General features: G+C 39.2%; 8 protein-coding genes and 2 long non-coding RNA genes across 30 annotated transcripts; 8 read left to right on the top strand and 2 right to left on the bottom strand.

The window, feature by feature from the left end:
• The first annotated feature begins 36,523 nt into the window (after positions 1–36,523).
• Positions 36,524–44,087, top strand: ro60 (Ro60, Y RNA binding protein). Of its 3 annotated transcripts, none has more exons than XM_085141146.1 (9): positions 36,524–36,653; positions 37,583–38,171; positions 38,410–38,630; positions 40,682–40,828; positions 40,921–41,058; positions 41,161–41,301; positions 41,572–41,688; positions 41,887–42,084; positions 42,342–44,087. In XM_085141146.1, the coding sequence occupies exons 1-9, from the start codon at positions 36,651–36,653 to the stop codon at positions 42,492–42,494; spliced, it is 1,707 nt and encodes a 568-aa protein (XP_084997272.1). In that variant the 5' UTR covers positions 36,524–36,650; the 3' UTR covers positions 42,495–44,087. The 3 variants fall into 3 exon arrangements, with proteins under 3 accessions (XP_084997272.1, XP_084997274.1, XP_084997273.1); XM_085141148.1 differs by having other exon boundaries at positions 36,525–36,653; positions 41,938–42,084; positions 42,342–44,086; XM_085141147.1 differs by lacking the exon at positions 36,524–36,653 and adding an exon at positions 36,855–37,220.
• A 203-nt stretch (positions 44,088–44,290) lies between these two features.
• LOC146498097 (parafibromin-like) lies at positions 44,291–52,388 on the top strand. Of its 2 annotated transcripts, XM_085141152.1 has the most exons (8): positions 49,730–49,876; positions 50,099–50,151; positions 50,276–50,406; positions 50,934–51,039; positions 51,214–51,283; positions 51,402–51,464; positions 51,688–51,740; positions 51,976–52,388. In XM_085141152.1, the coding sequence occupies exons 1-8, from the start codon at positions 49,846–49,848 to the stop codon at positions 52,042–52,044; spliced, it is 576 nt and encodes a 191-aa protein (XP_084997278.1). In that variant the 5' UTR covers positions 49,730–49,845; the 3' UTR covers positions 52,045–52,388. The 2 variants fall into 2 exon arrangements, with proteins under 2 accessions (XP_084997279.1, XP_084997278.1); XM_085141153.1 differs by lacking the exons at positions 49,730–49,876; positions 50,099–50,151; positions 50,276–50,406; positions 50,934–51,039 and adding exons at positions 44,291–44,646; positions 45,188–45,260; positions 49,420–49,452.
• LOC146498098 (uncharacterized) lies at positions 45,879–49,220 on the top strand. Its single transcript, XR_014870822.1, has 2 exons — positions 45,879–46,633; positions 46,833–49,220. It is a non-coding gene; the product is annotated as an uncharacterized LOC146498098 (long non-coding RNA).
• A 1,089-nt stretch (positions 52,389–53,477) lies between the features above and the next one.
• On the top strand, positions 53,478–71,070 carry cdc73 (cell division cycle 73, Paf1/RNA polymerase II complex component, homolog (S. cerevisiae)). Its single transcript, XM_085141150.1, has 17 exons — positions 53,478–53,668; positions 54,339–54,444; positions 54,619–54,688; positions 54,820–54,882; positions 55,142–55,194; positions 55,667–55,755; positions 55,849–56,062; positions 57,608–57,706; positions 58,138–58,216; positions 58,952–59,016; positions 65,357–65,414; positions 67,199–67,234; positions 67,332–67,419; positions 67,775–67,936; positions 68,668–68,768; positions 69,926–70,067; positions 70,211–71,070. Exons 1-17 carry the CDS (start codon positions 53,538–53,540, stop codon positions 70,245–70,247), a joined length of 1,593 nt encoding a protein of 530 aa, XP_084997276.1. The 5' UTR covers positions 53,478–53,537; the 3' UTR covers positions 70,248–71,070.
• LOC146498096 (beta-1,3-galactosyltransferase 2-like) lies at positions 55,915–64,631 on the bottom strand. The gene is made up of 2 exons (XM_085141151.1): positions 61,818–64,631; positions 55,915–61,077 (listed from the first exon to the last, which is right to left on the bottom strand). The coding sequence occupies exon 2, from the start codon at positions 60,973–60,975 to the stop codon at positions 59,701–59,703; it is 1,275 nt and encodes a 424-aa protein (XP_084997277.1). The 5' UTR covers positions 60,976–61,077; positions 61,818–64,631; the 3' UTR covers positions 55,915–59,700.
• A 7,246-nt stretch (positions 71,071–78,316) lies between the features above and the next one.
• Positions 78,317–96,909, top strand: LOC146498094 (complement factor H-related protein 1-like). Of its 15 annotated transcripts, none has more exons than XM_085139196.1 (16): positions 78,318–78,576; positions 78,694–78,770; positions 78,872–79,060; positions 79,575–79,748; positions 79,838–80,017; positions 80,746–80,808; positions 80,890–80,931; positions 81,333–81,386; positions 81,504–81,530; positions 81,854–81,916; positions 82,034–82,060; positions 82,165–82,221; positions 82,479–82,640; positions 95,314–95,475; positions 96,544–96,572; positions 96,680–96,909. In XM_085139196.1, the coding sequence occupies exons 2-16, from the start codon at positions 78,713–78,715 to the stop codon at positions 96,710–96,712; spliced, it is 1,320 nt and encodes a 439-aa protein (XP_084995322.1). In that variant the 5' UTR covers positions 78,318–78,576; positions 78,694–78,712; the 3' UTR covers positions 96,713–96,909. The 15 variants fall into 15 exon arrangements, with proteins under 15 accessions (XP_084995323.1, XP_084995322.1, XP_084995321.1 ...); XM_085139195.1 differs by lacking the exon at positions 95,314–95,475 and adding an exon at positions 86,680–86,841 and having other exon boundaries at positions 78,321–78,576; XM_085139192.1 differs by lacking the exons at positions 95,314–95,475; positions 96,544–96,572 and adding exons at positions 86,680–86,841; positions 87,450–87,478 and having other exon boundaries at positions 78,321–78,576.
• A 6,430-nt stretch (positions 96,910–103,339) lies between these two features.
• On the top strand, positions 103,340–109,592 carry LOC146498093 (complement factor H-like). The gene is made up of 8 exons (XM_085139218.1): positions 103,340–103,469; positions 103,551–103,742; positions 105,261–105,449; positions 107,132–107,188; positions 107,448–107,609; positions 107,703–107,864; positions 108,635–108,660; positions 108,779–109,592. Exons 1-8 carry the CDS (start codon positions 103,415–103,417, stop codon positions 108,809–108,811), a joined length of 876 nt encoding a protein of 291 aa, XP_084995344.1. The 5' UTR covers positions 103,340–103,414; the 3' UTR covers positions 108,812–109,592.
• A 3,383-nt stretch (positions 109,593–112,975) lies between these two features.
• LOC146498092 (uncharacterized) lies at positions 112,976–120,294 on the bottom strand. The gene is made up of 3 exons (XR_014870471.1): positions 119,690–120,294; positions 115,416–115,545; positions 112,976–114,128 (listed from the first exon to the last, which is right to left on the bottom strand). It is a non-coding gene; the product is annotated as an uncharacterized LOC146498092 (long non-coding RNA).
• A 6,021-nt stretch (positions 120,295–126,315) lies between these two features.
• Positions 126,316–130,771, top strand: LOC146498091 (complement factor H-related protein 1-like). Of its 3 annotated transcripts, XM_085139211.1 has the most exons (11): positions 126,316–126,333; positions 126,455–126,587; positions 126,681–126,857; positions 127,795–127,974; positions 128,055–128,231; positions 128,670–128,774; positions 128,936–128,977; positions 129,099–129,257; positions 129,340–129,510; positions 130,338–130,363; positions 130,556–130,771. In XM_085139211.1, exons 2-11 carry the CDS (start codon positions 126,533–126,535, stop codon positions 130,574–130,576), a joined length of 1,113 nt encoding a protein of 370 aa, XP_084995337.1. In that variant the 5' UTR covers positions 126,316–126,333; positions 126,455–126,532; the 3' UTR covers positions 130,577–130,771. The 3 variants fall into 3 exon arrangements, with proteins under 3 accessions (XP_084995337.1, XP_084995339.1, XP_084995338.1); XM_085139213.1 differs by lacking the exon at positions 128,670–128,774; XM_085139212.1 differs by lacking the exon at positions 126,316–126,333 and having other exon boundaries at positions 126,437–126,587.
• Positions 130,772–136,567: 5,796 nt separating this feature from the next.
• Positions 136,568–141,888, top strand: LOC146498090 (complement factor H-related protein 1-like). Of its 2 annotated transcripts, XM_085139214.1 has the most exons (9): positions 136,568–136,678; positions 136,774–136,953; positions 137,388–137,567; positions 137,647–137,823; positions 140,050–140,091; positions 140,213–140,374; positions 140,457–140,627; positions 141,455–141,480; positions 141,673–141,888. In XM_085139214.1, exons 1-9 carry the CDS (start codon positions 136,624–136,626, stop codon positions 141,691–141,693), a joined length of 1,014 nt encoding a protein of 337 aa, XP_084995340.1. In that variant the 5' UTR covers positions 136,568–136,623; the 3' UTR covers positions 141,694–141,888. The 2 variants fall into 2 exon arrangements, with proteins under 2 accessions (XP_084995340.1, XP_084995341.1); XM_085139215.1 differs by lacking the exons at positions 140,050–140,091; positions 140,213–140,374.
• The last annotated feature ends 995 nt before the right edge of the window (positions 141,889–142,883 follow it).

Raw genomic sequence — 142,883 nt, 5'->3', positions numbered from 1 at the left:
CACTTTATTGCGTGCTCATTGACTTTCTCCTATCAGAGCTGTTTAACAAGCCCACTTTATACATGCTTATTAATCAATCACGCTTATCAGTGGCTCATGGTTGCTTAAAGCCTATGTCTGAACTTGACCACAGAGGCAGAGCATCATTCAATCTTGGCAGCAGCTCCAGGATGACAAACTCCACTTTCTCTGCATCAAGACAGCTCATAACTTTTTAACAGTCTCTCCTGATGGTCTCATATCATCTGCTCTAATCAATAACCATACACTATCATTACAATGTAGACTACAGCTCAAAAGTCTGAGGTGAATTAGAAATGTCTTGTTTTCAGAATAGACTCAAATTAGGTTTCAGATTGAATCACAGCAATTTATCAAAATAATCATATAAATGCTTAATATTAACACTGATCACAAATCATGAATGATTTTTAATAGAATATCTACAGAGGTGTTCAGAGACCCATTTTCAGCAATAATCCCTCCTGTGTTCAATGGTACATTGTCTTATCTAATGCAAGTTTAACACATTAAAGCCTAGCTTATCACTCAAAACAGCTTTTTAAAGATTTTTGCACAAACTGAAACTATTGTGGTGATTATCGCTGCACCATCGAGAGCATCCTGACCAACTGTATAACAGTCTGGTACGGGAACTGCTCTGCCTCGGACCGGAAGGCGTTGCAGAGGGTCGTAAAAACTGCCCAGCGCATCGCCGGAGCACCACTTCCTGCCATAAAAGACATCTACAGGAAGCGGTGTCTGAAAAGGGCTGGGAAAATCATCAAAGAACCCAGTCACCCATCACATAGACTCTTCACACTCCTTCCCTCTAGGAGGCGTTACAGGAGCCTCCGGACTAAGACCACCAGGTACCGGAACAGCTTCTTCCCCACAGCTGTCAGACTCCTGAACTCTGCCTCCTGACATCTGACCCACATTAAACTCATGGACTGGACATACACACACCCACAACCACCTACACACACACACAATGGACAACTGTACCCTCAAACACACAATAATAACATGGACTGAACCACCACTCACAATCACCAGCACTTTATATACCTCTGTAGAAATTATCCACATGTCTCACTTATCTTAACTGCATAACTGTATAGTTCTGTGTAAATAATCATTCTGTACATACGATAATTTTTAATCCTACAACTGTTTATAACTTGCATAGTTCACATTTCTGTATAACTGTATATCTCAGATTTCTGTATAGTTTTATATATTTTATATTTATATCCTGTTCATAGCCTGTACTCACTACAGCCTGTACATACTTATAGTTATAGAATATTCATAACATACTTCAAACCGTGTACATTATAACATACCATAATAGACCCATTTCTGTAACATACTTACATATCTATATTATTGCTAATATACATTGTAATATATCTATATCACTAAAGCACTTCTGGATGGATGCAAACTGCATTTCGTTGCCCTGTACCTGTGCATGTGCAATGACAATAAAGTTGAATTCTATTCTATTCTATTCTAAAGAAACAATAAATGTGTCTGGATCATCCCAGTGTTTGTTTTGAACCTCATGAAACCAAGTTTCCATTTTCCTCTAAAGGGGCTGCAACACCCAGCTGCACAAAACCTTCACTTTTTTTAACAGTTTCACTCTTTGATTATTTTTCATTTCTTACAATCAGAATTCTCCAATAGATTTGTAGAAGAAAATTATTTTCTTTCATGCATCACCAACTGAACCTGTTATGTAAACGTCTCAAGCTCCAGCCTAACCTCATTGAATTTTGCTTAGCAAAGTACTTTTCAACTCTAATAATTAGTAAGATTATATTTCTTATCATCTGTTGGTCGTCTGACCTGATAAACTTCAATGAACATTATGACACAGGAGTGATTGTCTCTAAAAATGGGCTCCTGCACGCTTGCAGACATTTTTCCATCACAATTTATGGATGATGAAGGATTTGATTAAAGCTGTGAAACATTACTGATAAACTTCATGTGATGTTACATTAAAGCCAATTTTCTATTAAAATCAGGGACTTTTCTAACTGACCTCTGACCTTTGAGCAGTAGTGTGTACTGTATGCTTGTATGTAACTGTATCTGACCTGGAATTTATCACCAGTTTCAAATAAGAATCTTCTTTAAAGTCTGTCTTTCAATACAAAATAAGTTAAACTTTATCAAGGCTGATGGTAAACTGTCCCTAACAAGTCCACTTTGTTGCGTGCTCATTGACTTTCTCCTATCAGAGCTGTTTAACAAGTCCACTTTATACATGCTTATTAATCTATCACGCTTATCAGTGGCTCATGGTTGCTTAAAGCCTATGTCTGAACTTGACCACAGAGGCAGAGCATCATTCAATCTTGGCAGCAGCTCCAGGATGACAAACTCCACTTTCTCTGCATCAAGACAGCTCATAACCTTTTAACAGTCTCTCCTGATGGTCTCATATCATCTGCTCTAATCAATAACCATACACTATCATTACAATGTAGACTACAGCTCAAAAGTCTGAGGTGAATTAGAAATGTCTTGTTTTCAGAATAGACTCAAATTAGGTTTCAGATTGAATCACAGCAATTTATCAAAATAATCATATAAATGCTTAATATTAACACTGATCACAAATCATGAATGATTTTTAATAGAATATCTACAGAGGTGTTCAGAGACCCATTTTCAGCAATAATCCCTCCTGTGTTCAATGGTACATTGTCTTATCTAATGCAAGCTTAACACATTAAAGCCTAGCTTATCACTCAAAACAGCTTTTTAAAGATTTTTGCACAAACTGAAACTATTGTGGTGATTATCGCTGCACCATCGAGAGCATCCTGACCAACTGTATAACAGTCTGGTACGGGAACTGCTCTGCCTCGGACCGGAAGGCGTTGCAGAGGGTCGTAAAAACTGCCCAGCGCATCGCCGGAGCACCACTTCCTGCCATAAAAGACATCTACAGGAAGCGGTGTCTGAAAAGGGCTGGGAAAATCATCAAAGACCCCAGTCACCCATCACATAGACTCTTCACCCTCCTTCCCTCTAGGAGGCGTTACAGGAGCCTCCGGACTAAGACCACCAGGTACCGGAACAGCTTCTTCCCCACAGCTGTCAGACTCCTGAACTCTGCCTCCTGACATCTGACCCACATTAAACTCATGGACTGGACATACACACACCCACAACCACCTACACACACACACAATGGACAACCGTACCCTCAAACACACAATAATAACATGGACTGAACCACCACTCACAATCACCAGCACTTTATATACCTCTGTAGAAATTATCCACATGTCTCACTTATCTTAACTGCATAACTGTATAGTTCTGTGTAAATAATCATTCTGTACATACGATAATTTTTAATCCTACAACTGTTTATAACTTGCATAGTTCACATTTCTGTATAACTGTATATCTCAGATTTCTGTATAGTTTTATATATTTTATATTTATATCCTGTTCATAGCCTGTACATAGCTTGTACTCACTACAGCCTGTACATACTTATAGTTATAGAATATTCATAACATACTTCAAACCGTGTACATTATAACATACCATAATAGACCCATTTCTGTAACATACTTACATATCTATATTATTGCTAATATACATTGTAATATATCTATATCACTAAAGCACTTCTGGATGGATGCAAACTGCATTTCGTTGCCCTGTACCTGTGCATGTGCAATGACAATAAAGTTGAATTCTATTCTATTCTATTCTAAAGAAACAATAAATGTGTCTGGATCATCCCAGTGTTTGTTTTGAACCTCATGAAACCAAGTTTCCATTTTCCTCTAAAGGGGCTGCAACACCCAGCTGCACAAAACCTTCACTTTTTTTAACAGTTTCACTCTTTGATTATTTTTCATTTCTTACAATCAGAATTCTCCAATAGATTTGTAGAAGAAAATTATTTTCTTTCATGCATCACCAACTGAACCTGTTATGTTAACGTCTCAAGCTCCAGCCTAACCTCATTGAATTTTGCTTAGCAAAGTACTTTTCAACTCTAATAATTAGTAAGATTATATTTCTTATCATCTGTTGGTCGTCTAACCTGATAAACTTCAATGAACATTATAACACAGGAGTGATTGTCTCTAAAAATGGGCTCCTGCACGCTTGCAGACATTTTTCCATCACAACTTATGGATGATAAAGGTTTTGATTAAAGCTGTGAAACATTACTGATAAACTTCATGTGATGTTACATTAAAGCCAATTTTCTATTAAAATCAGGGACTTTTCTAACTGACCTCTGACCTTTGAGCAGTAGTGTGTACTGTATGCTTGTATGTAACTGTATCTGACCTGGAATTTATCACCAGTTTCAAATAAGAATCTTCTTTAAAGTCTGTCTTTCAATACAAAATAAGTTAAACTTTATCAAGGCTGATGGTAAACTGTCCCTAACAAGTCCACTTTATTGCGTGCTCATTGACTTTCTCCTATCAGAGCTGTTTAACAAGTCCACTTTATACATGCTTATTAATCTATCACGCTTATCAGTGGCTCATGGTTGCTTAAAGCCTATGTCTGAACTTGACCACAGAGGCAGAGCATCATTCAATCTTGGCAGCAGCTCCAGGATGACAAACTCCACTTTCTCTGAATCGAGACAGCTCATAACTTTTTAACAGTCTCTCCTGATGGTCTCATATCATCTGCTCTAATCAATAACCATACACTATCATTACAATGTAGACTACAGCTCAAAAGTCTGAGGTGAATTAGAAATGTCTTGTTTTCAGAATAGACTCAAATTAGGTTTCAGATTGAATCACAGCAATTTATCAAAATAATCATATAAATGCTTAATATTAACACTGATCACAAATCATGAATGATTTTTAATAGAATATCTACAGAGGTGTTCAGAGACCCATTTTCAGCAATAATCCCTCCTGTGTTCAGTGGTACATTGTCTTATCTAATGCAAGTTTAACACATTAAAGCCTAACTTATCACTCAAAACAGCTTTTTAAAGATTTTTGCACAAACTGAAACTATTGTGGTGATTAAAGAAACAATAAATGTGTCTGGATCATCCCAGTGTTTGTTTTTAACCTCATGAAACCAAGTTTCCATTTTCCTCTAAAGGGGCTGCAACACCCAGCTGCACAAAACCTTCACGTTTTTTAACAGTTTCACTCTTTGAATATTTTTCATTTCTTACAATCAGAATTCTCCAATAGATTTGTAGAAGAAAATTATTTTCTTTCAGGCATCACCAACTGAACCTGTTATGTAAACGTCTCAAGCTCCAGCCTAACCTCATTGAATTTTGCTTAACAAAGTACTTTTCAACTCTAATAATTAGTAAGATTATATTTCTTATCATCTGTTGGTTGTCTGACCTGATAAACTTCAATGAACATTATGACACAGGAGTGATTGTCTCTAAAAATGGGCTCCTGCACGCTTGCAGACATTTTTCCATCACAACTTATGGATGATGAAGGATTTGATTAAAGCTGTGAAACATTACTGATAAACTTCATGTGATGTTACATTAAAGCCAATTTTCTATTAAAATCAGGGACTTTTCTAACTGACCTCTGACCTTTGAGCAGTAGTGTGTACTGTATGCTTGTATGTAACTGTATCTGACCTGGTTTTTATCACCAGTTTCAAATAAGAATCTTCTTTAAAGTCTGTCTTTCAATACAAATGAAGTTAAACTTTATCAAGGCTGATGGTAAACTGTCCCTAACAAGTCCACTTTATTGCGTGCTCATTGACTTTCTCCTGTCAGAGCTGTTTAACAAGCCCACTTTATACATGCTTATTAATCCATCACGCTTATCAGTGGCTCATGGTTGCTTAAAGCCTATGTCTGAACTTGACCACAGAGGCAGAGCATCATTCAATCTTGGCAGCAGCTCCAGGATGACAAACTCCACTTTCTCTGCATCAAGACAGCTCATAACTTTTTAACAGTCTCTCCTGATGGTCTCATATCATCTGCTCTAATCAATAACCATACACTATCATTACAATGTAGACTACAGCTCAAAAGTCTGAGGTAAATTAGAAATGTCTTGTTTTCAGAATAGACTCAAATTTGGTTTCAGATTGAATCACAGCAATTTATCAAAATAATCATATAAATGCTTAATATTAACACTGATCACAAATCATGAATGATTTTTAATAGAATATCTACAGAGGTGTTCAGAGACCCATTTTCAGCAATAATCCCTCCTGTGTTCAGTGGTACATTGTCTTATCTAATGCAAGCTTAACACATTAAAGCCTAGCTTATCACTCAAAACAGCTTTTTAAAGATTTTTGCACAAACTGAAACTATTGTGGTGATTATCGCTGCACCATCGAGAGCATCCTGACCAACTGTATAACAGTCTGGTACGGGAACTGCTCTGCCTCGGACCGGAAGGCGTTGCAGAGGGTCGTAAAAACTGCCCAGCGCATCGCCGGAGCACCACTTCCTGCCATAAAAGACATCTACAGGAAGCGGTGTCTGAAAAGGGCTGGGAAAATCATCAAAGACCCCAGTCACCCATCACATAGACTCTTCACCCTCCTTCCCTCTAGGAGGCGTTACAGGAGCCTCCGGACTAAGACCACCAGGTACCGGAACAGCTTCTTCCCCACAGCTGTCAGACTCCTGAACTCTGCCTCCTGACATCTGACCCACATTAAACTCATGGACTGGACATACACACACCCATAACCACCTACACACACACACAATGGACAACCGTACCCTCAAACACACAATAATAACATGGACTGAACCACCACTCACAATCACCAGCACTTTATATACCTCTGTAGAAATTATCCACATGTCTCACTTATCTTAACTGCATAACTGTATAGTTCTGTGTAAATAATCATTCTGTACATACGATAATTTTTAATCCTACAACTGTTTATAACTTGCATAGTTCACATTTCTGTATAACTGTATATCTCAGATTTCTGTATAGTTTTATATATTTTATATTTATATCCTGTTCATAGCCTGTACATAGCTTGTACTCACTACAGCCTGTACATACTTATAGTTATAGAATATTCATAACATACTTCAAACCGTGTACATTATAACATACCATAATATACCCATTTCTGTAACATACTTACATATCTATATTATTGCTAATATACATTGTAATATATCTATATCACTAAAGCACTTCTGGATGGATGCAAACTGCATTTCGTTGCCCTGTACCTGTGCATGTGCAATGACAATAAAGTTGAATTCTATTCTATTCTATTCTAAAGAAACAATAAATGTGTCTGGATCATCCCAGTGTTTGTTTTGAACCTCATGAAACCAAGTTTCCATTTTCCTCTAAAGGGGCTGCAACACCCAGCTGCACAAAACCTTCACTTTTTTTAACAGTTTCACTCTTTGATTATTTTTCATTTCTTACAATCAGAATTCTCCAATAGATTTGTAGAAGAAAATTATTTTCTTTCATGCATCACCAACTGAACCTGTTATGTTAACGTCTCAAGCTCCAGCCTAACCTCATTGAATTTTGCTTAGCAAAGTACTTTTCAACTCTAATAATTAGTAAGATTATATTTCTTATCATCTGTTGGTCGTCTAACCTGATAAACTTCAATGAACATTATAACACAGGAGTGATTGTCTCTAAAAATGGGCTCCTGCACGCTTGCAGACATTTTTCCATCACAACTTATGGATGATAAAGGTTTTGATTAAAGCTGTGAAACATTACTGATAAACTTCATGTGATGTTACATTAAAGCCAATTTTCTATTAAAATCAGGGACTTTTCTAACTGACCTCTGACCTTTGAGCAGTAGTGTGTACTGTATGCTTGTATGTAACTGTATCTGACCTGGAATTTATCACCAGTTTCAAATAAGAATCTTCTTTAAAGTCTGTCTTTCAATACAAAATAAGTTAAACTTTATCAAGGCTGATGGTAAACTGTCCCTAACAAGTCCACTTTATTGCGTGCTCATTGACTTTCTCCTATCAGAGCTGTTTAACAAGTCCACTTTATACATGCTTATTAATCTATCACGCTTATCAGTGGCTCATGGTTGCTTAAAGCCTATGTCTGAACTTGACCACAGAGGCAGAGCATCATTCAATCTTGGCAGCAGCTCCAGGATGACAAACTCCACTTTCTCTGAATCGAGACAGCTCATAACTTTTTAACAGTCTCTCCTGATGGTCTCATATCATCTGCTCTAATCAATAACCATACACTATCATTACAATGTAGACTACAGCTCAAAAGTCTGAGGTGAATTAGAAATGTCTTGTTTTCAGAATAGACTCAAATTAGGTTTCAGATTGAATCACAGCAATTTATCAAAATAATCATATAAATGCTTAATATTAACACTGATCACAAATCATGAATGATTTTTAATAGAATATCTACAGAGGTGTTCAGAGACCCATTTTCAGCAATAATCCCTCCTGTGTTCAGTGGTACATTGTCTTATCTAATGCAAGTTTAACACATTAAAGCCTAACTTATCACTCAAAACAGCTTTTTAAAGATTTTTGCACAAACTGAAACTATTGTGGTGATTAAAGAAACAATAAATGTGTCTGGATCATCCCAGTGTTTGTTTTTAACCTCATGAAACCAAGTTTCCATTTTCCTCTAAAGGGGCTGCAACACCCAGCTGCACAAAACCTTCACGTTTTTTAACAGTTTCACTCTTTGAATATTTTTCATTTCTTACAATCAGAATTCTCCAATAGATTTGTAGAAGAAAATTATTTTCTTTCAGGCATCACCAACTGAACCTGTTATGTAAACGTCTCAAGCTCCAGCCTAACCTCATTGAATTTTGCTTAGCAAAGTACTTTTCAACTCTAATAATTAGTAAGATTATATTTCTTATCATCTGTTGGTTGTCTGACCTGATAAACTTCAATGAACATTATGACACAGGAGTGATTGTCTCTAAAAATGGGCTCCTGCACGCTTGCAGACATTTTTCCATCACAACTTATGGATGATGAAGGATTTGATTAAAGCTGTGAAACATTACTGATAAACTTCATGTGATGTTACATTAAAGCCAATTTTCTATTAAAATCAGGGACTTTTCTAACTGACCTCTGACCTTTGAGCAGTAGTGTGTACTGTATGCTTGTATGTAACTGTATCTGACCTGGTTTTTATCACCAGTTTCAAATAAGAATCTTCTTTAAAGTCTGTCTTTCAATACAAATGAAGTTAAACTTTATCAAGGCTGATGGTAAACTGTCCCTAACAAGTCCACTTTATTGCGTGCTCATTGACTTTCTCCTGTCAGAGCTGTTTAACAAGCCCACTTTATACATGCTTATTAATCCATCACGCTTATCAGTGGCTCATGGTTGCTTAAAGCCTATGTCTGAACTTGACCACAGAGGCAGAGCATCATTCAATCTTGGCAGCAGCTCCAGGATGACAAACTCCACTTTCTCTGCATCAAGACAGCTCATAACTTTTTAACAGTCTCTCCTGATGGTCTCATATCATCTGCTCTAATCAATAACCATACACTATCATTACAATGTAGACTACAGCTCAAAAGTCTGAGGTAAATTAGAAATGTCTTGTTTTCAGAATAGACTCAAATTTGGTTTCAGATTGAATCACAGCAATTTATCAAAATAATCATATAAATGCTTAATATTAACACTGATCACAAATCATGAATGATTTTTAATAGAATATCTACAGAGGTGTTCAGAGACCCATTTTCAGCAATAATCCCTCCTGTGTTCAGTGGTACATTGTCTTATCTAATGCAAGCTTAACACATTAAAGCCTAGCTTATCACTCAAAACAGCTTTTTAAAGATTTTTGCACAAACTGAAACTATTGTGGTGATTATCGCTGCACCATCGAGAGCATCCTGACCAACTGTATAACAGTCTGGTACGGGAACTGCTCTGCCTCGGACCGGAAGGCGTTGCAGAGGGTCGTAAAAACTGCCCAGCGCATCGCCGGAGCACCACTTCCTGCCATAAAAGACATCTACAGGAAGCGGTGTCTGAAAAGGGCTGGGAAAATCATCAAAGACCCCAGTCACCCATCACATAGACTCTTCACCCTCCTTCCCTCTAGGAGGCGTTACAGGAGCCTCCGGACTAAGACCACCAGGTACCGGAACAGCTTCTTCCCCACAGCTGTCAGACTCCTGAACTCTGCCTCCTGACATCTGACCCACATTAAACTCATGGACTGGACATACACACACCCATAACCACCTACACACACACACAATGGACAACCGTACCCTCAAACACACAATAATAACATGGACTGAACCACCACTCACAATCACCAGCACTTTATATACCTCTGTAGAAATTATCCACATGTCTCACTTATCTTAACTGCATAACTGTATAGTTCTGTGTAAATAATCATTCTGTACATACGATAATTTTTAATCCTACAACTGTTTATAACTTGCATAGTTCACATTTCTGTATAACTGTATATCTCAGATTTCTGTATAGTTTTATATATTTTATATTTATATCCTGTTCATAGCCTGTACATAGCTTGTACTCACTACAGCCTGTACATACTTATAGTTATAGAATATTCATAACATACTTCAAACCGTGTACATTATAACATACCATAATATACCCATTTCTGTAACATACTTACATATCTATATTATTGCTAATATACATTGTAATATATCTATATCACTAAAGCACTTCTGAATGGATGCAAACTGCATTTCGTTGCCCTGTACCTGTGCATGTGCAATGACAATAAAGTTGAATTCTATTCTATTCTATTCTAAAGAAACAATAAATGTGTCTGGATCATCCCAGTGTTTGTTTTGAACCTCATGAAACCAAGTTTCCATTTTCCTCTAAAGGGGCTGCAACACCCAGCTGCACAAAACCTTCACTTTTTTTAACAGTTTCACTCTTTGAATATTTTTCATTTCTTACAATCAGAATTCTCCAATAGATTTGTAGAAGAAAATTATTTTCTTTCAGGCATCACCAACTGAACCTGTTATGTTAACGTCTCAATCTCCAGCCTAACCTCATTGAATTTTGCTTAACAAAGTACTTTTCAACTCTAATAATTAGTAAGATTATATTTCTTATCATCTGTTGGTCGTCTGACCTGATAAACTTCAATGAACATTATGACACAGGAGTGATTGTCTCTAAAAATGGGCTCCTGCACGCTTGCAGACATTTTTCCATCACAACTTATGGATGATGAAGGATTTGATTAAAGCTGTGAAACATTACTGATAACCTTCATGTGATGTTACATTAAAGCCAATTTTCTATTAAAATCAGGGACTTTTCTAACTGACCTCTGACCTTTGAGCAGTAGTGTGTACTGTATGCTTGTATGTAACTGTATCTGACCTGGTTTTTATCACCAGTTTCAAATAAGAATCTTCTTTAAAATCTGTCTTTCAATACAAAATAAGTTAAACTTTATCAAGGCTGATGGTAAACTGTCCCTAACAAGTCCACTTTATTGCGTGCTCATTGACTTTCTCCTATCAGAGCTGTTTAACAAGTCCACTTTATACATGCTTATTAATCTATCACGCTTATCAGTGGCTCATGGTTGCTTAAAGCCTATGTCTGAACTTGACCACAGAGGCAGAGCATCATTCAATCTTGGCAGCAGCTCCAGGATGACAAACTCCACTTTCTCTGCATCAAGACAGCTCATAACTTTTTAACAGTCTCTCCTGATGGTCTCATATCATCTGCTCTAATCAATAACCATACACTATCATTACAATGTAGACTACAGCTCAAAAGTCTGAGGTGAATTAGAAATGTCTTTTTTTCAGAATAGACTCAAATTAGGTTTCAGATTGAATCACATCAATTTATCAAAATAATCATATAAATGCTTAATATTAACACTGATCACAAATCATGAATGATTTTTAATAGAATATCTACAGAGGTGTTCAGAGACCAATTTTCAGCAATAATCCCTCCTGTGTTCAGTGGTACATTGTCTTATCTAATGCAAGCTTAACACATTAAAGCCTAACTTATCACTCAAATCAGCTTTTTAAAGATTTTTGCACAAACTGAAACTATTGTGGTGATTAAAGAAACAATAAATGTGTCTGGATCATCCCAGTGTTTGTTTTTAACCTCATGAAACCAAGTTTCCATTTTCCTCTAAAGGGGCTGCAACACCCAGCTGCACAAAACCTTCACTTTTTTTAACAGTTTCACTCTTTGAATATTTTTCATTTCTAACAATCAGAATTCTCCAATAGATTTGTAGAAGAAAATTATTTTCTTTCATGCATCACCAACTGAACCTTTTATGTTAACGTCTCAATCTCCAGCCTAACCTCATTGAATTTTGCTTAGCAAAGTACTTTTCAACTCTAATAATTAGTAAGATTATATTTCTTATCATCTGTTGGTCGTCTGACCTGATAAACTTCAAGGAACATTATAACACAGGAGTGATTGTCTCTAAAAATGGGCTCCTGCACGCTTGCAGACATTTTTCCATCACAACTTATGGATGATGAAGGATTTGATTAAAGCTGTGAAACATTACTGATAACCTTCATGTGATGTTACATTAAAGCCAATTTTCTATTAAAATCAGGGACTTTTCTAACTGACCTCTGACCTTTGAGCAGTAGTGTGTACTGTATGCTTGTATGTAACTGTATCTGACCTGGAATTTATCACCAGTTTCAAATAAGAATCTTCTTTAAAGTCTGTCTTTCAATACAAAATAAGTTAAACTTTATCAAGGCTGATGGTAAACTGTCCCTAACAAGTCCACTTTATTGCGTGCTCATTGACTTTCTCCTATCAGAGCTGTTTAACAAGCCCACTTTATACATGCTTATTAATCTATCACGCTTATCAGTGGCTCATGGTTGCTTAAAGCCTATGTCTGAACTTGACCACAGAGGCAGAGCATCATTCAATCTTGGCAGCAGCTCCAGGATGACAAACTCCACTTTCTCTGCATCAAGACAGCTCATAACTTTTTAACAGTCTCTCCTGATGGTCTCATATCATCTGCTCTAATCAATAACCATACACTATCATTACAATGTAGACTACAGCTCAAAAGTCTGAGGTGAATTAGAAATGTCTTGTTTTCTGAATAGACTCAAATTTGGTTTCAGATTGAATCACAGCAATTTATCAAAATAATCATATAAATGCTTAATATTAACACTGATCACAAATCATGAATGATTTTTAATAGAATATCTACAGAGGTGTTCAGAGACCCATTTTCAGCAATAATTCCTCCTGTGTTCAGTGGTACATTGTCTTATCTAATGCAAGCTTAACACATTAAAGCCTAACTTATCACTCAAAACAGCTTTTTAAAGATTTTTGCACAAACTGAAACTATTGTGGTGATTAAAGAAACAATAAATGTGTCTGGATCATCCCAGTGTTTGTTTTTAACCTCATGAAACCAAGTTTCCATTTTCCTCTAAAGGGGCTGCAACACCCAGCTGCACAAAACCTTCACTTTTTTTAACAGTTTCACTCTTTGAATATTTTTCATTTCTTACAATCAGAATTCTCCAATAGATTTGTAGAAGAAAATTATTTTCTTTCAGGCATCACCAACTGAACCTTTTATGTTAACGTCTCAATCTCCAGCCTAACCTCATTGAATTTTGCTTAGCAAAGTACTTTTCAACTCTAATAATTAGTAAGATTATATTTCTTATCATCTGTTGGTCGTCTGACCTGATAAACTTCAATGAACATTATGACACAGGAGTGATTGTCTCTAAAAATGGGCTCCTGCACGCTTGCAGACATTTTTCCATCACAACTTATGGATGATGAAGGATTTGATTAAAGCTGTGAAACATTACTGATAACCTTCATGTGATGTTACATTAAAGCCAATTTTCTATTAAAATCAGGGACTTTTCTAACTGACCTCTGACCTTTGAGCAGTAGTGTGTACTGTATGCTTGTATGTAACTGTATCTGACCTGGATTTTATCACCAGTTTCAAATAAGAATCTTCTTTAAAGTCTGTCTTTCAATACAAATGAAGTTAAACTTTATCAAGGCTGATGGTAAACTGTCCCTAACAAGTCCACTTTATTGCGTGCTCATTGACTTTCTCCTATCAGAGCTGTTTAACAAGCCCACTTTATACATGCTTATTAATCTATCACGCTTATCAGTGGCTCATGGTTGCTTAAAGCCTATGTCTGAACTTGACCACAGAGGCAGAGCATCATTCAATCTTGGCAGCAGCTCCAGGATGACAAACTCCACTTTCTCTGCATCAAGACAGCTCATAACTTTTTAACAGTGTCTCTCTGTCCTCATACTTCTATACATTCTTCTGTAATAGATAATTATATGCTATCATTGTAATCAATCTACACTACAGCTCAAAAGTTTGAAGTCAATTTTCACCTGGTTTATAATCATGTGATTGGTCCACACATCAGTGTCTAAAAGAACGCTCATTTTTTTCTGTGTCTATCATCAAAATTTGAGTTGATTGCAATCTCTCCCTAACAAGTTCACTTTATTGCGTGCTCATCAATCTCCTCTACAGCTCAGCTAACTGAAGTCAGTTAGAAACGTCTTTTTATCTAAAAAAAAAAAAACAAGATTCTTTTTTATATTTTGTAAATTGGTTTTGAATGCAAATAAGCATATGCAGCTGCACTAACCAACTTCATTTTTTCAAGTAATATAAAAATCATTTTTATATATTACCTTTTTAAACATTCAATTTTTTCTTTCTAATGTCATTAAATCAAGTTTGCACATTTGTATAACAACATTTGGACCTCCAGATCTTTTTATCTCCTGTAATTTAATTGCAGTTAACCAGAGCTTAGCTACTCTGATCTACAGTGATTTTGGGGGTTTGGATTTGTTTTTCACAGGTGCAGAGCCCTTTTCTACAAAATTCCGAATAAACTGCATTTTTTAAAAGTACCATTAACCATGTAGACTGACAAGTAACTAATCATGTAACACAGTGATCAGTTGAGAAGAAAGAAAGTAACCCATTTCAATATTTCTAGTTCAGATCAAAATTATTGATCTGATTAAGGAAACAGTCAATTTGGCCACATTATTGTCCTAATCCTTCAGTTTTCCCTTTCCAATGTGACTAAATAAAATTCAACTGTTTTTTTAAATAAAAGCAGATGCACATCCATATATTTCTTACAGTAAGAATCCTCCAACAACCTTTCAAAAGAAACATTTTTTGTCTTTCCTCAATTTTGAGAGTAACTGAAGCCACAAACCTGAAGCTCGAGACCCCAAACTAACCAAATTTAATGTTTCCTTAATCAGCACAGTAATTTTTAAGTCTTTATGTGTTATGTTTACTCACAGTTTTGATGCTTGCTTCTTCGACTTGATCCATGATTAGCTCTTCACCATCGCTCTGCTGTTTTCTCTCTCCTCATGCTTCTCCTTCATGCGTCCTGTCCTCAAATATAATCCAACCTGCCTCCTTGTTTCCTCCTTGACTTGTATTAGCAAAATTTCCAGTTAAATTAAGAGAAATCCAGAAAAGTTTTCCTGCTTCAAAAGCTCTTCCAGTTGCCTGTCTTCTTGTCCTCCTTTAAATGTGCATTTTTCTACATTTGTATTTATTTGACTTCATATTGCCATGACAACATAGTACAGAGCATCATGGTAGATTAAGGCAGGGGGTTCTGTCCTCTGCAGAAATGCTGGTGTTCCATAGTGATGTAAAAGTATGTTAATAATCTTTAAACAGACACTCACTGATCCTGTAAGAGCAGGAATTTAACTGCAAACCCTCACAGTCCCCATCAGCATAGCTGGACTGGCCATCGGGCATACCGGGCATTTGGCCGGTGGCCCGATGGTAATTTTTTGTTTTAAATGGGCCGATGTTTTGTTGTTGTTGTTGTCTTTTTTTCGTAACCGTGTAAACAGTGAAAGGTGGGGATTGGACAGATGCTGGCAGACGTGTAAAAATAACTCAATTGTTTGGTAGTGGCTATGGTGGCGCTTTCACAGATTCAGTAAAATTAGCAAGTGGTGGAGACCAGCAGGTGGATGGGGGAAAGGGGAGGCGGAGAGACCCAAGGCAGCCGCTGGTCCGACTGTCAGGTGAAATGAGCTTCAGGTAAGAAGTTATGACCTGCAGTCTATATAAACCAAGTTTTGGTGTAGTTTATTTTCGTTGTGCTAACTTTTTACAGTCAGTTACAATAACTCGTACTGTATACTAGCTAGCATGACGGAGTTTCTATACAGTTGGGTGGGTATGAGGCGCCGTTTGTAAAGTGAAACATGCTGAAATTAACGGCAACATTTTTCCACATTTAGCTCAAAACAAGTCCTTTTTTACAACATTTAGTAAAATATTTGTAACTTTTCATATTTAAAACAGAATTTTAAATATTCAATCTAAATGTTAAATCTAAATATTATATCCATCCATTCGCTTCTGCTTATCCTTTTCAGGGTCGCGGGGGGCACTGGAGCCTATCCCAGCTGTCATAGGGCGAGAGGCGGGGTACACCCTGGACAGGTCGCCGGTCTGTCACAGGGCCAACACACAGGGACAGACAACCATTTGCACTCACATTCACTCGCACATTCACACCTAGTGGCAATTTGGATTATCCAATTAACCTATCCCCACAAACTGCATGTCTTTGGACGGTGGGAGGAAGCCGGAGTACCCGGAGGGAACCCACGCAAACTCCACACAGAAAGACCCCGGCCTGATGTTGGAATTGAACTCAGGACCTTCTTGCTGTGCGGCAACAGTGCTAACCACCGTGCCACCGTGCTACCCTCTAAATATTATATTTAAATCTAAATCTAAATGTTAAATGTAAATGTTAAATGTTAAATCTATATATTATATTTAAATCTAAATCTAAATGTTGAATCTAAATGCTAAATGTTAAATCTAAATGTTTAGGCTAACATGCAAATTTATTGCACGGATCAGCGGAAATACCAAAATAAAAGCTTTCCGAAAACCACTGGTGCAAAAGTGTGCCGGTAGTGGTTGTAATGATAACAGCAAAAAAAAAGCTTATTTGCCTAGTATCATGTTTTATGTTGTTAATACTCCTAGACTGTAGGGGGAGCTAGAGAGCCAGAGGAAGTTACCTCGGAGTAGACTGTGATGGCGAAGCTTTACCTTCTCTTCAAGTAAATGGACTGATTCTTATATAGCGCTTTTCTACTCTCCCGGAGTACTCAAAGCGCTCTATACAACTTGCCTCATTCACCCAATCACACCCATTCTCACAAGCACTTTATCTATACTTAGTACTTTCTAATGACATTCATACACATTCATACTCCGATGTATGCATCGGAGAGCAAGTTGGGGTTAGTATCTTGCCCAAGGATACTTGACATGCAGACTGGAGGAGCCAGGGATCAAACCACCGACCTTCCGATCAGTAGGTGACCTGCTCTACCTCCTGAGCTACAGCCACCCAGTAATGGTGTCATTCTTAAGAACCCACAACAACATAAAGAAACAAGACATGGTGTCAGAAAATGGACTTGAAGAAAGGTAACGGACTAAAATATAGCAGTACCGACGGATCAGCTTAGCAGTGAACGTAGTGTAGCTAACTCGCCGAGGGAGAGAAAAGAGACCTAACGACGTAAGCATGGACGGCTTACACCCACCACCGATTCTTCAGTTGACTGGAAATGTGGCTGAAAATTGGAGAAGATTTAAGCAACGTTTCACGTTGTACCTATCAGCAATTGGACTTGACGAGGCAAGTGATAAAAAGCAAGCGTCAGTGTTTTTGCATATAGTGGGTGATGAGGCACTGGAAGTCTATAATAACTTCACGTTTACTGATGGTGACGGAATGAAGCTGAATAAAATAATGGAGAAGTTTGAGGCTTACTGCATACCTAAGAGAAATGTGACATTTGAGAGGCACAGATTCTTCACATGTGTACAGAAGACAGGGGAGACAATAGATCAGTATGTCACAGAGCTGCAGAACAGGAGTAAAACATGTGAATTTGGAGGACTGACAGACTCTTTGATAAAAGACAGACTTGTGTGCGGCATTCCAGACAACACCAGTCATTCATCCATGTCGCAAAGTACCATTTGCTCTACAAAAGCCACTGAAAGCCGAGTTGGACAGGATGGAAAACCTGGAAGTGATTGAAAAGAGATGAACCAACGGAGTGGGTGAGTTCTCTTGTTATTGTGGAGAAAAAGACTGGAAAGCTCAGAGTTTGCATGGATCCTAGAGATCTGAATAGAGCAATAAAGAGAGAACATTTCAAACTACCTACAAGAGAAGAGATAATGTCACAGTTTGCAAAAGCGAAGTACTTTAGCAAGCTAGACGCTTCATCAGGATTTTGGCAACTGAAGCTGGACGAAGCAAGTTCAAAACTGTGCACGTTCAACAGCCCATTTGGCAGGTACAGATTCCGGCGACTGCCGTTTGGCATTGCTTCAGCACCTGAGGTGTATCACAAGACCATACACATGATCTATGAACACCTGGAAGGAGTCGACACATCAATGGATGACATCATTGTGTGGGGTAGCACAAAAGCTGAACATGACATGAGACTGAGAAATGTTCTTGAAGCAACCAGAAAAGCCAATCTGAAGCTGAACAAAGAGAAATGTCAGCTTGGGGCGCAGGAACTGACATTCGTTGGAGATATCCTGAGCAGTGAAGGCATCAGACCAGATCCTCAAAAGGTGTCTGCAATTGAAAACATGCCGAGGCCGCAATGCAAGAAAGATATGCAGAGATTTAATGGCATGATAAACTACATGGGAAAATTCATACCCAATCTCTCTGAAAAAATGGCGCCACTGAGACAGCTAACTGAAAAGAGAATTGAATGGGAGTGGAATCATGAACATGAGAAAGCATGGCGTGACTTGAAAGATCTGCTTACAAAGGAACCAGTTCTGAAGTTTTATGATCCAATGAGACCTATTAAGATCTCATCAGATGCATCACAGAGTGGACTTGGAGCTGTTCTTCTGCAGAAGTATGATGAGTGGCAGCCTGTTGCATATGCATCGCGATCCATGACAGACGCAGAGACAAGATATGCACATATTGAAAAAGAACTGCTCAGCATAACATACTCCTGTGAGAGATTTCACCAGTTTGTGTCCAGGCAGGCCATCAGTGTTGAAACTGACCACAAGCCACTGATAGCATTGTTCCAAAAACCACTAAATGACTGTCCACTGAGAATCCAAAAAATGATGATCCGGCTGCAACGTTACACGCTTAACGTGATGTACACACCTGGCAAGCTGATGTACACAGCTGACACATTATCCAGAGCTGTTGATCCGAATGAGCCAGCAAACACCAAGATGGATGAAGATGTAAGAGCATATGTGAGCATGGTCACAAGTGCACTTCCTGTTGCAGAAGGGAAGATGGAGCTCATAAGAACGGAGACAAGCAAAGATGGAACGTTAAAAGCACTGCGCAAAACCATCATAGCTGGATGGCCGAGCTGTAAGCAAAACTGTTCACCTGTTATTCAAGAATATTGGAACTGTAGAGCAGAACTGTCTGTAGTGGATGATGTGGTGTTCAAGGGAAGTAAAATTGTCATCCCAAAGAGCCTGCGAGGAGAGATGCTCAAAAAGATACACGCAGGGCATCTAGGCATGGAAAAATGTAAAAGGAGAGCACGTGAGGTGATGTACTGGCCACGGATTAATCAGGATGTGACAAATGAAGTGTCGAACTGTTCAACATGTCTGACATATCAAGCAAGCAATCCTGCCGAGCCACTAAAGCCGCACCCAGTGCCAGACCGACCATATCAGAAAGTGGGGGCTGACCTCTTTGTGTCTGGAGGAAAGGACTATATTGTGGTCACAGACTACTACTCTTTGTATCCGGAAGTATGTAGACTGCAAACAACAACAGCAGAGGCTGTAATCACCTCTATGAAAGCTGTATTTGCACGACACGGTGTGCCAAGTGAAGTGTTCACAGACAATGGACCACAATTCTCCAATATTAGGTTTGGACAGTTTGCCAAAGAATACGACTTTGTTCACACAACATCAAGCCCTCACTACCCACAATCTAATGGACTAGTGGAAAAGTCCGTCCAAACAGTGAAGAGGCTGATGAGTAAGGCGAGAGACAGTGGTGCTGACTTCTACCAAAGCCTGCTAGTATACCGCACAACGCCACTTGAGTGTGGTATGTCACCAGCACAGCTTCTTATGGGACGACGCCTGAGATCAAACTTGCCCATTCAGGATAATCTGCTTAAAACAAAAGAAGGAAACAGCGTGAAGAAGTTTAAGGAGCAACAAAAAGCAAAGCAGAAGTTTTATTATGACAGAGGAACAAAAAACTTACCTGAACTGCATGCTGGGGATCAAGTGAGATTCAAAGACAAAACCAACACATGGGCACAGAAAGCGACTGTTTTAAAGAAAGATCAACCACGATCATACATCATTCAGACAGAAGATGGAGCTATGCTGAGAAGAAATCGCCGAGATCTTCTTAAGGGACCAGTAGTAGTGGAGCAGAGGTTGGAGGCTGCTGAACAACCCCAACACACACATGAGACACTATCACCTGAAACAGCTACACATACACAAGAACAAACACTGAGAAGATCTGTAAGACAAGTAAAGCCACCTATGAGACTGATTGAACAGATGTAATGTTTTGGCATGTTGTTTGGAAGATGATGTCATAGTATATATGCAAGTTTCAGTATGTTTGGTTACTAGTGTTGAATGGACCATAATTGTTGAAAACTAGTTGTCTTGTTAACGTTACTTTGACAAAGCCTGGTTTAACAAGTAAAAAACAAATGGAGACTGTTTATGTTTGTGAAAGTAGGTATGTTATTTTATTGTTAATAAAAGGAAGATGTAATGATAACAGCAAATCCTTATTTGCCTAGTATCATGTTTTATGTTGTTAATACTCCTAGACTGTAGGGGGAGCTAGAGAGCCAGAGGAAGTTACCTCGGAGTAGACTGTGATGGCGAAGCTTTGTTTACATGTGAACCACAGTTCCATAAAATACCTTCTCTTCAAGTAATGGTGTCATTCTTAAGAACCCACAACAACATAAAGAAACAAGACAGTGGTCAGACACGTTCTCACTCCCTAAGCGTAATAATTTTAATTTAATAATTGTCAACATTTTATGCTTTCGGGTACCCAACACGTTCCTAAATGACGGCATCGGAAAAAGGAGAGCACATGAGAACCGTTTGGACTCAATCTACACATGTTCGTTCATTTTCTAAAAATCGCTTTGGAAAACTATTTTACGTCATTTAACTGCTAGTTAAGGTTAGGGATAAGGTTATGGTTAGGGATAAGGTTAGGTTTAGGGCTGGAACACATGGCTGGAACGTCTATTATGGCGGGACCGTCATTCCACTGGAATTCAGCCATAACCCGGCGCCGACCATGGGAAAGCACGTCCGGCGATTAGATTTAACATTTAGATTTAAATATAATATTTAGATTTAACATTTAACATTTAGATTTAACATTTAACATTTAGATTTAAATATAATATTTAGATTTAACATTTAGATTTAACTTTTAACATTTAGATTTAACATTTAGATTTAAATATAATATTTAGATTTAATATTTAACATTTAGATTTAATATTTAACATTTGATGAAAAGTTACAAATATTTTACTAAATGTTGTAAAAAATTACTCGAAAAAACATGTTTTAGGTAAGGTTTTGAGCTAAATGTGGAAAAATGTTGCCGTTAATTTCAGCATGTTTCACTTTACAAACGGGGCACCATATTTGTAGACCTGTTGACAGGGAAAGAACTGCGAGTGCGACTGCCTTTAGAAGAATTGGACATACTGCTGGAAAACTGAGCACACACAATCTTAATTCAAGTGTGTGTTCAAATTGTCAAATTTGATGGGAAGAAAAGGATAAGCACAAAGGCAAACTCGACACATATACAGCTGCAGTAATTTGAGCAAAGAGCTGGGTTTTGTTTTTTTGTATAAAGTGACACAAAATGCTTTAATTGCCACAACAAACCACTAAAACTGTATTCCTTTTTACTTGATATTGTCAATAAATACAAGACTGATCTATGTGACATGCCTTAAAAAAACTAGTAAAATTGACAGTGTTTATACCGGAAGTTGTTACATTCCAACTTATTAAGAAAAACTCTGTTGAAGTGAGAAAGGAAAACGCTGCCACTCGGCATATTACCATGTTGCCACCTCTTAAAGAGTTTTTAATATTTTTTTTAATCATAATAAATCAAGTAAGGATTATATTTTCTTTTCTTTGTTAACAAAACATCTACTGGACTGCGGAGTAAATGGGGACAATCTTGCAGGATAAAAAAAAGACGAACTCTGCTGTGTTTCCGAGTAACCGCAGTATGGAGAGAAAAAGAGCAACAAAATTCAAAGTGCGGCCGACATGACCGCAGCCGAACACGTGAGAGCTCACTGGACCAGTTTCTCATTGATTCACAAGTCCAAATGTTTAGGAAGACATCCCTCTTTTTATGTATTCTCCTTTGAACTTGTACAGTATCTTAACTCAATTAAGAACTCCACTAACCCAAAAGTTATAAAAAGCATTGGTGTTTGTGAAAAAATTAAGATCTTTCAATCACTTTATTCTTTGGCTTGATCAGTTACTTTCCCCCTAGCATATTTATATTGTTGTTTCTGAATACTGTTCTTGTATTTGTTTGTCTATGCATACAATTCTTTTGTAAGTACAACACCATTATTGTGGTACTGTTTAATTCAATTTTGTATTGTACTGATGTTTAAATAAAGGTTTGAGAAAAAAAACAGTTTTCTTCTGCCATGCGCATCCGAGTTACGAGCTTAACGCGGGCGTTTGCGCATGCGCGAATTCTCGTGCATTCGAACGACTTACCTCATAGAAGGTTTTGATGTGTTACGTCAAAGAAGTCCTTTAATGTGGTTTTCCTTTGATCCGGGAAAGTCCTTAAATAGGAGCCAAGCTAAGTCAAAAAGTTATCACTACCAGAGACCCCCTCGACAGTAGTTACATGTCAAACTTACCACGCTCTTTCAATTCAGAAAGTTTAGCATTTCAGGAAGATTTTAACAGACAGAATCCGTGTGAAATAACAATGTCTGCAACACAGGATTATAATACTCAAACCCCGCTGGTCGTATCACCAGATGAGCTGTCACCGATTATCGATAACGCCTTCAACAAGCTCGATGATGTACAGTGGACTTTAATAGAAAATGGAGCTTGGGATTCTGATATTCAAGCAGTTTTGGCTGATATGATTTCTGAAATCATACAAATCACCTCAGCCAACATTTTGAGACGTGCTCTTCCCGTCATTCAGAGCGATGCATCTGCAGAAATAGAAACAAATCCATCATTTGGTGACTCCATCTCAATCACTATTGCAAACCTGCTCAATATCCCAAAGCAGATATGTCACAGTGCTAAAAAGCTGACAAAGATGGTTGAGGAGGAGATTTCAAATAAGGTCAAATATATAGTCGCCCTGGTCAGAGAGCACTTATATTTACCATCAGACCCCGCTGTTTACGTCAGTGGGGCAATTCGGAATATTAGAAAACTGCGTGTCATGGTTTCTCATGCTCTCTCATGCTTGAAAAGATATGCAAGTAAACTGAAATGCCCGTGCATGGGAAAGGAAAGCGATTCAAGTAAGTCTGAGTCCAGCAAAGATAGCATTGAGTCCAGCATCTCAGTCAAATCAGCCACCCAGGAGGTTAGTGAGATTCTGACCAAATGGTGTCAAGATTCAGATTTTACAGATGATGAATTATCGGATGATGACAGCGATATGGAAATTGAGCCACCCACTAAAATAGAGCAACTTTCAGAAAAGAAAGAAAGTTCAGAAAGTGGGGAATGTGCAGAAGCTGAAAGGCAGGCAGAAAGTATTCCACCTGAGACCCCAGTAGAAACAATTGCAGCTGACATTGTCAATATTATACTTGACAATCTCCAGTGCACTGACACTGATTATTCGTGTCACAGTGAGAAATGTACCTCACCCAAATCTGGATTCAACGGGGGAATCATCTTTGATAAAGTGAGAGAGTTTTTTACCTCACGTGCTCGTTCCGCACCGCAAAAATCACGCAAACTGCATTTTTCCAAGATTGCAGGAAAACATTTTGAAAAGATGAAAGGGGAGCTGAAAACAACAGTGAAGAAGAGCAAAGACTATTTTATTAGTCTGTCAAAGGTAACCCACTCCCCTGAAACTGAGAGAATGGGTTCCCACGACAGTATGAGTGTCAGCCTCCCAGGTTCAGCATGCGAAACTCCTCGTTCAAATTCTAGCATGTCTGTCCGTGCCCCTTCTAGAAGCTCATCTACTCTGGGAAACATGGTAAAATCTGCTACTCCAACTAGTTTTAATGTCATCAAATCTGAAATTAGTGACATATACAGCGAGTTCACAAAAGAGAAAGAACATGACATTATCCAAGAAAGGCTCAAAAACATTAAAATAAGCGAGAAAGTGAAGAATTTCTCGAGAGAATTGACAGAGAAACTGTACGACCATTTAATGATAAGTCGTATATACCAAATTCCCACAACTGTTATGGGTAGAAGTCTATCAGACTCCGTCATCTCCAAGACACCACAGCAAGTAGCTGAATCGAGAGTTTTCTTTTCTCCTGAAGTCCTCTATGTAATCATAGAAGACGCAGTTGGAAAGTTTTTGCAAAAGATTCTGCTTTTGGTTGATGGTGAAACAATAGATGAAATTGTTCAGAGCGAAAAAGTGTCTGATGCTGTTGGAGAGATCCAAAAGGTCATTGCAAAGGGACAGAAACGGGCAAGAGACACAGAATCAGACTATTCTCAGAAAAGTGTCAGAGAATCTAACAAACCCTGTCCTTCTAGACCAGCGTCTCTGGAAAAGCAGGTCAAGTCACCAGAGAAACGCTCAACATCCTCTTGTTCAAGTTCAACACCAGTTCTCGAGAGGATGGAGGAGGAAATGTCTGGAAAGTCAGAGGACAGATTCTCAGAGGATATACCCTCGGAAAAGTCTGAGGAGAAATTCTTGGAAAAGTCTGAGGAGCAAACCTCAGAAAAGTTAGAGGAAAAACTGTCTGAAATGTCTAAAGAGAAACCCTCAGAAAAGTTGGAGAAAAAGCTCTCAGAAGTGTCAGTGTCATCTCAGGCAGCATCCGAGAACCTTGCCATGTGTCTTATAGCTAGACTCGTGGCTCAGTATGAAAAGAGCCTAAAAAAGCCGCTTTCATTACCTAACAAAACTTTAGGAGACATCATTGAACATCTCAACAACTTGGTGCAACCTGAAATCAGCATTGAGGAGTCTATAACAAATCTGGACAAGAATGTGAGTCAATTGACCAAAAAAATGTTTAAAGGACTCATCAAGGAGTTTGGCTCCACAGAACAGGTCATGAATGCTGCTTTTGCAAGTGATAGTTCATTTGATGAGGCTATTTTGAAGCATTTGAAAATCAATTTGGGTGTCCTCACAAGTCCTCCAAAAAAGTCCAGAATTGCCAGGTTCTTTGCAGCAGTGGGAAGAGCTATTATGTATCCCTTCAGATGCTGTTTTAAGGGCAGCGATGACTAAAGACCTTGACTTTTCCACTGCCTTGCTTCAAATCAAAATTCCTAAAAGTCTTTACAGTTTTCCTAAAAAACTATTATATCTTCACTGTGTCTCCTTTGTGTTTTCCATCGTACCCAGCCAGCCGCAGCAGATGGCTGCCCCTACATGAGTCTGGTTCTGCTGGAGGTTTCTGCTTTTTAGAGCAGTTTTTCCTCCCCACTGTCGCCAAGTGCTTGCTCATAGGGGATCATTTGATTGCTGGAATTTCTAAAGATGGTGTTTTGAACTGTAAGGTGGAGGTCCTACAGGCCCTCCACCTTACAGTTCAAAACACCTTCGGGAGACTTCTTAGTTAATTGGCACTAAAATTAAATTAAAAAAAAATACAAATTAAAAACAAGTTGACTTTTGTTGTCTTTTCTTGATGTCAACCACAAATTAAAAAAGTGTAGCATATGTGTACTCTGGTCATCAGTACTTGTATTTTAATGTATTACAGTATAATTTGATATAGTGATCATTCTGTGTCAAAACCAAACCTTCTGCTCAACTGTTCACAATAGAAAAGTTTAACGTTTATAATGATTGCTGTAAATTTTAGCTTCATATATCAGATACTTTCCTGTTTTCAAATATTGGTTTAATGTTAAGAGATATATTCTAAAACACTTCTTCAGCTGAGAATTAGAGAGGAGAAACACACAGTTTTACTTGTTGCTTAGCAAGGGCAGCTCTGAGCTCTCGCACGAGTGTGAGGGCTCAGGGACTCGCAGCTCTGAGACTGCCCTGGTCTTTATTTTATACATCAGTGGGTGTTTGTTCCTTACATTGGAATGTGGTTGGTTGTGTGTGTGTGTGTGTGTGTGTGTGTGTGTGTGTGTGTGTGTGTGTGTGTGTGTGTGTGTGTGTGTGTGTGTGTGTGTGTGTGAGATCAGGTTTTGTATATGGAGGCAGTGCAGCTGTTCCCTGATCACCTGCAGGAGTTTGTAGACCTGTTGACAGGGAAAGAACTGCGAGTGTGACTGCCTTTAGAAGAATTGGACATACTGCTGGAAAACTGAGTACACATACAATCTTAATTCAAGTGTGTCTTTTAATTGTCAAATTTGATGGAAAGAAAAGTATAAGCACAAAGGCAAACTCGATACATATACAGCTGCAGTAATTTGAGCAAAGAGCTGGGTTTTGTTTTTTTGTATAAAGTGACACAAAATGCTTTAATTGCCACAACAAACCACTAAAACTGTATTTATTTTTACTTGATATTGTCAATAAATACAAGATTGATCTATGTGACATGCCTTAAAAAAACGAGTAAAATTGACAGTGTTTATACCGGAAGTTGTTACATTCCAACTTATTAAGAAAAACTCTGTGGAAGTGAGAAAGGAAAACGCTGCCACTCGGCATATTACCATGTTGCCACCTCTTAAAGAGTTTTTAATATTTTTTTTAATCATAATAAATCAAGTAAGGATTATATTTTCTTTTCTTTGTTAACAAAACATCTTTTTTTTTTTTTTTTTTTTTTTTTTTTTTTCGCCTGTCCCATTTGGTTCTTTAGCCGTCAGAATTGTTGTCTGAAGACCAACAAGGATACCCAATGGATTTATTTTGCCAAATGGATCATCATGGCATTGCCGTATTGGTCCATTTGATCGACCTTTGTTTTTATTATTTATTTTATTTTCAGTTGTTACAGACGGGACAGACATGAGTGAGGGATAGGAAAGGGAGAAAGAAAGAGGAAGGAAAAGAAAAACAGAAGGGGAGAGGGACAGTGAGAAAGGGGGGAAGAAAAAATATCTCCGGGATCACCTGTTGAGAGAAAAAGAATAGAAAACAAGCAAAAAAAACAAAACAAAACAATGCAACATACTATACACAACACCATCGCATTAATCTAGCTAAGTGTAAACAGCAGTAAATACTAAATATTGAATGTTGTTGTGCAGCACGCAGGACAGACAGCGCACAATGTGCTTTGAAGTAGCAGCCAAGAAAGGTGTGATTTAAGTCTACGAATAGTGAACACCCATGTGCACATCTGTGTGGATCGGCGCGCTTGTATTCAAATGGTTTCCCCATGTAATGGTCTGCTAGAGGATGTAGAGAGCCATAGCCCCGTCCCCCAGGGCATGAAGCAGGCATGGAGGAGATCCAGGCCCCAGACATCCAGAGGCCCCAGAGTGCAAGAGCCCAAGGAGGACCACCGGAGGGGCATCCGTGCCACCTTCATGGGAAGGGCTGAGGATCCCCAGATGAGGGGTCACCCAGTAGCCACCGGGCAGAAGCTAGAGGGGGCTGCACCGGCGTGCCCGCCGGCTCTGCCGGCAGCCAGCTGTGCCAGAGTGAACCAAGCCGCAGGCACAGAGGCCGGAGGCCCGAGGGCCCCCCGCCCCCCGGAAGAGGCCTGACCGAGCAGCAGGCGCCAGGCCCCGCCAAGTAGTCACCGGGAGTGAGCTGGTACATACCTGAGCGCCCAGCCCCGGACACCAAGAACCACCAACGCACCGACCCCTGAGGGCATCAGTCACCGGCAGGGAGTGTGGTGAGGGGAGATAGGCCTCCACACTTTGGAGGGCCTTGGAGTTCCCAGAGAGGTGAAGTCTAAGACCCGACCTGACATATAGACACAGACAAACAGGCACACACAGACACAGACATGCATTCCCACCCTCATGCACACATATACAAACACTCAGCACTCACCCAACGCAGGAATAAACGTAAATGGACATGTACACACAATCACACTCCCCAAACATACTCTATACCCCGGGTCCAGGTATCCTCACCCCCAGAGATGGAAACGGCACCCAGACCCAAGAGATGTTACCCTTCCCTCCGGGGTGGAGGCAAGCAGACCGCCCCAGGCTCCGCAGCAGCAGGGAGGCCAATCGGACAGCCAGCATCTCTTCCCAGCCCCCCCGCCCCGATGGCTAGCAGAGAACAGGGGTGTGTTAAGACCCCATACCTCCCTCCTCCCGCTCAAGTGTAGTGTTGCTGCGTGTTGCTCTAAAGTGTATTTAAAACAAGGGAGAGCATGGTGCTGCTGCCAGAGAGCAGCAGGTGTTAGCACGGCCCCTCCCGAGAACCCTCAATGTCTACATGGATTTAAAATTGAGAAGTGGGCACCGGCGCCAGAGGCAGGTTTGAATACACAGACCGTCTACTGGACGCCGTTAACGTGCCCACCCTCAAGGCCCTATATATATATATATGTGTGTGTTATGAGAGTGTAAGTAATGTGGATGTCTAAGTTGTGAGATAAAATTGAGGCACAGGTGGCCAGAAGAGGACAGAGGGGGGGGGGAATGTCTCCCCTGCACCCTGGTGACACACCCGCACCCCAAAGCCCTACCTGTGTGGGTGGGTGTGGTGGAGCGTGAAGAGGGAGGCAGCCGGGGATGGGGAGGAAAAGAAGGGAGGGGAGGGTGTCCCTCCCTAGGGCCAGCTCCCCCGCTGACCCCAATATGCACCCCCGTCCTCTGGTATCCACCAAGGCAAGGGAGCCCAGGCCCATCCAGACCGGGGCCTACGGCAGCAACACCGCCAAGCCCCACAGGACCCGGGGCAGCCCACTCTACCCCACCGCAGAGGAAACTGTACCCACCCCAACATTCAATCATCTCCCAGACTACACAAGACACAGACACCCAGGTTAAGTTTATTCTCCACCTCTCCTATGTCTCTCCCCCACCTGCAGAGTGGACTCCTGCAAAGATGGAACAACCTCCCTGCCAGTTCAAGAGCCCCCCGGTTAGGCCGATGCACAAGAGGCCCCCTGCGCCAGGGCTGAGCCCCCGTGCACCCACCCGCCCACAACCTCGGCGACACACCGACGAGGACCGAAGCCCCCAAGGCCCAGCCAGAGCCCCAGCACGGAGGCGAAGCACCCCCGAACCCCAAACCCCCACGCCCGCCCCGGATCCACTCAGGGGCAGCCAGGCCACCAGGCCAGTAACCTACGTCCGCCAGCACAGACCATCCTCCAGCCCCGCTGCACGCGGCCATGAGGAGAACAACCTCTGAGAGCGACCAGAGCCACTAACCAGGTTATGAACACAACCCCCGGGTTAAGCCCTCCAGGGATAACGTCTCTAGGGGTCCTCCAGGTGCCCTAAGCCCATCCCAACCTCCACATCAACCACAATAGCCAAGGCGGGACCAAACCACGACCCCCCACCCCCGCTAGGTGATGGAGCCAATCAAAGGAGCCCAGAGGGATTGATCTAATGTGGTGGCAGAGGCTATATCGAGACTAATGTGATCTATTAGATAGTTTCTGTATTGGCTAGAATTAAGATTATTTTTATTTTTCCAGTTCATGAGGACCGTTTTCTTGGCGATGCATAGGGCAATAAAAACCATGTGGACTGTATTAATTTCTGTAGTGACATCATCCAAATTTCCCAACAAGCATACTAAAGGGGAGGTTGGAATTTTACATTTCAGACACTTTGATAAGTCCTCACATATCTCGTGCCAAAACTTCTGCACTGGTGGACAGAACCAAAGAGCGTGGATGTAACTGTCTGGTGTATTGCCTTGACAGTGTGAGCAGTTGTTGGCGGATGTAAAGCCCATCTTAAACATTCGATGACCTGTATAGTGCACTCTATGCAGTATTTTGTATTGTATTAATTGCAGATTGGGATTTTTAATAAATTTAAAGGTTTTTAAGCAAATCTGAGACCAGACGTTTTGGTCTAAGCTGACTGATAAATCTGCTTCCCACTTTGCAATAGGAAGGGATATTGATTCATCTATTTTAGAAAGTGTTCTGTATATTTTAGATAATAGTTTGGGGGATTTAAGAGTAAGAAATTGAACCACACTTGGTGGTGTTTGTAATTCAACTTGACTGAGGTTAAATTTCTTTTTTACTATGGATTTAATTTGTTGATATTCTAAAAATCTTTTCTTGTTGATCCCATATTGTGTAACTAGTCTGTTAACAAAACATCTACTGGACTGCGGAGTAAATGGGGACAAACTTGCAGGATAAAAAAAGACGAACTCTGCTGTGTTTCCGAGTAACCGTATTATGGAGAGAAAAAGAGCAACAAAATTCAAAGTGCGGCCGACATGACCGCAGCCGAACACGTGAGAGCTCACTGGACCAGTTTCTCATTGATTCACAAGTCCAAATGTTTAGGAAGACATCCCTCTTTTTATGTATTCTCCTTTGAACTTGTACAGTATCTTAACTCAATTAAGAACTCCACTAACCCAAAAGCTATAAAAAGTATTGGTGTTTGTGGAAAAAATTAAGATCTTTCAATCACTTTATTCTTTGGCTTGATCAGTTACTTTCCCCCTTTTCCCCTATATATTTATATTGTTGTTTCTGAATACTGTTCTTGTATTTGTTTATCTATGCATACAATTCTTTTGTAAGTACAACACCATTATTGTGGTACTGTTTAATTCCATTTTGTATTGTACTGATATTAAATAAAGGTTTGAGAAAAAAAACAGTTTTTTTCTACCATGCCCACCCGAGTTACGGGCGTTTGCGCATGCGCGAATTCTCGTGCATTCAAACGACTTTTTTTTTTTTTTTTTTAAAGTCCAGAGCCTCTGTGCTTTATTTTAATTTTATTTTTTTTCCATCATTTATTTAGACAATTGAACAACAAACATACATAGTAATGTAGAATATAGAAAGGGTAAAATTCCACAGCTTGCAGTGTCTTGAACAAGTTATGTATACAAGTACGTAAACAAAAAGGTATACTTTAGAAGAAAACAGATAAACAAAATAACTGGAAAAAAAGAAAAAGGGAAGTGCTCAAGGTATAAATAAACAACACGTAAGTCAAGTGAAATTATACTTTTGACACAGCTCTAGTGTTTTACACGCTTTGGAGTTAGTACTGTTCTTAAGATTCTCCAGATAAATGGAAAACAAGGCTTTAAAAGCAAATATGTTTGGATGCTGTTGAGAAAATTTTGTACAATGTATGTGAAATTTGGCAAAAATAATCAGAAGATTAATAATATATTTTTTCCCTGGATTTATTTTATCGGTATGTGAGAGGCCAAATAGAATATGTTGAAACTTCAGTTTACATGAGGAATCAATTTTGGTGTTTATAAAATTATTTAGATCAATCCAAAATACATGTGTATAAGTGCATTCCCAAAATAAATGACATATTGTTTCCTCTGCATTGCTGCAAAAAGTACAAAGAGTATCAATATTTTTTTTAAATTTAACCAGATATGTCTTTACCGGATAACATCTATGGATCAACTTAAGAGTAACTTCTCTTATCTTATTAGTAATAATAAATTTCCTTGATAGAATCCAAGTGTTTTTCCAGTCTATATCATTGTAAATATTGTTCCAGTAAAATACAGCTGCAGGTTTGGAAACAATATCTCTTTGAATGATTTGTCTAATACATTGATTTGTGGCTTTATCACTCAATAAAGGACAGATGTTACCGATGTATATGGTACCGGGATTTAGTTCTGGAATAATACAATTTCTACCCTTAGGAGCAGACACCAATAACCTTCTCACTCCATCTGGTATCGCATCAAAAACTACAGCATATTCTCTTGGAGTGACAGGAAAATCATAAACAGACAAAAATTCCTTATAAGAAAATAATTGACCATTATCATTCAGTAATTGACTCACAAGTAAAATATTTCTATCAACCCATTTCTGAATATATAATGATTTGTTCTTAAATTTAATATCCTGATTGTTCCAAATGAGATATTTATGGGGAGAAAAGTTGTGAGAGTATATCATTAACCAAGATGATAAGAGTTGACTATGAAAGTTGGAGAGTTTAATCGGTAATTTAGAGATATTGTAATTGCATCTTAGCAGAAAGTGCATTCCTCCAAGTGAGTTAAAGATATGGTTGGTAATAAAATTCCAAATTGAACTGGGATTTTTAAAAAAGAGTTTGATCCATTTGATTTTAAAAGACGCATTTAAAATTCCCAATAAATAGTCAATAAATATTTAAACTTCTTGTGTGCAAATGTTTTACTGTGCAAATCCATGCTTAAAGTGCACTGCTAAATAAAGTGCTTCATAAGGTGCTTTTAATAAAGTGAAAGGTGTGCTCTAAAGTGCTATACAGATAATATAATATAAATAAATGTAGTAAGGGAGTCCTCTTCCTTACACTGTAAAAAAGCATAAGTGTCAGGGACCAAGCAGTAAAGCATAAAGGACACAGGTGTTTTAATTCAAAAAGGGGGTTTTATTGACCCCAAAATATACTTAACAAAGCCAAAACTTAAACAGGCAGACCAATAAAGGAGGTCAACTCAATAGACTAAACTCAAGATAATAATTAACAAAACCTCAAACAAACATAAGATAAACAGACCTGCTGAAATGACACACGGGGGAACTTAAATACTGGTTTAGCTAAACCAAATGACACACACGGGGGGAAACAAGATGGCTGCCATATAACCAACTAATACAAAACAATTAAATAAACATGAAACACCCCCCAGGCAATGAAGCATGTGGTGCAATCCATTTAGGCTGTCAGTGGTACTTCAGCTCTCCCAGCCCTTTGCCACACCTTTTGCCAAACCCCAGGTAACTCAAACAAAGAAAGATGTATTAATATAACATAAAACAGAACTTTGACCTTGCAAGGTTAATATGTGTGCACGCCATATAAACATTGGAAGGTGTGATGGAAAAATAAATACATTTAATAAAGAAACAATATTGAACAATAAGTAGAATATTTTAATCGGATTACAGTAACGCATTACTGCTGTTAATTCCGGTTCTTTGGATTCTTAGGGCCAAGAAAGACACGGCTCAAAAGTGGTCCTTTTACTTTAAAAATGATCTTTAATTAACATATCCTGGATATGGAGACCTGAACACTCGAACACACAAGCTCAGGTCTGAAGCACAAAACAGGAAGCCTAGTCATTTATATACTTGCTCTCTACGTCATACCACACTTTAAGTTTCAATCAAACAGTTTGGTTTTACTTTCACTTCATTCTAGCTGCAAAAGCACGCTTCTGCAAAAGCATGTAATTTCCTGTCAGTCCTGTCAGCACAAACTGTACTAAGAGTTGGGCCTCTCTTATCCAGAAAACAATATAATAGCAGATAAGCTTTCAGATTATATTTTTCAATTCCAACACTGCCCATCTCTGTCTATAATAGCTCTTAATTGCACACGATCACACATTTTTACTAAAATATGTCTAGTTGACCTGCTCCTTTTTTCTTTTTTTTGCAAAGATTCACAATTTAAATGCATTAAAAATGAAAAAAAAAAAACTCCCCATCATTTATAATAGTGCACTTTGATTCATGATAATTTTATAAATAATGTGTTCCTTTGCTTTTCTCTTTTTGAAGTGTGGAAAAAAAAGCATCTCCAGAAATTATTGTTTTTACTTAACTTTTTGCTGCAAAAGTGTTTCTTTGATGCTTTTTGTTCTTGCATGAGGGGAGAGAAAATCTAAAGTGTAAAAATTGTTTAAGATGAAATTATGTAAGTTTAAATGAAATGCAAGCTTAGAGCAGAAAATTGTAAAAGGTTTGATATTCGTGCAATTTTACTTCTCAGATTTTGAAGATTTTAGATGTTTGTCACTATTAAATATGCTTTTAACTATGTATATTGAGTTCCTTTAAATGTCTCAACATCTCTAATCAGTCTAATTTGTAAGTGGGAAGTTACTGAGCTCTTTTTTGTCACAATATCCATATAAATATCCAGTAAGCAGGAGTTCACTGGGTAAAAACAGCTTGAGCTAGAGGTCAGAGAAGAATTGCCAAACTGCTTCATGATGATAGGAAGGCAATGGATATCACACAGTGCATCCTGTGTGATATCTTAAGTAAGTCAAACATGTAGATCATTGAGAAGAACATTTCGATACCAGATTAGTCGGATCTGTGGACAACACCAACAACCTCTGATGCTGTTGAAAGCAATGTTCAGAGGCATCAAGAAAGACGGAAAGGCAAGGATGTAAGGACAGGTAGAGACCAGGTGAAAGGGGAGCAAGGCCAGGAGCTACTAATACTCTAGTCCGCTGGGAGCAGGGGTCATCTTGAAGGAAAAACTTGTGTTTTGGAGGTGAAGAAAACAGAGGTGAAGAGGAGGTGTTGGTAGGTATGATGTTAAGGAGAACAATGCAGAAGAACAGAAGGTAGTGGATCTTGTGAAAAAGATGGAAATGGCCGTGATGAACACTGACGGGGTTTGCAGAATGTACTCCACCATACAAAATACACTGAATCCCGGCAAAGGTACTTCTTGACACTGGGCTGTTAGAAAAATGCTACATTTTCATTAGAATTTCTTGCTTTGTACAAACTAAATATAAAAGTGAAAAACAAGTACATTTTTGCCATCCGCTGTGAAAATATTCAGGTTTTTAATATATAATTTGGTTACTAGATTGTTACTAAATTTGTAGATAATTGATGAGATACTAGATAATTAACAGATAGTCAAACACCTTCTCCATATACAGATTAGTATTACAGAAAAAATATAACATTTTAAAATATAAACAATATACTATTAATATATTTATATTAACAATATATATTAGCAGTAGATGTGCAGGGAACGGGAGGGAAGGTGCACGAAAAGCAAAAACATGTCATCGTTTCTGTCACACACAAACAGGTGAAATATAAATTAAAAAAAGAAATATCTGCAGGGTGAAAGGTATCGGATTTGCAGAAATGTTACCAAGAGACAATGGGAAGGAAAGAAAATGCCTTAAGCCTAGAATAGAACAAGTTTGGAAAGTTGGAAAAGTGTCTCGTTTCTGTGGCCCTTTTGGATACATTGAAGGTCAATTTGGAATTAATGGAAGAAAGTATGTTTGCTTTTTGAAAAGTGAAAATATGTGATGGTAAATCTATCTGGAAGATTGGCTATATGTTTTAATAGCATTCTTCTCATCTGATGGAAATTAAAATCATCCAAACGTATGATTTATTCCTTGTGCCATTTTATAATGATAGACTGAACAAAACAAAAGCACTCCACTCTTTTTGGCCTCAGGCTTGGAGGTGCTGATTCTCGTTCCTGCTGCTTCACATTGGGCTGCAAACCTTTCAAGTGCGAGCTGGAGGCCACCACCTGATGAAGTCAAGGGAACCACATCATCTGCAAAAAGCAGAAAGCTATTCTGAGGCCAACAAAGTGGAGGCTTTCTGCCATCTGGCTATGCCTAGAAATTCTGTCCATAAAAATTGTGAACAGGAGTGACAAGGACAGCCCTTTGTTCCCATTTATTCTACCTGAAACTATTAAAAATTGCCATACCATTTCCTAACAGCCTGAAAGAAGATTTGAAACAAGGAGAAAAAGCTGAGCTATGTCAAATTTCATCAGAACGCTGGGCTTAAAGCCTGTTGAAACAGGTCTTATGGATTGATGATTCAAAAGTTTTTGATTTAAATCAATGTAAGTATGTACGGAGGAGGTTAGAAGAAAGGTACAACAGTTTTTATACCCATCCAATAACCATGGTGTCTGTCACAGTTTGGGGCTGGAACCAACCTGGAGCCTGGAGAACTACTCCTAAAGACATTAAAGAAAAAATTACAAACTTGTAAAAGAGAGTTCAGGCTGTGCTGAAAAATAAAGATGGTCATACCAAATATTGATTTTGAAGCTCAATAGAATAGTTTTTGCCTTTTACTGTACATATGTACATGTGTATTCCCACCTATGTTTGCGCATGTTTCAATAAATCACTGCACTTATTTCCCGTTTTACTGGCAAAAATATAGAAAAATGAAAGGTGGCTCAAGTCTTTTTCAGTGGATTGTGAACCACTAAAAAAAGTGAATGTGAACGTACGGAGAGAAAGCGAGAGAACCCTGGGTGAACGTGCCTGTGTGATTTTACTCCATATCCCGGCATCCACCGCGGCACCGCCCTGTTATCTCACTGACGGTCAGCGGGGAGGCCTTTCCACATCTAGCTACATTTTAAAAAAAAACAAAAAAAACAACCCAAAAAACCTGAGCACTGTGTACATACCTGATGGTAAGTGGATATCTATGTCGTGTTATTTCAACTCGCAAACAGTATATGTGTTGAGTAAAACCAACACAGTTTTGTTAGGGTTAGCGTATGTTAGTAGCCAGCTGCTCATCCTGGACTAGCTGTATCAAAGTGCTTTCCGGTGTCCCAGCCCAAGAGGAGCTCAGATTGGGGAGTTGATAGTTTTGTGCTGACGGCTAACATTAATATCATTACTATGCAGCCAAGTCACGGCTGGGGAAACTGAGGAGACTTGGTCTGGCTATGAGTTGCTACATGACTTGTCATATTCCTAACTTTATTGTTAAATGATTAAAACCGCATAACTTAATTCACCTTGCCCAGACCGCCCTTCTTTGCTAGCTTAACTAGTTAACTTAGCAAACGAATCTTTACCGGGAGTGTTAGCTAAGGCTGACTAGCTCATTCCGCAGCTAACTTAAAATGACGTGCGGTTAACTTCTCGTACTATCTCCTGTTAACAGACCAGCGTGTCTTCTCTGTCTTATGCGTATGATCGTCTTCTGTAATCGGCTTTAAGCTATTTCTGACAGCGCTCTGAGGCAATGAGTAAGTCATGTTTGCTTGCGAAGTTAACATTTTCATGGCTGGCCTTGAACTGGAGAGGTTGTTGCAGGGACTCAAACATTTTAATGTGCATTTTAACAACGTAGCTGGATAATTTATGTTCAAAGTAAGGTGTGCTAAGCGCCACCTTAGCAAACGCTGGGTGGTTTATTAACGCTTGCGCAATCCTGTCAAATCCGAACCATGGTTTGATTAACACTGGGGACGCTTTACGTCCCATTAGTGTTAGTAGTTAGCTTTTATTTCAATTCCACTATACTATAAGATAAAATACCACAATCAAATTACAGTGCCATTTCATTATAAAGTTTAGAATTGCTTCGTTTTACTGCAATCTGTTTCAGGACACCTCAAGTGTTTCAATGGAGCTATCAGGAAGTACCACTAGCAACCATACCCTGAACTCAACAGGTGGTGGTTCATGGGAGATCAGTGACAAGGCCAAGCTTTGTCGCTTCCTCTGCTATGGCTCAGAGGGAGACTTGTACAGTACCAGAGAGAATGGTCGCATCAGAGTGGAGAACACTGGAGCCCTGCAGTCCATGCTGGAGGAGAAACGAGGCGCTGAGGTGTTGGAGGAAATAAAAAGGTTCGCTCAGGATGGGCGAGCTGTCAGACTAGAGCCCTCCATTTTTGCCTTGGCTTTGTGCTCCCAAAACCTAGATGTGAACACCAAACAGGCAGCGTTCAAAGCCCTGAAGGATGTTTGTCGTGAGCCTGCCCATCTGTTTTCTTTCATCAAGTACAAGAAGGAATTAAAAGAGCACATGAAACGTGGGATATGGGGGCGTGCCCTGAGGAGAGCACTGTCTGATTGGTACAATGAGCAAGATGCCATGAGTCTAGCTGCTGCAGTGACCAAATGTAAGCAGAGAGAGGGCTGGTCACACCAGGATCTGCTCAGACTCTCCCACACTAAACCAGCTAGAGATGGTAAGTATAGAGACAAACGTCATTTAGCCTGCAAAATGTTATTAGTAATGAGTTGAATAAATGTCTGCAGTTATCCAACTTTCTTCTTTGGGGGTTTATTGGATGTTCTCTGTTCTGAGCATATATGTGCATATTTATAAACTCCCCATGCTGAATTTTAATCAGTACAGTGTAAGTTTTTATTTTGTTTCACTTTAGTCAGTGCTAACATGCAACACCCTTCTCTTTGTGTTTTCAGCTATTGCCTTGATCAGCAAATATGTAACAAAAGGGTGGAAAGAGGTCCAGGTTGCTCATGAAAACAAAGAGAACGCCGAAGAGGTTATCAGGGTGCTTTCATATCTTGAAGTGGTGGAAAAGGTAAAGCACAGTCGGGATGAAACTGAGGTCGTCACTTTAATAGAGGAACACAAGCTTGAGAGGGAACAGCTGCTGACCGAGCATCTGAAGTATAAACAGGCGAGTCTGTTAAATCTTTTTTTTTTTTTTCCAAGATGCTTTTTGTTTTTTGTGCTCGCTTGTTTTATTATTAAGCACTTCTGTAGTTTTTATGCACCATGATACTGTAGTAAGTAGTAATTAGCAGTTTCCGAAAGATCAATTACTTTTTCTGGAATTAGGGTTATTAAAGCTGGTGGGACACGTACACAGGATGACACGTAGACAGGCCTGGTTGTTGTTTATAACATAGACCGTAGTGATAATTGATGAGATGAATTCAGTTTTTACACTTGGGATCTTATTAAAATTAGAAATGCACACGAAATGGGAATATTTTCAGTGTTCTCAGCCCAAACTGGTGACTGACTGGGCTGAGAACACGTAAAGCAGCGCACACTCATAACCACAGTTTGACAAGTGGGGAAACTGCTCACACTGAGTGACTAGACCAGTGTCCAACGCAGAAAACCACGGGGAGATGACCACAAAAATGTTTAACAACAAATCTAATCACTTAAATCACTTTGACCCAGCTGAACATACGAAGCTTGAAAAGGCAAAGTGGCTAAAGGAATACAGAACTCGGAGAAGGTACAAGCTAGCAGCGTCTGTATGAGCAGTCAAAGCTTGAAAACGATTATGAGGAAAATTATGAAGGCAAGTGAAAAACAGATAGGGCTTGTGAAGTTCAAAACAAACTGGGTAATGAAAGCAACTCATATAGTTTTGTTATATAAATATATTGTACCTGCTGTTGTTTGGTAAAGTAAAATATGCCATGTAAATGGGGGTGTACAGCAATTTATTTTCAGTTTAGATTTTAATCTGTACCTCCTTCCAGTTGTAGCTCAGGTGGTAGAGCAGGTCATCCACTGATCGGAAGGTTGGTGGTTCGATTCCTGGCTTCCCCTAGTCTATATGCCAAATATCCTTGGGCAAGATACTAACCCAAAATTGCTCTCTGATGCATCCATCGGAGTATGAATGTGTGTGAATGTTAGCTATAAAACACTTAGAATGATGTGCTTGTGCGAACATGTGTGAATGGGTGAATGCACAAGTTGTGTAAAGCGCTTTGAGTGCTCAGATGAGTAGAAAAGCGCTATAAAAGAACCAGTCCAGTAGCAGCACAAATGATGGAAAAGTTTATTCTTTTTAGTTCTCAGAAGCTTGTAATCAGCAAAAATCTCCCTCTGCAGTTCACACGAAAAAAAAAGAAAGAAAAGAAAATTGCATCTTTAATTCAAACAAAGCATTTAGAACAGGGGTGTCAAACATAAGGCTCGAGGCCCTGGAAGAGCCTGGCAAAAAGTCCAATCCGGCCCACTGGATGTCTTTGACCCACTGGACTTAAACCTGTGTTTTCATAAATTTTACAGCTTGTCCTGCTGATGAAGTCCTCCTACTCACAGTCTTACATACTACATCAGATTATTAAATGAACAGAAAAGTTCCTTTTTTCTTTTTGGGTTTTCAGTACTGATAAAAGGAATTCCTGTTTTTTACAGTGTGTCCACAGTAAAATAAATAAAACAACAAAAACTGCTTTATAATTACAGGACAGTCTGGTAAATGAGCTACCAGAATGTCTTTATCATGTTGAAATTGCACCTCTTTATTTATATTGAAATATTGGAGGGATTAAATGTGCAGCTACACGGAGTTACACTGACAGAAAGAAAGGGGACTTTCCTAGGTCTGGCCCACTTAAGATTAAAGTTCTGTTTATCTGGCCCCTGATATAAAATAAGTTAAACATCCCTGGTTTAAAAAGTAATTGCTTTCTTGTTTACTACCTAAACACCAAATACCATAAATGATCTTTACTATCTCACTTCCTGAACTGCTAGGACTTTTTTTTTTTTTTTTTTCCCCCAGTTTTTGGGGGTTGGGGTGAGCCCCTTGTAAGTTCCTGCTCACTGCGTAAAAGTGTTCCCTGGAGGGGGAAAAAATCAAAACATTTCTTATCTGTAAAACTGTAATGTTCAGGTAGACTGAAGCCTAATGTAAAGAATGTGGAAATGTATTTTTCTACATCTAACAGGATGTGTGGTGGTTGTTTTCTGCAGGTATGGAGCGCTTTGCTGAAGGAAATGCCTCTCCATTCGGTGGTAAAGATGTTAGGTAGGCTGACATCTGGCAAAGTTCTTGAACCGGGAAGCTCAGAAACACAGTTTTTATGTGACAGAATTCAAAGTGAGACGGCACTAAAACAGGTAAGGCTCACAACTTCTACCAGAAATGTTATTTTGTTTTTAATTATGCAGACGTCAATATTTAGGAATTAAATGTCTCCTAAAATCACCAGGCAAAGATCCACCCTTTCAGTATACTTTTGGCTACAGAAAACTACAAAAAAGGCCATGGCTATCAGGGTAAACCGAAATGGGAAGCAGACCGCAACATCCTTAAAGCTATGGACTCTGCCTTTTACAAGAGCTTTATGGTATGTTGTTGTAATTTTCAAAACTTTCTCCAGTCGTTGCAGAAGATGTCAGCAGCAGTTGTTTAACATGAATGTCCTGTTCTGCTGTGACTCTGTCCTCAGAATGTGGAGCCTGTGGGTAAATGCTTTGTTGTGGCAGTAGATATGAGCGGGTCACCGAGCAGCATTGTCCCAGGAACGTCGATCAGCACTGTCCCAGGAACGTCGATCAGCACTGCTGCTGCTGCAGCCGCTATTGCCATGGTAAGACTGTACTACAGCCAGATGATGCTGTCTGGTTAGTTGGAACAGCTGCATCTTCAAACAGGGCTCAGGCTGCCCCATCTTTAGAGAGATCCCGGGTGATGGTGTGGGACTGTTGACGCATACTGTGAATTCCCTGAAAATGCCTTTCTCAGTATGTTAGCGCATAGGCCCTAACAGTGGTGTACTGTGTGTGAATGTGCATGCAGGATAAAGGCATTTTAGTCAGGGTAACTAAATGGCTTTCTTTTGACCTTGGCTTTGACACAGATTTTTGCAAGGACGGAGGCTGACACACATGTGCTTGTCTACTCTGAAGAGGCTATGGTACCATTCTCTATTTCTGCTGATATGACTCTCAAAGAAGCAACCGATGAACTGGTTAAGGTAAGGCTTTACAGAACATTAAAGGTGAAGAGATAATACGAGTGACTGACCAGTTCCTTTCAGGAATATACAATACAATATTTGTTGCAGACGAGCAACTAGAGGCAGTTTTTTCTTCTTCTTCCACCTTCACATCAAAGTACTGCAAAGCAGTGCTGGTTAGCCCATCTATCACCTGTTTATTGTCCTCTCACATAGAGCACGAGAGAAAGGGGTGCACGGCCATCAGGTAGTGCCTTTATGTTGCAGTTCCAGAGTGAGAGCAGAGACTGCAGCGTTCCCATTCAATGGGCCACGGAGAACAGGAAAGCTGTAGATGTGTTCGTCACTTTGAGCAACAACCCACTGTGGATGCTTACTGCCAGCCCGGTGGAGTCTCTGAAGAAGCACAGAGAAGTATGTTTGTTTTTTCACATCTGGAGTTGAATTAAATAATGGCCTTGTGTGGTAGAGATTGTTTTTGAACATATACAATACCAAGCAAAGATTAACGGGATGTTCCATAGATGGCTGACAGGGCACAGTTAATTTTACAGCATTATAAGTTCTCCTTTAAACTCCTTTATCTAAAAGGTTACTTAAAATATGTACTAAGTAACGATGACAAATGTAACATTTTTACAATAAACATGGTTTGTGTATATTCTCAACAGACATCAGGAGCTAATTCGAAGCTGGTGATGTGTGACCTGACTAACACTGGAATTTCCATCGGAGACACAGAAGACCGGGGTTTGCTGACCATCTCTGGCTTCGACCTTGGAGCTTTTAGTGTCATTCGTAATTTGGCCCAAGATCTGATCTGATAAGATTTCGGGAACTTTTCTTGAGTAATGTAATGAGTGTAGAATATGAAGGCAAAGAGTGGACCAATGAGGCTCATTTAGCATGTAGAGTGTCCCAAAACAGCACTAATCCAAAAGATGCTGACAATTTCAATTCCAGTTTTTCTTTGTTTTCTCTTGCTCACCATTCAGTTGACAAAGTGTCCAGCGGGCTGGACAACACTTTGGAAATGTAAAATGCATCTATATTTTGTGAAAATTGAATAGGAAGTGATTAAGACATGGTATGTGTTTGCATATTATGTTTTTAAGAGTCTCTATATGATCAGCTGTTCAGTACTTTGGTGGATTTTGATGGATCGTGATTTAAGTGGGGGGAAAATTAACCAATTCAACATTTGTAGCAAGAGGTTAGCAGGTTAAGGGGAACAATGCATGAGTCACAGTTATAAGGTGTTTGCAACTGTAGGTTTACTTCGGGGGGATTACCTGTAGTTTTCAATATGCATCTATGGTATGAGTTAGCAAGTTTGATGTAGAGATACTTAACATCAATGAAAGAGAAACCTGAAACAAAGCACACAAAGTCAATGGTAAAACTTGGAGTTGCTTTTTATTGTGTTAATTTCACAGATTTCTTAGAGCAGAAGTTTTTTTTCAAGTATTAACATCTTGGATTCCTTTTACACAGTCTTTGCTTTAGCTTAGCCACAAATTTTAGTTGTTCTAACATTTGTTTGACCCTGAGCCCAGTTTATTGTTTTAAAGCTGAGTTTTCTGTTTTCTTCTCGTGAGATTATACTTTAAAACAAATGTGGTGACACTTTTTATAAAGTAAATTTGGATTCAGTTTTAACACCACACTAATGCCAATGTTTGGTTTTTGTTTTTGTTTTTTTTGAAAAGTTTGTTTCAGTCTGAATTCTATGCATCAGAAATTACATTTTACTGTAATAAAGTATCTGGAAAGGACCAATCATAGCTCTCTGATACCCGTTACCTTATCTTTAATGTGACATTGTTCGTTCTGCAAGAACAGAAAACTGCTACCTTTCCAGAAAACTTGATATGAATGAATTATTGTGAAAATTATTTGAATGTACTTTTATAAAACCTGTAATGGTCAATTTAAAATACGTTTTATATTTCTCCAGACACAGAATAAACGTGCACAGCTTAGAGTTTTAGAGACAGGGCCTGTTAATTTTTGAGGAAATGTAAACAAATGATTACAGTGGTGCTTTTCGTTTTAGTCAACAGTAATAATTACTGAGAATATTCAGTAAGCTTTACTTATCACGGTGTAATTTAGTCTTCATAAAATTAAAAGAAAAACACACACTGACCATGTAACTGTGAAGGATGTTTGTCCCAACATGCTGATGTTTTCATTTTTAATTTTAAAGCAACATCCACAGTCTTTTTGGTCAACATATAAAGTATTTATAACATGACTGTTGACACAGCGTTTTAGGAGATGGACATGAGATTTGGTCGTTCTCAAGTGTTTCACAACCATTCTGTTGTATCTGTCCTGCTTAACATGTACCTACTGTAGCAGCGATGTAAAGCCCTTCCTAATAAACAACTTGCTGCTCTGGAAATGCGCTTTCATTTTACCAATAATTGCCTGAGTTGTTGAACTGATACATCACTGTGATCAAAGTAAAGTTTACAGTTTAACCTCCTAAGAACCGAACTCTTCCACGGCATGCATCTTTGATATTTGGGCATATTGGGGCCCAATGAATGTAAAAACAAAGAATTACCAGATTTTATTTTACCTTATTTTTGTTTTTAAGAAAAATAAGAGCCACATATGAGGATATTCATTTAAAAATTTGATAGAACAGTAGCAGTATTATGTCCTCGTAAGTGGATATCAGGCCCTTCTAGAGCAAAATTGAATATTTTGGTCTAAATACCCCAAAATGTGATGTCCACATATGTGGACGCCAGGTCCTAGGAGGTTAAAGCGGGTCAAGATCAGGCATCTAGAGACGCCGCACGATGTTGATAACTAGGGGCCTCGCAAACACACTACACACATACAAGTGAAGATGGCGGATGTGTTGAGTGTTCTTCGTCAGTATAACATCCAGAAAAAGGAGATTGTTATATTTGGGGAGTTCTCCTGGCCGAAGAATGTCAAGACCAACTACATAATCTGGGGGTATGTCATAAAACACCCTTTTTAATTATTAGTGCAACAGGGAGGTCTTTTCCATAAACTATCGAGCCAATTTTACTAGCTCTCATGAAAGCTAATGTATGTCCTTTAAACTTAGCTCGAGAGAGGTAAAGCCAAACTTGTAGTGTTGTGTAATGCTAATTAATCATGGACGTAGCTCAGAGTTGTTTCACGGAGTCAGAAATCCAAAAAGTCGAGTTGCAACACCTGTGTATGTTTGTTTTTTTCTTTTAGTCACTACAGTCATGACTATAAACGTCTTTCTTCACCGTGCAAAAACCAAACTTTGTGCATGTGACGCAGAAATTAAAGTTGCAAGGAGCAGTGCTTTAGCTAGCAGGAGAACTGTTGACAGTGGTTGATAAAGTGACTTTGGCTTGAAGCCTTAATGCGGTTCACATCAAACCACCTTAAGTGTGCATCACGCAGTAATTCACTTAAAGTTTGTTAGTTGTAAAACTGGACGCCTGCATGCTTTTTAAAAAAAATAAAATAAATGTTTTGTGCTTCTTTTGATCTTTAGTTCTGGTAAAGGGGGGCAGCCCAAAGAGTACTATACCTTGGACTCTATCTTGTTCTTTCTCAACAATGTGCACCTGTATGGAATCAGAACGATGCCACCTTGAAACGAAACCGAAAAAAATATTGAAACCGAAAAAAAATATTGTAACTGAAATAAATGTACTGAAAAATCTTGTATTGAAACCGAAAAAAAAATTTGATAGTGAAAAACAATTAATTGAAACTGTAATTTTTTTGTTTTCACTTACAATTTTTTTTTTCAGTTTCAAACCATTTTTTTTCGGTTTCAAACCATTTTTCGGTTTCAAACCATTTTTTTCGGTTTCAATCCATTTTTTTTCGGTTTCAAACCATTTTTCGGTTTCAATCCACTTTTCGGTTTCAATCCATTTTTCAGTTTCACTCCGCTGGCACTGTTTTGGCGTCCGGGGGCGCGCTGGGGGGGCGGGGATTCCGACCCGCATGTATTTGCATATATTATAATGCTGACCAATGACTGGAGAAAACACTGACGACGCGGCTGCGGTCACGGACAAACTTGCACGTGTCTGTTCGGGAATGGCAGATGCTGAGAGGTCCAGCGTTTACATTACCGACTATTTCAAAGTGACAGCCTGAGGTAAATTCTTCTTCAGTAAATTGGACTACCGGACAGGAGGACCTGAGACCCCACCGCACTATTTTTGGTAAGTTAAATGTGTTTGTAAACTAATCCGTAATTTAGCTACGGACCTAGCTAGCTAAGATGAGCACTTGGCTGTTGGGGAAACTTGTTTTGTAAAGTTCGTTTAGCTAACCCGTGCAGGTGAATGAATTTACCCTGACTAAAGAAATCAAGAGAAACGCACCAGGCTGCTCAGTGACTAACCACGGTTACTGTACTTTTATATGAGTATTATACTGTAAGAGCAACAGGCTGGACTCTGCTTCTGCTCCTGTGCAGAGCTGATTATTAAATATGTGCAAACAGCAGCATGTTTTCTGTCGCTTTCCACATGTGGAACGACATTAACGCCAACTTTTAAAAACCTGGAACTTCAGTAACCCCTCATTAGTCAATAGCTACGAATTAAATAGCAAAGCCCTATACTTATGTACTGAAACCAGCTACTTCCGCTTGTCAGCTTAAGTTAAAATGTTACATTTTTCCTCTGATTATTTTTTTAGCATTTTTTTTTACTCAGCTTGTTACAAATATTCAGGTTAAAAAACTGTCCTAATTATTTTTAATGAATTATGTTCACAAAGTCACATGTGCAGTACTCTGTACAGCTTGCATCCTTTAGGACAAATAATTTGAAACATTAATATTTCTTGTTCAATACTGAGCTGATAACACCTCTGTATGTTGTGACCAGGATGCAGCAGCAGACTGAACCTTGACTGAAACCTGCTCCATCATCTCATCTTTGCAGATGTCCATTTATAAAGCATCAACAACTCAAAGGTAAACATGATATTAGAAAATGTGTTAGTATATAAGGCCTTTAAAACAAATAAAAAATAAACAGCTGTCGGCAGAACTGTAGGACTGGACAACTTCAGATCCCGAGTGTGTGAGGACAGAAGGATCAGCTCTATTTCAGATTTGAGAGATAATCTTTATATTTCAGTTTGTGATGATTCTGTTCTGTTTGTGATTACAGGAGCCGTCCTCAGATTCAGACCTCAGCACCACCCAGTGACAGCAGACAGATCTTATATCTTCGATCTTTGTAGTAACTCCAAAATTAACTGAAGAAAACAGTACAAAGGTTAAAGTACCACATGTGCTGTCAGTGAAAGCTGCAGCTGTTTTATTGATAAATTTAAAGACAAAGTCAAAAGGATTAATCACTCATGTAACTGTGTCACTATACATCAGCATTAACAGTACCTCAGTTTGGTGTTTCAGAAAACTGCTGATCTCAGACCTGCACAACTTCTGTTTTAAACACTGAATGTACTCAGCTACATGAAGGGCACATGATGTTTTCTCTGACACAATTAAATAAAACCTGATTAAAGTCAAAGGTTGTTACTTGTATTTGAACTAAAAACTTGATCAGGAATTCTTTCACTGTTTTTTGACAATAGTGTGTTATTTATCATAAAGTAGTTCAGAGTCATTCATACCAGAGTAACCAGAGAGCACAACATATATTTAACTTTCTACAGGACTTAAAGCTATGATATTATGTAAAAGTCCAGAGCCTCTGAGGATTATCTGAGTACTTCTAACATTACACAAAGCAAAGGTCTCCATCAGTGTTCATGAAATGCTGGGTTTATCCTTCTTGTGAGGGAGCTGCTGGTGAAGATCACGAGCCCTGCTTGATCCCGGCGATGAGTTTGTCTTCCTGGTGTTTCTGAAATGATGCCTCTCACTGTGGGGCAACAGAACATCTGGCACAGGACAGTTGTAATGAAAGAAATTGAATTAGTTTTGAAAAAAAAAATCTTGGAAATGCCCTATATGTGAGAAGCAGATTTTGTATTTACTTTTCTTTTGCCAATCAAGATAACTAGAAGTATAATTTTCACCATACAATTACTAACCTTGTCATCTCCTGCACTGTCTGTTTTGGGCTCTGGGCTTGTCCTTTCCAGCGCTCATGAGACTGCTTTTGGTGCACTGTGGTATGAGGTGCTAACCTGTTGACAGTGTTGGGAAGGTTAATTTTAAAATGTATTCCACCAAAGATTATAGAAGTAATGTATTCTGAATACTTTACAACTACATGAATGTACTATTGCTGTGTGATTTATTACTCTTACTGAAGGCTACTCGCCATACCAATACCAACTAGATGTTAAAATCTTAATATAAATGAGTAACAGTAGGTGGACATTAGGTAAGGCTGCACTTTTTGCAGCGATCTCGTGTAGAAAACTATTCAGTGCATATATAAAACAGGTCAGCGGCTCCGAACCGTAGTAAAGGGACCTCTGGCTAATACATCATGTCGGGCTCGTAGCTGAAAACTAGCTTTACTTTGTTGTCTGGGTCAACTTTGCTAGCGAGAGAGAGGCGTTGAAAGGCTGCTTATTGTTTCGGAGGAAAACAGGAACACAGTGTACAGTCCAGTCTTAACAGCTTTCTTACAGCTGGGCTCATCGGGCACTCTTTTTGGCTGCAGTGGTTATTATTATATTTACATGCTTCCAGCTCCCGTTTCTGCTCAGTGACAGCTCATACTTTTCCTTTTTCTCCCTCCCTCGCTCACAGACACATAACGGGTATGGCAGTCCGTTCTCCCTGCAGCACAGACTACACTGCCCATGAGGCTACATTGTTTAGGGCGATGCCTTTAACACTCTGCTATTGCCTTCATATTAAATCATTTTGTTTGGGTTTCCACCGGCGTGGAATTACCAAAAATAGAGAGACCATAGCCTAACATATGAAAAAGGAAAATACCGCCATGTAATCCATTTATTTCAACAAACTAACTGTGTTCTCAATATCACCTATTGAACAGTAATGGATACATTTACTCATATTTTGTATTTTAAATACGTAACGCCGGTGCATGTATTGCGTTACTGCCCAACACTGCCTGTTGATGAGATCTTGTGCCGTTCCTAAAACACCGGCCTCCAACTCCTAAGGAGACACGGGTGTACCTAAATATAGCAAATATTAGCTTCAGGCTAGCTTGCTACGACAAATAGGCTAATACCAGCACTTTACCACAACTTCACCAGATGTAGCTAAAAAAAACTAAACTAATGTCCAGTCCAGTGGGACAGCAAGGAAAGATGACAAAAAATGATTACTTACTTGCGGTTTGGAGGGTCAAGCTGAAATTGAAGCAGCCATTGAAAGAGAGAAAGATGGCAGCTTGGTCAGCACTAGTGGCCTCTATAATGTATGCAAATATATGCGGGCCGGAATCCCCGCCCCCCTCCCAGCGCGCACCCGGATGCCAAAACAGTGCCAGCAGATTGAAACTGAAAAATGGTTTGAAACCGAAAAATGGTTTGAAACCGAAAAATGGATTGAAACTGAAAAATGGTTTGAAACCGAAAAAAAATGGATTGAAACCGAAAAATGGTTTGAAACCGAAAAAAAAAATTGTAAGCGAAAACAAAAGAATTACAGTTTCAATTAATTGTTTTTCACTATCAATTTTTTTTTTCGGTTTCAATACAAGATTTTTGAGTACATTTATTTCAATGACAATATTTTTTTTCGGTTTCAATATTTTTTTCGGTTTCGTTTCAAGGTGGCATCGTTCTGATCCCATACACCTGCCGCATCCATCCTATGTGCGAAGAGCTGCAGTAAGTGCTCTGGAGTTCATATGAAACAGTCCAGAATCTGTCAGTATCAATCCTTCATTGCTTACCAACGTGTTGTTTGAGGACAATCCTGATTCCAGCCCACAATTTGTCATGCATGCAGCATCTTGTTAACTTCAAAGCGTTTTGACTTTTATGATTGTGTGTTGTTTATAGACAGAGAACATCCGTGCTGTCAGACGACCTGATCGAAGGGCTTGCGTACATATCTTAATGGCGAGAGCTGTAAGTAGCACTTGGGCGCTGAGAATGGGGCTTTCTGTGGCATCTAGTACAGGTGTTGTCATTCCAGGTTTTGGTTCGCTGAAAATTTGCTTCAAATGTTGTTTTTGTCTATTTGCAGCCACGTCAACAAGCATCGACAGAAGTGCGCCCATGGAAATAGGTCTGCAAAGGCTGACACAAGGTAAAGTAGCAGCATTTTTACAACATGATGTGGAATTACTACTTATAAATGCTAGTGCTGATATTAATAATAACACATACACTGTCCTGTTGCTAATAGTCATATTTTTGCAAATACTTACTATTGAATAAGTGAAGGAATTGATGTTTCACACAGTGAAATAATGTTGTTTTTTTTTTGTTTCCTTTCTCTTTGTTATTGTTGGGTTTTGTTTTTTTTTAGTCAAAAGAGAAGCTGATGAGGCATTTTCTGAAGCCAAAAAACCAAGGGTTGAGGTAAATTATGTTACTTCAGATGGCTTATGTGGTTTTTCTGTGTGGTATCATTAGAAATGTGATGCTTCAACCCCCCTTTGATGGCTGTGTTTACCTTGTAAACCTTGCATACATACAAGTGAAGATGGCGGATGTGTTGAGTGTTCTTCGTCAGTATAACATCCAGAAAAAGGAGATTGTTGCTAAAGAAGATGAAGTTATATTTGGGGAGTTCTCCTGGCCGAAGAATGTCAAGACCAACTACATAATCTCAGGGTATGTCATAAAACACCCTTTTTAATTATTAGTGCAACAGGGAGGTCTTTTCCATAGACTATAGAGCCAATTTTACTTGCTTTCATGAAAGCTAATGTATGTCCTTTAAACTTAGCTCAACAAAGGTAAAGCCAAACTTGTAGTATTGTGTAATGCTAATTAATCATGGACATAGTTCAGAGTTGTTTCACGGAGTCAGAAATCCAAAGAGTCAAGTTGAAACACCTGTGTGTTTGTTTGTTTTTTCTTTTAGTCATGACTATAAACGTCTTTCTTCACCGTGCAAAAACCAAACTTTGTGCATGTGACGCAGAAATTGAAGTTGCAAGGAGCAGTGCTTTATCTAGCAGGACAACTGTTGACAGTGGTTGATAAAGTGACTTTGGCTTGAAGCCTTAATGCGGTTCACATCAAACCACCTTAAGTGTGCATCACGCAGTAATTCACTTAAAGTTTGTTAGTTGTAAAACTGGACGCCTGCATGCTTTTTTAAGAAAAACATGTTTTGTGCTTCTTTTGATCTTTAGTTCTGGTAAAGAGGGGCAGCCTAAAGAGTACTATACCTTGGACTCTATCTTGTTCTTTCTCAACAATGTGCACCTGCCGCATCCATCCTATGTGCAAAGAGCTGCAGTAAGTGCTCTGGAGTTCATATGAAACAGTCCAGAATCTGTCAGTATCAATCCTTCATTGCTTACCAACGTGTTGTTTGAGGACAATCCTGATTCCAGCCCACAATTTGTCATGCATGCAGCATCTTGTTAACTTCAAAGCGTTTTGACTTTTATGATTGTGTGTTGTTTATAGACAGAGAACATCCGTGCTGTCAGACGACCTGATCGAAAGGGCTTGCGTACATATCTTAATGGCGAGAGCTGTAAGTAGCACTTGGGCGCTGAGAATGGGGCTTTCTGTGGCATCTAGTACAGGTGTTGTCATTCCAGGTTTTGGTTCGCTGAAAATTTGCTTCAAATGTTGTTTCTGTCCATTTGCAGCCACGTCAACAAGCATCGACAGAAGTGCGCCCATGGAAATAGGTCTGCAAAGGCTGACACAAGGTAAAGTAGCAGCATTTTTACAACATGATGTGGAATTACTACTTATAAATGCTAGTGCTGATATTAATAATAACACATACACTGTCCTGTTGCTAATAGTCATATTTCTGCCAAATAATTTTTATTGAATAAGTGAAGTAAAGGAAGGTTGTATGAAGGCATTTGTTTTGTGCTGTGAAATAATTTGTTTTTGTTTCTTTTTTGTTTGTTATTGTTTTTTTAGTCAAAAAAGAAGCTGATGAGACATCTTCTGAAGCCAAAAAACCAAGAGTTGAGGTAAATTATGTTACTTCAGATGTCACATGTGGCTGATATTGTTCTCTGTGTGGTATCATTAGAAATGCAATGCTTCAAACATCCCCCACCCCCCACTCAGGACACTGAAATTGACAAAGTCTGAATATCTTAACTTTTAGAATTTTCTGCAGTTTGGACTGTTAAAGATGTTTGATATTATATCACATTTTATCCTGTAATTTGCTAATAATGTGAAAACTGCTTTCACCTCAAGGATGAGGAACGTGTGCGTCTGGCTGCCCGTCTGGAGGACCATAAAGAAGGCAATGTGCAAAGCTGGTGATGTGTGGCCTGACTTACATTGGAATTGCCATCTCAGACACAGAAGACCGGAGTTTGCTGACCATCTCTGGCTTCAACCTTGGAGTTTTAGTGTCATTCGTAATTTGGCCCAAGATCTGATCTGATAAGATTTCGGGGACTTTTCCTGAGTAATGTAATGAGTGTAGAATATGAAGACCAATACAACATTTGTAGCAAGAGGTTGGCAGGTTAAGGGGAACAATGCATGAGTCACAGTTATAGGGTGTTTGCAACTGTAGGTTTACTTCGGGGGGATTACCTGTAGTTTTCAACATGCATCTACGGTATGAGTTAGCAAGTTTGATGTAGAGATACTTAACATCATGGTAAATGGACTGGTTCTTATATAGCGCTTTTCTACTCTTCTGAGCACTCAAAGCGCAACTTGTTTATACTTATACAACTTGTGCATTCACCCATTCACACCCATTCACACAAGCACATTTTTCCTAGGTGCTTTCTAACTGACATTCACACACATTCATACTCCGATGGATGCATCGGAGAGCAATTTGGGGTTAGTATCTTGCCCAAGGATATTTGGCATGCAGACTAGGGGAAGCCAGGAATCGAACCACCAACCTTCCGATCAGTAGATGACCTGCTCTACCACCTGAGCTACAGCCACCCCTGAATGAAAGAGAAACCTGAAACAAAGCACACAAAGTCAATGGTAAAACTTGGAGTTGCTTTTTATTATGTTAATTTCACAGATTTCTTAGATCAGAAAAGTTTTTTCAAGTATTAACATCTTGGATTCCTTTTACACAGTCTTTGCTTTAGCTTAGCCACAAATTCTAGTTTTCTGTTTTCTTCTTGTGAGATTATACTTTAAAACAAATGTGGTGACACTTTTTATAAAGTAAATTTGGATTGAGTTTTAACAACACACTAATGCCAATGTTTGGGATTTTTTTGTGTGAAAAGTTTGTGTTTCAGTCTGAATTCTATGCATCAGAATTTACATTTTACTGTAAGAAAGTACTGTAATAAACTTTACTTATCACGGTGTCATTTAGTCTTCATAAACAAAAGAACAATAAACTGACCATGTAACTGTGAAGGATGTTTGTCCCAACATGCTGATGTTTTCATTTTTAATTTTAAAGCAACATCCACAGTCTTTTTGGTCAACATACAAAATATTTATAACATGACTGTTGACACAGCGTTTTAGGAGATGGACATGAGATTTGGTCGTTCTCAAGTGTTTCACAACCATTCTGTTGTATCTGTCCTGCTTAACATGTACCTACTGTAGCGGCGATGTGAAGCCCTTTCTAATAAACAACTTGCTGCTCTGGAAATGCGCTTTCATTTTACCAATAATTGCCTAAGTTGTTGAACTGATACATCACTGTGATCAAAGTAAAGTTTACAGTTTAAAGCGTCATTCAGATCAGGCATCTAGAGAGGCCGCACGATGTTGATAACTGGGGGCCTCGCAAACACACTACACACATACAAGTGAAGATGGCGGATGTGTTGAGTGTTCTTCGTCAGTATAACATCCAGAAAAAGGAGATTGTTGCTAAAGGAGATGAAGTTATATTTGGGGAGTTCTCCTGGCCGAAGAATGTCAAGACCAACTACATAATCTGGGGGTATGTCAGTACTAATAACATCTACAAAGTGCTTCAGTAGGCCTGCAGCTGATGCTCATCTGTGCCTTGTGCTGCTAGTAACGACGGAAGGCTCGCTAGCTATGAAATGCTAGCCCAGCTACTTTCCTCAAAAGTTAAAGCACCCTTTTAATTGTTGTTAGTGCATCAGGGAGGTCTCTTTCATAGACTATAGAGCCAATTTTACTAGCTTCCATGAAAGCCAATGTATGTCTTTTAAACTTACCTCGCGAGGGGTTCACCCAAACTTGTAGTATTGTGTAATGCTAATTAATCATGGACGCTAGCTAGCGAGCGAGTTGTTTCACGGAGACAGATTCAGTGTGTCGAGTTGAAACACCTGTGTTTGTTTGTTTTCTCTTTTAGTCCCTACAGTCATGACTATAAACGTCTTTCTTCACCGTGCAAAAACCAAACTTTGTGCATGTGACGCAGAAATTAAGGTTGCAACTAGCAGTGCTTTAGCTAGCAGGAGAATTGTTGACAGTGGTTGATAAAGTAACTTTGGCTTTATATTCAAGCTTTAATGCGGTTCACATCAAACCACTTTAAGTGTGCATCACGCAGTAATTCACTTAAAGTTTGTTAGTTGTAAAACTGGACACTTGCATGCTTTTTTAAAAAAATGTTTTGTGCTTGTTTTGATCTTTAGTACTGGTAAAGAGGGGCAGCCCAAAGAGTACTATACCTTGGACTCTATCTTGTTCTTGCTCAACAATGTGCACCTGCCGCATCCATCCTATGTGCGAAGAGCTGCAGTAAGTGCTCTGGAGTTCATATGAAACAGCCCAGAATCTGTCAGTATCAATCCTTCATTGCTTACCAACGTGTTGTTTGAGGACAATCCTGATTCCAGCCCACAATTTGTCATGCATGCAGCATCTTGTAAACTTTAAAGAGTTTTGACTTTGATGATTGTGTGTTGTTTATAGACAGAGAACATCCCTGTTGTCAGACGACCTGATCGAAAGGGCTTGCTGTCATATCTTAACGGCGAGAGCTGTAAGTAGCACTTGGGCGCTGAGGATCGGGGTGATCTGTGGCATCTAGTACAGCCTTTGCCATTTTCCAAAATTGTAATGATTTCTTCCAGGTTTTGGTTCACTTAAAATGTCCTTTTTATCCACTTGCAGCCACGTCAACGAGCATCGACAGAAGTGCGCCCATAGAAATAGGTCTGCAAAGGCCAACACAAGGTAAAGGAACAGCATTTTTACAACATGATGTGGAGTTTAGTTTCATAACTTAATCCTAAAATGTAAATTTCAGGAATAATTACTACTTATAACTGCTAGTGCTGATATCAGTGATGCAACATACACTGTCCTATTTTTACAAAAACAATTTTGCATAAGTGAAATAAAGGAAGGTGGGATGAAGAAATTTGTTTTGCATAGTGATACAACGTTTTTCTGTTTGTTTTCTTTCTTTGTTATTGTTGTTTGTTTGTTTTAGTTAAAAGAGCAGCTGATGAGGCATCCTCTGAAGCCAAAAAACCAAGAGTTGAGGTAAATTATGCTACTTCAGCTGTCACATGTGGCTCATGTTGTTTTCTGTGTGATATCACACAGGACACAGAAATTCAGTTTTCCTATTCTGACATACTTAACATTGAATTTGTTTACATATTCTTACTGTGAGAAATGTGGACCACTCCCAACACCTGAAAATACTACCACTACTAATCATGATGATAATAATAATAATGTATTTTTTAAAATAATTCCTTAAGGAAAATATTTAAATGAATTAACTTTGAGATTCTAAATTGTGGGAAACGCAGCTCATTAAATATTCTTCAGTGTTTAGTGTAACTGAATATAAAATGGGTAACTGTGTGTCATGAATGCAGGTGACAGAGTCTGAGTATTTTTTTACTTTTACAAATTTCAGCAGTGTGGGCAGTTAAAGGTTTTTGATATGATATAATTTTTTATCCTGCAATTTGCTAATAATGTGAAAACTGCTTTCAATCTCAAGGATGAGGAACGTGTGCGTCTGGACAAGGAGCGTCTGGCTGCCCGTCTGGAGGGCCATAAAGAAGGCATCGTGCAGATCGAACAGATCAGGTATGATCTGGTTATGAGCTTTTCCTTATTCTGATGACCAGTTCCTCCTAACAGATAGTTCAGCTTATCAAAACGTTTGTTCATGTCTTCCAGATCACTGTCTGAGGCCATGTCTGTGGAAAAAATTGCAGCCATTAAAGCAAAGATTATGGCCAAGAAGCGTTCAACTATCAAAACAGATCTCGATGATGACATAACACTGAAGCAGAGAAGCTTTGTGGATGCAGAAGTGGATGTCACCAGGGATATTGTTAGCAGAGAGCGGGTCTGGAGGACTAGGACAACCATTCTCCAGAGCACTGGAAAGGTTAGTGTATACTTTATGCCAGACTGTTTTCTGGAATAATGAAACTTTCCTTCAGAAGCAAGAGCCTTAAGACAAGTGTGTTGTCAACTAGTGCTGTATAAATGAATTGTAATTGACTTGACACTATAATGCCAGATGTATCATATCATGTAACCAGAAACCCCTTTTAACCCTACTCCATCACCTGACGTGCACCTCCCTAGAAGTCTGTCTAAAACTTGGGTCGACGCAGAAACAACTGAATGACCTGGAAGATAAAAAGGGGTTTCTAGTTACCTTGTGAGTTATGACATAGATTTCCCACAGAAGTTTAAATCATTCGTTAGCCTCCTGAACCCAAAGAGACAGTGCGTTGGGTTGAGAAAACATTCAAATGGCCCAGCCATGAAAGCACCATAAATGTGTACCAGTACATGGACCAGTGTGAACCACTAGATGGCAGCAGAAGGTGAATTTAAATGTTAGGAATTAACTGATCTACAGATTGTTGAAAAGATGTGCTCATCTATCAGTTTAAATTTGGCTTATCAAAAATGAAACCATCTTATTTAAAGTCCAGCCATCTTTGTTTTGTTTGTTTTAAGGTTCAAGGTTCTTTATTTGTCACATGCATAGTTATACAAGTATAACACACAGTGAAATGTAATCTGACATGCTCCTCGAGGTTGTCAGATATCTGATCTTATCTTAGTTTAACCTTTTTAAAGCTAAATAGATTTTAGATCTTGGTTTTGTCAGTCCCTCAATAAACTAATTTATTTAATGTGTCTCATTATGTCTAACTGGAGAGAGACTGATAGGGAGGTAACAGTGCACAGTATTCAGTTAAGTATGAATGCCTGTTCAGATTCCACATGTTTAATATTTTTCTTATGATATCCAGAGTATTAAATGATAAAAATCTAAACAAAAACCAAATATTCATGAACAAGAATTTAGAGTTCACAGTTAAATTAAACTAATCCTTCACACCAGTTGTGCTGTTGAATTTTTTTTTTTCTTTAATAAAATGTTCAAAGTAAGGCAGCTGTCTCACTTTGTAGACACTGAGGGCAAAAGCCATCTTGTTTGGAAAACTTGGAATTCTACCTGAACATCTGTTCTGTGGATGGATCGCTTGTTAGGAGAGAGAGAGAATTGCAGAATCATGCAAAATATTGATTTTAATAATTGTACATATTTAATGAACCTGCTGCGTTGTTTATATGCAACAGCGAATGGACCATAACTAGTGAAATTTGAGCTCTTGTTTGAATGTTCTTTTTGTTGTGTTTACATGCAAAGACTTCAATTTTCTTGGCTCACAGTTCAAACTTAACCTGGGAAATTCCGTACTTAGGTGGGCATTATACGCACATATGACGCTCATCGTTTCTAAACCAAACTAAAGATGTAGACAGACTGTTAACTTAACAGCACACAGTAATTAATAACTTGTACATTTTAAATGTGTTTTAATTGAATCTCTTCTGTGAGGACAGTCTTTTTTTGTTTGTTTTTAAAAGGAAACGACTCCTGCTCAACTTATTTTTGTTCCTTTTTCAGAACTTTTCCAAAAACATTTTTGCCATCCTTCAGTCCGTGAAAGCTCGAGAAGAAGGGCGAGCTCCGGAGCAGAGACCAGCACAGAACACGACTCAAGCGGTAAACTGACAAATATCCACTTCCTACAAATTACGTTACGTTATTTTTATTTATTTATTGGACCTTAATCTTTTTTATTAAGTGTTTGTTTGCACATGGTTTAGATCTTAATCTCACTTTTTTTGTAAATTAATTTCTTTACAATTTGAAAATACAGGAGTAATAAGGACAATTAAGAACCAGTTGATGATTTGTTGGTTGTATAAGCACACACCTTTAATTTGATTAGCTGTTAGTCCTGTTACGTTTGCATCTCATAAATAAATCAAAAGTTAAAACTGACATTTATTCATCTTATAATGAATTTTTCCAAAGTTATGTGTGCAAAAATAATCTGTAGGTGTTTGAGTTAGTTGCAAATCCACTATAGTTTAAACTGAAGAGCGGTGTGTTTGTATATGCGGGTATTGATTGTTTCATATCTTTTCCAGGACCCGTCCCTAAGGAACAAGCAACCTGTCCCAGCTGCCTATAACAGATACGATCAGGAGCGATTCAAGGGAAAAGAAGGTGCGTTTTAGAAATGCTTTACTGATCATTTTAGTATCAATCCTTTTGCAAAAGAGTGCTTGTTTGTTTGAGTTAATATAAGTTCACTGATCCACAGTTTCCACATTTAAACTCAGCATCAGTAAACAAATGTGGTCAGAGTATGAAGAGAAATTTGCCGCAAATGCATGCGATATGATTCACAAGCGTAAACTAAAGATTCACAAAGGCGTACAATGATATGTGTGTAACTTTTGAGAACTCAGACGCACGTGCTTTAATCCACACACACAAATATCAAGCAATCTGACCACACATGAAACAATTTTACAAATGCGTTCATCCAAACTTGAATAAATACTGATCATTTATGATCATTTATGCACACTTTATTAAGTTTAGCTTCACGAATCAGATAATGTTCTCTTTCAAAAACATTTCTGTGCGCGCACACATCTAAAAATAATCATCATGTCCTTCACAAAACCATAAATGCATAAGCACCAGTCACCTGATACCCACAGACCACGTCACATGCCCACTTGAGATTTTAAGGCAAATTTAACGCTGCTAGTTTCACACAGATCCACAAATGTAAGCTGCTTTCAAGTCCCAGTGTAAAACTGGGACATCTGGACTTAGAAGGGGTGAACATGTTGCATAATATGCAGGTATTAGATTTCATTATACTTATAAAGAAAAAAACCCTCTTTGTTCAGCCAGTGAGCTCCAACTCATAGCATGTTGTTGTCCTAGAAACGGAGGGCTTCAAGATCGATACTATGGGCACGTATCACGGCATGACCCTGAAGTCAGTGACGGTAAGAAAGAACTTTTTGCACAATAACTACTAACCAAAACCTCAACCTGTAACACATGTATACAAGCACTGTTTTCCACAGAAAGTTGAGACAAAGTCTGTCAAGTAGTTAAATAACACATTTTAAATGTGCTTATGTATGTAACAGCATTTGAAAAACAGATGCCTGTTCTTTCTAAATAGATTTTACTGTTTCAAAGAAATTCAGCACAAAGTACAGATAACTGGATACATGTCGTCTGTGTAGGTAATGATGTCGCATCCTTACACGTCACCTGTCACAGCCATTTTTCAAAATAACGTCTTGGACAGTTTGATATGTGGAGATATTTACTTGCACTGTCTGCTTCAGAAATCTAAAAGTCATACAGTAGCTCTGATTATTACAAAAAAGTACTTTATTTCTGTACAGTGAAGCACAGCGTGTTCTTTCATAAAATAAAACTCCAGTAGTTTGACTCAGACGTAGAAACAGTTTTTATCTCTGTTGTACAAAGTTGGCTAGAGCACTTTGATTTTTACATTTGCAACATTTATGCACATTTTGTGTTGTGGATAAAGTGGGTTTGGATTATAAGTAAAGTCCCTTGATATGAAGTTCAAAATAGAGAATGTGCCGAGATATAAATCTTTTTATTTTGTTTTTATTTATTTCATTTTTAACAGTGAGTGTAACAGTGTCCTTTCACTCAGCTGATTTCTCTCCAGTCACTCTGTGTAAGTGTGTCCTGCCTGCTCTCTCTTTAAATGCGTTGATGCAGGCGTTTCGCTTGTTGCTCTGAAGGTGATGCCAGTATTTCAGGAGCTCATTGGGATGAAACCCATGTGATGTTATCAGATGGCTGTACTTGCAGCTGGAGTAAGATACTCGCCAGTGGTTGAATAAGAACTCATTTGGTGGTGGCGTGGGTTCGATTCCGAGGCTGGCCAGACATATTCCCACAAACACGTCCTCCAGATGCAGATGGCGGATACGTAAAGACACTTGATAGATTTTCCTTGCGAGATCCCCAGAAAAGACGTAACCAGTCCCAGAGCAAAAGGTGGGATACTTGTCACCTGGGTACAGCTCCGGGGGCATGTACCACTTGCTGTTTTTATTTCGGTTGGGTGCGTAGCCTCTCATGTTGTTTCCTGTGAAGTAGTTCCTCCTGGGCTCCAGTTCAGGCCTGAGCAGCTTAAAAATGAGGTACTCTGTGTTGACGAACATGTCGCTGTCTGTCTTCATGACGTAGCTGGTGTGCGGACAGTGCATTGCAACCCAGTTTAGTCCCATCAGTGTCTTTATGGTGAGGTTTTTGTAAGAATCCAGGAAGTCCTGCTGAATGATATCATGATGCCTCCGGCTCTCTGCTTCTAGCATCCTTTGTTGTAGAAGTCCCAGTTCTCCATCTTTTTTCCCCAGCAGAAAGAGCCGGATAAATCCCAGAGCTGGAGCAACACTCTCGTTCCCCCACGTCTGCCGTATAGCATTCCTCGCCTCCACCTGCCGAGCTTCAGTGGCAATCAGCAACACCAGAAATGGCGCAGCTGTGTTGTCTGCACATTTATCAGGCTCGTTAATGATGTAAGGGTACGGTCCGTGGGTTATCACGGCGCTGAGGTCTGCGTCGTCTCTTTGGCTTGTGTTTGCTGCCAGAACGTTCTCAAAATTTGGGTCTGGTTGAGTTGGGTAAACTCCCTGATTTTCACGGGAGCTGATGTTGGCATCAGCCTTGAAAGTCTGTTGAGGAACGATGACGAACCTCCACTGTGAATGGCGGGTGCTTGTGTTCCATTTGGCTTTGGTGGTGTGAGCTGCTCCACCTCCATACACCAGAGGATGCCCTCTCCACCATGGCATACCAGTGAGCCTCGGCAGCCACACCTGGTGGACTAGAAAGAACAGCACACCCAGCAGAGAGAGCAGATACAGAAGTTTAGCTGTGTGTGTACAGCAGTGGCGTCGTTTCCACTGCATGGTTTCAACACTTCTAGTCTTGACAGTTGTTACGCTTCAATCCAGTTGTCAGCAGAGTTTCAGCTCGTGTTGATGAGTAAGATAAATCACTTTGTTGATGGCCTAGGAGACAGTGGAAAGAAGAGTATACATTTTCATTGTGAAAAACGAAATTATACTCACAGTTTAACCATGTAGTATCATTCTGATAAGGCAGCAGTTTAGAGTAAATAAGCTTGTAAATACCAGCCAAGTTAAGAAAACTTTGCAGCTATCTGGTGAGCACGTTTTCATTTCTTGATTTGGAGAAATACACAACTTGATTGGCCCTTCCTGTTGTTTTTAAACGTATTTGATATCATATTAATGTAATGAGGGTACATTTCTATAGTCTAAATATAGTTTGTAGGCTTTTATATCAACATTAAAATCTACAAATTACCTGCTTTGACGTCTTCTTCTACCACACTCTCGTTTTGTTTTAGTTTTCATGCAATAATGCTAAAATGCTAGTTGTGGCTAATTGTAGAATGTCAACAGACGGTGTGTAGTTTTTGCCTGTTATACAGAATCCAGATGAGTTTTCTTTTCTTTCTTTCTTCTATTTTTTTAAAGAAAATTACAAAACAAAGGAGCCTAACATAACAGAGAGGACTTTGAGAGTGTAAATTCTCTCCACTGTTGCATGCTTCATAGAAATAAGTTTTTCTCCCTTTAGAAAGACACGCCCTTTACATCCTGTAAGTTAAACCACAACCAGATGAGTGATTTTTCACATCATTTGTATAATATCAGTCATCTGTTATGACTGTTTTTATGTCGATGTTCGTCTGTATTTTCAGTTCTTCACAACATAAACTCACCTTTTTTAGTCTAAAAACTTGTCTCTGTGGTATTCATCACTGCTGGATAAATTACAGTCTTCACACATTCCAACTGGCCGCTCGGTCTCTGTTCCTGCGGTGCTTTTGGCCAGATCATAAATGCACACAACCCCATGTCCTCACTTTCTTTTTTCCCTGCAGCATATGTCAAATTGTCCTCTTCTTTGGCTGGTATTGATAAAGGTTTCTGTAGTCAGTCCAGAGAAATAAATTTTTCCAGGTAATCCTAGCTTTTTGCCTCATGCGTGCACAAATGTGCTGCTAGTTCATGTGTGCATGCCTGGCCAGAGCATGTTTGAGCGCTCCGGTGTTGCAGTCTCTCAGTCTGCCTTGGCGCATTGTCCCTAGAGGCTTGATTTTAGCCGTGGTGTGCTGCTTCTTTTGCTCATGGCCGAAGAAAGAGGAGAGATGGTAGTTGGCAGTAAGCTGCAGCCCTGGGTCCTTTTACTGTCCCCGCTGTCATATTGTGTATATCAAAGCAGGCACACAGAGACGGGATTCACATCAGAATGATAAATAAGCCTACATGTCTCCGTTCAGCTTTGCTCCCCCTTTCTGTGCTTATCCTCGTTTCCTCTTGTTCTTCCTCTTTGATTCACATGCCCGCTGTCCACTGTGCTTCTCAGATCGTTCAGATTTCGGTTTTTATGCTTATCCCCCTTCCCCATTCAGCTGCCTCTCACGCACTGCTCCTTTTAGCTAGAGGGATGAAAGCAACGGGGGAGGAGGAAGATGAACGGAAGGAAGAGCTGTGAGTTGTGAGCTCGCTCTGAAAGGCAGCTCTAGGCTCGGTGGCATTACGCTCTCTCACCACGTCACGCCGTCTTTGCTGCTGTTGCTGCCTGCTCTGTTAAAGGGGAGGGGGTTGGGCTACTGACCTATTTGTATTCACACCCACTCTGCAGAATGAGGAATAAACCATTATCTCAAGTTGGCATGCTGTGAGAAAAGGGAAGAGAGGCCATTGTGTACACACTTCCACAAATTGGAAGTGTGTACACAATCGCTGATTGCTTTTTTTTATTGCTGATTTAAAAGTGGCAAACATCAGCTTACATGTTGTTGACTGAAAAACAGTGGACATTACCACCCAAACCCCCAGCTGTCATCTCACACAAACTTCTTGCATATAGTTAATTAAAATTATCTTTACACTAAGCTCACTAAATCTAATATTTGCCCACGTTACAATACATATATTTTATTTGTGTCTGGTAATGACAGAAAAATAAAAGAACGGTGACTTTTCAGGTGACAAACCACAACTGTGATTCTCAGCAGCACAAAGGCACAGAGATGACTGAAAATGCCGGCATAAGTACTGTTGCTAAAGCGTGAGCTAAAATTGTAAGAGACCATTATGTTTTTATGACTGTTCCAGCTGTAGAAATCCCATTTCTGAATTTTACAACATAATCACAGTTTTCTCATCCTGTGAGAAAGTTTGACTCCACTAACTTTTGAATGTTGGACTTTTATGTTTCTTTTTTCTGGTTTCATCTAAACATCTAGGCCTTTGCCATAGCTTAATACAGTGGTGGGGCAGATTGAATTACAGAATAGATCGATTTATTGTAAGCTATTCTTTAATGTACAGTTATCACCCATCACACCTGCTCCGCTCCACATTTCTGAAGCAGCAGAGCTCCTTCTCCCTCAGACTGATTCAACCTCACTGCCACAAAGAACCCTTGAGGAAATCATTCCTACTGTTCTCTATAAAGCTGTGTTTAAAACTCCTCATGCTGTGACAGGTGAACACACCTCTCAGGCATAAAATCCCAAATGTACTTTGTATTAAACCTTCATTCAGCTGTTTTTTTTTTATTTGCTTTTTTATGTAATGTACATATTATTTATTAAATGCAATTTTCACTTTTCTCTCAGGTAATGTCATTCTTACTATTACTGTTTTTAACTACATTTTAACTTTTTTGTTTTTAATCACTGCTATAACTATAAATTCCTGCATAAGGCTTTTATCATGTGCTTCTGGCACTTTTATTTTGACTGTATTTCTTGGTTTATTACGGTCTCTACAATTTTTACTTTTTATGTTTCTGTTCTAACACCCACATTTCCCTTGTGAGGTCAGTAACGCAGCTATCTGTCTTGTTTTGTAGGTTAGCCCTGACAAGTTTAGCTCTCTTTCACAAGGGTAACTTGTGAAAAAACAAATACTAGTGCTAAGAAAAACTACAGCAGTGTAATTAGCATTTGAGAGGTTTAAGAAACTTGCACTCACACTCAGATGGGGCCTTCTAGTTAACATTAACCCACATTCAGTTCAAGCAGATGAGCTCCAGACATGCAATTTATCTGTAAATGACACATTTTGTTGTGGAGCTTCAGTTAGACGTTACCTTGCAGATCAGAGGAGTTGGAGTATATTTGATACTTGATGCCCAGTGTGACAAAGTGGGTGAGAAGACCATTTGTCCATATTCTTAGTTAACATTCTTGTTTTGATTTAACCATATTTTACATGTAATCTGCAATAGGCAAACATCTACTATCCCGGGTTTGTTTATGTTTTGCACTTTTACAGATTATATAATATAACATCTTGGTTTAAATCAATCCCTACAAGTTTGTTAAGTTAACATGTTATTTATTTCAACTGTTAATTTGTATTGTTTAGAACTTACCTTACCTGCCTGTCTTCCAGAAACAAAAGGAGGAAATGTAGTTTTACTTCCTGCTTTATAGCTTCTGGGGTCATCTGAGGTCACAGGAAGAGACCAAGTGCAGAAGGGGAAGAACTCTTATAATTTAATAAAGTTGATTTTAGAGGGTTAATGAAGAAGTAGATTTATTGTTATAATATATATTGATTACACCAGAGTTCATGTTGCCAGTAAAGAGGAGTAGTAGAGACTTGAATATAATCATGTTCATCGTATCTACCTACTGATTGGAATAGTCCAGAGGAGAAATTGTTTGATTAAGTGGACTATTTAAGCAGAAGAACTTAGGTGTTTCAAGAAAGGTTCGGGTCAGTGTAGCTGTGTGCAGTTTGACCTTAATTTCCGTTGATTTAAGTTTAGTTATGTTTATTTGAACTGCGTTAATCATAGAGTTGAGTTTCTTATTTGTTTCTTTGTAAATATTGTTTCGGTCACAAAATGGTGAATAAATCACTTGCTACACTGGACAGCATCAGTCTCCTGCACTTCTTTGACCGCATAAGTCGAGTCTTACCACACCCACTAATATTTAACTGTTGGTTGATTGTAGTTAAAGTGTTAAAATGCTGAAAACAAATAACAGATCACGATAAGGATGACTACCAGCTGCTTCAAGAGCAGCTGCTCCTGCTAGGTGGCTATCTAAGCCTAAATATTCAACACTGTTCAGTTATTTCACTGATGAAACACCTTGAACAATTTATTTCAAGTGGCCTGTTGGGCACAACAATTGAAGCTGCACAATTTTTGTATTTCTTGTTAACATCAGAAGTTTCTGAAGACACTGTATGATGTGACTGTATATAACCTGAGGTGTTGCTTGTTTTCTAGGAAGGAGCATCTGCTCGAAAGGCCCAGACCCCTGCACTGCAGCCTGTACCTCGTCCAGGTTAGTGTTGAATTCTAAATGTTCATGTTTAATCATGCATAAAGAATAAATACAGAGTAAAAACTTTTTTTTAGTTTTTGTCCATCGTGCCATAGAGTGTAAGGGCTGTTTGAGAGTTTGTACTGGAGTGATGTTTTTAACAAAGACAGACTTTCACTCTGTACTACTACAATATTCTTTTCTGTGCCTTATTTTTCATATAGCAAGGGGAAACAGCTAAAAACACCCTATAGTCTGTTCAGGCTCCAGCTGAGCCTGGGCTAGTTCCCTTTTTCATTCATTTCTCAAGGGTTAAATTGATTCTGTCATTTTTTTTTGTCCTCCTCCCAAATCCTGACGTAGTCACATCATGACTGTTTTCAGTTTTCAGTGCTCCCAACACTGCCTGTTAGTATGTGTTGATCAGCTCTTTACATATATCAGTCACTCAGATCTCTTACCAGCAGTTTCTAAAGGGATGTATCAGAGCGTCGTGTAATAATAACAGTATTTCTTTTATTCACAACGTCGACTGTTTCCAGGCGTGGCATTTAGACACATGACTGTACTAATAAAAAAAGAGAAGAATATTCACATGATTTCTGAATGAAGCCGCATCGCTAAAATAACCTTTTGTCTGGAGAGAAGAATCACATGTTTGTTTGACTCTTCTACAAACACTGACCTAAAATCCTCTCTTAGCAACTTCCCATTGTATGTGTGGAAAAAATAAAAAGTAGAACCAGTTTGACCCATTTGACCTGCAGCAGAGGTTTTAAGCTAAAACTTTGTCTTTGAGTGTGACTGCAAGTCTGACAAAAACGGTCTTTTCTGCTTTATTTAATTATACTCCAATTAGCAAAAGACTAAACGTTTAAATATATTTAGTGGTCTTTCTTTAATTTTTGCCATTACTTTTCTAAACTAACGGTTCTCCAGTTGCTCACTCCATGGTGATATTTCACATGGGATTTATGCATTTGTGTTGCTTTCAGTTTTATCTCCAGCTGCGTCAGCCGGTTGGTAGATATTTATTACTTTAACACATTGCAGAGTTCTTGCAAATCCACAACCCCAATTCCAAAAATGTTGGGACACAATAAAATGTAAATTAAAAACAGAAGGCATCCTCTCCTCTTTCAACACCAGTGCAGACCAGATCATGTGCTGTCTGATGTAGGATTCAATACTTGATGTAATTGAAATATGGGTTGATGGCAAATTCTGTTCTTACTTAGATTTTAAACAAGGTCCCAACTTAAACCATCATGTAACTGAACCACAGTTTGATGAAATGGGGAACTTGGAGAATCGGCTACATGTATTTTTAGTCTAACATAAGATCCTTCTTCTTTTTTTTTTATCATTTGACACACTCCGTGTATGCAAGCTTTAAGAGGCAAAGTCGTGTTTTCTTTTCTTTTTTCTTTTTCCCCTTTTGGACCCAAAGGGTTCATTTATTTTATTGGTTGAAGTTAGCATTAGGTATACTGATAGACACCGGATTCTTCCAACTCTCATTTGGAAGTACCTCCCCTTTTCCAAACAGTTTTAAGGATAAATTCCAAAAAAAAAAACCTTTCTGTGTTCAGGTTTAGTGATGTTCGTTCAGTCGTTGGATATTGTAAGTCTTACTATTGTTGGAGCTTATGAAGAAAATTTCTTGTCAAAGAAGTGACTTAACAAATACTTGAAGCATAGGAAGAAGTTTTACTGAGGATTGTTGTTCTTGTCTTTGGACTCAATATCCACATTCCTGTTTGTATTTATTTAAAAATATATTCTTTTAAATGTTTTCTCTCTAGTTTCACAAGCCAGACCTCCACCAAACCAGAAGAAAGGTACATCACATTTGATCAGAGTTAATCCCTGTTTTTTAGTAGTACTGACCAACTGAGCTCTAGTTTTAAACCATTTTTAATGTGGCTTTCTCTGCAGGATCCCGAACACCAATCATCATCATCCCTGCTGCCACCACCTCCCTCATCACAATGCTCAATGCTAAGGATCTCCTGCAGGATCTGAAGTAAGTACGAATCATTAGTGCCCTTCTTCTTTCTCTAAAGTGTTCGCATAATGAATCAATTGCACTGTCTTCCATGCATTGATGTTATTTGGTGGTTGATGTTCTTCAGACACGCAGTAGTGGATTTTTTTTGTCAAGTTGCTCAACACTAAGTTTAGGGCAGAGATTGAAAAAGAGCTTGGCATGCCAGCGGTGACTGTCTGTGGTCGTTGCCATAGAGCAACAAGTGTTTGGAGGTTTAATGACTGGATTTAATGTTGGCACCTCTGCAAAATGGGCAGTGCTGGCAAGAAAGGTAAAAATTGTACCCTAAGGAGCAGCAGTGAAATGACTTCCAGACTCTGGCCTGTACCAGGTTTATCACATCAGAAGAGAAGAAGAAGCAGGGCATCCCGCGGGACAATGAGGTTCTGCTACAGAGGCGCAAAGACCAGATCCAGCCTGGTGGCACAACACTGAGTGTCACCGTGCCGTACCGCGTCATCGATCAGCCGCTCAAACTGGCTCCCCAGGATTGGTCAGTATATGTATTTTCTCAGTTATATTAGCATTTTCCACCATACAGGAACACTATGGAAACAACAAGCCTGTACTCCCCTCTGTACCTTTAGATGACTCAAAATCAGATGACTCAGCTGTTAACAGGAATATTTGAGTGTTTAGCAAATATGACTCATTATGCATGCAGCCTGTTGAAACCACAAGATGATTATGTTTCAGAGTCTGAGTTATCATATAATGGGTACACAGTACTGGCCGATTGTTGTATTTTTGTTGAAGAATTTCAGAGGGAAATGGGGGGAGAGGTGTGTGTTTCCTCTTCCTCACTTCTGCTGGAGCAAGTCTTAAGCCCATGTATAACACCCACTGGTATTGGCATATATGGCACATTACTGGTACTTAAGTTTAGTACTCAGTGCTTCCTACTGCAAGCTGCACACAATCATACTCTAGTTGCTGCATTGGATGCAACTTTTCAGTAACCTGCCCAAGGACATGTGGCGCCAGGAGCCGAGGATCAGTCCACCAGTTTTCCGAACCACTCCACTTGACCTACAGCCGATCAAGAATTTCAGCATCGGGCATCCTTGGTTGTAAATCCAACATCAGAAAAACACATATTGTCATATTAATGATACCTGAGATCCTTGCCCTCTGCTGCAGTGTTCAGTGACTGTGATTACAGCTTATTGCACCTTCTTTAAATGTTTAATCCTGTTTTTTTGACAAGCCTGTTTCTTCCTTCAGGGATCGAGTGGTGGCTGTGTTCGTGCAGGGTCCTGCCTGGCAGTTCAAAGGCTGGCCGTGGCTGCTGCCCGACGGCTCTCCTGTCGACATTTTTGCCAAAAGTAAGCAATATTGTGAAGTCTATTTAGAAACTGTCTTCATCACTGCGTTCAAACGATAGCAGTAAAAAATGGTTGGAGTCATGATGTTTGGTTTTTCCACTCATTCAAAGAATCAGCAAATTGTGAACTCTGTGCCTGTTATAGACATATTTATCTGTGGACACCTTTCAAAGCACTCAGTGTTACCTTACAACAATAAAATTAACAAGTAGATCAATATTAAAGAGAGATTTAAGTTTGAGATTCAGAAATGTTGATGGTTATAGGTGATATGCTGATATGAACAGGTAGGTTTTGCACTGTGCATTTAAGCTGTCATAGTTTGGTTGACTGAGTTAGAGGTAGTGAGTTCCAAAGATGAGTCGCAGCTAAAGCCTCTAGTGTTAAAGTCTGTGCGAGGAGCAGTGAGGAGAGCATGGAGCACGGGCAGAGGTGTGAGGAGATGAGGGTGCCAGGTCATGGAGAGCTTTGAAAGTGAGGAGCAGAATCTTGTATGGGAGGTTCTGGGAAATGGGGAAACGGTGAAGCTGGATGAGAGTAGGTGTAATATGATAAGTGTGGGTGATTATTCTCTCTGCAAATACGGTGTCCTTTCATTCGATAAAATAACTTCATGACGGCTTGCGAGCAGGTAATGAGGAAAGGACGGGCAAAGGAGTTGTCAACGTAAAATGAAACACTATTTCTGAGAAGAAAGAGATAATTTATAAATAGCAGGGGGTCCAGTACTGATCCTTTAGGGACCCCATGTGTGACCGAGGCTAATAGAGAGCGTACAGTCTTGCCTTGAACTATATCCTGTCAGAAAGGAAGGATGTAAACCATTCTCGTGCTGTGTCCTTGAGTCCAGCACTGGCTCGTCATTCTAACAGAAGAGGGTGGGAAGTGGTATCAAAGCAGCACTGAGGTCAAGGAGGATGAGGATGGTGAGAACAGTGCCATGTGATGTCAGTGGTCTGTCTAGAACGGAAATCACGTTGAAATGGCTCGTAGAAATTATTGTTAACTAGAGCTGTGGTGCCACCGTGTCTTCCAGGATTTGAGAGATGAGGTTGGAAAAGGATTCAGAGGGTTGAATGTGTAGAATAAATGAAGAGGTTGAGGAGATATTACTGAAAAACATCCTTATGGTTGCATGAATGCATTTTCCCCTCCAGTTCGAGCTTTTCATTTAAAATACGACGAGGCAACGACTGATCCCAACGTGCAAAAATGGGATGTGACCGTCCTGGAGCTGAGCCGCCACAGACGCCATCTGGACCGGCCCGTCTTCCTGCGCTTTTGGGAGACCCTTGACAGGTACTTAATTTTTATGCACTTAATTAAATTTCTTAATTTAATTTGATTTCACCTCGATGCACCTTTTTTTTGTTTTTAATATGTAGTTAACGAAACTTTCTGTAATAAACTCTTTTCCTCGCTCCCTTTTCTTTCTTGAACAGATACATGGTGAAACACAAATCTCACCTCAGGTTCTGAGCCAGGATCACAGCCACAGACACCGAATATCCCACAAATCAATTCTTCAGCCTTTCCCTTCTAATTGGTCCAACTCCCTCATCCAAGCTGCCAATCCATCTTCCAACATGATCCCCATTTTAAGAGGAAGAGGAGGAGCGATCATTCCAGGGCTTCCTCCAGGACTCCTAATGCAGTGTGCTGGAATTGTTACTTTGGACATCAGAAAGGAGATTTTTGTGTTTTTGTTGTAATTGTTTTCTAATGTTTTCAGGTAGTTAAAGACAAATACCAAAATAAGTTTTATATAAAAGGTAACATGCTGCAGAGATGATTAAAACACAGTACTAAGCAACATGAGCTCAGAGGGAGATGCTTGCCTTTTGTCAGCGGTAAACAGGAAATGTGAGCGTTTTAGTCTGATGAAAACGTGAGAATCTCTGGGTACAACTGAGGCAAGTGCTGAGTTTGAGGAAGAGACTTTCTTTACACTTCTTCTTTTTCTTTTTTTTCCTTTTCTTTTTTTTTTTAAATTTTGGGTGTTTGTGGTCTGAATGTACATATGTGATCAAATCTGTGAGAGCCAAAACTCCTTGAGCAGAAAGGGGAGTGCAGGTAAATGTGTTCATATGTTAGATTGCTCCTCTGCTCTCACTCAGTTAAAATGATCTCAGTCAAGCAGTCAATGCCTAGTTCAGTTTTTGACAGCTCTGCACACATCTTGGTCATGCAATGACCTTGTTAAACTCCTTTTTTGTTGGTGTTGTACTAGATGAGAGAAATTATGGAGAGTATTGCTCTAAAACATCACATGAAAATAGATAATAAAGCCTCTGAGAAACAAGTGCTTGTGTGCAGTCTGCTGAACATGGGTAGTGCTTATTTCATTATTCTTCTATCTCAGTAGTTTAATGCTGGTTTCATTTCATCATGTCACCTGAAATACATTGTGTGGTTAATAGACTTGTAGTCAAGACCGCCTAATCCGAGACCAAGACAAGACCAAGACCAGAGGGTATCGAGACCAAGACAAGACCAAGACCAGAGGGTATCGAGACCAAGACAAGACCAAGACCGAGACGAGACGAGACGAGACCAAGACCAAGACCGAGACAAAAAAAGTCTTTAAACTGCAGCCAGATGCTGCTTCATTTACGGGTCTCGGGCATATTTATGTGTTTTTTGCTTTCGCACAGCCCTCCTCACCGCTGTCTACTGTCTCACTCACTCACTGAAAGGACTGACGCATGCTCCACTTGACTGTTGCGTCTCTCACCCTCTCTGTTTTTCACATAATGATATTATCCTATATCCTCGCATGTGATTGGCCACAATATGGAGGGATTGGAGCGTAGCTGAGCCACTGTGTGAGAGCTGAGCAGCCAAAGGAAATTAAGTGGGGGTAGAAATGACTGAAAGATTATTAGGCTCTGTTTTGAGCTTTGTTCAAAAAAGAATGACTTCATATGTGTATATATATATATATATATATATATATATATATATATATATATATATATATATATATATATATATATATATATATAGTTTTTTAATTAAGCAGCAAGGCAGAACAAAGTCGGGCCTGTATCAAGACACAGGGACTAAACCCCAATTCAACCAGACCCAGAACTGATCCAGAATTAAAACAGGACTACAACAGTAACCAAGACAGAACCAGAATCAGAACTAGATGATAGCAGCACTAAAAATCATCTTAGACCTGCACTACACTTATTTTTTAATTCTACCAAAGTACACTATTTAGATTCTGAAAAGTTTATATAATTATTCAGCCTTGTTGAGCAAACAAGCCTGCATAACTTAATAAATATAGAATTTTAAAAGTAACAAACGCTATCTAAAAAGATACAATAGGTACGAGATACATGTTCTGATGAGTTTTTGGCAAACAACCATTTGACTAACTTGTGTGTCTCACCTGCTCTTGTTCCATCTCTGTTCTGTCGTCATTTTCGTCGTCTCTCTCCCTCTCTGTTCCTCTCTCTCCCTCTTTGTGCTGACAATCAAGCCAAACACAAATATACAGTGGAAACCAGATATTTACATACTCTTCAGATAAAAACACAAACACTTTTTAATTGTAACATCAAATCAGACTAAATGTTTCTTTTTTTAGATTGATAAATATAAAAAACATATTTGTTAAGTTTAAGAGTAAAGAGAGAAACTGTCTGTATTTCTTAATTGTAAATGGCACCAAATTGTATTCAAAATTGAGCCACACTTATGGAGCTCCACAATTCTTTTCCAGAATTCTTTCCAGGTGTTTTGGTTGACATCTCTTGATTTTTCAAAGAAACTTTCCCATTTCAAAGAAACAGGCTCTGTGTTTTGCCTTATATGCATCCACAGCTGTGCCACCAATTTACCCACATGGACTCTACTAACCAATCAGAAGCTTCTTAAGCTCAGAATGGAATCATCTGGAGTTTTCTTAATTAATCTTAATTAACAATAAACTTAGTGTATATGTACTCCTACATTTGATGAAAGTGATTAAAATAGACAGCTCCCTCTTTTTATTCTGACATTTAACTAATTCAAAAGACATTGCAACATTTATTTATCTAAAACAAAAGTTTACTCTAAATTGATGTTTAACAGTAAAAAAAAGGTTTTATGTTTTCTCCCTAAAGTGTATGTAAATATCTGGTTTCAACTGTGAATATACTGCTGTGTATTGAAATTCCTCTTGTTTTGCATAGATATACTGAACATACAACAACAACATACAAAGCATAATATATAAAATAACATCTACCTGAGTTTTTTCTTTGAAAGAAGCTCCTTATGTCCATTGTTGTGTTCATCAGTACACAACTGAAACCGATTTAGAGAGTTTGTTTAGCCGTGGAGGGTAACAACTGAAAATATGAGATGTAAGCTAAGACTCTCTAAAAAAAATCAGCATTGTCGTTCGGTTTTTTATTTATCCATTTGTTGATTCACTCGAAGAGTAAGTAACGCAACCAAGTGATCAGTTTGATATCAATCTTTTGTGATACACCGTCATATTTACATTATTAGTTCAGTACGAATGATTTCCGTTGGTACCTGGTCAAACTTAAGCTCTCCTCTGCAGCAAACTCGCAGGCAGCAGCTTCTCCCCCCTCACTCACATGGGTGCTGTGCTCAGTCGCCTAGTGCCAAAACTCGGATCATACCAAAATCAGGGGGAATTTAGGACGGTGCGCTCTGTGCTTCGTGTGTTGTTTTTGTTTTATACAGTTGTCAGTCAGGCATCTAACAAACAAATTACACTCCAAAAAACCCCATGCTTCAGAAAAAATGACCCGGGCTTAAGCCCAGTAAGACACCCCCCGCTCCGCTGATGGCTGACTCCAAATCTCCCGAACACTATGTCGATTTGAGAGCGCAAGACCGAGACAGCGAGACCAAGACCGAGACCAAGACAAAAGTCCGTCGAGACCAAGACCGAGACCAAGACAAAAGTCCGTCGAGACCAAGACGAGACCAAGACCACGTAAAAGTGGTCTCGAGACCGGTCTCGAGACCAAGACCGGTCTCGAGACATCCAACTCTAGTGGTTAATGAGACTGAACACAGATGCAGCTGAGCCCTAAAATAAAGCTCCAGTTTTACTGTGTGGCTCCAGCACTGTTACATAATGTCTTGTGAAATGTAGCTACTATAAACAATTCTAACACATTTTACTGTTGCAGTTAATAATCTGCTCGTGTTTTGATGACTTCATAATCAAAATACGAACTAAAACAAATCCACAAGTATCAGAACAAGTGATCTGTGACGGCCGTGATTGGCTTCCTAAGCATTAGGAATAATCTCATTAGGACTGGAGGATGTTTAAACTGGATAGAGTGCATGCTTGCTTATTTTCCATCATATATAATCTCCAGACGCTTTATTAGGAACACCTTAGTACTTCAAGGTTTGACCCCCTTTTGCCTGCAGATCTGCCTTAATTCTTCGTGGTATAGATTCAGCGAGGTGCCGGAAACCATGTTGATATTACAGCGTCGCACAGTTGCTGGAGATTTATCAGATGCACATTCATGATGTGATTTCCACATTCTCCTACATGCCTTCCAGGACCAAGCAGCCAACAGAGGAGCTTTATTAACATGTGAAGAGCCCGACATTTCTGACAGGGCTTAAATAAAGAGCTCAAAGGAAGAGTCGGTATTGGACTCCACCAGGTGGGCAGAAACACAGCAGCACATGAGAAAACACAGTGACATAAGTGCTGGTTTCATTTTATTTTACATTAACATTTTAACATAAAAATAAACACGTAATTAACAAAAATCCTGTTAAACCCACTCAAACTCCTCTATAAATGAACTCAAAATCCCATCTCAGGTGGGATAAACACAGGTTCACTGATAATTTTTTTGTGTGTGACCTGAGTTGTGTCGCCTCTTTAGGCTCTGCCTGTTAATCGTGGTCCCCTGACAGTAAAGCACTTTCGTTCCCACGGCCCTCGGCCTTTCAGACTTCACATAGGGGAATATGCAACATGCTGTGGCAGGTAATTTCAAATGCAATGTTTCTATCAGATCAATAAACATCAGCAAACACACGAACAGTTTGTGTGCAGTTTGTAGCACAGTGTTGCAAGCTAAAGGTCCAGCTGCTGTTTTCACGGGGAGAGAAAAGAAAAGGAGCGAACTTCACTCAGAGATGGAGAAAGATGACAAAGACAGGAAAGAAGGAAGAAATGTTTATATTTAAAGATAAGGACTGATCAGTGGTGTTGGAAATTTAAAGCTTACATGTAAGTCCTCGTTTTTTTAAATTAGATATCGGGTTTGTGCATGTGGCAATATGCTTTTGTATGCAGTTTGTTTTGCCTGCTGCAAAACAAACTGAAGTAGACTCGCTGTGGTTTCCTGCACAGTGATGGGTTTAAAGTAAAGAACAGTCTGTGACCGGTGCACAGTGGCTGTGGTTTCATGAAGTTAAACTGATGATGCTGAGATGCAATCACTGAATTCCACCTTCATACCAACTTTATAGTGTCTAATATAAAGACAGCACAAACTGTGTATTGTATAGAGAATGGAAATTAGCCAGAACAACTCACGAGACATCTGCTGACACCTTGTCAGAGCAGCAGCAGGTCAGCTGATCACAGCCTGTACACTAAGAAAATCTACTGGAGCTCTCAATAGAATTATTGTGTGCTGTGATTCTTTTGCCCACACTGAGCCATTAAGGACAATTTTAGCGTTCCCCCACGTGCTCAATCACACTTCAGCCCCTGACTGTGCTCATTTTCTGCTTAGATGCAGAGTCACCCTCCACAACGTAGCCAACAGAAAACAGATTTCTTTTCTCTGCTCATGTTCTGCTTCACTGATTCAAACTGAGAATATTTACTAGTATTAAAATTTAGACTAAAATAAAGTTTGTATTTCCATTTCCTAATATTATTTTATTATTACATTAATAGAAAACAAGGTTCAGTTAGCTTTGCATAGAAGCAGCTGGTAGAAATGTGTTTCAAAGAGCTACTTTTACTCTGAGTACATTTCAGTACTTTTTCCATTTTCACTTGAGTAAAGAAGTGGAATCAGTACTTCAACTTTTACTGGAGTATTTTCAAACACTAGTATCTGCACTTCTACTTAAATACAGAATCTCTGTACTTTTTCAACGTCTGGCTGGTTGCAATTCATTTACAGCAAATCCCACTAAGTGTGGGCCTGTCTACCCCAGTATTTCTCCTCCAGCTGTATTGGTGGATGAAACCTACATAGAGGATGCTTCCTAGGTGAATGAGAACCAACGAGGACTTTATCAGCAGCGGTCAGAGTACCCAGTGCCCACACTGTGAGCGATTGAAGAGCTGTTCCAAAGGTTTCTGTCTGAATGTGGTAACACAACATCAAATATGAGGCATCTGGAGTCGATCTGCATTGACCACTTTGTTAAACTTCCTTCAAGGCCGTCTTACATGAACACAAGTTAGAATATTTAACTTTGACCTTTGCCATTCAGTAAACTTCCCTTTCTTCTTTTTGAGCCATGGATTTAAGATTAGTATTGTTATCCTACTGAAAGTCTGATTTTTGATTCTCTCACATAACTATCCAGAGGGAAAATCCAATGTTTTCTTATATGTTCATTGGCAAACAATTGTTTTGTTGTGTACAGGGGTAGAGTGGCTCCTCCACCTTTTTGGAGGGTTGGTGATTTGATTCTTCAGTCTGAAGTGTTCTTTGGGCAAGACACTGAACATCTTATTTTCCTGCCATTCGACTTTGAACGTGTGTGATAGTTAGTAAGCGCCTACACGGCAGAGAATAGAGTGCTGGCTGAAGGAGTGGATGCAACTAGAAGGAAAAGGATCATTGAGTCCGTTTATTCCACCCTAGTGTTCGTTTTGGACAGCAAAGGCTGGAACACTTGGAACACTTCCCATCCCAGTTAAATTTGTCTCTTTGTGACTGGAAATGCATGCAATTTGGCACTGAGATGCAGATTTTCCAGCAGATCCTTGGATCAAATTGAAGTGTCTGGACTATTCTTTCCATCAAACTCTACTCGCAATTTATTTTCTTTTTTTCACAGTGAATGATTTTTATTTATTTATTTTACAAAAGTGACAATTAAATATTAACTGGTGGTTCTAAATTGGCAAGATGTGAACATCTGAGCATGTTGGCCTCTCTGTATAGCCTTGTGACTGGCTGGTGACCTGTGCGGGGTGTACCCTGCCTCTTGCCCTGCCACAGTTGGGATAGGCTCCGGCCTGTCAGCGACCCTGAATCGGATGCGCAGAAGAAAATGGATGGATGCATGCAAAATGTTGTTTTTGAGTGTCAGCCGTTTCCGCTGGATACAAATATATTTTTTCACACATTGTCGATGCTTCTGTGCAACTGGTGTTGTTTTGTTCTCAGCGTCTGTCTGCAGCTTTGAACCCGAAAGGTTTCAAGAACTTAAAAGTAATGTTCAAATCATAGCAGAGCTTTTTCCATGAAATAAATAAATAAAGGAGTATCCCAAAAAAGCAGCTCAGAGAGTGAAGTTGTGCTCTTTCATTTCTTCTCATTTTGAAACACCATGTATGCCATTTTCCAGCCCTGAAATTAGAAAGTTACAGATTCATTAGAATCAAAAGTAGTAACAGAAATGTTGCCTGAAGATGTTCCCTGGATCGTCAACAGGGAGAAAAAGGGTGATGCGAGAATACAGTTGCATTTAAAAACACTCAAATCAACCAAGAGCATGACATCATGATACATTTATTTTCCTGCCTTTCTTTGAGAATGTACCATCCTAAAATCTCCTCATTAAAATGTAAAGGTGGTAAAGTGCTTTTATTCAGCCATTGTTTTCTGTACAAATCCTATCATTGCATCTGCAGGGTCAGCTAACATCAAGTGGCTGATGCTGAGCCTCAGTTTTTGTACTAATGTGTACAGTTACAGGTCAAGCTCTAGCATCGCTATGCTTGTCCTGAGCTAAGTATTACAGCATTGCACATATATAATATTTAACTGATTAATTTGATGACATCAGTTGAATTTGTTGGAGCAGAAGCAGCCAATGAGCAGGGCTAAGGTCAAAGCAGGACAACCTTTACATATGTCATGTGACACAAAATGATGTCAACATATTCGCTGTTAAAAATTCTTGCTCTTTTATGGGATGTTTTATGTTTTCTTTGCCATTTGAAATTATAGACAGAAACCCAATTTTCCCACCAGCACTTTAATGCAGAGCCCATGAAGATCCAGGAGATGGTGATCACACACAAACTAAAGGATCGCATTACAGTCATCAGTAATATATCTAACCCTAAATCATTATTCCTCCTTATTTTATAACATGTTTTCACTTTTTTTGCCTTTCACCTGCGTTACTCCAGCCTGACCTTTGGCTTGGCTGTGTTTGGTATTTCAAAACAACAAAACAGTGACCTCTGAACACGGCAGTCCGGGAAATCATTTTGAAATGCGCACTCTAAACAAACTGTTGTGAGAGCTGTTCCAAACAAGGCTGAATCCTGGACGATATATAGAGTAACCCAGCCCACCACACACACACACACACATACAAACACACAGAGACACGCTGCCGTTACAGTTATAAAACCAAAAGTCAACATTAAATTAGAAATTAGAAGCTCAAACTAAAGGTGCACAGAGAGTCTGCAGCTATAATTGTACAGAAGCAAGTATTTTTGCAATGCTGGTCAGTACAGTCCTCCTCGTACAGTTTTCCTGTGCGTCTGAAATCAATTTGAAGGAAGAAAAAATGTAACTCTACAGGTTTGACTTTTCCCTCCAGTTTACTGGATTTTAGATGCTTGCTCCATTTGGGCATGTGGGCAGAGGTACGGCATGATGCCAGAGGCATGGTTACATTTTGGGGGAATTTCCTTAAATAATTATTAACCACCTCTGATTTTATCTCGTCTCTGCGCTCTCATGTTTGTTGCATTACTCTGCAGTATTTGAGCGCCTGACAGGATGTGTGCGCGCTATCTTGGATTTGTGCTTCTGATTTGGTTTGCAGGAGTGAGGCATGGTAAGACTATTAAATTCACTTCCTGCTATTTTTATACTTAAAAACACATTTTTAAAAAGTGCATTTTCCTCTAGTTGCTTACTTGTTTATCACTTTTTCAGCACAAAATGAAAATGTCTGCAGGGCTCCTGTGCTGAATGGGGGTTATTATGTCCCTGATGAAGAGACTTACTTTAATAAAGCAGAGCTCACTTACGCTTGTGATTCTGGACGGAAACCGGTGGTGGAGGGTTGGTGGGCGACAAGCAGATGTGAAAATGGGAATTGGGTTCATAAACCACAGTGTATAGGTAAGTGTTCAGTAATATCTCAACAAATTAGTTTCAGTTAGACGCTACAAATCTGCAGGAGTGCAAACTTTATTCAATACCATTGGTTAGCTGGTCATTAAAAGAACAATGTGGAGTGATGCTGTTGTATGAAAGAAGTAATGCATTCAGTTTGAAGCCATAAAAAATTATCCTTATTTGTTATTTGTTTTATTAAATTGTACTCTAATATGTAGTATAATATTTAAAACCACACAGTAATGTAATGCATACCAAACCCAGCAATGTTTGCTTGATAGCTTAGTGTGAGTCTGACGGGTGATATTACTTTCTTCTGTTTACAGAACAGGGTCCTAAATCAGAACAGTCGAGGAGCGTGTCAGGATACATTTCACTGTGTGCTGTAGTCGTATAACTATGCATGTGACAAATAAAGAATCTTGAATCAATTAGAGGACAAGAATAATATGAAAACAAGTAAAATACAGTTTAAAGAAAGTCATCAAACGAGTTTGTTGTTTTTTATCTTCTTCAGATGAAAATGCCTGCCTCCCCCCAACAATACCTCATGGAAAATATGATAAAGCAGAAGAGGGTTGGTACATAGAACAGGACTTTATGGTACAATGTGACGATGGATATGTACTCAAAGGCAACCGTAGCCCCACGTGTAGAAATGGAACCTGGAGCCCTTTGCCTGTCTGTGAGAGTAAGTCTGCCAGATCCCACACAAACAAATCACTTTCTCACCACCTTCATCAGTCGGCTTGTAATGACAGGTTTTTTTGTTCCTCACAGGAAGGAGCGATTCATGCAGTGAGCCTCCAAAAATCTCTCATGCAGTCATAATTCATCAATACCAGGAGGTGTTTTCTGCAGGTTCAAAAGTGGAGTATGAATGTGAAGAAGGTTATACTCGAAAGGGCAACGAGATCATCATTTGTAAAGGTGGACAATGGAATGAAGGGCCAACATGCAGTAAGTGTGTAAAAAATACCCTTTAATTTTATGTTTTTCTCACCTTTCTAAAACTTAAAACAATGTTACAAAAGTTTATAAGGAACCAGTTTCTATATGTACGTTAATCAGAAGAGATTCAGAAACTGAATTATTGGCTTTTGAAATTGCCGTTGCACTTTGGGACAGCTTTTTGTTTACTTTTTCCTGGTGCAGGTTGATCAAATGTTGCAAAATGACAAATGACCTGCAAGAATATTTATTTCTGCTTATGACAATAAAAATGAACCCTGCAATCCAAAACAAACAAACAGACAAAACAAAAACTTCCCAATAAATACAACAAGGTCTCACTAAATTGAAAGTGGAAAAAATAAAAATCCATATAATTATATAAATGCAGTCCAGGTCTCAGAGACATTAAACTTTACTTTGGCAACAGTCTGCTAGCATCGTAACAGGGCAGATTTACTTTTTTCTTCTTTTTTTAATACATGGGCTGCTTAGTTTATATAGGATGACAACCACACCTTTTATCAGCAGTAACTGAAATGATGTAGGACTTTTGTCTTGTTTGACAATTTGTATAAAATATGAGAATAAATCTGATAAGATTGCCACTGTTACCTGAATTGTGCTCTGAATTCATTTGCAAGTCAGCAGGTAAACAACAGTTTATGTGACAGAGCACGTTAGCATTAAAGCTGCTTTTAAGCTGAATAGTCTCAATAATTTCTTCGGTTCTGCAGGCGAATCATCAGCAGATCAGGGACCCCCTGCATCAGACGCAAACGTCCAGCCTGAGGGGGGAGGTACTTTTTTAATCATTTTGTTCGTGCACCTCATCTCTGTGTTTATGTTGACTTTAAATCTAAAGCATGTTTTTCATTTAGACAGAAGAGAAAGTGGAGCTGGCAGTGGTAAACAACCGGAGGGTAAGTGAAACATATTAATTAGTGGATCCGGTCATCTCATCTCTCAGATCATTGCAGCATTTTTGGACACAGATATTTATTTTTGACTCTCATTTTTGATTTAGAAACAAGACTTGCAAAACAAGCATTAAAAAAAGAAAACGGAAACTAGTAAATTTCAAACACTTTGCAGATTATTTGGCTTCAATTTTCATCCCAACCCTTATCACAGATCTGAGGAAGCTCTAAATTATCATGTCATTACTCTCATCTTAATAAAGCAGCCCTTCGTGCTTCCAGCCCATTACATTTTTACATAGATACCTGAAGGAAAACCTGAATAAATCTCACACCTTAAATGAGTAGGTTAAAAATATGAACTTTTGCTGTTTGTGCTGTGACCTCTTCTTGTCACCAACCAGTGGGCAGAGGACAGCACGACCCTGCTGTCAGGGGGGGACAACCTTCGGGTGGAGGTAGGTTTTAGACATGAATCAGATATGAATGAGTGTGTATTTGCCTCGCAGTCCAATGTTTCTATGAAATCTATGCAGCATGTACCACATAACTAATGAGTTATCTGTTCTCATCAGGCAGAGGAACTACTGGACATCAGGGAGGTACGGCTGGCAGCGGGATGCAGTCTGATTTACAATTTAAACTTTTTACCTTTTCAAAAACATGATGGGAAAATTATGGCTCTGTATCAGAAAGAAGTGAAAATCAAACAAGATTATAAAGTGATACTTTATATAAAGTAACACTGTTTTACACAAATGTGGATACCTGAATAAATCATTCCAAACAATAGATTTGACTGATTTTTTATTTTGTTTTACAGTGAAGGAAACAATCTAAACAAAACAGATTTTTAAATGACCAGATTAACATGATGTAATCTGTATGTGATTAATACCTAACATGTTTTCTTGTCACCAACCAGGGGGAGGAACGGGCACAGGACAGCATGACCCTGCTGTCAGTGGGGGACAACCTTCAGGTGGAGGTAGGTTTTAGACATGAATCAGATATGAATGAGTGTGTATTTGCCTTGCAGTCCAATGTCTCTATGAAATCTATGCAGCATGTACCATATAACTAATGAGTTATCTGTTCTCATCAGGCAGAGGAACTACTGGACATCACGGAGGTACAGCTGGCAGCAAGACTCATTTATAAGTCAAAGAAGTTTATAAAGTGAAGCTAATTGATCTGTTGTCTGTATATGTGTGTTATCTGCTCTGAATCCTGCAGGATCTTCTAGCACCTCTGACTCAAATAACAGAGACAACAGTCTTATACCAATAAACAGTAAGTTGCTCACAACCTTTTCCACTTAATCAGCATATACATCAAATTCAGTTTATATATTTAATTTAGTTTTTTGAATGACAACAAGCAGCTGGATTGGAATAAGAAGCCAGCGTTAATGAATGAATGAATAAAACTTGTTGATCACTGCAATAATGATTCATGTGGGTAAGTTGTACAGGAATTCAAAGATTACAAAAACTAAACAGCTGAGTACACAATGATCATTTATTTACACTCACTTTCTCTTATTTTAGTTCAGTCATGTGGAGCCCACCCATTCATCGAAAATGCTGCAGTTGTGGCAGAAGGTCCAATGTATTTAAAATACCAGTGTAATGGCTTTTACAAACTAGCTGGTCAAGACACTGTGAGTTGTTATGGTGATGGTAGCTGGTCCAAACTACCCACCTGTGAAGGTATATGAAAATAAATTTTTACTCCAAAAGTTTATTAAAAATGTTCTCAAAAAAACTTCTTATGTTTGTCTGTGAAGGTTCTCAGTCATCCAGGTCATCGTAGTCTAAGGAGCTTGCAAAGAAAAGCGTCTGGACTTCTTTAAGTTGCTTGAAGACGTTTCACCTCTCATCCAAGAAGCTTCTTCAGTTCTAAGGTCAAATGGTGGAGAGTCCCAGATTTAAACCCAGTGGTAGTATCCCCCCAAAGAGGGACAAAAGGACCCCCTGATGATCCTCTAATCACATGAGCCAAGGTGTGAAACTGGGTGTGGGTCCCAATCAGCCAGAGTTTCGGGTGAGCTCATTGTGAAACCTGACCTCACCTTATCATGCGAATTCCTGAGGTCAGATGGCCCAGGATGTGAGTGGGCGTTAAGGCATCTGGGGAGGGAACTCAAACTGGATTATAGATGGCAGAGAGTTGGTGTCGTAAACCACCGCCTCTGTTCAAAGATGGTCGCTCACAGTGGACATAGATGGCTTCTTTCACTCCTCTTTCAAACCATCTGTCCTCTCTGTCCAAAATGTGAACACTGGCATCCTCGAAAGAGTGTCCTTTATCCTTAAGATGCAGATGGACTGCTGAGTCTTGTCCTGTGGAGGCGGCTCTTCTGTGTTGTGCACAGAAGAGCAGAGGTCTTTGAAGGTCTTTGATGCGCTTGTGAAGTGGCTGTTTGATCTCTCCGATGTAGAGGTCTGGGCATTCCTCGCTGCACTGTACAGCATACACCACATTGTTAAGTCTGTGTTTTGGAGTTTTGTCTTTCGGGTGAACCAGTTTTTGTCTGAGTGTGTTGCTGGGTCTGAAATGTACCGGGATGTCATGCTTGGAGAAAACTCTCCTGAGTTTCTCTGATACACCGGCTACATAGGGGACAGTGTTGGGAAGGTTACTTTTAAAATGTATTCCATTACAGAATACAGAATACATGCCCCAAAATGTATTCTGTAACGTATTTCGTTACGTTACTCAATGAGAGTAACGTATTCTGAATACTTTGGATTACTTAATATATTATCATGCTGTTTACAACTACATGAATGTACTATTGCTGTGATTTATTACTGTTACTGAAGGTCCGCGGCTCCGAACCATAGTAAAGGGACCTCTGGCTAATACGGTGGGTTCTGTGTCGGCTCGTAGCTGAAAACTAGCTTTACTTTGTTGTCTGGGTCAACTTTGCTAGCAGAGACAGAGAGAGGCGTTGAAAGGCTGCTCCAACGGAACTTATTGTTTCAGAGGAAAACACGAACACGGTGTACAGTCGAGTCTTAATAGCTTACTTACAGCTGGGCTCGTCAGGCTCTCTTCTTGGCTGCAGCGGTTATTATTATATTTACATGCTTCCAGCTCCCGTTTCTGCTCGATGACAGCTCGTACTTTTCCTTTTTCTCCCTCCCTCGCTCACAGACACATAACGTGTATGGCAGTCCATTCTCCCTGCAGCACGGACTACACTGCCCATGATGCTACATTCTTTAGAGCTATACCTGTAGCATTCTGCCTGTTAGCTTAGCACAACAACAACAAAAAGGCCTCTCTCACCCAGGAAACACGCAGAGAGAGAGAGAGCGTCACCCTGTAACCATGGCAACCATAACTCTGCCGCCTGGAACAACAGAAGTAGGTGTCAAACAAAACCCAAACAGTCCTGACCCGCCACAATATGAAACAGGAAAATACCGCTGTGTAATCCATTTATTTCAACAAAGTAACTGTATTCTAAATACCACCTTTTTAAACGGTAACTGTAACGGAATACAGTTACTCATATTTTGTATTTTAAATACGTAACGGCGGTACATGTATTCCGTTACTCCCCAATGTTGTTGCGTCTTTCTTATCCTCCTTCGCTGGTGTCTGATCTTCTTTTCTGTGCCTCTTTGCTGACTTTAAGAATGCCCAATTAGGATAGCCGCACGTTTTGAGTGCTTCCTTTACATGTGTGTGTTCCTTCTTTTTCCCTTCAGGCTTAGAGGGAACATGTTCTGCCCGGTGGTGTAGGGTCCTAATCACTCCAAGTTTGTGTTCCAGAGGGTGATGGGAGTCAAAGAGGAGGTACTGGTCCGTGTGTGTGGGCTTCCAGTAAACTTCGATGTTGAGGTTGCCATTCTCTTCAATGTGCACAGCGCAGTCCAGGAAAGGCAAACAGTCGTCCTTTGTGTCTTCCCTGGTGAACTTGATGTTTTTATCCACAGCGTTGATGTGCGCAGTGAAGGATTCCACTTCTTGTGTCTTGATTTTGACCCAGGTGTCGTCTACATATCTGTACCAGTGGCTGGGTACTCTTCCTTTGAAAGAGCCAAGAGCCTTCCTTTCCACTTCCTCCATGTAAAGGTTGGCTACAATAGGTGACACGGGGGAGCCCATGGCACAGCCATGTTTTTGTCTGTAATAGCCTTCGTTGTATTTGAAGTATGTAGTGGTAAGGCAGAGGTCTAACAGTGTGCAGATCTGGTCGGGTGGGAAGTTGGTCCTGTCCTCCAAGGAGTTGTCTTCTTGTAGTCGTTTTCTGACAGTCTCCACTGCCTCCGTGGTGGGTATGCACGTGAAGAGAGAGACTACATCAAAGAACACCATGGTTTCATCTGGATCCAGGGTAAGTTTCTGGACCTTGTCAGTGAAGTCGGTGGAGTTCTTGATGTGGTGTGGGGTGTTCCCCACGAGAGGTGCAAGGATGGTAGCAAGGTGTTTCGCAATGTTATAAGTGGCTGAGTTTATGCTACTGACTATGGGTCTGAGTGGGACAGTTTCCTTGTGGATTTTAGGAAGTCGGTAAATGCAGGGTATGGCATCCCCTGGGTAAAGGCGGTGATATGTAAGGCGGTCAATGATTCTTGAAGGCAAGCTATAACTTTCTTTTTGTAGCTGCTTGTGGGGTCTCGCTTTAAGGCTTCGTAGGTATTGTTGTCACTGAGGAGCGTAGTGATCTTTGTATGGTAATCTGTAGTGTTTAGGGCCACGGTGCATCTTCCCTTATCAGCTGGTAAAACAGTGATGTTGTGGTCTTTGCTCAGGGAAGCGACGGCCTTCTTTTCCTGTATTGTGAGGTTGGACGGAGGGACTTTGGCACTGGAGAGGGTGGCTGAGACTTTCATCCTGATTTGCTCTGCTTCCGTCTGTGATAATTTATTAATCCGTATGGCAGATTCTGTTGCTGTGATGAGGTCCACTATGGGCAACTGTTGCGGGGAAATGGCAAACTTGAGTCCTTTGGCTAATACTCTCTTTTCAGGTTCAGTGAGATTCCAGTCTGAAAAGTTCTTTACCCATTTCTCCTGACTGTCTTCAGGTGTGTTTTCTTCCCTGAGTTGTGTAGGTTCAGATTCAGAATGAGAAGTGTGTGTTTTTGAAAGCAAGGTGTGAAATTTCCTGCGTTGTCTTTCTTTTCCTTTTGAGTGTTGGGCCCACTGAGCCTACAAGTCCACAAACTTGTAAACCTCTTCTAAGATTGGAGAGGGTGGAAGGGTTTCCTGTTCCTGCAGAGTCTGGCTGATCTTGATCTGGAGGGCATCTATAGTGAAATGGACCTGTCTTATCCTTTCACTTAAAAGCTGACTTTGTGCTCTCTGTAGAATCAAGTCTGCTCTGTATCCCCTGACAGTGGATCCAAGGCGCAGGCTCTTAGGAACAACTCTGCTTTGTCGGCATCTTAGGTTGAAATGGAGATGGTTCCTATAATCCGCTAGTTTCCTTGATTCCCTTTCATACTCCCGCACCAGTTGAAGGGTGTTCCTCCCAAAATGTACGGCAATATGTCTGTGAAGGTTCTCAGTTATCCAGGTCATCATAGTCAAAGGGGGGTCCTTTTGTCCTTTGGGGGGAAAACTCCCACTGGGTTTAAATCTGGGACTCTCCGCCATTTGACCTTAGAACTGAAGAAGCTTCTTGGATAAGAGGTGAAACGTCTTCAAGCAAGTTAAAGAATTCCAGATGCTTTTCTTTGCAAGCTCCTTTGACTCTTCTTATGTTTGTTTTTACTTGTTGTTGTTTTTGCAGAAGCGTTCTGTGTGGTGGATCCTGCTAGATATGCTGGTTATAGTTTTGCAGCAGGTCAACCTGAATACATGCGGGAAGGAGAAGAAAAACATTTTTCTTGTACCCAAAGAGACAGATATATTTATGTTCGGTGTGCTAACAGAAGAATATATTTGTCCAGATGTAAGTATTTATCTCTTTACATTTTAACTCTTTCAGTTTCTATTTTCCTTTAGCAGCAATCATGTATGAAAATTTCTTCTCTGGGACCTGATACACAAACAAGAGGAATAGTGAAAGAAAAATAAATAAATAAACATTTCCCACACAGGAACATACTGAAATAGCATTGCTGATTTGTTAAAAGCTGCAGCTGATGTTTGTCTATAGGAATGACACATCCACTTCATGTTGTATTATGTAGAGTTGTCCCCAGCTTCCAACAGCCAAACTCATCTACCTGCCTTCGTCCCAGCACATCACACAAAGCAGGAGATTCACTCTTTATCACAGGAACAAAGTGATTTAGTGTGCAGCATCCACACTTGTTCCAGTTGTCCCCAAATCACCACAAAACAGTTTGTTATGGTTACAAAACACACAATGAAGTAACTTCAACAAATGTTAATATGGAATAAAAATAAAACATGAAGAATAAAAGCAGTCTGGCTCTTTAAGAACAGAGAGGATTTTCCTCTGTAGGTTTATCTTTGAATGCAGTGAATCAGTCTTCACTGATAAAGTTTATGAATCTGAGCTGCTAACTGACAAACTATCTGCTTCTTGTTTAGGTTGTAATGGAAATGAATTTCAAAATTATGTAAGTGTTATTCTTTGATTTATTTTCAAACAAATATAGTTTCTTTGAAATAGATGTGCTTGATGTTTTTTACTCAGCTGTTGTTTGTTTGTTTGTGTTTTAATCAGAAGTCTTGCTCTGAATTCAGAGGACCTGTCTGAAACACTTCAACCAGAACCTGCAGAGCAACAACAAAACATGTTTCTTTTCTTTGTCCAGTTTTGGGGCTGATTGTTCTTTAAACACCAAACTGTCCATAAATGATTTGACCTTTTCATGCATTCAATACATGATGTGCACACTGAATCCATAAAGTGTCGATGGCTGGCTGAGGTCTGAATAAAATGTTTCATCATCAGAGACGTCTTTGTATTGCTTTGTCTACTAACTGCGTAGAACAGTTCTTTTATTATGCACATCAAAATGTTGTTCAATAAATAACAATAACGGAAACATTATAGTAAGCACGCAAGCTCAAGTTTATTGATTTGTTTTACTTCATGATGGTGTTGGCTTTGGTTAGTGACCGAGAGAATGAGATTGTGGATACAAGCTGCAGAAAACAGCTTCATCTAAAGGTTGGCTGAACTCATTTTTACAGATGAGGTGATGATAAGTTGATGCACTCCAGGATCACAGAGAAACGTGTCATACACACACTGATCCACTGTTACACAGTTAACAGTTCTCACAGGTTGACATTTTCAAACAGTCTGTGACGGCACAAAAACCCTCATTCGGTGTCCTGGTCCAAGAAACATACAACCCAGCATTTGAGCCAAGCCCAAAGATTCTTGTGATTCACAATATCAAAAGCAGAAAGCAGCTAATGTCCAAAAGAATGAGGGCTGTGATATCTCCTGAATCTAATGTGACACATAATCGATCACCTTCAACAAATCTTTTTCAGGACTATGAAAAGCTCTGAAGTCTGACTGAAATAGTTGCTGTATCTCATTTGAGAAGAAGTCATAACAAAACCACTTTTCCCAACACTTTTGACATGAATTTACAATTTGTAATTTATGTTAACAGGACAATGATTTCTTAGACTCTGGTTACATTTTATTAGAGTAAACCCTGGATTACTGTATTGTTAAAAAAAAGCAGGAACAGTGGTTTGACGAAGTATTTTTGTTTTTTTTGTAATATTCAACAAACAAACCTGAATAAATACAAAATCCAGCTTGTAAATGATGATTTCATTTATTAAGGGATATAAAGCTATTCAAATCTATCTGCCCCTGTGTGAAAAAGTAATTGCTCCTCTTGTTAAACCATGAAACAGTAATTAACCACATTTTAACCACAAAAGGTGAGTTCAGTTTCAAGAAGCCACAGCCTGCTTACCTGATTACTACCAGGTCGAGAAATCACTGAAATAGAACCTGGCTGACAAGAAACATGTCATGTCCTGATCTGATGAAACAGCTGAGAAACAGATGTCAGTGAGTTTGTTTCTCAGCTGTTTCTTCTAGAAAAGGTTTGTCTAGAATTTGAGAAATGGGTGAACCTTCACAGGAAAGATTTACTCCAATTTGGTGGTTATTGGTGTCTGGGGCTGGGCGCTCAGGTATGTACCGGCCTGCCGCTCGTAACTTGGCCAGGCCTCTTCTGGGCTGTGGGGGCCCTCAGGCCTCTGGCCTCTGGACCTGTGCCTCAGTTCATTCCGGCAGAGCCTGCGGGCACGCCACTGCAGCCCCCTCTGACTTCCACTCCGTGGCTGCTGGGTGACCCCTCGTCTGGGGCTCTCCTCAGCTCTTCGCAGGAGGGTGGCACGGATGCCCCTCCAGTGGTCCTCCTTGGGCTCTCGCACTCTGGGACCTCTGGATATCTGGGGCCTGGATCTCCTCCATACCTGCTTCATGCCCTGGGGGACGGGTCTACGGCTCCCCACACCCTCTAGCAGATCATTATATGGAGAAACCTTTTGAATGCAAGTGTGCTGATCCACACAGGTGTTCACAGACACAAACTACACCTTTCTTGGCTGCTACCTCAAAGCACATTGTGCGCTGTCAGTCCTGTGTGCTGCACAACAACATTCAACATTTAGTATTTACTCTTATTTACTGTTAGCTAGATTAATGGAATGGTGCTGTGTTTATTATGTTGTTTTCTTTTTTTTCTTTTTCTCTCAACAGGTGATCCGGGAGATTTTTTTTTCTTTTTAAGTGTCCTTTCTCACTGTCCCCGTTCCCCTCTGTTTTTCTGTTCCTTGCAGAAAGCAAGGTCCATAAAGACATAGATGAGCAACTTTGACCTTCACAGTCATGACCTCAATCTGACAGAACACCTTTGGGATGTATTAGAGCAGAGAATATGAGTCCAGTCTTACACCTCCATTCACCACGATGCTAGCCTAGCAATTTAATGATGCTCGCTTAAAATAAAATGGTGGAGTAATGTGACTTTATTTACCTCACCAAGGTTCAACTGCATCACTTTGACTTCTTGCATTAATCCTCACATTAGAGTCATGTACACAGTGAATATATCACCCACATTATCATTGCTTCTTACTACACAGATATATGTTTCTTACAGTCATTTGAAGTAGTGTGTAAACTTTGATGGAAACCATAAAAATGTTAGCAATGTTAGATATACTTTTAGAAGCAGCTGAATAAACTGCACAATCAGGTCAAACATACAGCCTCTGATCCATCGAGTCCGGGAAGTGACTTTGAAATTTGGACTGTAAATAGTTTCATTGATTTGATGTTTCAAAGTAAATGATTCTTGTTGGCTTCAGGGAAAATGCTCAAAACTGCTCCAAACATACGAACCAATGTGTAATGAATAAAATCAATGAAAAATAGATGTTGCTGAGATTTTTCCCATATTTCTTTTCTTCATGTTTAAAAAGAACCTCAATAAAAAAAAAAATGTGACCACATATTTGAGTAAACGTTTGTGGGAAAACAGTATTTTTTTTCCACGTTCTTTCTCAAAAGTTGTTTTGAATGTGTACGAACTTTTTTCCATCCCACAAAATTGGAAGGGCCAAGGTGATTGCACAAACATTTGGGTGACAGTTGTGATAAGTAGCTGGTTCTCATGTGGATTACCTTTAACTGCTGGTGCTGCTTTGTCGTTGGACGATTTAAAAATGTGCATCAAATATTTTGCATTTGCTCTTCTTTGGTTTCCTGGAGTGCTGCACGGTGAGAACAACAAGTAACTTCACAGACAAACATTTACACTGGTTGATAATGTTTTGCTCTTACTTCATTGTTGTGTTTCAGCACAGAGCACCACACAGGCCTGTGATGCTCCCACACTGGACGGTGGCTTCTTTGCCCCAAAGCAAGAGACTTACTCTCAGGGCACCAAGCTGAGCTACACCTGCAACGAAGGACGTACGCTAGCAATGAAGGGTTGGTGGGCAACCAGCACATGTCACAATGGAAAATGGTCTCATCAGCCACAGTGTATAGGTAAGTCCTGCCAATAGCTCTTCTTTCTTTTCTTGTTTGTCTTGGTTGAAATACTTTTGCACAGATTTCATTAGACAGTAAGTTAGAATGAACTCCTTTTTACTTTATGTGACTTTTAATTTAATGCCAATATCAGTTTAAAATTCTAATTTATCAGATTATTATTTGTTTTATTAGTTATTATTTATTTTATTATGTGTTTCAAACTGATATTGGCATTATTGGATATAATGCCAATATCAGTTTAAAATTTTAATGTGTCAGATTTTTTTTTATGTGTTTCACTAACGTAAAGAAATCTAGTCGCCTTCTTTCCAAGCTCCTTAAACTGCCATAACCTGGATGACTGAGAACCTACACAGACACAATGAGCCTGTTTTTTGTCACGGTCCTGGGTCAGTGACCCAGTGTTTTGAGTTTTTTGTGCCTCTGAGTTTTTTGTATTATGTTCTTAGTTCTCTTTGTTGTCCCAGCTTATTCTTTAGTGTAGGGTCTTAGTTCGGTTTTCTTGTATTCTGTTTAGTTCTCTGAGTATTTAGTAGCTGCCCTCTGTGTCTCTTTGTTGTTGGTGTTGTCTGTGTTTCTTAGTTGCTCTGTCTCCCCTAGTCTAGTTTGCGTCTATGCTAATTCCTGTTTTACTTTAAAGGTCTGTGTCGCATCGTTCTGTCATAGTAGGCTGTGTGGCAGGCACGAGTAGGACCCAAAATGCAGGCGCTCAGACTCAAGGTGTTATCTCAAAGTCACAGCTTTATTGGCTGGCAGGAAAAAACATACAAACCAAACCAAACTAAACTAAACTGGGAACCAACAACCTAAAACTTACAGGGAGATCCACACAGCAGTGACGACGCAACACTGACTCAGAGAAACACAGGGTTTAAATACACTGGGAAGTAACGAGGGGAATGAGACACAGAAGGAGGGCACAGCTGGGAGAAATCAGAACTGACGAGACAAGGAAGCAAAGTAGGATACACTCACATGAGACACAGACCTTCAAAGTAAAACAGGAAGTAGCACAGACGCAAACTAGACTAGGGGAGACAGAGCAACTAAGAAACACAGACAACACCAACAACAAAGAGACACAGAGGGCAGCTACTAAATACTCAGAGAACTAAACAGAATACAAGAAAACCGAACTAAGACACTACACTAAAGAATAAGCTGGGACAACAAAGAGAACTAAGAACATAATACAAAAAACTCAGAGGCACAAGAAACTCAAAACACTGGGTCACTGACCCAGGACCGTGACACTGTTTTTACTGTCAGTGTGATAGAGTGTCCTCACTGATCAGGAGATAAAGATAAAGATATAACTGTCAGAATTATGACTGTTTCTATGACTGTCACAAAGACTACATTTTATGTTAACTTTTAAAAGAATATAATATTGATTACATGCCAGAATCAAAAGAAAATTCCAACATTGCTGATTTTTCAGAATCTGATTGAAACCTATGTGAAATTTTAAAGATAATTCACCTCGTTTAAAAAATAATAAGGTGCGGCAAACATTCTTTAGAAATTGTGGCCATATTGACATGTTAGTATCACCTAACACAACTGCTGCAGATTTGCAGATTTAACATTGAGCACATTAACCTGCTGGAAGCAGTCTGTAGAAAATGGTCAGCTGTGGTCCCCAACAATATTAGGCTTTGGTGTTTAAATGATGGGACCCAAAGTAGGCTGAGAAAACATCAGTAGACCCTACCAGCCTGAATAATGGATCCATCCTGCCTTAGATGGAAAATTAGTGATGGATGGATGGCTTCAGAACAACAATCAGATGATGAGCAGCGAGCAAGACTTGGGAAGGAAGAATTCATTATTTTACTGGAATGGTGGGGGGAGAGAAGAAAAGACGACATAAAGAGACGAGGACAATGAGAGAAAAAACAAAAGATTTAGTACTTACAGCAGGAACAGGGAGCGGAAAGTGGTGACAAAAGAATAAAAGTTCACATCACATGAAATTCTCCAGCAGCCTAAATCTAGTATGTGAGGAGAGGAGTTTCAAATTTAATTCTGCATTTTAAAGGAGCCAATAAAGTGAAGATGATACAGGAGAAGTATGATGGTTCTTTCTAGTCCCTGATAGTACTCTTGCTGCAGTATTTTGGATTAACTGTAAAGTATCTGTAAGTATCTGGTTAGACACCACAGTCTGCACACTATGATGAAAATTATTGGTCAACAAAATGAATACTGGACAACACAGAACAAATTTGAGACCAATGCTGTTAATAAAGGCATTTTATGTAGTTTTTGTTTTCAGGTCCTCACTGTTCTTTGATCCATGACTCAACGCAAAAGTTTTTATGATTAGTGTTTAAGGACTGTAGGTTTTGTGGGTTTGATCCTGTGAATAAGTTACAAACAAACGGCCCTGCTCTGGGATTAATAAAGTCTTAAACTAATTTTACAGAAAGCATGAATGCGTGCAGTGTGCCTCCTAAAATCCCCCATGCAGTCATCGTTCATCAGGACTACCAGGAAGTGTTTGCTGCAGGTTCAGAAGTGCAGTATGAGTGTGAGGATGGATACACTGCAGAGGGAGCACACAACAAAAAATCTGTTTGTACACAAGGAAGCTGGACACAAGGCCCGACCTGCAGTAAGTGGACATGCATTAGAATTCTTGACACACTATAACATAATGTTATAATAATACAATAGCCATGTAGTACAGATCAATGGTGTGAGTTGATCTTCACAGAAGAGCATTTAAGCACCATTATTGACAAGTTTGTAACAATAACTCCTCTCAACCTGCAGGAAGAGGAAGCATTAAAACATGTATTTATTCTCTTTATAATATATATATATATATATATATATATATATATATATATATATATATATATATATGTATGTATATATATACACCTTATAACAATATTTTGAAAATACTCATTCACACATCTTTCTTTATTTTGACTGACAAACAAGATTTGCAAATCGTTGGTTAATTTTCGGTGTCAAGGGTGCAGAAACTATAAAGGTATAAAGCTGATGAGCCAAACCATGAAGCTGTGGGAAAGAGTGAAGCTAGGTTAAAAAGAGAGGTGGCTATCAGTGAACAGCAACACGGCTTCATGCCAAGAAAGATTGTTTACTTTGAAAGTGCTGATAGAGAAGTATAGAAAAGGTCAGAAGGAGTTACACTGTGTCTTTGTGGATCCAGAGAAAGCAGACGATACAGAGCCAAGAAAGGAACTGATAATGCAGGTGGAAAAGTGAAGATGCAAGGAGCAGAAGTAGTAGTAGAGATACCTTGGGTCAACCAAAGTAACAGACGGTGCACAAAATAAGAAGAAGAGTGCATGCAGGGTGGAGTGGGTGGAGATGACTGTCTGAGGTGAACTGTGAAACCAGCTCTGAGGTGTGGTTTAAACATGGTGGCGCTGATAAAAAGGCAGGAAGTGGAAGTGGCATCAGAGTGGATTTTCATCAGGAGTGACCAGGAACAAGATTAGAGATGAGTTCATCAGCTCAGGTTGTTCAGTTAGGACATAAAGTCAAAGATGCAAGGCTGAGATGGTTTGGACATGTGCAGAGGAGGGATAGTGAAGATATTGGACAGAGGATGTTGAAGATGGAGCTGCCAAGCAGGAAGAAAAGAGAAAGACCTCAGCTCATGGATGTGGTGCAAGAGGAGATGTAGAGGGGTGTTGTGACAGAAGAGGATACTGGGGACAGGATGATTCACTGTGATCACATATCAGGGAGGTACAGCTGGCAGCAGGACTGATTTATAAGTCAAATAAGTTTATAAAGTGAAGCTGACTGATGTGTTGTCTGTATATGTGCGTTATCTGCTCTGTATCCTGCAGCATCTTCTAGCACCTCTGACTCAAATAACAGAGACAACAGTCTTATACCAATAAACAGTAAGTTGCTCACAACCTTTTCCACTTAATCAGCATAAACATCAAATTCAGTTTATATATTCAATTTAGTTTTTTGAATGACAACAAGCAGCTGGTTGGAATTAGAAGCCAGGGTTAATGAATGAATGAATGAATTGTTGATCACTGCAAAAATGACTAATTTTGATTGGTTGGCTAAGTTGTACAGGAATTGATAGATTTGGAAAACTAAACAGCTGAGTACACAATGATCATTTATTTACACTCACTTTCTTTTATTTTAGTTCAGTCATGTGGAGCCCACCCATACATTGAAAATGCTGCAGTTGTGGAAGAAGGTCCAATGTATTTGAAATACCAGTGTAATGGCTTTTACAAACTAGCTGGTCCAGACACTGTGAGTTGTTACGGTGATGGTAGCTGGTCCAAACTGCCCACCTGTGAAGGTATTAAAAAATATTTTTCACTCCAAACGTTTATTAAAAATGTTCTTAAAAATTCTACTTATGTTTGTTTTTACTTGTTGTTGTTTTTGCAGAAGCGTTCTGTGTGGTGGATCCTGCTAGATATGCTGGTTATGGTCTTGCAGCAGCTCAACCTGAATACATGCGGGAAGGGGAAGAAAAACATTTTTCTTGTACCCAAAGAGACAAATATATTCATGTTCGGTGTGCTAACAGAACAATATATTTGGGCAGATGTGAGTATTTATCTCTTTACATTTTAACTCTTTCAGTTTCTATTTTCCTTTAGCAGCAATCATGTATGAAAATGTCTTTTCTGGGACCTGATACACAAACAAGAGGAATAGTGAAAGAAAAATAAATAAATAAAAATTCCCCACGCAGGAACATACTGAAATAGCATTGCTGATTTGTTAAAAGCTGCAGCTGATGTTTGTCTATAGGAATGACACATTCACTTCATGTTGTGTTAAGAAATAAATATATATTCTTAATGCTTATTTTCTGATTAGATTGTTTTATGAGAGGCCCAGACTTGACTAGGTCACAGGCTGACAGGAAACTGCAAGTTTCTGCAGTATATGAGGAGCAGACAGAGAGTGAAACTAAGTTCAGACAAAGGGTGACAGGTTGCCCTGGCAACAGACCTCAGAAAGGGGAAGTTAATGCAAGCTGCACAGGAAGTAAGACACAAAGAAAAGAGGAACTTGTACCATATAAGGAGTTGTTTGTATCGAAACTGTGTGAAGTGCTGCAAAAATATATAGCAAGACTGGCTGCTGTTTTTTCAGATTTGAGCGGGCGTTTCTGTGCTAAGTCTCCCTTTTCTGGAATATGTAAAATTAAAGATAATTTTTTGAGTTAGACCACTTTGAGCTGTGTCTTTTTTGGCCGTTAAAGAATACAAAGAACTGGATTTAATAGTTGTAGTATGTAGAGTTGTCCCCAGCTTCCAACAGCCAAACTCATCTACCTGCCTTTGTCCCAGCACATCACACAAAGCCGGAGATTCACTCTTTATCACAGAAACAAAGTGATTTAGTGTGCAGCATCCACACTTGTTCCAGTTGCCCCCAAATCACCACAAAACAGTTTGTTATGGTTACAAAACACACAATGAAGTAACTTCAACAAATGTTAATATGGAATAAAAGTAAAACATGAGGAATAAAAGCAGTCTGGCTCTTTAAGAACAGAGAGGATTTTCCTCTGTAGGTTTATCTTTGAATGCAGTGAATCAGTCTTCACTGATAAAGTTTATGGATCTGAGCTGCTAACTGACAAACTATCTGCTTTTTGTTTAGGTTGTAATGCATATCAACTTCAATATGATGTAAGTGTTATTCTTTGATTTATTTTCAAACAAATATAGTTTCTTTGAAATAGATGTGCTTGATGTTTTTTACTCAGCTGTTGTTTGTTTGTTTGTGTTTTAATCAGAAGTCTTGCTTTGAATTCAGAGGACCTGTCTGAAACACTTCAACCAGAACCTGCAGAGCAACAATGAAACATGTTTCTTTTCTTTGTCCAGTTTTGGGGCTGATTGTTCTTTAAACACCAAACTGTCCATAAATGATTTGACCTTTTCATGCACTCAATACATGATGTGCACACTGAATCCATAAAGTGTCGATGGCTCGCTGAGGTCTGAATAAAATGTTTCATCATCAGAGACGTCTTTGTATTGCTTTGTCTACTAACTGCGTAGAACAGTTCTTTTATTATGCACATCAAAATGTTGTTCAATAAATAACAATAACGGAAACATTATAGTAAGCACGCAAGCTCAAGTTTATTGATTTGTTTTACTTCATGATGGTGTTGGCTTTGGTTAGTGACCGAGAGAATGAGATTGTGGATACAAGCTGCAGAAAACAGCTTCATCTGAAGGTTGGCTGAACTCATTTTTACAGATGAGGTGATGATAAGTTGATGCACTCCAGTATCACAGAGAAACGTGTCATACACACACTGATCCACTGTTACACAGTTAACAGTTCTCACAGGTTGACATTTTCAAACAGTCTGTGACGGCACAAAAACCCTCATTCGGTGTCCTGGTCCAAGAAACATACAACCCAGCATTTGAGCCAAGCCCAAAGATTCTTGTGATTCACAATATCAAAAGCAGAAAGCAGCTAATGTCCAAAAGAATGAGGGCTGTGATATCTCCTGAATCTAATGTGACACATAATCGATCACCTTCAACAAATCTTTTTCAGGACTATGAAAAGCTCTGAAGTCTGACTGAAATAGTTGCTGTATCTCATTTGAGAAGAAGTCATAACAAAACCACTTTTCCCAACACTTTTGACATGAATTTACAATTTGCAATTTATGTTAACAGGACAATGATTTCTTAGACTCAGGTTACATTTTATTAGAGTAAACCCTGGATTACTGTATTGTTAAAAAAAAGCAGGAACAGTGGTTTGACGAAGTATTTTTGTTTTTTTTGTAATATTCAACAAACAAACCTGAATAAATACAAAATCCAGCTTGTAAATGATGATTTCATTTATTAAGGGATATAAAGCTATTCAAATCTATCTGCCCCTGTGTGAAAAAGTAATTGCTCCTCTTGTTAAACCATGAAACAGTAATTAACCACATTTTAACCACAAAAGGTGAGTTCAGTTTCAAGAAGCCACAGCCTGCTTACCTGATTACTACCAGGTCGAGAAATCACTGAAATAGAACCTGGCTGACAAGAAACATGTCATGTCCTGATCTGATGAAACAGCTGAGAAACAGATGTCAGTGAGTTTGTTTCTCAGCTGTTTCTTCTAGAAAAGGTTTGTCTAGAATTTGAGAAATGGGTGAACCTTCACAGGAAAGATTTACTCCAATTTGGTGGTTATTGGTGTCTGGGGCTGGGCGCTCAGGTATGTACCGGCCTGCCGCTTGTAACTTGGCCAGGCCTCTTCTGGGCTGTGGGGGCCCTCAGGCCTCTGGCCTCTGGACCTGTGCCTCAGTTCACTCTGGCAGAGCCTGCGGGCACGCCACTGCAGCCCCCTCTGACTTCCACTCCGTGGCTGCTGGGTGACCCCTCGTCTGGGGCTCTCCTCAGCTCTTCGCAGGAGGGTGGCACGGATGCCCCTCCAGTGGTCCTCCTTGGGCTCTCGCACTCTGGGACCTCTGGATATCTGGGGCCTGGATCTCCTCCATACCTGCTTCATGCCCTGGGGGACGGGTCTACGGCTCCCCACACCCTCCAGCAGATCATTACATGGAGAAACCTTTTGAATGCAAGTGTGCTGATCCACACAGGTGTTCACAGACACAAACTACACCTTTCTTGGCTGCTACCTCAAAGCACATTGTGCGCTGTCAGTCCTGTGTGCTGCACAACAACATTCAACATTTAGTATTTACTGTTATTTACTGTTAGCTAGATTAATGCAATAGTGCTGTGTTTATTATGTTGTTTTCTTTTTTCTTTCTTTTTCTCTCAACAGGTGATCCGGGAGATTTTTTTTTCCTTTTTAAATGTCCTTTCTCACTGTCCCCGTTCCCCTCTGTTTTTCTGTTCCTTGCAGGAAGTCACACGAGAACCCAGAACAACATCTTAAGAACTTCAGGTCTCACTTCTCAGTTGAGTTCAGATTCATGATTCAACAATTAGGAACAACTGGGAACAACAGCAACTCAACCACAAAGTGGTAGACCATGTAAAAACACAGAAGGGGTCAGCAAATGCTGAGGCACACAGTCAGCAGAGGTCACCAACTTTCTGTAGAGTTTATCGTTACAGACCTCCAACCTTCATGACGGCTTTAGATCAGCTCAAGAACAGCACGTAGAGGTTTCATGGAACAGGCTTCTTATTCGAACAGGACTGCGCACCAGTGCAGAAAGCAAGGTCCATAAAGACATAGATGAGCAACTTTGACCTTCACAGTCATGACCTCAATCTGACAGAACACCTTTGGGATGTATTAGAGCAGAGAATATGAGTCCAGTCTTACACCTCCATTCACCACGATGCTAGCCTAGCAATTTAATGATGCTCGCTTAAAATAAAATGGTGGAGTAATGTGACTTTATTTACCTCACCAAGGTTCAACTGCATCACTTTGACTTCTTGCATTAATCCTCACATTAGAGTCATGTACACAGTGAATATATCACCCACATTATCATTGCTTCTTACTACACAGATATATGTTTCTTACAGTCATTTGAAGTAGTGTGTAAACTTTGTTAGCAATGTTAGATATACTTTTAGAAGCAGCTGAATAAATTGCACAATACCTTATAGCAATATTTTGAAAACACTCATTCACACATCTTTCTTTATTTTGACTGACAAACAAGATTTGCAAATTGTTGGTTAATTTTCGGTGACAAGGGTGCAGAAACTATAAAGGTATAAAGCTGATGAGCCAAACCATGAAGCTGTGGGAAAGAGTGAAGCTAGGTTAAAAAGAGAGGTGGCTATCAGTGAACAGCAACACGGCTTCATACCAAGAAAGATTGTTTAATTTGAAAGTGCTGATAGAGAAGTATAGAAAAGGTCAGAAGGAGTTACACTGTGTCTTTGTGGATCCAGAGAAAGCAGACGATACAGAGCCAAGAAAGGAACTGATAATGCAGGTGGAAAAGTGAAGATGCAAGGAGCAGAAGTAGTAGTAGAGATACCTTGGGTCAACCAAAGTAACAGACGGTGCACAAAATAAGAAGAAGAGTGCATGCAGGGTGGAGTGGGTCGAGATGACTGTCTGAGGTGAACTGTGAAACCAGCTCTGAGGTGTGGTTTAAACATGGTGGCGCTGATAAAAAGGCAGGAAGTGAAAATGGCATCAGAGTGGATTTTCATCAGGAGTGACCAGGAACAAGATTAGAGATGAGTCTATCAGCTCAGGTTGTTCTGTTAGGACATAAAGTCAAAGATGCAAGGCTGAGATGGTTTGGACATGTGCAGAGGAGGGATAGTGAAGATACTGGACAGAGGATGTTGAAAATGGAGCTGCCAAGCAGGAAGAAAAGAGAAAGACTTCAGCTCATGGATGTGGTGCAAGAGGAGATGTAGAGGGGTGTTGTGACAGAAGAGGATACTGGGGACAGGATGATTCACTGTGATCACATATCAGGGAGGTACAGCTGGCAGCAGGACTGATTTATAAGTCAAATAAGTTTATAAAGTGAAGCTGACTGATGTGTTGTCTGTATATGTGCGTTATCTGCTCTGTATCCTGCAGCATCTTCTAGCACCTCTGACTCAAATAACAGAGACAACAGTCTTATACCAATAAACAGTAAGTTGCTCACAACCTTTTCCACTTAATCAGCATATACATCAAATTCAGTTTATATATTTAATTTAGTTTTTTGAATGACAACAAGCAGCTGGATTGGAATTAGAAGCCAGGGTTAATGAATGAATGAATGAATTGTTGATTACTGCAAAATTTTATTAATTTGGATTGGTTGGGTAAGCTGTACAGGAATTCATAGATTTGGAAAACTAAACAGCTGAGTACACAATGATCATTTTGTTACACTCACTTTCTTTTATTTTAGTTCAGTCGTGTGGAGCCCGCCCAAACATTGAAAATGCTGCAGTTGTGGAAGAAAATCCAATGTATTTGAAATACCAGTGCAATGGCTTTTACAAACTAGCTGGTCCAGACACTGTGAGTTGTTACGGTGATGGTAGCTGGTCCAAACTGCCCACCTGTGAAGGTATTAAAAAATATTTTTCACTCCAAACGTTTATTAAAAATGTTCTTAAAAATTCTACTTATGTTTGTTTTTACTTGTTGTTATTTTTGCAGGAGCGTTCTGTGTAATAAATCCTGTTACATATGGTGGGTGGCTTGCAGTAACGCACACTGAATACGTCCAAGAAGGACAAGAAAAACAGTTTTCTTGTGTTGCAAGAGGCTTATATATTTATATTCAGTGTACTAGCAGAAAACTAGTTTTTGCTAGATGTAAGTATTTTTCTCTTTACATTTTAACTCTCTCAATTTCTATATTCCTTTAGCAGCAAACATGTATGAAAATTTCTTCTCTGGGATGTCTGTGAAAGTTATCAGTCATCCAGGTCATTGTAGTCTAAGGAATCTCGAAAGCTCCTTAGATCTTCCCAAGACACCTTAACGCCCACTCACATCCTCGGCCTTTTGACCTCAGGAAATCACATGATAGGGTCGGGCTAGGTTTCACAATGAGCTCGCCCGAAACCTTGGCTGATTGTGACCTACACCTGTTTTCACACCTTGGTTCATGCAATTAGGTAGAGGATCTTTGGAGGGACAGTCCCACAGGGCTTAAATCTGGGACTCTCCACCATTTGACCCTAGAACTGAACAAGCTTCTCGGATAAGAGGTGAAACGTCTTCAAGCAACTTAAAGAAGTCCAGACGCTTTTCTTTCAACGATTTCTTAGACTCAGCATAAAGGTTGAATTTTTATGTGTAAACCCTGAAATACAGTATTCTTAAAACATGCAGTGCTTTAAAAAAATTATTTTCATATTGTAATATTCAACAAAGATATCCTGAGTAAATACAAAATCCAGTTTAAAAATGCTAAAAGCTATTCAAACCCACCTGCCCTTGTGTGAAAAAGTAAAAGCAATTAGATCAGATTAGATGACTGGACTGGAGCAATGATGTCAGCACTGACTAGGACACCGTGAAAAAGTGGAAGTGATGTGATGAACAGACTAACAGCCAAACAGCGAAGAAAGCAGACAGATGAACACTTACAGATCGTCCTTACTGAACTTACACATGATAACGTAGGTGTAAGTGTAAAAATGTATACAAGTGTAAGTATACTGAATTAAACTGAACTGAATTAATACGCCACAACTGCAGACAGACTGACAACCTGTCCAGGGTGTATCCTTCTCTCACCCTTGGATCAGGCCCAGCACCTCCTTTCTCCACTTAATGTACTCATAACATGGCATCTTCATTCTTTATCATATCATATCATGGCAGCCGCTGAGTCCTGCATTTGGATCCTAATGAATAAGCTCACAGTGACTACAATGGAGAAATGTTTCACAGCTCACTTTCGCATGTACTAAATGCGTGGCACAGCCACTAATTTGATGTGACATTAAAGTTTTAAAGTCATGGCTGTTAAACTGTGGCCTGTTAAAGGCATCACAGTGACCGAGTCCCTACTTGAACTTATTCTAAAATAAACTCGGCCACAGGTGTATAAAATCCAGCACTCAGGCATGCAGACGTCTACAAACATTTGTGAAAGAATGAGTCGCTCTCAGGAGCTCAGTGATAGGATAGGATGTATCACCCGTCCAACACGTCCAGTTGTGAAATTTCTTTGCTGCTAAATATTTTACACTCAGCTGTTATTGGTATTATAACAAAGTGGAAGTGATTGGGAACGACAGCAACTCGGCCACAGAGTGGTAGGCCATCTAAAATGACTTTGAAATTTGGACTGTAAATAGTTTCATTGATTTGATGTTTCAAAGTAAATATTCCGAGTCGCTTCAGAGAAAATGTCCCAAACACAACATCCACTGTGTGATGAATAAAATCAATGCAAAAATATGTGTTGCTCTATTCATTCAATACGCACTGAAATAATAAATGTCATGAATAATGTCATTTGAAATCACTATGTTTAAACCAAACTGATCGGCGAAGTAAAACCAACAATTTTCTCTTCATTTTCTGGGTGATGAGAAGTTTTGTAGACATCAGGAAGATGTTGGTGTGTGCATGAAATCAATAGATGTAACGATATGTAACAAAAGCACTGAGAAAAGAAGCTGTGGAAAACCCCAGTCTCAATAAATTATCTGTAAAAGAAAGAAGTTTATGAGTTTTAGATCAGAGCTCTAACATTTACTTATGAATTTTAAAACGTGTTATTTATTTGTTTATTTATTTAGTGTTTAATGGTTCATTTTCTGAGTTGCTGAGGATTTTTCTTATTTCTTTTCTTCATGTTTAAAAAGAACCTCAATAAAAAACATATTTGAATAAAAGTTTATGGAAAAACAGTTAGGTTTTTTCCCTGTGCTTTCTCAAAAGTTGTTTTGAATGTGTACAAACTTTTTTCCATCCCACAAAATTGGAAGGGCCAACGTGATTGCACAACTTTCGGGTGACAGTTGTGATAAGTAGCTGGTTCTCATGTGGATTACCTTTAACTGCTGGTGCTGCTTTGTTGTTGGACGATTTAAAAATGTGCATCAAATATTTTGCATTTGCTCTTCTTTGGTTTCCTGGAGTGCTGCACGGTGAGAACAACAAGTAACTTCACAGACAAACATTTACACTGGTTGATAATGTTTTGCACTTACTTCATTGTTGTGTTTCAGCACAGAGCACCACACAGGCCTGTGATGCTCCCACACTGGACGGTGGCTTCTTTGCCCCAAAGCAAGAGACTTACTCTCAGGGCACCAAGCTGAGCTACACCTGCAACGAAGGATGTACGCTAGCAATGAAGGGTTGGTGGGCAACCAGCACATGTCACAATGGAAAATGGTCTCATCAGCCACAGTGTATAGGTAAGTCCTGCCAATAGCTCTTCTTTCCTTGCTTGTTTTTCTTGGTTGAAATATTTTTGCACAAATTTCATGAGACACTAAGTTAGAATGAACTCCTTTTTATTTTATATGACTTTTTAATGCCAATATCAGTTTAAAATTCTAATTTATCAGATTATTATTTGTTTTGTTTTTGCTTTTTGTTTTGTTTTGTTTTTTTGCCTGTCCCGTTTGGTTCTTTTGCCATCATAATTATTGTCTAAAGGCGAAGAAAGATGCCCAACGGATTTACTTTACCAAATTGACCATCCCAGACTTGCCGTAATGGTCTATTTGATTCACCTTTTATTGTTTATTTTATTTATTTTTTATTTTCACTTGCTAGATACAGGACAGACTTGAATGAGGAAAAGAAAAGGGAGAAAGGAAGAGGGGGAAAAAACAGCGGAGAAGAGGGACGGGGAAAAGAGGGCAAAAAACAAAAACCAACAGAATAAGCAGACAAAAAAATACATATATCAATCACCTGGATCACCTGTTGAGAAAGAAAAAAGAAAACAAGCATAAGAAAACGGGAGTAATACAATAAACAACATCACGATGATATATGAGAATATAACAGTAAATACTAAATATTAAACATTATTGTGCAGCATGTAAGATCGACAGCGCACAGTGTGCTTTGAGGTAGGAGCCAAAAAGGGTGTAGTTTGTGGGTGTGAGCACCCGTGTGTACACCTGTGAGCATGGATGCGCTTGTTTTTAAAAGGTTCCTTCATGTAATGATCTGCTAGAGGGTGTGGGGGGCCACAGCCCCGTCCTCCAGGGCATGAAGCAGGTATGGAGGAGATCAAGACTCCAGACATCCAGAGGCCCCCAGAACAGATTATTATTTGTTTTATTATTTATTATTTATTTTATTATGTGTTTCACCCTCTTAAAGAAATCTGTTCGCCTTCTTTCCAAGATCCTTAAACTGCTAATCTTAAAAGTAGAGAGGGTGTCTGTCTCCTCAATCTAAACTGGGAGCTGGTTCCACAAAAGAAGGGCCTGATAGATGAAAGTGCTGCCTCCCATTCTACTTTTAGAAACTTTAACTCTTTATTTAAGACCTTTTATGTCAGAGGAGGAGTTTCAAATTTAATTCTGCATTTTAAAGGAGCCAATAAAGGGAAGATGATACAGGAGAAGTATGATGATAGTACTCTTGCTATAGCAATTTGGATTAACTGTAAAGTATCTGTAAGTATCCGGTTAGACACCACAGTCTGCACACTATGATGAAAATTATTGGTCAACCAAATTAATACTGGTCAACACAGAACAAATTTGAGACAAAGGCTGTTAATAAAGGCATTTTATGTAATTTTTGTTTTCAGGTCCTCACTGTTCTTTGATCCATGACTCAACACGCAAAAGTTTTTATGATTAGTGTTTAAGGACTGTAGGTTTTGTGGGTTTGATCCTGTGAATGAACTACAAACAAACGGCCCTGCTGTGAGATTAATAACGTTTTTGAGTCTAAATCTAATTTTACAGAAAGCATGAATGCGTGCAGCGTGCCTCCTAAAATCCCCCATGCAGTCATCGTTCATCAGGACTACCAGGAAGTGTTTGCTGCAGGTTCAGAAGTGCAGTATGAGTGTGAGGATGGATACACTGTAGAGGGAGCACACAACAAAAAATCTGTTTGTACACAAGGAAGCTGGACACAAGGCCCGACCTGCAGTAAGTGGACAGTGGTCATGAATTAAACTTCTTGACACACTATAACATAACATTATAATAATATAGTATCCATGTAGTATAGATCAATGATGTGTCTTGATCTTTACAGAAGTGCATTTAAGCACCATTACTGACAAATTTGTAACAATAACTCTTCTCAACCTGCAGGCAGAGGAAGTAAATGGTAAATGGTAAATGGCCTGTATTTATATAGCGCTTTTACTAGTCCCTAAGGACCCCAAAGCGCTTTACATATCCAGTCATCCACCCATTCACACACACATTCACACACTGCTGATGGCAAGCTACATTGTAGCCACAGCCACCCTGGGGCGCACTGACAGAGGCGAGGCTGCCGGACACTGGCGCCACCGGGCCCTCTGACCACCACCAGTAGGCAACGGGTGAAGTGTCTTGCCCAAGGACACAACAACCGAGACTGTCCAAGCCGGGGCTCGAACCGGCAACCTTCCGATTACAAGGCGAACTCCCAACTCTTGAGCCACGACCGCCCCTTAAACCATGTATTTATTCTCTTCATAAAATATATATACAGTATAGCAATGTTTCGAAAACACTCATTCACATCCCAAAAAGGTTGATTCTGTTCAGCTGGACGTTTTCAGTGGGAGAAACGTTTCGTCACTCATCCAAGTGACTTTTCAGTCTCATCTGTCTGCAGGTTTCCAACATCATAAACAGAACATTTGCATAATAACTGAAACTACCAACACTGAATAAACAATGGGCATTTTCTTGATCATTAATATGCAAATTGTCATGACCATTGATCAGCAACTACTGATCAAAAACCATTGATCAATGGCTATGAGTAGCATTCACAGAGAGTTGGGGAATGGCTGCAATCACAGCACTGAAAGATGCTGAAAGATGTACCCTTAGGCTCCCTCCTCGAATCAGAGATGGTCTTTCCCTTTTCACGTAAATGGCCTCCTTCACTCCCCACTCAAACCAGCGTTCCTCCTGGAACGCCAGGAAGTGAACCCCCTCATGTCCACTAGCATGTAGGTGTTAATAGACTGCAGAGTCCAGGCCTGACACTTTCACTCTTTGATGAGCCAACAAAGGAACTGTGATAATGCAGGTGGAAAAGTAAAGATGCAACGAGTAGAAGTAGCAGTGGAGATACCTTGGGTCAACCAAAATAACAGATGGTGCAAAAGAGAAGTGAAGAAGATTGCATGCAGGGCGGAGTGGGTGGAGGTGACTGTCTCGTAGTGAACTCTGACACAATGATAGCAGCAAGAGAGAAAAGGAAGGTTTACCAGACAGTAGTGATACCAGCTCTGATGTATGATTTAAAGATGGTGGCACTGATAAAAAGACAGGAGCTGGAGGCATCAGAGTTGATTTTCACCAGGAGTGACCAGGAACAAGATTTGAAATGAGTGCATCATAGGAACAGCTCAGGTTGCTCAATTGGATTTGGAGATGAAGTCAGAGATCTAAGATGCTGAGAAAGACCTCAGCTCATGGATGTGGTGCAAGAGGAGATGCAGAGGGTTGTTGTGACAGAAGAGGATACTGGGGACAGGATGATTCACTGTGATCACATATCAGGGAGGTACAGCTGGCAGCAGGACTGATTTATAAGTCAAAGAAGTTTATAAAGTGAAGCTGACTGATGTGTATATGTGCGTTATCTGCTCTGTATCCTGCAGCATCTTCTACCATCTCTGACTCAAATAACAGAGACAGTAGACCCATGCTGATAAACAGTAAGTTGCTCACAACCTTTCCACTTAATCAGCATATACATCAAATTCAGTTTATATATTTAATTTAGTTTTTTGAATGACAACAAGCAGCTGGATTGGAGTTAGAAGCCAGTGTTAATGAATGAATGAATCGTTGATCACTGCAAAAATGATTGATGTTGATTGGTTCGGTACGTTGTACAGGAATTCAAAGATTTGGAAAACTAAACAGCTGAGTACACAATGATCATTTTGTTACACTCACTTTCTTTTATTTTAGTTCAGTCGTGTGGAGCCCGCCCATACATTGAAAATGCTGTAATTGTGGAAGAAGGTCCAATGTATTTGAAATACCAGTGCAATCGTTATTACAAACTAGCTGGTCCAGAGGCTGTGAGTTGTTACAGTGATGCTCACTGGTCCAAACTACCCACCTGTGAAGGTATAAAAAAAATAATTTTCACTCCAAAAGTTTATTAAAAATGTTCTTAAAATTCTTTTTATGATTGGTTTTTACTTGTTGTTGTTTTTGCAGAAGCGTTCTGTGTGGTGGATCCTGCTAGATATGTTCGTTATGGTCTTGTAAAAACTTCATCTGAATACATGCGGGAAGGAGAGACGAAGCCTTTCCCTTGTACAACAAAAGACTATTATATCAATGTTCGGTGCACTAATAGAAGAATATTTCTGAGCACATGTAAGTATATAAATGATCTCTTTATATTGTAACTTGTTTTTCTTTCAGTTTCTTTTTTCTTGTAACAGCTAACAAATACATGAAACTTCATTCTCCAGGATCTAATTAACACATCATTTCAAGAAGAATAGTGAAAGAAAACAAGTAAATAAACATTTCCCACACAGGAACATAATGAAATAGAAACCTAACATTGCTGATCTGTGAAAGGCTGCAGCTGATGTTTGCCTATAGAGTCGGCCCCAACTTCCAACAGCCATACTCATGTCATGTCAGAGACATTATTAGACAAATATTGAGATAAATATAGAGATATAGGTATAAATACAAACATAAATATATATATAAATATAAAATATGTGTGCAAATATATACTATGGTGTACAAAAGTAACAGAGTGCAGTTAGGTGTGTTTAATCCTGTTCTGCATGTGTGGATCTGACCCAAGTGGATGAATTAAAGAGTCTGATAGCAGCAGGAAGGAACGACCTCCTGTAACGTTCCCCTCAGACAGTGAAGTTGAAGAAATCTGTTCCTGAAACTGTTCTTAAGATTGTGCAGTGTGTTATGCAGTCTTGACAGCAAATGTTAATATGGAATAAAAGTAAAACATGAAGAATAAAAGCAGTCTGGCTCTTTAAGAACAGAGAGGATTTTCCTCTGTGGGTTTATCTTTGAATGCAGTAAATCCGTCCTCACTAATAAAGTTTACTGGATCTGAGCTTCTAACTGACAAACTCACTTTGTCGCTTTTGTTTGACTATGTTTAGGTTGTCCAACAGCTGACATTTTTTATGTAAGTGTAATTCTTTGATTTACTTTTCAAATATATACATTTCAAAGAAGTATATTAAATTGTGAATAACATTTACACAGCAGTTTGAAAAATATTTTTTTATTTGTAATTTAATCAGGAAGTGTGCAGAGTATTCAGAGAACCCAACTGACAACACAACCTTTCTGAAACACTTCAACCAGAACCTGCAGAGCAACAACAAAACATGTTTCTTTTCTTTGTACAGTTTTAGTGCAGATTGTTCTTTAAACACCAAATTGTCCATAAATGTTTTGAACTTTGAATGCACTCAATACACGATGTGCACACTGAATCCATAAATTGTTGATGGCTGGCTGAGGTTTGAATTCAATGTTTCATCATCAGAGACGTCTTTGTTTTGCTTTGTCTGCTAAAAGAGTGGAGCTGGGGGGGTTTGTACATACTTATAACATCTACAAATGACTGTTTAAATATTGAAACTAGTCTTTTAGCCAGTTTTCGAGTAGAGGTTTGCGTTGTGAGTTTTACACAATGAACACTTTCATAGATGCTGCAATGTCAAATTCTTCACGTGTGTACATGCACAGACCACATGTGCATATTGTTGTGCACATAAACTCACAGATGTATATGACAACTCAGGTTTGTGGCGTCAAATTTGTTATTCTAATTTTAAAAATGTAATACATATACATTCAATACAGTTTTTAATAGACACCTTTCAGAACACAGCCTATGCCTGATTCTCATACCTGCATTCGTTTAGTCATAATGTTGAAATTGTGAGGAAAAAAGCAGATGAACAAATCTGTAGCTGCCACCTGTCCTCTAGGCTTTTCCTCCGCAAAACCTGTCTCTGAACTGGATCTCAACAGTGTTTGTGAACTCATAAGCTCTCCTGTGAATTTTAGTTTGCATACTAGTTTGCATGCTTGGAATATATTATGCTAAATATATACAGGCTTTTCCACAATAGATATAAAAGTAAAAGTTAGTAAACCTCTATTAAAGTCTGTTGTTTCTTAGATTCAGCAATGAAACTGAATTTAAAACAAAACATAGATGACATTCTGTCAGCTTGGCAACCACCATGATCTCACTGCCAAAGTCATTCAGTAACTCTTATTGGATAGTGTTCATTAACATCTTTCACTAAATATCAAAGTTTTCTACCTGCCCTACTTTAAATTATAAAAGAAATTATTATGCATGAGAATCTCTAGAATGTTGAATACTTTTCCACTAAACAGTCATCTTCTACTTTGGTTAGGGTTTTTAACAACCATTTATTAAAGTTATATTTTGCTTTCGTTTTATTTTTTACTGCAATTTCTGTAGAGTAGCTTTTATAGTGTTAAATCAGTATATGCTACAAAATAAAAGCCTTTCTTTTACAGTGGGTTTGTAGGCATTTTATTTTGAATTGCTCCAATCATGGCACTTCAAAGGAACAGCCTGTGATGTCAGAGTGAACATTCTACTGGAAAAATCCTTAAATAGGAGAGAAACTCAACCAACTTTAGTGAATCTCGGATGGCAGAAACACACAACAACCTGGTTGTTAAAACAAAGATAAGGCAGACGCAGAGAAACGCAGACGCAAACGCTGAACCATCGACAATGGCAGAAGCACAAACGAAAATGGTCATTGCACCGAAAACAACAATCCTGCAAGGACCAAAAAATGAACTTGAAAAACCCGGAAAACCAAATACTGAAAAATCTCCCGTGGCACAAGCTCAAACAGAAACGGTCATGAAAACAAAGAAAACAAAAAAGCAAAAACAGCAAAGAGTGGCTGAAGAGCCAAGAAGACCGTTTACTCGGACAACATCAGTCCAACATCAGTCCAATCCCAGATTTAGACGCCATCAGGGAGCAGTCCAGTATAATCCGTGGGACGAGATTGCTGCTCTCAAACAGCAACTGCAAGCCTCCCAAAACTATCAGAACGATATTTATTGGCAAATGGTTGGTGCTAACAAGAGGGCCTCTTATCACCAGTTTCAGCACAGCAAACTTCATGCACAAATGTACGAGAACAACAGAAATCATGAGGAAACAATTAAAGACCTCATAAAGCAGCTGGAAGAGGCTTCTAGAAATAAGCCCGATAACAAGACTGAAACAGAGGCTCTCACAAATGACAATCAAGCAATTGTCAAACTGGATGAGGTGATGCTATCCCTGCAGGAACAAATCAGCCACCCTACCACAGAGCAGTGTGTGGAGTCTGCCACTCCAACCGCAGGCACTTCACACCCCAACTCTGTAGGCTTGAAGTCCTCTAAGGAGGCTGAATTGGAGGTCCAATGTAGGAATCAACGAGAGCAGATAGAGATGCTCCAGAAACAGCTGAAAGAGCAGGCCATTAAACATAGCCAGGAGAAGGAGTCACTCAAGACAGAAATCAGTGACCTGAAATCCCAGCTGCTTTCCAACAAGGCCCTTCATGATTTGAAGGTAGAGTCTCTTGACCAAGAGCTGAAAGAAGCCAGAGCTTCCTACCTTAAAGTCACAAAGAAGCAAAAAGAACAAAATTCTGCCGATGCAAATAAAATGCAAAGATCCGAGCCTCTGAAAGAAAATGGCACTGGAGGACAGGAGAAGATAGAGAAAGAGGACTCGCTACCATCGACTGCAATGTCTCTGCAGGAGACTCTGAAAGAAGAAGACACCCGACAACAAGAAAAGATAGAAAAAGAGGACTCGACTGCATTGTGCGTCCAGGAATCTTTGCAAAGGCTACGAGATAAACAGAAAATGCTTACTGCCAAGGTGGCTGAACTCGAAACCGAAGTTAAGAGCCTGCCAGAGATACCGCAAATTAAGAAGAAGAAGAAGAAGTGGAACTGGCTGCTTCGGCTTTTCACCTAATTTGGTCTCAACATCGTGTCCTAAAATTTATATTTATATTTGGGGCTTTTTTAACACCAACCACTTATAAGCCCACTGGCATCAATTTTAGGACAAATATGTAAATGGATGGAACTGAAGAAAAGAAACACGTCTTCCTCCACTTCTGTTCCATCTTAATTTTCACCTCTCCTCTGTTCTCTCCCATCTCCGTCCCTTTAACCCCTGACATCTTCCCCATCTCCCCCCCCCCCCCCCCATCTCCCTCTTTTTTTTCACCCTCACCCCCCAACCAGTCCCGACAGTTGACTGCTCCCTCCAGAGCCTGGTTCTGTCATAGGTTTCTTCCTTTTAAAGGGAGTTTTTCCTATCCACTGTCGCCAAGTGCTTGCTCAGAGGGGATTGTTGGGGTTTTCTCTCCCCTTTTTTTTCCTTTCTATCCCTTTTTTTTTATCTCTTTTTCCCCTTCTACCTTTCTTTTACACTTTTCTTTACAACCCCCACCATTTCCTCCATCATCTCCCTAACCTGTGTTCACTTTTGAACAGACAGGTTAGGGAGGTGGGGTGGAACAATAAACACAATTGGCTACATTTTACATGTGACTGATCGATGTCTTCATTCAAGAATAAATTGTCTTAAGTATAAATACAAGAAATGGGTGATAGCTGCATGTGTGTTTGTATGTGTGCATAATATGAATACTTTACTTGTTAGATCCAAATCCCAGAAGCAATTAAATAAAACAAGAAGACAAACAAAAACAAAACAAAAATATAAAGAAAAATCAGAGAGCTGTTTTATTTCTTTATAACATTTGTATTAATAAGATATTCTTTTGTGTGTGTTTATAACTCTGAACTGGTAACCAAATTTTCATTTTTGGCAGGTTTGGGGTGTGCGCGTGTGTTTTAATTTATTTTCATACACTGTAAAAAAAATATTCCGTAGAAAAACGGAAATTGTCCTGCTAATTTTCTGCCAGTACATTTTCTGTTTTTTTATGGAAGTTTGACGGACTTTTCTGTAAATGATAAAAGAGAAAATTCTGTAGATTTACAGTATACTCTCTGTACTATTTACGGACATTTCCTTCAGCTATAAAACGGAAAATTCCATTTATTCACAGTATATTTTCTGTATCATTAACTGATATTTTCCGTTAATAGAAAAATTCTGTTTCTGTTTATATTACTATTTCCAAGCACTTCTTTTCACTGTAACTCATTAAATATAGTTCTTTATATCCTTAAACATACATTTCTATGCAATTACAACCTAGTACACCATGTTCTCAAAAATTCATAAATTAAAACTTAAATTAATTTGTGCTTCGTACACAACAACATTGGTACAATTAATGTTAAATATTCTTTTATTCTCCTCAACTCAAACACTATACTAAAATATAACGACAGCATCCATCTTGTCTTCAAACGACTAAACAGCTGATACATGAACAAAATAACTCACAAGCTTTCAAATTTGAGCATTTTTATTTCCTTGAAATCAGGTTGCCCTCATGTAAATGTGTTTATTTACATTCATTCAAGTGGCTACCAAGTGTTTTCTTCAAACAGGACACCTGACAAACAAAAAATGTCATATTTAACAATATGTTCACATTTAATAATATCCAGAGTACCTTTTAGTTAGAATCACTGCCTTGTGGTAGTTTTGCCTCAGCCAAATGGTTAAGGTGTGGTTTACATCCATGTCTGTCCACTTATGATACAGTATACACATGTAGTCAGTTATAGCCAAACACCTTTGATTACTGAATTGCATTCACTTTATTAATGAAGTGAATGTAATTCACATTTGTGCGAACATTTGTCTGAGATTAACTCTTTGGGGTCTCTACCTTACAATATAACATACTTGACTGTTTAAGTGGTGCCACATAAATAAAACTGAACAGATCTAAAGAAGATGTTCCTGAACTTTGGGTTTATTCGAACAGGACGGATGGATAACCACAGGACTTTTCCCCATATGATAACTAAAACACAAAATAAATTAAGACAGATTACTGTCCCAAACTTAAAGATAAAAGTGTATTTACTGGACTTGTTTTGTCAGTGAAGAGCCAAGTACAATTAGAAGTGCTTGTTCTGATGAAAGGTTAAACTGTAAACAGCAGCGTAGTGAATAAGGATCTGTGTCCACGAATCCTCAGCAGTGACAACACTTAAACATCATAGTTCAAAATCCTTAATGCACACCTTTCTCTCCACTGTGTTCAAATGCTCTTAGCTGTTTAAGTAGAGGAAAAAGTCTGACATATTTCATGACCATTAAATGTTAGACAAGGCTCTGAAAACAAGGTTACGGTTACAAACAAAAACCTCTGCTTGTGCGCACAGACTCTAAATCACAACAAATAAGACAATAGTAAGACAAATTACTACAAAGTCTTGTTACCACTCTTCATATACCAGTGTGACAAAGTCCTGAATGCAGCCTGCATGTTAGTACATCAAGGTCCATCTGAGCTTTAAATAAAAAACACTCAGCTTTTCCTTGGATTTTCAGAGTTGCTCAGTTCATACAGGAACTGCAGCAGTCGGGGTTAACGTGTCGCTGTGTTGCTCCTCCATGTCAGCCATTGAGACTAGTCGCAATTTATTCTGAGGAAAAAAAGAGGAACAAGACATTTTTAAAAAGTTTGTATTTTTATAATTTTTTTTACCTAGAACATAAACAACATAAACAAAAAAAGGATTAGAGCTGTGCGATATGACGATATATATCAGATGACAATATAAAAATGTCTATCGTTTCTTATTATACACTATTGTTTGTTTTGTGGTGTTGCAACTGTTTAAGGCAATATTTTTTTCATGATTTTGATGGTCACTGTAGTTGCTATATTATTTCTTAAAGTTCTCTCTTTCTCTTATACTTACAATAACCACACTATGGACGGACAAGTGACTGTTTTTACGCGTACTTTCGTTACCAACAATGACGGTAAAACCATTGCATGGCTCCGCCGTCCGCTTGTTTATTTTCCACATAAACCTTTCACAATAAAGCTCAAGTGTCTGTTGAGACTTTTCAAAATAAACTGAAATGATATACATTATTCTCAAACATAAAATTTCAGAATATGCATCAAACAAATTACCTCAAATAAAAACATCAAGTACCTATAAATGGCGCTTACAGTCACCACGCAGATGAAGGCACAGAGAATACCAGCATGGCCAGCGAGGATGAGGCAGAACCAGCTAGCTCCAAACAGAAGGACCAGTCAAAAGAAATCGAGGACCTTATTGTTAAATGAGGGGCTACCTCTGTAGCATGGACATGGTTTGGTTATGAAAAGTCTGACACGCCCCAGAAAACTGTACTATGCAAATTATGCCACAAACTGGTCCCCACCACCACTCAAACACGACAAACCTCTTTAACCACCTACACAAGAATCACATGAAAGAGTTTCGAGAGAGTTTACGAATGAAACGCAAAAAAGAGCCATCAGGTGCTCAAAATAATCCTTAGACTCAAACGTTAGGACAGGCTTTTCCTCGCAGCACGCCGTATAATAAATACTCAGAAAGAAAATGGCGGCCGTTTAAACTCATGTCTAAAAATATATAGTTTCATGCATCGGTCAAAACACTCGACTCCAGGTACACGACGCCCAACTGAAAACATTTCACATAAGTCGAGTTGCCCGAGAATCACAGAATTTACAGAAAATGCACTATTTTATGATATATATCGTTATCAGGAGAGATATGTCTTATATTGGGATGTGAGATTTTGGTCATATCACACAGCCCTACAAAGGATTATAATTCACGTAGAGTTGCATACACATAACACCATTCTGTTGCAACAAAAGCAGTTTATAATTAAAGTAACATACATACCTTGAAAAACTAAATCAACCACAACACTAAACTCACCTTGTGTTTGTAGAGAAGGTGATCAGGGTTTTTCTTCATTTCCTGAGACCAGCTGCTCTGGATCATCACCAGCTTGTATCTTCATCTTTTTTTTCACCCGGGAAAGTCTGTCCTTGGCCATTGCTCTGCACTGGAAAACCAAAGTCTGTGATCAAAGGTGAAATAAGGGATATTTTTCCACTGCAGGACTTAAAGTGCTTCAAGTAGTGATAGCTGTTGATCCATTTCTCAAATAATCTGTAAGGATCTGGATTTTTAAGAAAGATACAAATATCTCTGCTTATATTTGGCTAAAAGCTTGATATAGACACAACAGTTTATAATATGTCAGCATCCCCCACAAGGCATATAAATCCCCTGCACACCAGCACTGCACTTACATTATAGTTCAATCAAGAAATAGTTATTATTGATTTATTGTTGAATTTTTTTAGTAATAATTATTAGTATTTAATCACATTAGCACAGGGGTGACAAAAATATTCCACATACTAGAAATGCTGCTCAGCATTTCATAAATTACACTTTCAACAAATGTTGGAGTAAAAACACAGTTACAGGGAAAATGTGTCTGTCTGTAAATATTAACTAAACATTTCTATGTGCTACAAAATAGACATAATTGTAAATGTGCTGAGGTGAAACGATACTTTCAACAATATTACCACTACAGTTTGTTAACCACCAAAATAATCTATGCTGGTCACCTAGCTAAAAGTATTTACTTTAGCAGCCCAAATCAGAGGCTAACATTAGCATTTGCTAGCGTCAGCCGGGAAGGTCTGAGGGTTAAACTAGGGTTAGTGTAACTTTGCCTGAAACCCTTTAAAGTGTACAGTAGAGCCAACTGTAAAACACATGTATTGATACAGTACTTATTAGAGACCTAGAATAATTTCTAGAACCATGAAGTTCTCACTTTTCCCAGTTATCCACATTGCTGACTTTCGCTAATTAGCCAGTTAGCAGTCACAGCTGTGTAATACCCAGAGAGACACAGACAGCTAACCAGGGGCGATTTTAGCCCATTTTAGGGGGTGCTTCAGCACCCCGAAAATGAATCAAAGCACTCCCAAAGATTTCTTACTTTTTTTGACAATATTTGCTGTTTGTGTGACACACTACTAAAAATCTAAAAAGCATACAGTACTGTACTTGTTTGAGACGTAACATTTTAACAACAAAAGTATAGATAACCCCCCCTCCCAAAATGGTTTGTTGATGATGAGATGAGATGAGATAGCCTTTATTTGTCAGTTGCAGGTCTTTTGCCCACAACCGAGATGACAGACCTTGCCGACCGTACATACAATACACAAACATCACATTGGGGAGACAGGTCAGGCTAGGTAGCGAAGAAAAAAAACATCGAAATGTGTAACACAAAAAGGATAATACAGGAATGCACAGATATCAACACACCATAGCACAATAAACACAGACAAGCAACATGGGAAAGAGTTCCAGTGTGTACATCTGATCTGGGACCGCTGCAATCTTTCGACTGCGCCTCCAACTGACCCGATGTCCACATCAGAGGGGAGGTAAGCGTTGGAGGTGGCGTTGGATCCGGGGTAGGGAGGGTGATGCGTCAGTGAGTGCTTATCAGTATCAGTATATGTATGTGTGTGCGTGTTAATAGATCAGCTGAGACAGTGTCCTTCGCCCTGCTAGGCTAAGTAAACAGTCTTCCAGCCAACCCAGGTGGCCTTGCATGGAATGGGAAGGAACAGACTAAACACAGTCGTTATCAGGGTGTTTTGTTCAGCTCCGGCCTTGTAGCTGGCGCCGAGAGGTATCCGGATGAGTGATGTTAATTTTTTACTTTAGTGCAACAGCTTGTTCCAGCTCGCCTCTCCCGTACTCTGGCTCTAGCGCCGTTGCTGCCAGAGCGATGGTGGCTGAGACGCAGCAGAGCGGAGCTGTGAGTGCCTGGCTTAAAACAGGACATGTTAGCTGCATTTAACCTTCAGTTACTCTTAATATAGTTAGGTAGGAGTCCGACCATTTTTCTTTTTAGCTGAAAAACATTACACCAGGTAACCTGCAGTGTTGAAAGCGTGTTTTGCGACAATGTTTGCTACCCTACAATCCGTCCTGCTCTGTAGTAAATTCAGCGACATTTGACCGTCCTGTTGCTCCCATTAAAATGTATATAGCCTATTTAAAATCGAAAACTTTAAATTGTCGGCAGCCTACTGCTGTTACCACCGTCCTGTTTGAAATGGATACTAACTAGCTAACTGACTGAATGCCCATTAACCTTATAACTCCTGGTGTGTGTGTGTGTGTGTGTTTGTGTACAGAGAGACAGCCAGGTTCATAATGGATATAAGGAAGTTTTTTCAAAAAAAGGAGCCACATTCAGGTAAAAGTGTAAAATCAAATGATCCATCAATCAAGAATAATGTTGGATCAGTGTTTCAATGTTTATATCCTTTATTAGATGTTCATGTGGTTTGGTTATTTGCCTTTTGGTTTAAAGTACACTGAGAGAGGACTTTTTGTTAGTGATCTTAATAGAATTTTTTTCATATTAATGTAATTTTTCATCTAATTGAATACAATCTATTTGTGTATGATTGTCAGTCCAAAGAGGGAGAGAGGAAAGAGGGGAACATGAGGAGAAAGTACAAGGTCAGGAAGAACCAGGTAAGAAAACAGACAGGGAACAGTGACAGGCACAACAGAAACTGTTAAACTGGCAAAGAAAAAAAAAACAACTTATTTTACTCACACAATCTGGAAGTTGTGTCCTCCCTATATTAAAGCTGTTATACAGAATCTGCAAAACAAACTGGGTTGAAACATTTTTGACCCTCTTCAACAACATTCCAACATAACATTATAATTGATTGGGGAGATTAAAATTAATGATATATTTTTATGTGGTTCAGCCACAACTCTACTAAAACCTCAGCCAGTAATAGGTAGGCCAACCTTTGGACCGTCCAGTTGTCTGTATGACTGCCACAGTACGTACATCACATTTGCACACTATCAGAAAGTGCCAAACAGGCCTGGTGGAGCGAGGAGCTGTAAAGAGAAGCAGAGTGCTCTGTTTATATTCTAAAAATGTTTTAAGCTTGTTTCAAAGATTCTGTACTGCAGCTTTAAATGTTTTCCAAAAGCACACATACACTTATCAGTGTTTCTCAAACCTTTTATAGTGTGTACCACCTGATAAAAATGTTAAGCTCTCCTAAGTACCACTGTGAAAGCATGAAACTCATAAATCTTACAACACAAAATTAGTATTATTAAATTAGTAAAATTAGTATCTGCAATAAAGATTTTTTCATACATTGTATACATTCTACCACAGGCAAAGTTGCCTCAATTTTTATAGTTTTTATTAATATTTTGTAATAATTTATTTGTAATAATTTATTCTGTTCTGGGAGTGTATTTTTATGTATCTGTATTATATTATACATACACATTAAAAAATGTGTATGTCCAAAAAATGCACTCAGTTTACTTTTTACTCACTATGAGTATCATTCATTATTCTCACCCAGTAATTAAGGTTAGGATTTTTTCTATTCCAATCCATTCTTCTTTGGCAGCATTTAAATAACCTTAATCAGATTTGATGGTTTTGTTACAGACTTTTCAAAAAGTGTTTTGCTTTTCTTTCACAAATGTGGGATTAAATTGTGTTAAAATGTACAAAACAGTAATGTCATGTTTTGTGACGAGGACCCAGGCACAGAGAGACTTGATGAATTTAAGAATCTTATGATTTAATAAAGAAATTTGCAGACTTGCACAGAGATGGTAAAATTATGATGACTGATAACGGAGACAAAGACAACAGATGATGAGGACAGGGAGGAACAGGGGTTTAAATGCACCAAAGTGACAGTCAGAGAGAACTCGGGACAACATTTAAGGATGCAGGGACTGACAGAGACAGGTTTATCTTGCTTGGCTGGGCAGCTTTCTGGGTGCTCAGCACCCCCAAAGCTCTGATCCTAGAATCGCCCCTGCAGCTAACTATAATATTTATGAAAACTGGTTCAGCCACTGAAGGGCAAAACTGGTGGTATCACAGTAAAAATTATTTTAACATTAACTAAAATGGAAAGCTTAAGTCATGTTAAACCTAAATAACAATTATTTAAAAAAATGAGTTAGCAAAATATTCCTGACTTGTCTGGAGACAGCCGAAACCAGTTAACAAATAAATTAACAATTCTTTCTAAATAAAAACGCGGCGTCTTTTGAAAAACATTATTTTAATAAAAGGAAACATGAGTTTTAATAATTACCACAGAAATTTGAAGGCAGTTTCTCCAACTTCAGAGTCCAAAATCCAGATGAAGCCTGAAAGAAGCCTAATGGCTGCTCTTGCTCTTACTTTTCCCTCCTTTTCGGGTTCTTTTTCCCACAATGCATTGCAGTAGTTGAGAAATACAGAAAAATACCTGTAAATGACTAATACGGAAAATTCCTTCATGTTTATACAGTAGATTGTACTGTATTTTTACGGATTTTTTTACAGTGTACTTATGTTGACCCTGTCTGTGTTTACTTTATGGTGAAATGGAAAAACAAAAACAAAACAAAACTCCAATAAATAAAGAACTTTGTTGCAATTTCTATTTTTAGAGTCAATAGCCCACATTTTAATTTAGTTTTGCAAGTTGCTGATTTCACACAGATCCGCTGCTGAAACGTGCCTTTGAGTATTTCATCATTTAACCAGAATAATGCGAGGCACTCATTGTGTAATTAGCATTGGCTTATGTGACAGTACATCACTGCAAGCGCCAGGCACAAAATGCACAAGAGGCTTACATGTATCTAAATCCAGATTTTATACCGAAATTTTGTTAACCATAATGAAAATATATACTCTTTAGCATAAATTAACCACTGGATTTAAAATGACATATACAACAGAAAAAAATCTGAATCACATTTAGTGTTTTAATTCAGTGTCGCAATCATTCTATGATTGAGTAGTTTGTTTGTGGTCTCATAAGCTCTCCTGTGAATTTTAGTTTGCATACTAGTTTGCATGCTTGGAATATATTATGCTAAATATATACAGGCTTTTCCACAATAGATATGAAAGTAAATGTTAGTAAACCTCTATTAAAGTCTGTTGTTTCTTAGATTCAGCAATGAAACTGAATTTAAAACAAAACATAGATGACATTCTGTCAGCTCGGCAACCACCATAATCTCACTGCCAAATATAGTGTTCATTAACATCTTTCACTAAATATCAAAGTTTTCTACCTGCCCTACTTTAAATTATAAAAGAAATTATTATGCATGAGAATCTCTAGAATGTTGAATACTTTTCCACTAAACAGTCATCTTCTACTTTGGTTAGGGTTTTTAACAACCATTTATTAAACTTATATTTTGCTTTAGTTTTATTTTTTACTGCAATTTCTGTAGAGTAGCTTTTATAGTGTTAAATCAGTATATGCTACAAAATAAAAGCCTTTCCTTTACAGTAGGTTTGTAGGCATTTTATTTTGAATTGCTCCAATCATGGCACTTCAAAGGAACAGCACTTCAAAGGAACAGCCTGTGATGTCAGAGTGAACATTCTACTGGAAAAATCCTTAAATAGGAGAGAAACTCAACCAACTTTAGTGGATCTCGGATGGCAGAAACACACAACAACCTGGTTGTTAAAACAAAGATAAGGCAGACGCAGACAAACGCAGACGCAAACGCTGAACCATCGACAATGGCAGAAGCACAAACGAAAATGGTCATTGCACCGAAAACAACAATCCTGCAAGGACCAAAAAATGAGCTTGAAAAACCCGGAAAACCAAATACTGAAAAATATCCCGTGGCACAAGCTCAAACAGAAACAGTCATGAAAACAAAGAAAACAAAAAAGCAAAAACAGCAAAGAGTGGCTGAAGAGCCAAGAAGACCGTTTACTCGGACAACATCAGTCCAACATCAGTCCAATCCCAGATTTAGACCCCATCAGGGCGCAGTCCAGTATAATCCGTGGGACGAGATTGCTGCTCTCAAACAGCAACTGCAAGCCTCCCAAAACTATCAGAATGATATTTATTGGCAAATGGTTGGTGCTAACAAGAGGGCCTCTTATCACCAGTTTCAGCAGAGCAAACTTCATGCACAAATGTACGAGAACAACAGAAATCATGAGGAAACAATTAAAGACCTCATAAAGCAGCTGGAAGAGGCTTCTAGAAATAAGCCCGATAACAAGACTGAAACAGAGGCTCTCACAAATGACAATCAAGCAATTGTCAAACTGGATGAGGTGATGCTATCCCTGCAGGAACGAATCAGCCACCCTACCACAGAGCAGTGTGTGGAGTCTGCCACTCCAACCGCAGGCACTTCACACCCCGACTCTGTAGGCTTGAAGTCCTCTAAGGAGGCTGAATTGGAGGTCCAATGTAGGAATCAACGAGAGCAGATAGAGATGCTCCAGAAACAGCTGAAAGAGCAGGCCATTAAACATAGCCAGGAGAAGGAGTCACTCAAGACAGAAATCAGTGACCTGAAATCCCAGCTGCTTTCCAACAAGGCCCTTCATGATTTGAAGGTAGAGTCTCTTGACCAAGAGCTGAAAGAAGCCAGAGCTTCCTACCTTAAAGTCACAAAGAAGCAAAAAGAACAAAATTCTGCCGATGCAAATAAAATGCAAAGATCCGAGCCTCTGAAAGAAAATGGCACTGGAGGACAGGAGAAGATAGAGAAAGAGGACTCGCTACCATCGACTGCAATGTCTCTGCAGGAAACTCTGAAAGAAGAAGACACCCGACAACAAGAAAAGATAGAAAAAGAGGACTCGACTGCATTGTGCGTCCAGGAATCTTTGCAAAGGCTACGAGATAAACAGAAAATGCTTACTGCCAAGGTGGCTGAACTCGAAACCGAAGTTAAGAGCCTGCCAGAGATACCGCAAATTAAGAAGAAGAAGTGGAACTGGCTGCTTCGGCTTTTCACCTAATTTGGTCTCAACATCATGTCCTAAAATTTATATTTATATTTGGGGCTTTTTTAACACCAAGCACTTATAAGCCCACTGGCATCAATTTTAGGACAAATATGTAAATGGATGGAACTGAAGAAAAGAAACACGTCTTCCTCCACTTCTGTTCCATCTTAATTTTCACCTCTCCTCTGTTCTCTCCCATCTCCGTCCCTTTAACCCCTGACATCTTCCCCATCTCCCCCCCCCCCCCCCATCTCCCTCTTTTTTTTCACCCTCACCCCCCAACCAGTCCCGACAGTTGACTGCTCCCTCCAGAGCCTGGTTCTGTCATAGGTTTCTTCCTTTTAAAGGGAGTTTTTCCTATCCACTGTCGCCAAGTGCTTGCTCAGAGGGGATTGTTGGGGTTTTCTCTCCCCTTTCTATCCCTTTTTTTTTTACCTGTTTTTCCCCTTCTACCTTTCTTTTACCCTTTTCTTTACAACCCCCACCATTTCCTCCATCATCTCCCTAGCCTGTGTTCACTTTTGAACAGACAGGTTAGGGAGGTGGGGTGGAACAATAAACACAATTGGCTACATTTTTCATGTGACTGATCGATGTCTTCATTCAAGAATAAATTGTCTTAAGTATAAATACAAGAAATGGGTGATAACTGCATGTGTGTTTGTATGTGTGCATAATATGAATACTTTACTTGTTAGATCCAAATCCCAGAAGCAATTAAATAAAACAAGAAGACAAACAAAAATATAAAGAAAAATCAGAGAGCTGTTTTGTTTCTTTATAACATTTGTATTAATAAGATATTCTTTTGTGTGTGTTTTTTATAACTCTGAACTGGTAACCAAATTTTCATTTTTGGCGGGTTTGGGGTGTGCACGTGTGTTTTAATTTATTTTCATACTTATGTTGACCCTGTCTGTGTTTACTTTATGGTTAAATGGAAAAACAAAAACAAAACAAAACTCCAATAAATAAAGAACTTTGTTGCAATTTCTATTTTTAGAGTCAATAGCCCACATTTTAATTTAGTTTTGCAAGTTGCTGATTTCACACAGATTCACTGCTGAAACGTGCCTTTGAGTATTTCATCATTTAACCAGAATAACGTGAGGCACTCACTGTGTAATTAGGATTGGCTTATGTGACAGTACATCACTGCAAGCGCCAGGCACAAAATGCACAAGAGGCTTACATGTATCTAAATCCAGATTTTATACCGAAATTTTGTTAACCATAATGAAAATATAAACTCTTTAGCATAAATTAACCACTGGATGTAAAATAACATATACAAAAGAAAAAAAATCTGCATCAATTTAGTGTTTTAATTCAGTGTCGCAATCATTCTATGATTGAGTAGTTTATAAATCCAGCTGTTAGCAGCACTAACTTCAGCTGCTTCAATTCATTGACATTTGCAAGCAATCCTTGATACACAGCATTTCAGTCAGGTTGAGATCTGGACTTCCATGCTGTAGATTTGCTGCTGTGCTTGGGGTCATTATCCTGTTGCATGGTCTAACTTAGGAGAAGCTTTAGCTGTCAGACAGACGGCCTCACATTTGACTCTAGAAAACTTTGGCATACAGAGGAGTTTGTCAACTGCAAGGTGCCTCTCTCTTGTGGCTGCAGAACAAGCCCAAATCACCACCCTTAAACCAGCATGCTCTACATTTGGTTTGAAATATTTGGGCTGTGTTTGATTTTTGCTGAAGGTACTGCTGTGCATTATGGCCAAACCTCCACTTTGGTCTCATCTGTTAAAAAGACGTTTCTCCAGACGTCTCCTTCGAGGGCCCAATCACTTGTGTGTGTGTCCGTCCCCAGCTACTCAAGCAGTTGGTTTAGTTCAGCTCTGGTTTCTAGCAGTCGTCACAACATGTCAAAAATACTGTTCTAATGAGTGGTACAATCCCGGAACAGAGTTTTGCAACACCTTTTGATCATCTCTTCATTTGCCACTGATGATTTTCTTACAGGCTCGAAAGGAGCCAGCTGAGGTGGTTTGGGCATCTGACAAGGATGCCCCCTGGGCGCCTCCTGGGTGAGGTGTTCCAGGCATGTCCCACCGGGAGGAGGCCCCAGGGCAGACCCAGGACACGCTGGAGAGATTATATCTCTCGGCTGGCCTGGGAACGCCTTGGTGTTCCCCCGGACGAGCTGGAGGAGGTGGCTGGGGAGAGGGAGGTCTGGGCCTCTTTGCTTAGGCTGCTGCCCCCGCGACCCGGCCCCGGATAAAGCGGATGAAGATGGATGGATGGATGGATTTTCTTACAGCATGTACCAGTTTTCTTGCTTTAGTGATGACTGAATCAGCAGTTGGGTGTTTCATAGCATCGTTCATTGTGAGTTGGAGTGTGCAGTAGGCACGGCTTTCTGTGAAACTTGCTGTTCTCCCCATCTTCTTGCAGCTCAAGGTATTAAAAAAAAAAGAAAAACAGACAGTTAACATTTAAAGATTATAACATTATGAATGTAAGCAACAAAAAGTGTTGTTCTATTTCCACTTGAGGTATTTATTTCATTAAATAAAAACTACTTCTTAAACTATGCTCATTAGCTCCAGTTTATTCCAGGTTATGCTGCAGGTATCTTAAGTAAGCGGACCTGTAAGCGGCAGAGGAGAGCAGCTTGATGACATCATCACCCGGGGCAGAAAAGAGCAGGTTGCTGACATAAGCAGCTAATAAAGATCTTTGGCTATTCATAGTCCACCAAAGTAATTAAGTAATAAATTTTAAAAAAAGGAAAAATTAGAAAATTTATGCCTTTTCAATATTGAGTATATAGAAACTTCTGTTTTTTAGTGGGCCCAGAAAATAGGACAATTTCTTTGAATTCACAGAAACATTCTTGTTTTATAATTACTGCACAATCTGGGCAACGAGCTAATTTAATCAGCCAATTTTCTTTGGTCGTTTTACACATTTATTTATTCCAATTTATGCTCAAAGAGTATCACTGAAATATTTATTTCATTTATTACAGCAGCATTTCTTTATTATGTGGAAAAACTTAGTTGTACTGTTCAAATAGTCATTTGTTTTTCTTTCTTACGACGTCTCAGTGCTTTGATTTTAAACTAAACTTCTTTTCACCGATGGACAGTTTCACTGGTCGAGCCCACTTTAGATCAGTGGGCTATAGTGCCACACAATGTAAGATGAGTTTGACATCCCTGAATTAGACTCAAACACACTTCACATGTGTAAGATTAATGTTGGATTCTTTTAATATGTAATACTGAATTTAATAAACACCGGCAGCCTTGCAGAGCACGCTGAGAACAAACTAATAGTAATTAATAAAAATGATGCACAGGTTTTAAGACGCTGTACAGTAACAAAGGCTATATTCATCAGCATAGCGATGTGTCAGGATCTAACAATTTATATAAACTGCTGTCCTGTGATTCCCCTGAGATGTCAGATTTATCCAGAGAAAGCTCCCAGCTCTCAGCCAGCTGTCAATAGAGTGAGAATAATTGGAAACTAAAACTCATATGTAATTCAACCATTGCTATTTTTGTTTTTTAAACATCTGTCCTTTTACTTAATTTTACCTCAATCTACCCAACACATGTTCCTCAAAATATAAAGAGCATGCAAGGATCAATAAGAACTGAATCTTTCACCGTAAAACAAATATCATGATAACAATATTACTGAACACAGTCAACATCCTTTTTGCTTGTTTTGTTTCTGGCTTTAGGATTCAGTCTTTGCTGAACGTCTGTGCGTTGACGTGGCTGCTGTTTGATGTTTCACAATGTTGAACTCTGATTACGGCTGTCCGGGAAGTCAGTTTGAAACCTGGACTGTAAATAACCTCATAGATTTTTGTACAAAAACATTATCTGATAAATGCAGGAGGAAAGAAATAAATACAAGCAGTTCCAACTGAGCGGTGTTTTCTTGACGTTCACTATGTGTACAAAATGTGTGTCTGCGTACTTTGTGTGCATTTGTAAGGACCCCAATTTAAGCTTTATACATTTAGAAAATGTGCACGCAGTGTCTATTTGTGAATTGATTTCAACAACAGCCAGAATTACTCAGCCTAATGTTTACTGTTTCCCAACTTTTAGGCTTTGATGACTAATTATTAACTGGTTCAGAAGAACAAGGTTCTACTCTGCTCTGCTTTGTGAATTAATTCCTGCAAAATGTGTCTCAGGTCTCTTGGATTTGTCCTGATTTTATTTCCTGGAGTGTTTCTCGGTGAGGACATTTATTTATTTATTTGAAGTTGTTGGTTATATATCTAATGTGCATTTTTATGGGGTTTGTTTGTTTGTTTTTATTGTATTTCAGCACAGTGCTGTGACGCTCCCAGGCTTCATGGTTATTTTATCCCCGAACAAGAAACTTACTCTGACAAAGACATTATCACTTATTCCTGTGATAACGGATATAAACCTGTAGTGGAGGGTTGGTGGGCAACCAGTACCTGTGAACATGGGAAATGGTCTCATGAACCGCAATGCATAGGTAAGTGTTACATATATATGTCTATACTGGGAATGGTGAATGTGCTTAAAAGCTTAAATAAATAAATACATATATATATATATATATATATATATATATATATATATATATATATATATATATATATATATATATATATATAATTATTATTATTAAAAGATTGTGTAATCAGTTGTCTCAAAACATAAGAAATAAGCTAAAAATCAGACTGATCAGCAAATAAAGACAATGTTCAATCTTATGTCAGGATGGTGAAGCTTTAATTATACTCTAAAAAAGTTATAAACTAAATAAAAAATAATATTATGAGGTACAGGACATACAAATCAGAGTTTGGGACCCCTAATTCTCTTTGAATTAACCGTTCATGCAGGGACACATTTTGCTGTTTGTGGAGTTTTAAAGTTAAATACCACAAATCACAGAAGTCCAAGCCTGTCAAGAATCATTCTGCCACAAATAAAAGAAAATTGCATTTCTTCCAAGAAAATACGTGTTTGTTAGGTTTTTTGTTTTGTTTTGTTTTTGTTTTGTTTTGTTTTTTCCCCTCCACTGTGATTAAGTTGTATTGTTGTTCATGTTGTATAAATAAAAAAACCAATAAAACATAAATTATAATTAAAAAGAAAATACATGTTGCTTGTCTTCATGGTTAAGATGGGAATTTGTCATTGATCGTGACTTTCATGAACACTTACACTAACCCTGAACCCCAACAGTTAATATTGTTAAACTGTTGATGGTGACATTTGTCTGGTTTTCCTCAGATTTAAACAATCAATAAAAAAAACTCTTCCAGTAATTCCTTAAATTAACTATTCACAACATTTAATGCGGCATGTTGCTGTTCGCAGTCAGAAAGTTTTAATTATGAATGTAAAAGTTACTCTGTGAAATCTCAAAGTGTTGATGGTGACTCTGGTCTGTTCTTCCTCAGATGAAAGCAGCTGCCTTCCACCAACTATTCCCAATGGAAAGTACCGTAAAAACTCAAACGGCTGGTATGAGGATGGAAGTATACTAGAGATAACATGCGATGGAGGATTTGAGCACCAGAACCAGATCAACACCACTACCTGTGGAAATGGAAAATGGTCCTCTGCACCAGTCTGTGAGAGTAAGTCTGCTACATGTTTGACTCCAGTTAGCTGTTCAACACTTTTTTCTGCTTCTATTCATGACTTTTTATTTTTACAGGAAGTGTGAGTGCATGCAGTGCACCTCCTAAAATCCCCCATGCAGTCATCATTCATGGATACCAGGAGGTGTTTGCAGCAGGTTCAGCAGTGCAGTATGAGTGTGAAGACGGATACACTGCACACACCGAGAAATCTGTTTGTATACAGGGAAACTGGACAGCAGTGCCAACATGCAGTAAGCTGACAGTTTACTAAGATCTGCATTTATGTATTTACTTTTTCTTATTTGGCAATAATCCACAGTAAGTTTAAAAACAAGTAATCACATGACACTTGTATCAGTGCACAAATGAATGAGAATGTTTAGTGTATGATCAGGTGGCCAGAATTATAATAAATAAAAAATAATAAGTATTCTGCAATCATTCGAAGTTTACAGTCTACAAATGATGCACGTTTAAACAGGAAGTGGACTGTCAGTGTCTGTTTACAGTCTTTTCTGCTGTTCATAGTGAAATTTAATAAAATACAAAAATACAAAAAAACCCAGATATTTAATACATATTGGAGTGACTTTATCCTTTTATTTTTGGATGTTTTTGAGCAGTAAAAGTTCTTGGATGCATATGTAGTGTGTGTAGAATATGTGATGTATTTTCTGTCTCTCTGTCAGAGATAGAAACCAGACCAGGTGGTGAACATACTGAATCAACAGTTACAGAAACAGGAGATGGAGACAGTGCATCTGCTGGCAGTGAGATCCAGCCAGGACATGGAGGTAGGTTATGATTTACATTATGTCTCAGTGGGGGTTAAAAGTTCTCTAGCATGAATACCTTGTTAACATAAAAATGACTGACAAACTTTATAAAATAATAATAGAGAAAATGTTCAAATTGGCTTAATCTCAAAGCAAAATAACTGTTTTGTGTCTTTCAGGATCTTCAAAAAAGGGAGTCACACGTCCTCGTTATACAACAAGTAAATAAGTACATTATTTTCTCCTTGAATTTATTCATGCTGATGAAATCAGAATGTTAAGTGCATTACCTCGGCCACAGTTTGATATGTTTTCAGAAATATTCCTGCGTTTTCATTTCAGTTCAGAATTGCGGAAACATCCCTGTTATTGAAAATGCTGTTGCTCAGGAAACTTCACACCATTTGACATACCAATGCCAACGTTTGTACAGATTAGTGGGTCCAGAAACAGTGAAGTGTATCAGCAGTGGTATGTGGTCAAACTTACCTGAGTGCAGAGGTATAAACACATCAATGATAATCATTTTTATGGATCTGTGTTGGGGAGAAATTTTAATTTAATGGTTGTTTCTTGTGTCCAGCTAACTTCTGTGCTGTCAACACCAATGACAATCCTGGTTACATATCTGTGGGAACTGTGTACATCGAAAATGGTAAAGAAGAGAGAGTGGAGTGTGTGAAACCACACAGCTGGTCGATGAAACATTATTCTATGGTTCGATGCATCAATGGAAGAGTGGAGCGAACTAAATGTAAGTATTACTGTAAACTCTCTATGTTTGAACGTGTCAGTCAGAAAAGAGTTTTCAGTGCTGTGTTGCCTACATGTTAACACGTTTTTATTACCTATAAGAAAGAAAACTTTTTAATAAATAAAACAACTGAACATGAATCGTTTTAATAACAATTACATTTTAAAAGATCTGAGCACTTAATGTCTCTCAGTGTCGTTAAATCCAACCAAGCTTTTACAACTTTAAACTCCTTTAAACAGGCCCAGAAAAAACTACAGCAACTCTGCTGATTCACTGATTCGTTGTTTCTACCTTAATTTGTTGTCACCAGAAGTACTGCACAGCCACCTGTCACACCTTGTAGTGTATGCTGCCGTCCTGACAGCTTCCATTTCCCTGCACTAATGCCTGTGATGTGGATAATAAAATAAGTAACTCACATTTTTCCCCACATTTATTCTGTTTTTAAACCTGAAATTATCCTTGGCATTTCCACTTGGCAATTTCAATAGATCTTATAGACCCGATAAATATGTATTTCTTTAACATATGCAGGAAGGCTTTAAACAGAGTTTACTGTGTGATCACCTTTAATGAGGCTGATATATATGTTGTTTACTTTGTGCTTTGTGTAAACACAGGTGGACTATTTAGTAAACAAACATATCCACTTCTATAGAAACTTCTGACTCTAAACAGTATCCCAGTAAAGTCGATTCAACAAAATATTAAACCTGATGAAAGCTGCCAGCAACTTGTAGACATGTAGAAAACTGAACACACCTCATCTGCAAATGTTAAGTCACTGAAGTGTTCACACTGAGCTTCTGCATCACTGTTTACAGGTTGTAACAGGGTGGAACATGCAGCGGTGAGTGTTCCTCTTTAAAAGAAATGCTGTTATTGCTCTGATCTGTCATTTAACGATGTTTCAATTGAAGAATCACAACTTGATTTTTATACTTAGTTTTCACAATTTGTTTATTTTCTCCTTTGGTTTTTACATTTTAAAAATTGTATTATATTTGTAATTTATTCATAAAACATCTGCTCTTCTAACCAGGGAGGTCTATTGTGTGGCTAAACCTGTAGCTGAGGATTTGCTCAGCACTTTGGAGCTTTTAAAGGAGGAACCTGACTTATGATCGCATCGTCACAGCCTGTGTTAGCTTTTCATTTTCATCTTCAAAAATTTAAGAGAAAATGGTTTGTGTGCTCTTATTTGAGACACAAACACCACCAAACTGAATAAAGTCTCAGATTTTACCATCAAAACTGCTCCTGCTTTGTCTGTGTGTTTTATTTGTTTAGTATTTGAAGAGCACTGATTTAAACCTAGCTGTTGTCAAGTTTATATAATGGATTGTCATTTATGCTTAGAAATATTTACTCATATATGCTTAGAGTTTTATAATTAGTTGTAGATTGGTAGAGGTTTGATCCTTAGTAGTCTGTGGAGACTCTGTGTGCCTCCCAGAGCACTCTGGCATGCAATCACAACTTAAGGTCAGGAGAGAAGTTATATCTGCTCTTACTGATTTATAGGAGGACACCTACTCTGTATCTGGTTAAGTATAAGAGCCTTTTGTGTAGATAGACCGCTAGACTCCTGGCACCAGCTTTGGGGAGTCTTCACAGGTTCACATCTTGACCGGAACGACATCTGGCTCCGGTCCGGTCTCCCTCATGCATGAGTAACACAAAGAACTTTGCCTACTTGGTGTTCAATGCTTTTGCTGTGTAGTTAAATTGTCTCGTTCCAGCAGTGGGCCTGTGCTAGACAGACCCATCAGCTGTCCTGTTCAGGGTGACAAGTTGCTGAAAGTTCTCACATGTGGTTTATTTTCTGGATCCTCCAGACAGTCATGCACCTATAAACTCACACATTTCTTTTTGTTTGTTTGTTTTTGCAGTTTTGATTTATTGATGATGGCAAAAAGTTTGAGAAAAACTTCATCACTTTTTCCAAATATGAGGAATATTTAAAATATCGAATTGTCAAACAGTTCCGACCAAAGTTACGGGAAAAGCCTCTATTTCTTTACTGTTTAAAAGCTGAATAATTTCCCAATTACCAAAACACTTTCTGAATGTTTTTAATAAGGTTCTTACACATTTTATTGTACACACACACTTGCATATAAATAAAAGAATTCACCTCTCGCCCTGCGGGAGGTCTATTCTTCAAGCTTGGGTCTTCTACCAGAGGCCTGGGAGCTTAGGGGTCCTGCGCAGTATCTAAACTGTTCCTAGGACTGCCCTCTTCTGGACAAAGATCTCGGATGTTGTTCCTGGGATCTGCTGGAGCCGCCACACCTAGTGCTCCAATTACCACTGGGACCACCTTCACCCTCCACATCTTCTCAAGCTCTTCTCTGAGCCCTTGGTACTTCTCCAGCTTCTTATGTTCCTTCTTCCTGATGTTGCTGTCACTCTATCACTACGGCCGCCATGTGGAATACTATGAATACTTTCCAGATGCAGTGTATGTATGACCAACAAATTAAAAAAAAAAAAAAAAAAGCAGCCCAACACCCACAAAAGCAGATAGATCACTCATTACAGATTTTCCTTATTCAACTTATTCATAAGCTTCATAACAATGCCATGTGTTTACTTCCCCATCGTGCACAACCAGACGAGCCCAGACATATCTGACAGTTTGACACTTTACACTATTTCCTTTGCTTCCTTACCTGAGTGAGTCCTGAAGTGCATTTCTAGACTTGACTTGACTTTAAATTCTTTCATGCAGACCTCACACTGATGCACAGCAACTTTCTGCAGTCTTTATTAATGCAGACAACAAAAGAAAACAACACTTGCCAAAGTTACAGGCTACTCTGGAAAGGAGATGCAGAGAGAAGCCGGTGACAACAACAACACCACTACACTAGAGAACAAGCCCGTGGTTTGTATAACATACTTCTGCCAGACTTTCTTTCCCAGATGATCACTTCCGTAGTGGACTGTCAGGTAATCATGGCGTCTGAATCACTCCTCACACTGCTGTGCTTTCTCACCTGTAATAGAAAAATAAATACTGATTGTGGTGAAACTTGACCTAAGTGGCTAAAGAATGGCAGGAGACAGATGTTGTCCAGTGTAGCGAGTGATTTATTCACCATTTTGTGACCAAACCATATTTACAAAAAATAAATAAGAAACTCAACTCCAGAGTTAACTCAGTTCAAATATAAATAACTGAACTTAAATCAACAGAAATTAAGGTTAACCTGCACACAGCTACCCTGACCTGGTTCTTTCCCTGAACACCTGTGTTCATCTGCTTAAATAGTCCACTCACCCCTGGACTATTCCATTCAGTAGGTAGGAGGAACATACTCAAACCTTTACTGCTACTCTTTACTAGCAATAAAGTCTCTACAGTGTAATCAATACACATTGCACCAATAAATTAATTTCTGTATAGTCTAAAATTAGGTTGATTAAATTACAAAGATTCTCCCCCTTCTTCACCTGGTCTCTTCCTGTGACCTCAGATTAACCCTTAGATAAGAACAGTATATATAACATAATAGCATAATATAACATAACATCTTGGTTTAAATTAATTTTGACAAGTTTGTTCAGCTAACATGTTATTTATTTCAACTGTTAAGTGGTTTAGTTTGAACTCACCTGTTGGGTCTGTGTTTCCACAAGCCCCGCTAATTCTAGAGACTTATTCATCATGAAGAAAACAAGACAGTCGATCGATCGATTACTTGCGCAAGGGAGGCCTCGTCCGTGTCCACCACGAGAATGACCCCCAGATCTGGCCTCCTCCCGCTGCCTTTTATTGAGAGACAGTTCACACCAAACACATCACAGCAAAGCAACGCCCACATTGTTCTAAGAAAAGGCATTGTATGTATATGTGTGAACTTCTGTAAGAATGTGTGTGTGTGTGTGTGTGTGTGTGTGTGTGTGTGTGTGTGTGTGTGTGTGTGTGTGTGTGTGTGTGTGTGTTATGTGAGAATGTGTGTGTGTAAGAATGTGTGTGTGTTACCTCCTGCTGACCAAAGGGTCATAAAAGCAGGAGCAACATCACAAGAAACAGATCTTCCAGATAGGATGTATCTGCAATAAAACACTACAGCCCCCCACCCAGAACCTCGAGAATCTGGGGGGAAGGACAGTGGAATTCCTTTCATCAGAGTTGGCAAGCATAGAAATGACAACATTTAACAATTCACTCTAACATTACTTTACCTACCTGTGTTCCAGGAACAAAAGGAGGAAATGTAGTTTTACTTCCTGTATTTATAGCTTCCTGGTTAACACCTGGATGCACAACCTACCAATACCTACGCTCTTCCACGAGTGGGGTCAAAAATGACCCCAAATAAAATCAATGCGTTTTTGTAATAAACTGGGTTGTTATGCCTCAAAATCTTTAAAATGAAGAGTTGTAATATTTTCATTTTCCAAGTATTCCTCATTAAACATGTTTGTGACATGATGCCATTTGCATTTTATTTATTTTTTCATTAATTTTAAGAAATGTCAGTTTTTCCTCTCGCTACCTGACTCTTTCACAAAATCAGTGAGTTTTGCAATAAACTAAAGACATTTCTCTCAGTTTGGTTAAGATGATATACTTTGTTCAAACAAAAGAGTAATTTAATCTTTGAGTGACACAATCAGGTGTCAAAACATGTTTGTGTGTCCCTATATGGAGGACGAACAGGGAACATTCAACAGGTCCAGAGACCATAACCCTGTCCACGTATATACACACACACAAATATTTTATCTCCTCTCACTGTGTGCAGCTGTCACAAACACAGCTTCTGGCTGTGACCATTGCACACAGGGGTACTGCATTTCCAGCAGAAATCAGTGGCTTTGCGATCTTTGTTTCTTGGACCCAACTGGCACCTCTTTCTCTTCTGCTGGCTCTGTGTGCTTCTTTCCTGTTGCCGGATCGCAGCACTTTTTGTCACTCCACATCTTCCCATTGCTTCAATGATGTAGGTTGGTAGGGTTGGGGTACCTTCCAGTCGACTTTTCATGTGAGATGTCACAAGCTCCATTGAGAGCTCTGTGAGGAAGTGTCGTTGTCCATCGGTGTCGCCCGTGTAAAATTCAGTGTCCTGAGCCCTGAAAAATGAATAGGCATTCAGACCGGTGACATCAATCATGATGTATCAAAGCACCGTGGGCCACTTTTAGGTCTGGCGTTTGCAAGTGTAGTTGCCAACCATCTGGTCCATAGTATCTACTCCTCCTTTGGTCTGGTTGTAGAAGAGAACTGCTTCTGGTTTTTGCTTTGGGCTGTTTTCATCCTCCATCTTGCTGTGGTGCATTGCGCTGAGCAGCAGAACAGCCGTTCCCTTTTTTCTCACATAGCTGATCATGGTCACACTGCCATTGAACCCATATTCAGTGCCGTGGACCTCTCTAGACCTGGAAGTCTTCATAACTGGAGGAGTGTCTGGCTTCTGGTTCTGTCGCAAAGTTCCCACAATAGTAAGACCCTTCTCCAGGAGATGATCTGCAAGAGGCACACTGGTGAAGACGTTGTCAGTGTTGATGTTGCGACCTGTGTGTCTGAATCCACTACACAACTGATGGACAATGTTTTCCCCCAGATTCTTCTGGATATCTTTCCCTGGTTGTCTCCCTAGGTACATAATCCCATCAATTGCATATGGGGTGGGTGCATCACACAAACCAAAAGATTTTAATGCCATACTTGGCAGACAGATGTCTAAGGGGGACAGTCAGAGATGCAAAGAATTAAAGGTTCATAGAAGATTCCATAGGAACTGCTCGGGGTCATTTTTGACCCCACTTGTGGAAGAGTGAGGTAGTGATACAAAAACTTAAATTTAATTTTTTTTTTTTAATTAATGAAAAAATACATAAAAATCAAAATGGCCTCATGTCAAAAACTTGTTTTATTAGGAATACCTGGAATATGAATATATTACAACTTTTCATTTTAAAGATTATGAAGAATAGCAACCCGTGGAGTCATTTATTCTGATGTTTGGTCAGGCGATCGTGGCATGTGAAGGTTTTCCCACAAACATCACACTCATACCGCTCATCATCATGGTGGACTCTGAGGTGAAGCCTGTCCAAGGAACAGTTTGGCCAATATAGAGAACTATAGCTATAACAAAGGCATGTTAATAATTGAGAGTTTGAAACTTTTGTCATCATCAAGCCTCTCCAAAAGTCACTGGACCCACCTGTAGGCGCTGTCACTATGGAAACATCAGCCACAGATACCACAGAGGTCCGGTTTCTCTCCAGTGTAAATCATCAAGTGCTCCTTTAAGGTTGTCCTGTGATGAGAACATTTCCAGACATGTTCCAGTTACTCTGGTATGATGATTTTATAAATGTTTAGTTGCGTGCACCTTAAAGTCTTCTTTCTGAAAAATGGGAAAAACACAGATTTTGTCAAATCCTTCCGCCTCATATGAATTTGGTAAAAACAAATGTTCTTACTATACACCTGGAAACATTTTTAGTTGCTAGGCAGCCACGCCAAACCTGTTGGGGTGCTGTAAACTCAAGTAAAGGAGAATCTAACTGTGCTTTCTTATGTTTTTCCTCATTTTTCCTGATATCTGTTCCTTAACAAAAACACAGAGGTTGTAGAGATCTAGCTGACAATCAGAGAAACTCTGATTTCAAATCAAACACACATTAACCAGAAAACCTGTGCTTCTACATGTTTGATGTTTCGTAATGGTGACCTCTGATTACAGCAATCCGGGAAGTCTCTTTGAAATCTGGGATCTAGAAACAACATCATAGAATTTATCCAAAACATTTTCTGAGAAATTCAGGATCAAATGAATAAACATGGACTTTTTCTGTCATATAAACGTGAAATGCTGAAGTGTTTTCTTGACGATGACTGCGCTTCACGGTGAGAAGGACTAAATATTCACAGTAAATGAGACAACAGGAGTAAAAAAATTAAAATGAGTCTTTTTATTTATACAACATGTGTCTAAGAAATATGGACCAGAGCCAGAGTTACTCAGCGCAATGTTTACTGTGTCCTGACTACTTAGTTCTTTGTGGGAAATTCCCAACAATTATTAACTCGTCCAGCAGAACACGGCTCTTTACTCTGCCTTCACATCGTGCTTTCATTGCTGCAAAATGTGTCTCAGGACTCTTGGATTTGTCCTCGTTTTGTTTCCTGGATTGCTTCAAGGTAAGAAGATTCAATTCTGTTATACACAGAAACGATTTTAGTTTGTAAATGTGAGACTTATGTGGGATTTTTAAAAACATTTTTTATTGTTTCAGCACAGGGTTGTGATCCTCCCAGACTGGTTCATGGTAACTTTCTCCCCAGACAAGAGACTTACTCTGACAGAACCACGATCACTTATTCCTGTGATAACGGATATAAACCTGTAGTGGAGGGTTGGTGGGCAACCAGTACCTGTGAACGTGGAAAATGGTCTCATGAACCACAATGTATAGGTAGGTCAGTCCTGGGAATGGTGAATGTGCTTTAAAGCTTCAATATAAATTCTGTTCTTAAAAAATGTCATTAGTTTAGATTCCCTAATAAATAGACTCATCTGAGAAAAAGAACAATGAAATCTGATTATTTCAGTAAATAAATATAAAAAGCAATAAAATCCAATAGCAGAATGGTGAAGTTTAATTTAATGTTTTTGTGCCAAGTGTAAAAAAATTTATTTATAGTAGTTTTAAAGAAGTACAATTTCAGGAATTTCAGTCTCCCACAAGGAAAAATAAAAAAATATCTTACAGTAATTCCTTGAAATAACTATTCACAACATTTAATGCGACATGTTGCTGTTCGCAATCAGAAAGTTTTAATTATGAATTAAAAGATACTCTGTGAAATCTCAAAGTGTTGATGGTGACTCTGGTCTGTTCTTCCTCAGATGAAAGCAGCTGCCTTCCACCAACTATTCCCAATGGAAAGTACCGTAAAAACTCAAACGGCTGGTATGAGGATGGAAGTATACTAAGGATAACATGCGATGGAGGATTTGAGCACCAGAACCAGATCAACACCACTACCTGTGGAAATGGAAAATGGTCCTCTGCACCAGTCTGTGAGAGTAAGTCTGCTACATGTTTGACTCCAGTTAGCTGTTCAACACTTTTTTCTGCTTCTATTCATGACTCTTTTTTTTACAGGAAGTATGAGTGCATGCAGTGCACCTCCTAAAATCCCCCATGCGGTCATCATTCATGGATACCAGGAGGTGTTTGCAGCAGGTTCAGAAGTGCAGTATGAGTGTGAAGACGGATACACTGCACACACCAAGAAATCTGTTTGTATACAGGGAAGCTGGACAGCAGTGCCAACATGCAGTAAGCTGACTGTTTAATGAGATCTGCATTTATGTATTTACTTTTTCTTATTCGGCAATAATCCACAGTAAGTTTAAAAACAAGTAATCACATGACACTTGAAGGAATATAGAACATAATCCAGGAAGTAAATGCACCAGTGCATGAATATGATTGGTGGAAATCATCGTGTTCAGAAAAATAATAAACATTTGAACTCTGTAGTCTGCAGATGCAGAATGTGTCATGTTTACATCCTGTTCTGCTGCTAATAATCAAAGTTTTAAAAAGTAAATATATAAATATAAACATAAAACATAAAAAAAACCAATAATTTCATTGAAAATTATCATAATTTTTTTGAAAGACTGAAAGAGAAAACGTTGACATATTCTGAGTTATTTAAATTAATGAAAACTTCTCAAAGCCATGACCTGGTTAGGGGCTCTGGTGGCTCTTAGATGGTGTTTTCCTTGTGGCTGCGTACAGAGGAGATGGGGGAGGGTCTGTGCTGGCGGACGTTGGTTACTGGCCTGGTAGCCTGGCTGCCCCTGGGTGGGTTCGGGACAGGCGTGGAGGCTTGGGGGTCTGGGGGTGCTCCACCGCCGGGACTGGGGCTCTAGCTGGGCCTTGGGGGCTTGGGTCCTGGTAGTTGTGTTGCTGGGGTTGTGGGTGGGTGGGTGCATGGGGGTTATGCCCCAGTGAGGGGTCTGGGATGTGGGGCCTCCCTGCTACTGCAGATAAGGAGGCGGTCTGCTTGCCTCCACCCCAGAGAGAAGGGTTACATCTCCTGGGTATGGTTTGCCCCTCTGGGGGCAGGGGTACCCGGACCTGGGATATATAGAGTATGTTTGGGGAGCGTGAAGGTGTGTACAGTGTCTATTTGTGTCTGTCTCCACGTCGGGTGAGTGCCGAGTATTTGTTTGTGTATATGGGGTTTGTGTCTGCGAGCGCCTGTTCGTCTGCATCTATATGTCAGCTTGGGTTCACTGTTAGCATAGCACATCCATGTTAGCAGTGTATAAATGGATGGTTTAGCATATATTAGCACAGGTATCAATAAAGGACTGCCATATTAAATACTTTTACTAACCTCAGGCAAACGGACAGGCGCTCTGCAGGTGGGATTGAGCGCCTGTAGTTGGGTTAGACTCCACCTCTCTGGGAACATCTCAGGCTCTCCAAGGTATGGAGGCATATCTCCCCTCACCACACTCTCTGCTGGTGGTTGATGCCCTCAGACGTTGGTGTGTTGGTGGTTCTTGGTGTCTGGGGCTGGGAGCTCATGCATGTACCGACTCACTCCTGGTGGCCGATTGGCGGGGCCTGGCGCCTGTGGCCCAGCTGGGCCTGAGGCTCGGTCCTCTCTGGCACAGCTGGCTGCCGGCAGAGCCCACGTGCACGTCACTGCAACCCCCTCTGGCCTCTGCTCCGTGGCTGCTGGGTGACCTGTCTTTTGGGGCTCTCCTCAGCTCTTCCCAGCAGGGTGGCACAGTTGCCCCTGTGGTGGTCCTTGTACTCTGGGGCCTCTGGATGTCTGGGGCCTGGCTCCTCCATACCTGCTTCATGCCCTGGGGGACGGGGCTATGGCTCCCCACACTCCCTAGCAGATCGTTACATGGAGAAACCTTTTGAATACAAGCGCGCTGATCCACACAGGTGTGCACACAGGTGTACTCATGGGTGTTCACAGACACAAACTACACCTTTCTTGGCTGCTACCTCAAAGCACATTGTGCACTGTCGATCTTGCGTACTGCACAATAACATGTAATATTCAGTATCTACTGTTAGCTAGTTTATTGTGATGGTGTTGTATTTATTATGTTGCTCTGTTTTGTTTGTTTTCTCTTCTGTTTTGTTTTCATCTCCATACAGGTGATCCAGGTGTTTTGTTTGTTTTTCTTTTTTTTCTTCCCCCTTTCTCACCATCTCTTCTCCCCTCTGGTTTTCTTTCTCTCCCTCTCTTTCTTTCATTCTCTTTCCCTGTCCTATCCCCCAGTCATGTCTGTCCCGTCTGTAACAACCGAAAATAAAATAAAATAAATACATAATTATAATAAAGGTCAATCAAATGGACCAATATGACAAGGCCATGATGATCCACTTGGTAAATTAAATACACTTGGCATCTTTTTTGGCCCTCAGACAACAATTCTGATGGCTAAAGATCCAAATGGGACAGGCAAAAAAAAAAAGAAAGAAAGAAAACTTTTCAAAGCAAAATAACTGTTTTGTATCTTTCAGGATCTTCAAATGAGAGAGACACACGTCCTCGTTATACAACAAGTAAATAAGTACATTATTTTCTCCTTGAATTTATTCATGCTGATGAAATCAGAATGTTAAGTGCATTACCTCGGCCACAGTTTGATATGTTTTCAGAAATATTCCTGCGTTTTCATTTCAGTTCAGAATTGCGGAAACATCCCTGTTATTGAAAATGCTGTTGCTCTGCAAACTTCACAATACTATTTGACATACCGATGCCAACGTTTGTACAGATTAGTGGGTCCAGAAACAGTGAAGTGTATCAGCAGTGGTATGTGGTCAAACTTACCTGAGTGCAGAGGTATAAACACATCAATGATAATCATTTTTATGGATCTGTGTTGGGGAGAAATTTTAATTTAATGGTTGTTTCTTGTGTCCAGCTAACTTCTGTGCTGTCAACACCAATGACAATCCTGAATACATATCTGTGGGAACTGTGTACATCGAAAATGGTGAGGAAGAGAGAGTGGAGTGTGTGAAACCACACAGCTTGTCGTTTAGATATTATTCTATGGTTCGATGCATCAATGGAAGAGCGGAGGCAACTGAATGTAAGTATTACTGTAAACTCTCTATGTTTGAACGTGTCAGTCAGAATAAAGTTTTCAGTGCTGTGTTGCCTACATGTTAACACGTTTTTATTACCTATAAGAAAGAAAACTTTTTAATAAATAAAACAACTGAACATGAATCGTTTTAATAACAATTACATTTTAAAAGATCTGAGCACTTAATGTCTCTCAGTGTCGTTAAATCCAACCATGCTTTTACAACTTTAAACTCCTTTAAACAGGCCCAGAAAAAACAACAGCAACTCTGCTGATTCACTGATTCGTTGTTTCTACCTTAATTTGTTGTCACCAGAAGTACTGCACAGCCACCTGTCACACCTTGTAGTGTATGCTGCCGCCCTGACAGCTTCCCTTTCCCTGCACTAATGCCTGTGATGTGGATAATAAAATGAGTAACTCACATTTTTCCCCACATTTATTCTGTTTTTAAACCTGAAATTATCCTTGGCATTTCCACTTGGCAATTTCAATAGATCTTATAGACCCAATAAATATGTATTTCTTTAACATATGCAGGAAGGCTTTAAACAGAGTTTACTGTGTGATCGCCTTTAATGAGGCTGATATATATGTTGTTTACTTTGTGCTTTGTGTAAACACAGGTGGACTATTTAGTAAACAAACATATCCACTTCTATAGAAACTTCTGACTCTAAACAGTATCCCAGTAAAGTCGATTCAACAAAATATTAAACCTGATGAAAGCTGCCAGCAGCTTGTAGACATGTAGAAAACTGAACACACCTCATCTGCAAATGTTAAGTCACTGAAGTGTTCACACTGAGCTTCTGCATCACTGTTTACAGGTTGTAACAGGGTGGAACATGCAGCGGTGAGTGTTCCTCTTTAAAAGAAATGCTGTTATTGCTCTGATCTGTCATTTAACGATGTTTCAATTGAAGAATCACAACTTGATTTTTATACTTAGTTTTCACAATTTGTTTATTTTCTCCTTTGGTTTTTACATTTTAAAAATTGTATTATATTTGTAATTTATTCATAAAACATCTGCTCTTCTAACCAGGGAGGTCTATTGTGTGGCTAAACCTGTAGCTGAGGATTTGCTCAGCACTTTGGAGCTTTTAAAGGAGGAACCTGACTTATGATCGCATCGTCACAGCCTGTGTTAGCTTTTCATTTTCATCTTCAAAAATTTAAGAGAAAATGGTTTGTGTGCTCTTATTTGAGACACAAACACCACCAAACTGAATAAAGTCTCAGATTTTACCATCAAAACTGCTCCTGCTTTGTCTGTGTGTTTTATTTGTTTAGTATTTGAAGAGCACTGATTTAAACCTAGCTGTTGTCAAGTTTATATAATGGATTGTCATTTATGCTTAGAAATATTTACTCATATATGCTTAGAGTTTTATAATTAGTTGTAGATTGGTAGAGGTTTGATCCTTAGTAGTCTGTGGAGACTCTGTGTGCCTCCCAGAGCACTCTGGCATGCAATCACAACTTAAGGTCAGGAGAGAAGTTATATCTGCTCTTACTGATTTATAGGAGGACACCTACTCTGTATTTGGTTAAGTATAAGAGCCTTTTGTGTAGATAGACCGCTAGACTCCTGGCACCAGCTTTGGGGAGTCTTCACAGGTTCACATCTTGACCGGAACGACATCTGGCTCCGGTCCGGTCTCCCTCATGCATGAGTAACACAAAGAACTTTGCCTACTTGGTGTTCAATGCTTTTGCTGTGTAGTTAAATTGTCTCGTTCCAGCAGTGGGCCTGTGCTAGACAGACCCATCAGCTGTCCTGTTCAGGGTGACAAGTTGCTGAAAGTTCTCACATGTGGTTTATTTTCTGGATCCTCCAGACAGTCATGCACTTATAAACTCACACATTTCTTTTTGTTTGTTTGTTTTTGCAGTTTTGATTTATTGATGATGGCAAAAAGTTTGAGAAAAACTTCATCACTTTTTCCAAATATGAGGAATATTTAAAATATCGAATTGTCAAACAGTTCCGACCAAAGTTACGGGAAAAGCCTCATAAAAACAATAACTTTGTTTTTATTTCTTTACTGTTTAAAAGCTGAATAATTTCCCAATTACCAAAACACTTTCTGAATGTTTTTAATAAGGTTCTTACACATTTTATTGTACACACACACTTGCATATAAATAAAAGAATTCACCTCTCGCCCTGGAGGGAGCGAGAGGTGAATTCGGGGGGTCTATTCTTCAAGCTTGGGTCTTCTACCAGAGGCCTGGGAGCTTAGGGGTCCTGCG

Source organism: Neolamprologus multifasciatus, chromosome 18, assembly GCF_963576455.1.
Source record: "Neolamprologus multifasciatus chromosome 18, fNeoMul1.2, whole genome shotgun sequence".
Taxonomy (NCBI): domain Eukaryota; kingdom Metazoa; phylum Chordata; class Actinopteri; order Cichliformes; family Cichlidae; genus Neolamprologus; species Neolamprologus multifasciatus.
This window is presented reverse-complemented; position numbering and strand designations above follow the sequence as displayed.

Excerpts from the sequence above, each read along its gene's own strand:
- ro60 (XM_085141146.1), top strand. Across the intron at positions 38,631-40,681 it reads AGCATCTGAAGTATAAACAG|GTATGGAGCGCTTTGCTGAA; the intron begins GCGAGTCTGTTA and ends TGTTTTCTGCAG. Across the intron at positions 41,302-41,571 it reads CTGCAGCCGCTATTGCCATG|ATTTTTGCAAGGACGGAGGC; the intron begins GTAAGACTGTAC and ends GCTTTGACACAG.
- LOC146498097 (XM_085141152.1), top strand. The coding sequence starts at position 49,846 with ATGGAAATAGGTCTGCAAAGGCTGACACAAG. Across the intron at positions 50,407-50,933 it reads ACCAACTACATAATCTCAGG|TTCTGGTAAAGAGGGGCAGC; the intron begins GTATGTCATAAA and ends TTTGATCTTTAG. Across the intron at positions 51,284-51,401 it reads ATATCTTAATGGCGAGAGCT|CCACGTCAACAAGCATCGAC; the intron begins GTAAGTAGCACT and ends GTCCATTTGCAG.
- cdc73 (XM_085141150.1), top strand. The coding sequence starts at position 53,538 with ATGGCGGATGTGTTGAGTGTTCTTCGTCAGTATAACATCCAGAAAAAG. Across the intron at positions 54,445-54,618 it reads CCTATGTGCGAAGAGCTGCA|ACAGAGAACATCCCTGTTGT; the intron begins GTAAGTGCTCTG and ends TGTTGTTTATAG. Across the intron at positions 59,017-65,356 it reads TGACCCTGAAGTCAGTGACG|GAAGGAGCATCTGCTCGAAA; the intron begins GTAAGAAAGAAC and ends CTTGTTTTCTAG.
- LOC146498096 (XM_085141151.1), bottom strand. The coding sequence starts at position 60,975 with ATGCAGTGGAAACGACGCCACTGCTGTACACACACAGCTAAACTTCTG.
- LOC146498094 (XM_085139196.1), top strand. The coding sequence starts at position 78,713 with ATGTGTGCGCGCTATCTTGGATTTGTGCTTCTGATTTGGTTTGCAGGA. Across the intron at positions 78,771-78,871 it reads GTTTGCAGGAGTGAGGCATG|CACAAAATGAAAATGTCTGC; the intron begins GTAAGACTATTA and ends TCACTTTTTCAG. Across the intron at positions 82,222-82,478 it reads CAGTCTTATACCAATAAACA|TTCAGTCATGTGGAGCCCAC; the intron begins GTAAGTTGCTCA and ends CTCTTATTTTAG.
- LOC146498093 (XM_085139218.1), top strand. The coding sequence starts at position 103,415 with ATGTGCATCAAATATTTTGCATTTGCTCTTCTTTGGTTTCCTGGAGTG. Across the intron at positions 107,189-107,447 it reads TAGACCCATGCTGATAAACA|TTCAGTCGTGTGGAGCCCGC; the intron begins GTAAGTTGCTCA and ends CTTTTATTTTAG. Across the intron at positions 108,661-108,778 it reads CAACAGCTGACATTTTTTAT|GAAGTGTGCAGAGTATTCAG; the intron begins GTAAGTGTAATT and ends TAATTTAATCAG.
- LOC146498091 (XM_085139211.1), top strand. The coding sequence starts at position 126,533 with ATGTGTCTCAGGTCTCTTGGATTTGTCCTGATTTTATTTCCTGGAGTG. Across the intron at positions 129,258-129,339 it reads AAACTTACCTGAGTGCAGAG|CTAACTTCTGTGCTGTCAAC; the intron begins GTATAAACACAT and ends TCTTGTGTCCAG. Across the intron at positions 130,364-130,555 it reads ACAGGGTGGAACATGCAGCG|GGAGGTCTATTGTGTGGCTA; the intron begins GTGAGTGTTCCT and ends TCTTCTAACCAG.
- LOC146498090 (XM_085139214.1), top strand. The coding sequence starts at position 136,624 with ATGTGTCTCAGGACTCTTGGATTTGTCCTCGTTTTGTTTCCTGGATTG. Across the intron at positions 136,954-137,387 it reads TCATGAACCACAATGTATAG|ATGAAAGCAGCTGCCTTCCA; the intron begins GTAGGTCAGTCC and ends GTTCTTCCTCAG. Across the intron at positions 140,628-141,454 it reads AAGAGCGGAGGCAACTGAAT|GTTGTAACAGGGTGGAACAT; the intron begins GTAAGTATTACT and ends CACTGTTTACAG.